At 39.5% G+C, this 144179-nt stretch overlaps 1 protein-coding gene across 1 annotated transcript; it reads left to right on the top strand.

Moving 5' to 3' along the window:
* The first annotated feature begins 33819 nt into the window (after positions 1-33819).
* On the top strand, positions 33820-120583 carry LOC141017353 (uncharacterized). Its single transcript, XM_073492034.1, has 17 exons — positions 33820-34009; positions 55672-55758; positions 57075-57152; positions 57436-57438; positions 58644-58883; positions 65351-66667; positions 98917-99287; positions 100960-101142; positions 103197-103308; positions 104798-104857; positions 106225-106475; positions 110890-110949; positions 115578-115670; positions 118034-118115; positions 118201-118304; positions 118566-118725; positions 120498-120583. The coding sequence occupies exons 1-17, from the start codon at positions 33820-33822 to the stop codon at positions 120500-120502; spliced, it is 3396 nt and encodes a 1131-aa protein (XP_073348135.1). The 3' UTR covers positions 120503-120583.
* The last annotated feature ends 23596 nt before the right edge of the window (positions 120584-144179 follow it).

Below are 144179 nucleotides of genomic sequence, written 5' to 3'. Positions count from 1 at the left end.
TTCTTCTTTCTCCATGCTGTCTTTTCATCTTCCAGCTCCCTTCCTTTTCTTTCTTCTTTCTCATCTCGTCATCCTTTCTTATCCTTTCTATGCTTTATTCAGATGGTAATGCCAAGGGTCAGGGTTCATACCAACTCAATTGCCAGAATAAATATTAGCTAATTACTTTTCTGCCACAGATATGTTCAAACTTTCTGTTTCTTTATGTTGCAACTTTAGATAGTTTTTTAGCTTCAAATTTCTATTTATCTCTTTTCACAATGCTGTGCTTATGGCCTGGTTAGATTTATGCACAAAAACTACTGGGTAAGGGTGAGGAAAACATCATGGTTTGGCTTAAAATACCTCTTCTGGTCAACACAAAAACAGCTGGCCATGGTCCAACTTCATGTGAAAAATAGGTGGTTTTGGTCGCCACTAAAACGGCAGGAAATTTCCCCACAGAGTTTAACTGCGGTCAGCCATTTGGTAGCAGTGTGGCTTGGAATAACACCACATCCGTCCCCTCCACCTCCATGTGAAAGTCTGCTAACAACTCTATAATGTGACTGTGATATGCCATGTTTGGTACAAATTAGGGCCGTCAAAATAACACGTTAATTTCGATTAATTACAGAAAAAAATAACACATAAAAAAATAAATAATGCAGATTAATCGCGCTTTATGACACCCCTTGACCTTACATCACTGAACCAGTTCCACAGCAGCTTTGTAAACATGATGGAGGCAGATAACTCAATGCTGCTGAGCTGACTGAATCAAAAAGTCCCACTCCAGCCAGCCAGTGTTTCTAACTGTCAAACAGTTAACATTCTTTGTCAAACTGAGAATGGGCTGTGGTGAATAGTCGGATGTTATACCATAGCTACCAGACGCTGTCATTTCAGCATGATTATCATCATTAGCGTGGATAGCAATTGCATGGATATTAGCACGGATACAAAAAGCATGTATATATGCAGGGATAATCTAGGTGCTGTATCGTGGGCAACTGGACTTGTTTCAGCAACCCACATGAAGGCTGATTCGACCAATGACCCAAAAGTGGCCCTAACGACTCTGAAACTCAGAGCTCACGCGTGTCCTTAACGACTCTGTAAGGACACTCCCACACAGAGTTTAAAGGCCTGCAGCTCCTCCAGTTAGTTAGAACTGAAGAAGCCAAGAAACTGAAACAAGTCCAGTTGCCAACGATACAGCACCTAGATTTACCATGACCTGGATGGCTGAGAACCTTCATCAACACATGCAGGGATAGTGATAGCTGTCACTCAAACACAGGTCTTCTTGTGTAGTAAAGAGCTGCAGAGTTTATTCATGGTCAAACTGTAACCTTTACTGTATATCTACTGCCACTAGACAACCTCTGCTAAAGGTTCCGTCTACTCTGGTGGGTAACAGCAGTCTGCTCTGAGCTCAGACACCGACTGTTCTCCACTCTACAAACTGCCCTGTTCTTAAAGGAGCTACGTCACTCTTAAGACACCAGAAGCCAAGCTTGGTGGATGACATTAAAGTCCTGGATCCTACTGTAGTCCATTCCATTTGAGAGAAAGCTTAATTGTTTTTTAAGTATAAGCACAAAAGTTATTTCTTGAAAAATGATAAAACATTGTCAGGAAAGATCATAAAAATATCAAAATACACTGGAGTGGGTTAAAATATAATCTCCTTTTAAAGTTTAGGGATGTTCATTTATTCATTGATTCACTCATCTACCAAAATCCATTTGCACTGAAATATTTTTTAAATGCTTTTGGCAAATATTGGCATATGTGATTCATTTCAATTAATTAATCACAAAGCTTGTAATTATATTTAATAGATACATTTTTTTAACTGCTTCACAGCTCTAGTACAAATGTCAACTTTGGACGTATGGTGTGGTTTTTGGTTATTAGCTTTTATTTGAGTAGGACAGCTTGTATGCAAAGGGGGGTGAGAGAGGGGAAGACATGCAGCAAAGGGCCAGAATCTAACCCGGGCCGCTGCTATGGACTCAGCCTCCATACATGGGATGCATGTTTTACCAGCTCAGCTATACAGGCACCCTGATGCATCATATTTAATGTTTAAGATCGACCGCATGTCCTACTTTCCTCTAACTCCACTCTCCATCACCATAGTGTCATTCCCATCGCCTGCCTCATCCCTTCCTCACTCATGCCTTGTTATCTTCATCTCCTCTCTCCCCCACTTCCTACCCATCTAACCCAGACACCCCCTGTGCAGCCTCGGCCCAAATCCCCCTACAGCCTTAAAACTCTCTCTTCCAAATCTCCTTTCTCCCAACCCTCTGTCTCCCCACCCCCAAACCCTTTCATGCTGCCACTCATTCAAAAACCCAGCTAGATACTTTACTAGATATGATAGCTGTTGGCACTGGCTCAGAAAGACAGCATCAATAATATTCTCATATGATTTTAATTAGTGTTCAAGAGAGGTGAGGGTGAGTAATTATGTGTGTTTGCCGCTGCTTGCTCACATATTTACATATCTATTGTGAATGAGTGTAAGTATGTGTGTTAATGTGTGTGTATGCGTGAGAGAGACTTGTGGACCAGTGTTAACATGGTATATCCAGTGTATCAGTGTGTCAATCCCTCAGTTAAGCCCCGGCTCTGCAGGGGTTCACTCCTTATTTAGGTCATCAGATGGTTAAAGAGTTAAACTCCTCTGGATTGGTGCGTACTAAAAAAGAATGGTTTCAACTCCAACAACTGCTCTGTGTGGCCTATATCCTGCACGACACTTGCATGGTGGTGATCATCACAGACATTATTTTGGGGGGGTTAGGACAGCACAGCAGAATTATTTCATTTAGAGCAACGTTGCTCGTGTGGCTAAAAATGAGAGAGTAGCACAGAGAGACACATTATTGCTTTTGTAGACATCTGATCAGCAGCATGACCGATATCCTCTGTGATGGATATGAACCCAAAGCAGCTGTGAAAAGTAACTAAATACATCTACAATTTTGGCTTATCTACTACATTTCAGAGGAAAATATTGAACTTTTTACTCCACATTATGTAACAGCTGTAGTTACTTGTTACCTCTCAGATTACATTTTCTGTTAAAATACATTGATCCAGTGGTTCACAAACTGTTTGGTTAGCTCTTCCACCAAAGAGTGATTTCTACTCTAAACTTCTCAGTTGGCTTCGCCATAAAGTAATATTAGAGAAAAGTACAAAAATGAACATAAGTTTGTGTGACAGGACTTTGCTTTTCCTCCTTTCATGCTGTACTATGCAGAATTATCCTAAAATCACAGCAAACAAGTAAACAATTCCTCTCAATCATTACCTTTGACCCACAAGAAGTGTGTGGCATGTCTGTATCTAAGAAACCCTGCTCTCTGCTCTCTTGCATAGTATGCCTTTAACAGCTAATACTGTAATAATAATAATAATAATAATAATAATAATAATAATAATGATAATGCATCAGTCACAGGGGTCATTTTATGCATAATGAGTACAATTACTTTGATAGTTCATGTACATTTAGCTGATAATACGCCATATTTTTACTGAATTAGTGCAGGATATTTACTCGTAATGGATTATTTTTGCTGTTTATTGGTAAGTAAAGGGCATGAATACTTCTTCCAGTACTATCCATAACTGCTGAACAACTGTTTTGCTGACAGGTTTGCTGTATCTTTTTAAAAGGCTGTCACTTATTGCAAGTTTAAAGTGGACAACGAGATCATGACAACATAGGTTATGTCCAAACACACTTTTGGAAAGCAGCAGTGGCAACACATGGGGACTAGTAGATTTACAATTACTAAGACAACTGCTAGACATCATAAACTATAGGACTTAATCAACTCCTCTGTGACTCAGCAGATTTAACAAAATAACATCACTGCTGATTTATGAAAGAATTCTATCTAAGATTGCATTTTGGCCAATGCATTTGGCCCTTTTTTGCACTCCCCATGGACTGTTTACCTGGATGCAACCAGAGCATGTGACCAAAGTGCTCGGTCAATACATCTCAGACTACAAATAGAAACAAGAATGCTAAAATCTTGTCCCTTGCCTACAGATTCTGCATTCATGTGCAGATATTAGAGGTTACTTACAGAGATAACTTGATTTTACTAAACTAAATTGGAATTGGATGCTGATGAATTCAGCCACCATAGAGTCAATAGTATGTATGACCTTAAATATGTTTGAATTTGTAATAACAGCTAGTGGAAATGAAAAGGATAAATCATGGCTGCACAGTGTCATAAAGTAGGAACACTAACTTTGTATGTATCGCAATGATAAGACGAAAAAGAGAAGAATGAGAAGTAGGAGTGATACAGCAGAAAAGGAGTGAGAAAGAGGAGAGATGGTGGTTGGTGTAACAGACTGAGCTACGACAGAGCAAGGATGCTGATGATAGAGAAAGAGAGAGAGCGATCATGCAGGCAGGCAGGCAGACACGATATTGCGTAACCTGAAGAGAAGAAGGGCGAGACAGAGGGAATAGAAGAAGGTTCGATGAACGGACAAATGGAGGAGAGGACAGGCAGTGACGCAGTCTGTGAATGAAGAGAAACCACCCCTGACTCCTCCTCTGCATGAACCTGACGACGATGACTGACTGACAGCCATGCCCTCCAATTTGAGTCATTGAGAGCTGCTGCTGCTGCTGCTGCTGCTGCAGATGACGATGATGAAAAAGAAACCAGACACAACTCAGTTTGAAAAACAACTACAATACTGTTAACCAGTCCAGAGGCTAGATGTGAATTTTTATTGAGCTTTTAACTACCTGAAATTTTCTTAAATTAATTTTGAACTTGAAAGGAGAACTGATGAGGTCTATTCTAAATTGAAATATCGCTCAATACTTAATTACAAGAAATATTCTTCATTATTTTCAACTCTAGGAATGAAACTTAGATTAAAAGTCTATCTAAATCAATCATTTGCATTTAACATGAATCATGTTAACAGTAGGTAAAGTGACTAATGGATATGGGATGTCCCCAGTTGCTGACATGCACAGAATTATTATGTCAACTCTGCAGCTCTCCTCAGCTCTACAGAGTATTTTAGCCTCTTTCAGCTCCTTGTTCTAAGGCTCACAACTTTTCTGTTTTGGTTCACTTTCTCTACTCTTATCAACCTTGTTCCAAGCAGCAGCAGATGGCTGCTGTATTCAGTAAAAGTTGAAATAAACACTGTGCACTACCTGCTCAGCACCAAATAACAGACAAGTTAGCAACTAGCTGGTCAACATAGCTGAGACATGCTGTATAAACAAGGAAATACGTAAATGTGACGTCATTCAGGGGTTTGCATTAGAGCCGATTTCACGTCTATATCTACAGTTTACGATCTGCGCAATGTTTTCTGCTGGGGACTAGGACCTTTCAAATAAAGAGTGCAGGATATTACCTTTCACGCACTAGGAACAGGCCCGCTAGATCAGACTGGCTCAAAGGCTAACTTACTGAATACACCTGTCAACGGTGCACAGTTAAGGGCACTGTTTTCTTGCAAGACCCACCCTACCGTAGGAGACTAGACAAGTGGTGAAGTTCAATTTAAAAGCTCCTACTTCCTATCAAAATAAATACCATGACTTCTTTGGCTGGCACAGCTACAGAGTTTCAGGGCTAGGCAAAGTGGATAGGCTGGGTGTCCGCAGGATGGGCTACTGGTGCAGGGTTTGCCCCGCCACTCATAGTCTGGCAGTGAAGAACTGTTCCGCAGGATGAGTGACCCCTAGAGGAATGGAAGCAGACCGGGCAGGAGGAAGAGGTTGGTGTGTTTACCAGGAAAACTACAGCTCATAAACCAACATCACGGCAAAAAGCAGACACAATCGAAGCTTCACACAAAACAGCCTCTACACTTGGCTTGACTCAATCTTTAACTTACAGTTACCACAATGCAACCAATGAAGACAACCAATTAGAGTTGGAGTTGGGTGGGTCCTGCAAGAAAAATAGTGGGATCCTAACCAACATGTCAACAGCATGACTGCTGGCTCCCTGAGCTTCTCTTCATAAAAGTTGAGATGTGATAAACTGTGTTAACAGTTAACATCTTATTCTATCAATTTAATTGACTTAGAACAACCACAGAACACATCAGTAATACACTTCGTAGTTTACATCCACAGGTCTGGTGTGTAGGTGACTGCTACATCTAGCGTTGAGCAGCAGACACCATAACCCCACCTCAGTAAAATAGCATCCATTAGCACAGAGAGGTTCAACTTGGTGGTCACTGTTACAATACTAAGGTAATGAAAAAAGTAACAAGGTTTCTAACAGACTAGATAACTGGACAATAAGTGCAAGCATATTTTTGTTGTGAAAGTTGCTCACTGAAAGCCATTCTGACCAGCTCAACCATGCACTTTGTCACATTCCATAAGTAGGCCTACCGACATGGATATAGGTTGAAAAAGTGTTGGTTCTTCCATTTCATTAATATATGTTGCATTAATCTGCCTGTTGTCTGCTTGCCTTACCTCCACCTGCAGCATGCCTGCCCCAAATTCCTCTAACCAGCTCCCTCAGTAGATTATCTATTGTGCTTTTTGCCTCACCATTCAGCCCTCTTGCTGCTTGTTGTGACCATCTGCCTGGCTTTTGGGTCTATGTTGCCTGTCTCCCCTCATTTGTTTGTCTGTTTAACCTGACCACCAGTACAAACTTTATTTTGCTCTTTGGACAATGTTGACATCTTGTTTTAACTTTACCTAACTGCCTTGGAGTCGTGCTCTTGTCTGTGGAACTGAGCTTAAATTGATCAGCACTGAGAACTGGTCAATTTAATTGATACGTAGAATTAAAATTAGATGAGGCTGGAAGATGGGGGGAGACTACAAATAAGGTAGAGAGGAGTACTGTCAGATTGAGGGTGTACCAATGTGATGGATCAATTCATAGAGACCGGAGACATCAATAGGTGCTGACAAATCCTGGCTAAGAGGATCAGAACTGTTGTTAATGTGAATGTTGAAATCACGGCTGATCAAATAAGATTGGAGTCAGTTAATACCGTAAGGACTGATTTTATGATATAATCATCAGCTGAAAATATAATCAGCTGCTGCATGCGTGGAAAAGGAAGCATGTTCTGGATATGTGAACAAATAGACATTTGTCATTTTGATGTGTGTTTTGTTGACACTCTTTTGGTGCTTGTGTACTATAGACAGTAGTATGTGATATTTGGGGGATTACAAACAAACTCACCAAATCAAATGGGAGCCATAATCCCAGATAATCCTATAGAAACCTCTGCCTCTCCAAACACTAGTCAGTCATCTGGCTAGCTAGCTTCGTCAGCCTGCAGCTCTGACAGCCATACAGTCAGTCAGTCAACCAACCAGCCGGGCTGTCCTTCACTTTCTTTCTTTCATACACTATGGAGAAACAAACCGACTATTGAAAGAGGTACAACTTTCAGGTTTGTAATTAAAGACAAAGTATCCACAGAATGTCCAATATTAAACTCCTTTTGCCATATAGCCATTTAGCTCAGGCCATAAATTCTGTGGAATGTAGTATTTGTGAATGTTTTATACTTGTCCCAATACAGATAAACGTTAAATAAAAAATAAATACAGTGAACATCACAGACTGATGGTGTATCAACATAAGGATATGTCATGTCTATAACCCACAAACACTGGACTTTTATCAATCACCCCCACAACCCGACTGTGTAAACCATGTTCTAAACTACACCAAAAAGTAATTTCTTAAACACAATCTGCCAAAAGAACACACTATCCTGGCAACAGCACCTACTAGGAGGAATCTTAGTGGGAATCTTCACTTCAGACTTTTTGCTCTACTTTTAAGCCACCACTGTTACTACTCAAGGCTCAATATGCCTACTGTATTTGCACTTTGGATATTCTGTTTAACTCTTAATGTATTTAAATGTGCAATATGTAAGAATATTGATTTTAAAAAATTTAAAAAAGTATCAAAAATTAAGAATAACAATAACAGTTAGCATGCTAGCCAGCTAGTCCCTGCCAGAGCAACTCTGCTAGCGGTGTAGCTCCCAGTCCAGACTGCGTTTTTTCTGATGATATGCTATGCCTATATCTGTTTGAAGTATGAATTTGCCAGGTAGCCAATTCTTACATATTGCACCATTAACTCAGACAATATTGAACTAGATAATGGCTTCTTTTAAACTGTACATGTTTGCAAACATGACTTACATACATAACATGCTAGACTGATCTACTGTCGGTCTAGATACTACTGGTTCTGTCCATACTGGACATATCATGGTTGTTTATTGTTCATTCTGTACATCCATTCATCTTTATAGGCTGTCGACTGTATATGCACCTTGCTACTACTCGCACTGTACTGTATACTACATTCCAATGTACTGATTCATACTGTGCCCAATGACAATAAATTTGAACCAAAACTGTCAATATTAGTCAGCTGAGATCAATAGATGTTGGTGGTAATATAGTTGTATGGAAATGGGGGACATTTTAGCCATACACTAAATTTTTATGCTTATAATATGTTCACAGGTTACTGTGGTCCATGCTCAGCTTGGCCAAAAACACCAGGACCAGAGAGAATTTCTGTAAAATGCCAGTGAATAATGCAGCTGTTGAGGTGGCTCTTTACTGCTGACTGACAAAAGGGAGACAGGTCATAGCTTATTCATGGTGCAGGGTGTCAAGTTAAGGATGATTGTTTGATGATTTATATATCAATGACATGTTTACATTTGTTTATTTATGTGTTAGTTTGTGCTGATGTGACATGGGTTTTCAAAATGTATTTTTTTTATTACCATGTTATGTGATTTGGTCATGACCCTCCAAAGAGGATGGATGAATGGATGAATGGATGGATGGATGGATGGATACTGTTGGATGGATGGATACTGTTTGATGGATGGATACTGTTTGATGGATACTCATTTTAACGTGGATTTACTGTAATGTGCTTTACAAATCCATAAATAAATCAAGACAAAATCTCATATTTCCGGCAGCACGTGAAGGCAGCTGCAGCCCTGCTGCCTGCAGATTCAGGGAGAAAAGGCTCTTTTTTGTGCTCCTGGCTCCTGATTGGCTGAGCGGGCTGGGGAAGGGGGCGGGGCTTGTGTATGAGTCCTGGCACCAGTCTGCTCTGTAAGCAGTGAAAGGTGGAGAGATTTTCACCATCACACACTGTGACTGTCACACGCTCACACATACACACAGCTCAAGACCCGGGACACATCGAGACGGTGAGTAGACAAACCTATCTGAACATTTACATCCGAGATACGACGTGTCATCGCGTGATTATCGTTGTTTACTGTGTCCTCGCGCTACGCCATCCTCTAGTGCCTCACTGAATGAATGATGAAATTCATGTCATATTTATAGCATTATTTAAGTCTGGCGCTGCAGTGGCATGGATATGGGCCTATATTTAGCTTTTCATATGGCGGACTGGCAGACTGACATTGTGGTGCACGGTGCTCCCCATCACAATGAAGAAGGGAGTGGGCGTGTGAGGGGGGATCACTGTCTCATGCGGAGCCCTGTGGATTCGTGTCTCTTTGTTATGGTGGTGCCGCAGTCGGGATGGTACACCCCTCCTGCTGAAAAAACACCAGGCTGTAGTACTACTCCAAAAATACTCCCATTATCATCCTGCATGAGCTCAGTGCTCCTCACTATCCATTAATGAGCGTGTAGTTCATTCCATATCATGCATTTCAGACTGTACCTCTTTAACCTTAATATTCCCATATGGGACTACAGTAACCTGTAAATTGTACTGCTGTTTGTCTCTATAATATTTACAACAGGAGCATGTTTTTCTCCACAGCAGTCAGGTGCAGCTCCACAGGCCTTGTTATATAAAGGCTTTTTTCTGATGTTACTGAGCCACCAGTTTTGGTAAGAGTCTGTGATGTTCTATAGGGACTAAGCCTGCCGTTATACAATAATACCCCTACCAACCCCCCCACTCTACACACATATCCACACATGCTGCATCCTGTGTCTGTGGATTAGTACACATTGTTCCATCTCTGCTCATGTATTTCTCTCTCCGGCTGCTTCTTGGTTTTGATCTTTGGTCTATTTCACGTTAGAAATTGAACATGTGTCATTCGAGGATGATAATTGCATTGTAAACTCATTAATTAATGTGCACAGACAAACTGTAGGAATGCTCTCAGAGTGCTAACATCTTCATCCTCCCTTAAAGAAGAAGTGGCTCTGAAGTTGGAGCAAACATCATAGTGTCTTTTCTGTATCTGCTTGTTAAAGCCAACACACATGGCTGCACCATTACATAAGATGACTATATTCTGGGGTAGAGCTGCAACGATCAATTGAAGGGTGACTCCATCAGTTTTGGGGGAGGCTTTATACTACTTTTTTTGTGTTTGTTTACATAAGCAGTTTACTCCATAAGACCTGCAAACACACTTTAATGTGTGTGTTACCCTTTAATCGATAAGTTGTCAACTATTGAATTAATCAACTTTTTTGATAATCACTGAATCTTTTTTTTAGGACAAAATGTCTAAATTCTCTCATTCCAGCTTTCTACACATGAAAATGACCTGGTTTCTCCTGTGAATATCTGAATATCTTCTGTTTGTGGGCAAAACAAAACATTTGAGGGTGCCATCGTGGGCTTTGGGAAACACTGATCGATATTTAATAGACTAGACGATTATTCAAGAAAAAATTATCAACAGATTTATCGACATTGAAAGTGATTGCTAGTTGCAACCCTATGCTGGAGTTGTCATCTTATGCAATAATTCAACCTGACATATTATCTTTGGAAGATTCAGGGTCTAGACAAGAATTTGAAATCATTTGTGTGGGTCAGGGGACAATGCTTTGTGCTGATGGACCTGCTGGTTGAAGGGGTCATTTTTCTGACACTCTTTGTTTGTGTAGGCTTTCTGTCTGTCCAGCTCTGCCTACCTGTTGCCTTGTTACAGTCTGACCCTGTGTCTGTCACTCATCTGTCGCTCTGTATTTAATCAAAAAATCCTCTTGAGTTTGGATTATTTATTTTTGTGACATAACTACTAGGCATGATTAAAATGTCTCAATATGTGATGATAGATCAAAACATTATTTTCATATGTGTATAAATAGATAGACATTATGATAGAGAGCAATTCATTTTTTAATATTATGTTGTGTTTATATGTCCAAATTTCCAGTAGAGCTGCAATGATCAGTTGATTGATTGATTAGTTGATTGAAAGTAAATTATTTGCCAACTATGTTTAGAACTGAATCCTTTGAGTAATTTTTCATGCAACAAAGAATGTAGGTCACTTTGGACAAATTGAAAGTGGAGGCTGTGACCAGTAGGCGATTTGAGGGGGATGTAGGGGGATACCATCCCTGTTGCAAAATGGCCAAAATGCATCTCCCTTGTTAACTTGCCGTCCCCCCTCTCCATTAGTAGAAGAGACAGTGCAGGGACAGAGGGGTTGTTCAATTGAATGTGTTTGTCTAGTGTGCCTGATTCATTGATCCTTTATCTAACCGAGGTGAGAATCTATTGTCCCGATCACGGTTCTGAAACCAAAAGAACCAAAAGATTCAGTTTGCTAGTTGTGGCTGAATGACATGAATGAACAAACAACAACTTGCCTACTTGCCATGACTATTATTTTCATTATCATTAATTAAACATCAGAAAATAGAAAAAAATGCTATTTTTTTCAAGATTTTAAAACCAATGAATTACCAACTTACTACAATGTAAGTGTATGAATCGCAGCAAATATTCACATTTGGCAGTAGTCGTTGATACATTTTCCCACCTGGGTACCGCAGTCCAATGGTTCTGTACGTGTCTTTGGCCACTAGACCCCCAATATGGTTATAATATAGTTTTTTTCAACAAAGCACGTGTGATAAACATGAAAAATCTGCAAATTGCTTATTTGGTGCTGCAGCTGATTCCTGTATTTTTTGTAGCCGTGGCTGCTCCCCACCACCAAAAGACCACAGCGGATAACGTTTGGGATTTTGGTGATTGTAAAAAGGTGTCTTTTCCTCTTGTAAAGGCTGCAGGACTACTACAGACACAAGCCTTAGAGAAGCACAATGGAGATGTAAGACAACCCCTCCAGTTCTGTTTAGGATGTCATGGACTGAAACTTTATACTGCACTTTTAGCCTAGGAGAAAACATTTTCAAGGTATTTAAGGGACCATAATGTGACAAAAAACCTTAAAAACACAAGTTTATAAGCTTGTCATGACTCAGGACTTTTGGTAGGGATAATAAGTGCCTGTTACTGGTGGACAGCAGACCCATTCTTGTTCCTGGCCATTTTACTTCAATGAAACAACAGTGTGGTCACAGAACAATGAGGAACTAATGGTGAATGAACACAATACAAATACGTTTAAAGTATGGCATATTATTTATAAAGACAAGTGGAGAAAACACTAATGTTTCTTTATTGATGATGTGTGAATGAATAGCGAACATTGCCCAGTTGTAATTACTAACTTGCTGTGTTAACTGTTGACTAGAAGATATACTGCTCCGGGTGCATCCCCCTTCCTTGCTCAGATTTTGTGGCATCCATCTTAACACTTAATGGGAAATTTCTTGGTAATCAAGTGATGGACAGGCAGAGAGAGAAGAAAGAAAAAATGTACGTTACTGCATCTAGCAGGTTCTCTTACATTACAATTTACATTGTGTTCAAAAGTAGGAAAAGGCTTTTTACTCCTTTATAACTAATAAATAACAAATTTACAAGAATTGTAAAGGCAACAAATATTTTTACTGCATTATTAGAATAAGTAAGAAAATAAACAATAAAAATAAATGCTAGTGGTAACCATGCTGGGCCTCCCTCCCCCTCCATCTGACCGGTGACCTAATGTCAAAAATATAACATAATCCATTTGTTTGTTTCACACTAATTTAAACTACACCTTCATATGCAAGTGAAATAAAAACACAATTATAAAAAAAACGCAAGTTGACTTTTATTTTGAAGTAGACTAGTCACAGGAATTGCAATGTCTTCAGTTTGCACCACTGATGCTCATCAAAAATGCATCTACAGAGCAAAACAGCAGTCATTTTTCAGAATTTGTAGACAGCAGACCAATTTTAAATGTCTGGGAGAAGTTATTCAGTCTGTGGGAGTAATGGACAAGAAGGAGCTGTTTGATGAAGAGCTACAGGCAACAGGATGCACACCTCCAACTTATCTGAGAGGTAACAACTCTTTTTCCCTCATTAGTGTTATCAGGTTATCTGTTAAGAGTTGAAATCCGACATATTGGCATGTTTGCTTTTCGCTTTGACAACAAATCCTCATTGTCATCGTCTTGTCAGTCAGCTCTCTCCAAGCTAAAACTTAAATGTGATACCTGTTGTGCTGCTGGAGTAGACATTTCTGGTCTTATTGTCCGTCACTGGACTATTCATTTATTAAAAAGCAAAATGACGGTGGGAGCGGTAGCCAAGAAATGTAATTGGTGTAAGTCAGACACCAGGTTAAGCGACTACCACACCAAGCCTAGTGCAAGGTGTAAACAAGTTATTTATATAAAAAAAGATTTGCACTGTTAAAAACGAATGTACATAAAGATGTTTAATTCTGTTTGCATTTTTCTTGTTAAATATGAAGAAAACATGCTGCTATGTGTCTGGCAAGAAGTACAGAAGTACAAATGTATTTTATTTGTTGGTTCAGTTCAAGGTTTCAATAAGTCATTTAAGAGTAAGGAAAAAAGATTTGTACTAACTGTTAAAATATGCAAACTGTATTTTTGTATTATTATGTTGATAATGGGAATAAAAATGACATTTTCAGAAATATTGCACCTACACTGTAGTGGCCCTCCTATGAGATGGCAATACTGGCAGTGGCTCCATGCTAATCTGAGTTTTAGGGGTAGCCTGGTTCATATGAAGTTATTGTGTGGGTGAACTTTTCAGCGGTTGGAGAAAGTGCATCAGTGCCAGTTAAAAGTGTTTCAACATGAGTGAAAACTTGCGGTGCAGAGCTGTAAACAGCTTCACACACAGTCATTGTGTATGTGAATCGCTAGCTAGCAGGTAAAGCTCACGTCTGTACATTTGGTACATTGGCCATATTAGCTCTTCTGTCCTTCCTCAGTAGTGCTAGCTAACTTAGCAGTCACCACCAAGTTGACATAATTTAATTTCTTCTTTGCCGCTCTAAAAACAGTAGTTGCCAGGGGCAGCACAGCCAGCTTTCTGTGTTGGCTTTTAGAGCAGTGAAGAAGAACTGATTTCCAACATTAAGCAGAGCCAACTGGGAAGTAGCAGGGTCCCGTTTCTAAATTACGTGGTATCGGATCAGTGCATAGACTCACATACTCGCCGATACCGATACCTGCGTTTTCGGCAGTGTCAGCGGCATTTCCGATACTGGTATTGGAATCGGAACAATTCTACAGACAAGTTGAATGTTTTTTGCTTGTTATGAAAAAAGGACCATAACACACTGAAACAAGTTCACATAACCATCAGTTTGAAGTGTGCCTCTGCAAAATCTCCATTTGGAGGGCTGTGTAGCCCTAACACTTCGCACTAGAGGTGTATTGGGGTCGGGCCTCTCTTCCAATGTCCCAGGCCTTAAACCCACACTTTTAAAACCACTGCTCCTACCCTGCCTAAGACTACAAGCAGGAAGCCAGATGGATTATCAGAGATGTTCTAATGCATGGCTGTTGTGATGCTGATGCCATAATTTCTGTTTTGGGGATTGGTGGGATTATAAGCAATCCCTCCCAGATTACCAGTCAGGCAGGCAAGAATCAGGCAAGCAGATCTATCCAGGTATACTCCACATTTTCACTCAATTCTCCATGTGTTTAGACATTCAGAGTCACATAGGTTACCAATGAAACAGAAAGTAAACCAGTCATCCAGCTGGTCAACAGTTAACTGTATAAGTAATTTTGCATCATAACAATTTACGTTACAATCGGCTACTTTAAGAGGAAATGTGTCGGCTCTTCGGTCATTCAGTAAGTCAACAAGTCAGCCAGGCAGAGGCAGTACAGTAGATATATGATCTAATAGTGGTGTAGCCCCCTCAGGCAATCTATGCCCTGATAGTAGTTTGTAAAATTATGTAACACTGGGGTCAAAACATGAAGTTATCTCTTCATGTTTCTGCCTTATATCCACCCAGGCTGTATGAATGAGCTACACGACTCTGATAGAATCCTCCAACCATAGGGAAGTCTTCCTGTGATAGTGAAAAACTGCTTTATTGTAGCACACAGGAAGGAGGAATGGAATGAAAAGATGATGAATGTGTAGATTCAAATAGTGTTCAATGATGTAAAACAAAGCACTTCATATACATCTTACTAAGCCACTAGCAAAGTGCAATAGTATGACTGGCACAGTTTGAACTGAGGCAGTGAATTAAGATGTCAGGGCCCAATGGTAACAGAGAGCATTAAACCCTTATGTGTAGTATTTGAACATTCAATCAGACTGCTTTGATTTGGATTATTGATTGCCTTATGACTGCACTAAAATATATTGTTCGATTAAGTGGGTCAAATTATTATGTGTAATGTTGTTGTTGTCTCAAGGGACACTCAAAATTGTGGAACACTTACCATAAATCAGGCTTTACTCAAACATTAAACACAAGTATCTTCACTTGACAGCCCTTTATTGTTCAATTACTGGGTCCATTACCCTTAAAACATTTTTAATACCAATATAAATAATCATATCATGACCTTGATGCATTGGAAAGGATAGTATGAGATTTTGAACTAATGTGGTGACATATATTCAATATGTTAGTGTGTGATGGATAGTAACAATGTTGTTGTCAATGACAGAGAAGATGAGCTGAGGCAAATTGCAGATAATCAGCCCTACTTGGTAGTGAAGACAGTGGGAAAACTTTTCATTGATAAAATATTGTCTTTTCCCATTTATTCTGTGAACACTGTAAAGTTGGCCTAACGCAATCTGGTGCATCAGTTACTCTTGAGAATGTGTCGAAAGACTTTCAGTACACTTAATTTGCAATAGTAATTTTGATTTATTATTGATGACCTCAGAGAATTACTTTAACTATGAGCTATCTGTCAGAAGCCATTTCTATTGCCACTGTGGAAACCCCCTGCATTTATTTATTAGAGCATCATTGTGCAAACAGATCCTTCATGTTATCAACTCGAGAGTTGGTGAGGAGGTAGCTATGTTTCTCATGCAGCTTGAACCTGCTTCAGTTGTGGTTCCCATGGTGATCTTGCCTGGTTAACAGTGAATCACCTTTGTGAAAATGAAAGGCCTCAAAGTTCGCTCACTACACACTAATGTTGCTTTGTGACACAGACCCTGGCATTAACAGGAACCTCGGTGACTGAGGACAAACGACAAAGCAGTGTTTGAGTGAGGGCTGTGGGCTTTAAATAGGCACATTACCCAGACACACACTTGGGATTTCAGAGGTTGGTGTTGGATGGGCCAGATACAACAGAAATCATTTAGTGCCACCATAACTGGCTAAAACTAGGTTAGAAATTAGTGTTTAGTGTTTAGTTTTTTATTATGTTATTTAGATTTTACATTTCTTTGTGTCATGAATTAACTAAAAGACTTGCATACAGTGCCAAAGATCCTGTCCAACAGAAGATGGGCCACGAGCTCAGCTGTAACTGATTGCAATATCTAAGTGAACATATTTATTTTTCTGCCCTAGGGTGCAGGCCTTAATAGAACTGTGGCTCACAGCCTTTTTGGCTGATGACCCCTTAAAACGGGGGTCTCGAACTGTCTCAAACTTTCCAGCACTCCTCTTTTAAACCTTCATATGAAATAAAGACACAATTCTATTTATAAAAATGCAAGTTGACTTTTATTTTGAAGTAGACTAGTCACAGGAAATGCAGTGTGTTCAGTTAGCATCACTGCTGCATTTACAGAGCTAGAACAGCAGTCATTTTTGGCATTTGTAGACGGCGGATCAATTTTGAATATGCCAGGGAGTATGTTTTTTCAGTCTGTGGGGGTAATGAACAAGAAGGAGCTGTTAGATGAAGAGCTGCAGGCAACATGATGCACACCCTCTTAGTGAAGTAACAGTTCCTTTTCCCTCATTAATGTTATCAGGTTCCCTACAATGACTGAGTTTAAATCCAACATATTGCGAAGTAGGTGCTTTTGCTTTTCGCTTTGACAACAAATCCTCCACCATCTTCTTGTCAGTCAGCTGTCCTAACTCTCTCCATGCTAAAAGTTAAATGTGAGTCCTGTTACTCTGTGCTGTGACTCTGCTGCTGGCCCCACTGCTGCATGGAGTACACGTCTCTGGCAGTTTGTGATCGTAGCATCCGTCTTTGGACTGTTGATTTTTTTAAAAAGCAAAACAGCAACAAGTTATTTATAAGGAAAAAAGATTTGCGCTGGTCCAAACTAATGTGCATACAGATGTTGATGTACACTTCTGTTTGTATTTTTATTGTGGAATTTGATGAAATTCCGAGCAGAAGTGCTGCCAGGTGTCTGGTGGTGTTTACCAGTTGTCACCAGTTCAACCATTCAGGCTTAAAGAGGCAGTAAATGAGTAATTCATAAGAAAAAAAGCAAAAACTAGTGAAAAGTCTGCAAAATATCAGCAAAGTTGTGTAGATAAAATATGTGTTTTATTCCTGTGCTTTTAATTGTCTTGCAACTTTTCTTTATATAATATTATGTTTTAACACAAACACACACACACACACACACACACACACACATACACATCCAGGTGAAAGGATACAGGTAATTAGGAGTTAATATCAACCACGTGCCAAGGACACAAAAGCTCATAGCAGTAAAAGTCATATGTGATTGTGAAATGCAACCATCAGGTTTTGGTGTAAACAGGAACAAAATAAGGGAAGAATAGACCTGATCAGGGGCATTTTGAATTGTTAAATTGCAGTTTCTCCATGTGCATAACAAAAAATAAGTTCCTGTCTCGCAGTCCATCTTGCGAAACTTGCCAAAGTTAAACAACAATTTATTTGAGCATTTAAGTGTCTTGTAAACCTTGGGAGCAGTCTGAAAAAAACAGTCCTGACTTGAAGAGCCGCGTACTATGCACTGTTTTGGTTCTTCTAACCATGTCACACATTTAGAAAATCATTCACTGATCAAGACTGTAAGGAGCAGTTGAAAGTTCAGCTAGTAAGTGGACCTTTAAGGTACCACTGTTTTGTCAAAACAAATATTTTGTTTGCTCTCAAAAGACTACAGCTCTTGTGACGCGTTACTAACACATCAGTGGGTACTATACATATTATACAAATTCTTGTTTATTCAGCTTTTTATGCTTCTTGCCCTATTGGAAGGAGAAACATGTAACTGTAAGTAAATAATAGCATCTATTACTGATTGCTTGCTCTTTTCAGAAGCAGTTTAACCAATAAATACCAAACAAATTAAAGTGCACTACTATAAAGACCGTCCCCCTGACTGACCTGAATGTATGTTAGAGATGCAGCAAATAGATCAGAGAGTTCAGAGGAAACAACAAAGGTCGTTCTCTCCTGCTGAGAGAAGAGGCAGAGATTCAGATCAGACCTGACATCATACGGTACAGTAGAGCCATAGAGTATGGGATGAGTGTGTGCCTTTTTCATTCTCATCATCCTCTCCCAGCGACCTCCCATCAGTGTGTGTTTGTGATTTGAATCAAGCAAAGGTCTTTTCTGTCCTGCTGATCACAGTGGCTGACATTCAGATCAGACCTGACATCGGATGGTACAATAGAGTAAAGGACAAAATTTATTAAATGACCTCTACTATCAATTGTCTAAGGCGCACTAAAAGAGAGACCCTGTGCACAGGACAACAGCAGGAGCTCATAATTTAAGCTCAGAATAAGAAGTTACAAATCACAGTATGTCTTGTTTTCTTTAAAAAGTCACATGGTCGTCAAAAAATCAATAAAGGATGTGAATGGTAAGTGCTACTTCTGACATTTACATGCCTATATCACTTAAGTCCGGTGTCTTTTTCTGTGTTATTAGTCCACTAACGTTGCTCAAAATCACATTTAGTTTTGGTTGATACTTCCATATCTAATATTTATTTTTATCGATTTTCAGTTCTAGGATTTTTAGGAAATTGTTTAATGTAAAAGAAATAGATAAAATAGTTTAATCGGGGCTCAAGAGCAATGACGTCCCGTCGCCTCAGGGGCAAAATAATATGTGTTTGGGGCGAACAGAGATCGTCCCCAGGACCCCTCTTGGACAAATGGATTTGTATGTATGAATGGTAACTAATGAAAAAAACACATGTCTGCAAATGTTAATGTTTCTTGGGCTACATTAAGTCAGGTAAAGTGTGGACGATGGTCACATGACTACATTTGAATGTACAGCAGAGGCAGAACCACATATGAATGTGTTAGCAAACTCAGAAATAAAAACTGTGTTGCCTTCCTCTCACGCTCCAATGAAGAGATCACAGTTGGACTCTTGGAGCTGTAGTATAACCACTCGGTGGAAGTGAGAGAGATGAAATATGAAAAGATGCAATATCATTCATGATACTGTACTGTTCTCATTTCTCTTTCATTGTCTGGTCTCCCTCACTGACTCTTCTCTGTGCTGTCTTCATTTTCTTTATTATTGCTCACTTTGAAAACAAAACACACCAAACATTTATGCTGTGAGTCATCGGGCCGGTGGAATAAGCTGACTATCTGCACCTTTCTCTCATATACTGATGCTGTGTATGTATGTGTGCATGTGTGCGTCTGGATAGGTTGGCACAGTGTGTCGTCAGCAGTAATCTAAACTGCTACTCATCAGAGACACACTGTACATGTGTGTGTGAGATTGTGTTTGTGTGTCAGAGCTTGTGCCCGTCAAGAAGGAGACAGCGAGGAGCTGCTGAGTCACCATGGCGACTGGCTGGGCAGCCATGACAGGATTTTATTAACTCGTTACATGCTGTGAGTCTGAAAAATGGGAACATGTCTAAATTACAGCCTTGGTGATGCATTTCCTTTTATTTTCTCCACGTCCTTAATGTTTAATCACAAAAAAGGATTCATTCTCGTGTCACCATCCATTTGTTGTAGCAGGTTTTATTAACAGCATGAAAAAAGCCCAGAGGGAACTCCTCCAGCATGCCTGACATGACCATAAGTTTCACAGTCGACATTTCTGAGCTAGCTAATGGACTCCCAGACACATTTCAGCCGTCTAGATTGTAAGCTCCTATCTAAATTAGGATGCTCATCTATCCCCTGCATTTGCTGGGCCTGTCATCTTAGACATCAGCTATCACAGGAGCAGTCCCTCATCTTAGTAAGTTCTCTTGGTTGACATCTAACCATACAGATTCAATTAATATCCATCCTCACATATGAATGTAGCTAAAACAGCAAGGAAGAATAGTTCCCACACTCTCGGATTCCCTTAAAGCTGCATTAGATATTCTGCGCGATGGCATGAAGGTCTCAATTATTCAGAAATCTTCTAAGGTGAGGTAATTGAAGATGCAATGTGCAAGAATTTGCCACTTGTCAGCTGTGCAGCAGTTTGGACTGGGAGCTCGGTGACCAGGGGAGGGTTTTATCTTACGCTCTGCGCAAAGCGGCACACAGCGAAGTGCAAGTGTCATTGCTAGTTTTAGACTGATGCAGCTTTAATTTTCACGCCCAGTGCCCATCTGTGCGCCCCTGGGTGTGTTGGTCTTAAAGTTAGGTGTGGTCAGGCGCACTTCCTGCTATTTACAGGATACGTTATTCCTACACGGGCAGGTTCACAACACTCGTACAAACGTTTCCATACGCAGTAATGTCACTGTAACAAATATTGTGACACATTTAAATAGCAAAACTAAAAGCTGAAGCTAAACATAAAATTGGGAAATAACGGACTGAGAGCCACGCATACACAGAGGGATGCTCAGCAGCGCTCCTCCTCTTCCCCAGTTCAGTATCAGTTTATTTTCTCATATTCAGTCAAATTGAGTTGTTGTTGATTGTGAGACAGCAGACGCAGAGGGTCCAGCAGTGGAGGACCACATACCTGTCCGTCAGCGAAGAAGAGTGCCACAGTTTAAATGCTGCTGACGCACCAGGCTTTTAAAGGGAATGAGAGACGACACCCTGATTGGTTTATATCTGTTACACCGCGTGCCTTACTTTGCACAGATTATTCGCTGTACAACTAGCAGGATGGGCTGGGGTTTGCTGTTTAGCATGCTAACTTTGCAACACAATTAGCTACACAGACATCAAAATATTTAAATTGCTATTTCTTTACATTTTGTTGATTATTTTTTATTTGATTTTTTTTTAAGCTAACATTTTTACATATTGCTCCTTTAAAACTTTATGTACATTGTCTCATTTAATGAGGGTGCGTCAGTACCCCAACATGTTTCTAATTTCTTTTTTATACATTCAGCAGACGAAGAGCAAAAAATACAGCAGCCTGGTCAGTGGCCCTACAGTTCTAAGTTTGATGTTTAGGGTTGGGTACTGAACGTGGTACGTTTCCACAATCGATCTTAGATAAGAATCATTAGCTCGATGCTAACACATAATGGGAATTCCAATTATCATGTCTGCGATAAAAATTACATTTACAAATGCTCTGTTTTAATTGACATTCTTAACATTAAAAACGACATGTGTGCTTATATTAACAGGCACATACAGGATTTATTATTCTCTGCAAACAAACCTATAACTGCTGACTTAACATTGTTAACTCAATCTGCTGCCGTGGCACTGTAATAGAGTGCTGTAGTAATGAGTCCTAAAACCCAGAAATTGGTTAGCATTTTTGCACATCTGGTTCCCTTGTCTCAAAGGGTTTTCTGTTTAATGCCTGAAATAAGGTGTTAATTAGAAACTGCTTACATGTCTTAAAAACGGTAGTTGCTCACACGTGGCTAAATGAGACTTGGCTTGATGACGTCATCATGCCGAACATGGAGACTCAACTACTCAGTTGTCTGTCTTAGGTGGCTTCAGTTGCAAACTATTCTAACTCTGTAAGATTGATCAATTTAAAGAAAACATGTATAGTTATTGTGTAGTAGAAGGCTTAGTGGTGGTTGTTTATCGCCTAACATTAGCTTTTTACTTCTAGCAATTTAATTTACGCTTCGAAAATCACAAAGTGATCCCAACACCAATCTATACCGAGCCTCTGTAGCACGCTCAATGGCGCAAAACGCAAACTCAAAATTCCCAATGGGTTTAAGCCACCGCTGATGGAAACATTGTGTGCCCGGAGAGAGCAGCGCACACAGTTTATATCTGTTTTCTATTATGTTTATACTTATAGCACTTGCTGGATGAGCAGGAACAGCTAAATGTTGCAGATTATTTCATAAAGAATACATTTTGTTCATTCTATTATACATTTCATTTTCCACTTTTCCAGGTCATGTCAAGGGCATTAAAAGGTGTCACATTTCGGGGGCTCTATTCATTTTTGCCCAACATCTCATTTTATTTATTATTTTGTTAATGCAGCAGGGGCCGCTAAATGTAGCAGTTTACTTTAAAAAAAAATTACCAGTTTTTATGCAGTATAGCACTGATGCAGCTGAAATAAAACTCAGAACGACTGACTCACATATGAGTGTGCGTTATTATTGGATGACTATAATATATCGTCTTTAGAAGTGTATGATTGAACTTTTTAACCCATGTTTCCCTTACTGTTGGGTACTGGTATCGGTTGTGAACGGTACCCAACCCTAATGACACTGCAGGTACCTCTCTTGTGTCACTGCTCCCAGGAGACTGGGCATTGCATCCTGTGTGTGACCACGAGTCAAGATTGACATGTTTTTATGTTTTAATTCTAGTTAAGTTATGTTATGTCAGTGCTGTGACTTAACATAGTTATTAGAGCCCAAAGTATGATCTTTTTCTAAACCTAACCAAACTGCGACCATTTGAAGCTGAAGGCCACTGACCCAGCTGCTGTATTGGACAAGTTGGGAGTGAGAATGTGTTGAAAAATATCGTTCATCTGGAGTCGTGTTTCCAGCCTCCTGACAAATGTAAAGGTCGGACTATGCTCAAGTTCAGTAGATGTGCTGCCAAACCACATGGAAAACCAACTGTGTTTATTGTTGTTCCGGGCGGCCACACTGGAAGGACAGTCTGTCCTGGAACTAAAGCACAGTGTTGCACTTGATTGTTTAAAGTTTGAAAAAGGTGATGGGTTATGAAGATGTGCAATATCAGAAGAGTTCTGACAGAGTATAGTGGCCCATTTAGTCCAATGTTCACTCTCCTTTTAGCACTGTTTTGGTCTCCACCAACTCATGAAAAACATGTCCGACTCTTAAGCTGCTTAATGCTCCACTTTGTTCACCAGCTCATCTTTAAATGTGTTGGTCTTATTTCTGGTACTGTACAGGAGTGTACATTGAGTTTATCATAGCTATTCTCATTCACAACTTTGATGAGAGCAGTGAGAGTAAACCAAAAAAGCAAAGTTGTTGGATACGAAACCAAAACAATGTGCTGAAAGATGGTAAAAGGCTCTGTAGAAAGCTGAGGGGAACTGCAGTGTCAGGTGATATTTCAGTTTATTCATGATGAAATGCAATGAAATGGGAATAAAAACGGACCGTTACAGTGTCTGCAAACATTCCCACGGGTTGCTATCGTGGTGTAAATTGAATATCACTAAGCAACACTTTTTTTGATGTATTTGTTGTTGCGGCAAACTTGTCGTTTTCCAGTAGTAGATAGCTGGGATACAACGTCAGGAAGTGTTGAGACAGAATCGTGCATGAGCATTGTGCAGCATTTTTCCTCAATTGCTGTAGCCATCCCTTCAACCGTTGCTGCTTAAAGTCCCGATTTATTTTTGGATGACAAAAGCACAAACAGCCCCTGTTATTCTCTCCCACCCACTCTCTCTGTCTCTTTCACACTCTGTTCTCCTGTCTCGGTGTCTCTCTGTCTCTTCACCTGCGTGTGAACCCTGCAGCAGGCTGGACAACTAAATTGAAACTGCTGAGAGACTGAAAGTGCTCCTGTGCTTCACTGTTTGCACATTAACTTATCATGTACGCTGAGCTGAAAAAGGTCAGAGACACTTTACATAATGCAATCCTCATGAAATGCATCGATAAACATCTGACACCAGCATATGAAGAGGAAAAGATATTGTTTATATTAAGATGAATTGACAAAACCTTTAGAAATCATATTATATGTTGTGTTTTCTGAAAAAGAAAAAAAAAAAATGGTTTAGAGCGATGGAGATGATTCTTTATTGCGTTTTCAATGGGCAGCAAGATCATGAATGCAGGAAGAAGCAGCTCCCCGGGGCAACTCACTTCTTCATTCACTGTTGTTACATCATTAGCGGATATTGTACTGTGACTTATCACTGAGCTGGACTGACCTGCCACTAGGCTGTGAAGCTAACTCGTATCATACTGTTGTGTATTAACAGCTGTGTTCTGCTGTGGGGTTTGATGATAATGACTTGTGATTTTTCTTTTTGTGCATATGTGTTTCTGGCTTCAGTTAATCGCTAATGTCTGTCTTCAAACAGATCAGCCGGGGCTTATTGACAAGTTGAGATCTGTTGTTTTGCTCAACGGCCCCTTGACAGTAATTGATAGTGGTATGGAAGACTGGTCTCAAGCCCAATCCTCCAAACTGTGAGCATCCACTTCTTCTATTATTCACAAGGCAGTGGTGAGCAGACAATAATCACATCATCACATTGGGCCCCCTGCAAGAAGCACCCATACCAACAGATTAACTCTTATGTGGCACATTCTGGCACAACGATACAAGCTAAATTCACAAACGGTCCAGACCTGTCATACCAGTCGGGAACAGATAGTCTTCCTCTCTCTACAGTGAGGAAACACTTGTGGGTCAAATAGTCATAATGCCTTAATCTGAGTTCATGATTGATATCAAAATGAACAAAAATAAACTACAAGTACAAACTCCAAGTTGGGACTCTGTGTAAAACATAAAAAATAAAACAGAATGTGATAAATTGGTAATCCTTTTTTAATAGAAAACTGTACAAAGACAATATATTTAATGTTTTACCCCATCAACTTTATTGATTTTTGTTTAAACGAGTTGGGACAGGGGAAACCAAAGACTGGGAAAGTTGCGGTCAGGTCAACAGCTTCATTGGTAACAGGTGATAGAATCATAACTGGGTATGAAAGGGGCATCCTCAAAAGGCTCAGTTGTTCACAAGCACGGATGGACCGATGTTCACCACTTTGTTAAACACATGATTGTATGAAGGATATTACTGCATGGGCTCAGAAACACTTTGTAGAACTGTTGTTGGAAAACACAGTTTGTTTACAAATGACTGTATTCTGATTTATGTACAGTACATAAAATATTTATGCACAGAATCCCCCATTTTTTGGACTCAAAGGCAACAGAATTTGTCATCGTCATGCTGCCAATTTACAGAAAGTTTCTTTTAGATGTTGATTGCTTGTATTTGTTGGAAAATGCATTTGAATGCATTTTCAGTCACAATAATGTAGAATCACATTAAGTGGAAAAAGTTGGAAGTTTGGAAAAAGCACTTAATGACAACCAGTATGACTGATTAATACATTTGATGATATTTCTTGCCTCAGCTGCCTGTCTGTTTCATTTAACAAGCACCTGTGATAAATGCCTTTGATGCATGGAGCATATGTTTTTCCTTATTGTATTTGTTGTATTGTAATATTTATTGGCCAACTATGTTTGCTCCTTATTAGCCGCTACACTGTAGGCTAGTAACAGGTTAAGAACGTTGGTTGTATTTCTGTGAAAATTAGCTCTTTGTCACTGTGCTGAGTATGGAAGTGACAGAACCAACTCAACAAGTTTTCAGCATAATCAGACTTAGTTGCTAATGTGATGTTTGTATCAGTCACCACTAGGGATGTAATGATATACCGAGTCTTACCGTCATGGGACAGTGACAACGTCTACCAACATTTCACGTACTCATTCATTCATGGTTTTGTTCTGTTTGAACAGCAGAGGGTCCCACCTGAGTTCTCATAAGACACTCGAGGCTCGTTAGGTGAAGCAAACTGGCCTTCTCTTTTTATCAATATAATATAAGGGCACTGTTTAAGTCAAATTTTTTCTGCGTAATATCGCGACAGATTTCATAAACAGGTCCATCAAAACACGCACCACAAGATTCATCAACAGTTTCTACCACCAAAGCCATCACCATACTGAACTCAGAACTAAAAACACACCCCCCAAACACACGTCAACACTAATATGCAATAATTTATTATCACACAATGCACTTTACCTTCATGGAACATATGATTTGCATACGCTGGCAAGGTATGCATGGTAAATAGGCTGGCATGAATGAGAGTATGAGTGAGGACAAATGGATGATGAATGAAAGCATTATTTATTGTATTTTAGGGTATATTATCTATTTTATCTACTTTTATTTATGTATTTTGAGTCCAGTACTTGAGTGCACCTGAAATTTTGTTGTATTTTGTACAATGACAAATAAAGTCTCTATCTATCTGTCTGTCTGTCCGTCCGTCCGTCCGTCCGTCCATCCATCTATAGTATTGTGGACTATTTATGGTGATGATATTGTACCGTGAGTTTCTGGTATCTTTACATCCCTAGTTTTGATGGTACAGTAATGTGTTTGATTTCCTGCCAATCTGTAGCTTTTGCGTGCTTTTATGTGTGTGTGTGTGTGTGTGTGTGTGTGTGTGTGTGTGTGTGTGTGTATGTATGTGTGTGTGCATGTGTGTGTGTGTGAGTGTTCTGGAGGATCAGATGATTATGTAGCAGACGGTTGGGTTCAGAGAGGGAGAGGTGCAGGATGTTGGAGCAGGGGATTGTGGGTACAGGGATAGTTTTTAATCCCTCAGAGTGCAACAGCTGTCTCGCCCAACCCCTCATCATCATCATCATCGTCATCATCATTATCTCTCTCACTCTCTCTCTCTCTCTCTCTCTCTCACACACACACACACACACACAGCTTTGTACTGACTACTAGTTACATCATAAGACCTGTGTTATACTGATATTATACACTTATCCTGTCAAAGTTGACCAAACGTATGTGAAAGTACTGCACCAATGCTTAACAGCATGCTTGTCTTTGTTGGTCAGACCTAAAAACTATTAACAACTAAAAACAACGACTGAAACTAGGGCTGTTATGATACCAGATTTTCATTGGACGATTATCATGACCTAAAGAATTAGGTCGACATATATAGAAATTTTGAAAATAGTCAAATTCATCTTAACTTTCTTTATTGTGTGTTCCGTCTGTTTTTTTTGACAAATGGATAACGTTTGTTACATGAGTGGAGGGAGGTGGAGTGACAGTCTATGTAAACATAAATGTCTGATGTTTCGATATGATTTTGCACAGCAGTAGTAAATCGATGAGTAGCAGCTACACACCAGATCCATGCCATGCACTAGCTAGCTAACAGTTAACTGTTACTGCAGCTTTTTCTTCTGTTTCCATTGTATGGCAGTTGGCAACCATTGTTAAGGCGCATTACTGCCACCTTCTATGAGAAAGCGAGTACAGAAAGAAACACAATTATTTGTGTACACGCATTTTTTATATGTTATTATCATATGTCAATATTTCATTTTTTAAATATCACGATTATTGTCAATGCCGGTTATCGGTGACACCCCTAACTGAAACACCAACTAAAGCAACAGCAACCAGTTTGTTTTTACAAATATTTTTCAATATATATCTTTTATAAGTTTCATTCTGGTGCACATATGAAGTCAGTTAGTTGTACTGACAGATTCTTATGGTTTCACAGTGTGGATATCAGTCATTTATGCTGTAATGTAGTATCATATGTAAAGCTTAGTCATATCTGCTTTGCTTTCATTGATGTTTTGTTTTTTTGGCAACTTGAGGACAGCTATCAAACTGAAAAAACACAACACTGGCATATTATCACCCTACAAAGTTGTTATAGCTAATGTTCAGTTCAGTTCAGTTCATTATCTACCGCTTTTCCGTGAGGGTCGCGGAGATGTTGCCGCTTTATTGCCCCTTTCAGGGGATTGCGGGTTGTGGGTTACTGGGGCCAAATCCAGTTCACATAGGGCGGAGGAGTCGCCAGCTCATCGCAGGGCCCTCTGATGGCAGAGGCTGCCACACAAGGTGCCAACTGCACGCCAGGAGCAGTTTTGGGGTTCAGTATCTTGCTCAAGGATACTTCGGCATGTAGCTCAGTTCCGCCCAGGGGAGCCGGGGTTTGAACCAGCGACCTTCTGGTCACTGGTCACCTGCTCTACCCACTGAGCTACAGCCGCCCCTGTATAGCTAATGTGTTTGCAAAAAAAAACACCAGCAGACAGAAAGTCCAAATTGAGTCTCTGTTAGCTCTGTTTTTGGTCTCCACCAAATCCTGAGGGAAACATCTGGCTCTTTAGCTTCTAAATGCTCCACTATGATCATTTGGTGCTGAATAGATAGCGTACAGTTGTGGTTTTGTCTCATTTCTTTAAAGAAAATAAGACACATTTACCTTTTCACGTATATCTACCATCAGCCACAGCATTTAACCCGCTGGTGGACAGGTGATGTGAGTAACATTGATCATCTCCTTACAATGCAATGTTCTCCTGGGTCCTTGCATTCACGTGGATGCCTTGACACACACCACCCAGCCAAACATCACAGCAGACCAAATACAAACCCTCAGTGCAACAGTTCTCCTCGATGTCAGTGGTCCACCCCAGCCAGACAGTGCGCCCTGACACACCACAAAAACTGCTCAGGAAGGGGAAGACATGAGGAGCCTCCAGATTCCCCAGATCCCAATCTGATCGAGCATCTTTGGGACGTGCTGGAACAAGTCCTATCCATGGAGGCCCCGCCCCAACATACATGGACAAACGTCCCTGTTCCAGACACCACAGGACACCCCACAAGTCTTATGCGTTGACAGGTTAGAGCTGTTTTGGTTGCACAAGGGGAACCTGCACAATAATAGGTATGTGTTTTTAATGTTGTGGCTGAGCAGTGTATAAACCTGCATAGGCATATATACATATGTACATAAATATCTGGATAACCAGCCTGTTCTCACTCCCAACGTCAAATACAGCAGCGTGGTCAGTGGCCGTACGCTTCTAAGGTTGAGGCTGTATAGTTAAGCCTCTATCATCACTTCCTGAAGCGCCCCGCTGCAGTACAATAAAGAGTGAGAAAAGTCCAAGTTTGAAGGGGTTAGGGTGTTTTGATGGGTGTTGGATGACTTTCCTTACGAAGACAAGGGTTCGTGTTTGTGTCATGCAAGTAAATTAAAGTACGTAACGTTGCGTTACATAATTTACGTCATTTATGTAAAATATAGCCATTGACCAAGCTGCCGTATTTGAGGAGTTGGGAGTGAGAATGTGATTCACTGTCGTCCAACCCACAAGTCAGACGTTGCGAATGGATAGCCTTATGGAAGGTGTGGATGAGTCAAGGCATCAATTCTGGATTACAAGTTGACTGTGAGCTTGTCATATGATAGAACAGTAGTTAACATTTGGTTTATCTGAGCTTTGTCATTTCAAAAAACATGCTGCTGATGTGGGCCTAAATTAAAATGATATACTGTCCAAAATAGACCCAAAAGCTCTAACTGCAGCGTTAGGTGATAATTCTCTGTGGCTTCATGACTATTAGTGACCCCATACACATTACACATAATAATTTCATACATAATTTGTAAAAATATTGATTGGTGCAGCTTTAAGATAATACAAAGCAATAGCCTATGCATGGAATACAAGTCCGGTTTCCCAGAGGTGGGAAATGATCCTTGTAAAGGTCTTCTGCATACAAATCTGCTCCTGATCCTTTCTGTTATTAGTGAGGGCCTTGCTGAGGTGCATGTTCTTGCGGTGCTCTTTATTCCTTTCTTGTATGACTGAAGGTTATCAGGCTGTCTGCAAGGACTGAAAGAATAAGCAAAAATATCTGATTAATTCAAGTTTTACACAAGTTTCTACACTTAACTTGCCTTGATAAGTAAAAAATATACATTAATAACATAAACAGAATAATCTGCTTTTGTGAGGAATGAGGGGCAGAATGAGTGAGAGAAAACAGAAGAGCAGCTCCAGTCCACTGAATATTCTGGCTTATGAAACCTCTCCAATGGAGCGATAAATATGGCAGAACAATAAGCTGAGAGGGGAATAGAGGTTATAAAACCTCTATTTTGGATTGGTTAATTTTTGTATTGGAGTGATGGAATTATCAAGTGCATCGCGAGTGTGTGTGTTGTGTGATGTGTGATTATAAGCCAAAATGTGTGTGTTAAAGCACTTTAGTAACAAGAGTTCATGGGGAAATGTGTGTTTTTAAGAGAAACATGAGACAAACTCAGAGGCAATAACAGAAAAGTAGATTCATTCATTTGTGCAATGGAGTCGGAGAGAGAAATGAAGAGTGAAAACAGAGAACAAGACTGTTAAAGAGGTAGAAAAGTGAAAGTGTGTGTATATCTGTGTGTGTTGTGTGTGAGGTATCTGCTGTACTGTGTCCTCCTGAAACAATGGCCTACAGTTCCACTCAAGGCCTGCTAACACTCTACTGTATGTCCTCATACTGGCTACTAGCCATATAGTGTGTGTGTGTGTGTGTGTGTGTGTGTGTGTGTGTGTGTGTGTGTGTGTGTGTGTGTGTGTGTGTGTGTGTGTTTGGGTACAGTTGCAAGACAATGACAGCTTGTTTACTGGGGGGCTGGACGGAGGGATAAACAGAAACAGAGGGCAAAAAGAAAGAAGAGTTTGTTCAGTGGTCATGCTGTCACCATTTATGATTTATGTTTGTGGCATTTAGCAGGTGGATTGAAGAGTACATCCAACCCAAACTCGGTCTTCAAGGTTGAGTTTAAGTTTTATTTTGAAATACTTAAACACAAATGATTTGTTTAAAGTTTGTATTCTGTGTCAATCTTTGTTGTAATGTTCCCAAATGTGTGACTGATACTGTGATGTCTTTGGTTTTTTTTATTTTTGTAGATAGCGTTAAGTTGATATTGATACGGCTATCCAGCTCTTCCTATGTTTATTTCCATCTTGGAAACACAAAGCACAACACTCCTTACAGATACTGGGTCTTTAGAACAACAAATGTCATACACTGTGTAACTGAGTGAAGTTTTTTATTTCACTGTTGTGTTGCAGTGGGTAACAGAGATGGAAATGATTGACACTCTCACAGCAGGCGGTCCATATAAACATTTGCAACTCATCCAATCTGCATCAGCATCAACACTCCAGAAATGCAGCAATTCGACACATACTGGCAGAGTCAGACTGTCATGGTTTGGTGGATTATTTTGAAATCAGAATTTCCATCACAGGTTATGAGTATTATTGTAGGAAAATGTTTTTAGATCCTGAGTGGATTTATGTTTGCTTCATTGCATTACTTATTTAGAGGTCACCGTTTATTCACCTCTGTATGTACCGCTGCATCAGGAGAAGTACCTGATTCATGATAAAGAGCTGCTGTAACATCAGGTGGAGTGTATGCTAATTTTCAGGTTCATTTTATTTTGGGTTACTACTTGAATAGGTTAACATGCTTTAATGCTCAAAAAACACTGGGTTTTCTCATATTGTCCAGTGCAGTAGCACTGTATTTCCCCTCTGTCTGAGTCGCTCTGTTTTAGCTCCTGTGTCTTGGCCCAGAATACTGGGTTTGGGTACCGGACTAGGTACTTTAAGGGTACCAACCGAATTGCGTCGGTACTACTATCCATGGAGGCCCCGCCCCCCAACATACATGGACAAACGTCCCTGTTCCAGACACCACAGGACACCCCCACAAGTCTTATGCGTTGACAGGTTAGAGCTGTTTTAGTTGCACAAGGGGAACCTGCACAATATTAGGTATGTGTTTTTAATGTTGTGGCTGAGCAGTGTATAAACCTGCATAGGCATATACATATGTACATACATATCTGGATAACCAGCCTGTTCTCACTCCCAACGTCAAATACAGCAGCGTGGTCAGCGTACTACTGAAACCTTTAAAGTCTGCATTCTTTGATTCCCAAATCAATTTTATATAACAAACTGTTAGCCTGCTAGCTCGATGCTAACACATAAGAAGAATTCCCCTTAACGTGCTAACGGAGGTTAGCATCGCGTCTGCAAAAAAAAAAAAAATTACAAATTGATCTGTTTTACATCACATACTCAACATACAATAAAACCATATGTACTTATATTTACAGTCATATACAGAATTTAATATGTTCTGGAAATGAACCTCTACCAACTGACTTCACATTATTAACTCAATCTGCTTCTGTGTAGCTTCAACACTGACCAGCTACAGCAAGCTGAAGGGCCAAGACTCAACTTTCCCAATCAGTTTTAATACAGCCACCACTGGTGGAGACGTTACGAGCCAGGAGAGAGCAGCATATACAGTATATATATATATTTTCATGTTTTATATCATATTTATTCTCATTCCACTAGTTTGATGAGCAGGAACAGCTAAATGTAGCATCTTATCTCATGAATTATAGATTTTATTCATTCTTTTATATATTTTATTTTCCACCTTTATGAGGTCAAGTCAAGGGGTGTTAAAGGAGCAGTTTTCAAGTTCAATTTACTGTGTGAAGGATGTTAATTTAAAGGCTTACATTTGTGCTGCGTGCAGTTGTCAGGGTCTCTATTTATTTAGGCCTAACATCTTATTTATTTATTATTTTATTCATGCAGAAGGAACAGCTAAATTTAGCACGTTACTTCTTCAAAAAGTATTTTATTTACAAGATTTATATGCAGTAGCCTATAGCAAGATGCTACTAAAATAAAACTTAGAAAGACTGACTGACATGTGATTTGCATTACTGGAAATATGACTCATGATGTTTTATCTAAAAAAGTGAATGATTTAACTAGTTAGAACTGAAATTACTGTTGGGTGCCAGTAACAAATTTCAGGTACAGGTACTGGGACAAGTATCGGTTCAAATATGAACGGTACCCAACCCTACCGAATACCCAGTGCTCTGATTGGTCAGCTCACGCACGCCTGAGCCAGCACCACTCACCGTGTCTCCGGTGGGCTCTTTTGTGTGTTCAGCTGCCGGTTCGCTTCACTTATATTGTGAATATTGGCATAAATTATGAAAATGTGTGACATGGTGACATAGTGTGACGTCAAGAAGTCACGAACAAGGCGTTTCAGGCACTTTAGGGGCAGTGTTGTCTGTGGGAGAGAGGAGCTCCCATTGGAGTGGACTGTGGGCTTTTTAACTCTCAAGACCTTTGTTTACATGCATAAGAACCTATACAACACACTGAAAGAAAGGAAAGGCAAAGAAAAACAATACTATATTTTTTTTTTTAATGCAGTTGTTATTACGGTTTTGACTTTTGTTTTGACATTAATTATTCTTAGAAAAGCATGTAAAAACTAAACTGAATTAAGAGAGAGGACAGAAAGTACAGTGAAACCAGAGATACAGAGAGAAGAAAACATATCATACAGTGCAACATGTGCCAGTGTCTTTATCCATCTTTGTGATTTCTATCATCATCTGTGATCACACCACTGCTCACCTGAATTGACAGGCTTGTAAAAGGTGTGAGATGGTCAGTCGCATACAAATAATAAGTGTGATGGTCACTGGAAGGAAGCAGTGATGTGAAGTTTTATTTATGACACACGGGTAAAATAACTGTCAGAGTGGGTAAAGGAAAAAACATAGCAACAAGCAAAGGATAATAAAAGAAACCTTTTTCTTTTCTCTCCAGTAACAGGACTATGGACCTGAGCCTACGCGATGCACTGGGTGGGGGTGGAGGTGGGGTCCCTGGTGGGGCTCCCGCTGAAGCCCTGCTCAAAAGAGACTTTGTAGCCACGCTGGAGAAAGAGAGCTATGATGACAAAGTGGGAGAGTCTGTCTCCAAGAGCGACTACCGACCCTTACTGGATGGAAAGGACACCAAGAGTGGTGAGTCGCAGTGATTGTGATGCTGTTTTTCCAATGTAATGTTGATCCCTATAGGGAAGCTCTCTTTACTGGAGGAGGCCAGAATTGAGTTGGCTGGTAGGTTGGAGTAGTTTAGGTGAAGTTGACCTCTAGTTTTAGGGGTGTAAACTGACTGAAACTGACTATTTGACTGCAGAGTGTGTGTTCACTGCACTCTTGAGGGACCATACCAGTGTTTTTCTATGTTTAAGCCAAATAAGTACTCTTCGCTTACACCTTCCATCAGTGCTGGACATTTCCCAAAGCATTCAGCCACATTGTAGCGTGTAGCTAAAAATTCGGAAATGTTAGCTGATACCCCCACCTTAAAATTCAAAGCAATAACACATACTATGTGGCAACAGAATGGGGAAGCTCTGTTGTTAGATCTTCACTTCATCACATGAGTGCACCATCAGGAAAGATTCACAGATCACTCCACCATTGTAACCCTATGCAACTTCTAAAATTAAGTAACTTTAACAAAAAAACAATACGGACATGTGTTTATTTATTGTTTTTAGCAAGTTCAAGTTAGTGAAAATGAAGTGAAACAAATGGGGCTCATGGAAGGAAGGTAAAAATACATTTGAAAAATTAAAGCACCACTTTAATTAATGGGGAAATGTCAGTTAAGCAACTTGTCAGCACACTAGCCCTTTTCACACAGAGACTCTGCATTATCTCCACAGTGGAGGTTCGCCAATTCTCCGAGATTTGTTTGTTCACACAGAACCAAGTAGCTCCGGCGTAAAGCCGCAGCAGTGTGTGTCAATTCATACAGCACTCCGGCACTGCAGATCCAAAAGAGGCGTGACGGTACACGTCATGATGATGACGTCTGTGTGGTTTTTTTCAATGTGTTTCCCCTGGTGTCCTCCTGTTAATCTAAACATGTACCAGCTGACTGTTTCTCATCATATGGATGCTGTTATAATATGTAGTGATTGGGATCCTGACCCACCATGCATCCTGGAAAGTGACAAAGTTAAGTTTTTTGCTCTAAATTACATAATTACATAATCGCCATCAGTAAACAGGACGCTGTCTGACTCTCTCAGTCGCGGAGAGGGATGCTGTTTTCTGGGGGAAAGTTCACTGAAGTCTCGGTCAGGAGGGCTGACTGTCGCAGTGATTTTTTTCAAGACAGTAACTACAACAACACAATAGTGGAAGGAGACAAACACATCATGAATTAAAGTTTTTTGCCGGGACAGACGATGTTTTTCGGGCAGAAATGTGACAAAGAGTCAGTAGGACAGACAGGATGACAGACACTTCTCCACATATGCAGTATGCAGAAATGCAGTATTTTCTTCCTCATATAAGTTGCCAAAGACACGACCAGTTACTACGTTACTTTTTGGTCATGTAACGTTGCTTTGCAGGTCATTTCTCTTTTATTTGATGAGTGAAGGATCTGTTTAGTTATCAGACTGTGAACACCATCAGATCGACACCCCTGCTCCGTGCCGCCAGCTTATCCATTCACACAGACGCCGGTTCGCCTCTGCTGCGCCTCTGATACTACCTCCGGAGGCGCATCAGAGGCGCAGTGAAATTTCACCCTTCACCGCATCTGAAACTTTCACACAGAGGAGGATGCGGCGAATTGGTGCAGGATCCCCACACTCAAAGGGCAGTGTGAATGGGGCTAGTGTTTACTGTGCAAAACTACAGGCCCTTAAATGGAATACCCCATTTACACTGGTCCGCATAATCACAATACTGATTTCTTATGAATATTCAACCTTCATATGAAAATATCATAAATTAAACTTGAGTTAAACTTTGATGTAGCAGGTATGAATACAAAGCTGATGACATACTGTATTGGTTGTGAAGGATATTGAAGGAATAGTTCATTCTAGAACGAAATTCAGTCATTATCGACTCACCCTCATGCTGATGAGAAGTCCGGTGTAGTTTCTTATTCCTCAAAGTGCAGCTGGAGACCCGCGGGGGTACCCTCCTGCAGCAAAAATCCATATAACAAGCGTAAATGGTGTCCGAGACGAAAAGGTCCATAAAACTACACAAAAACTTTGTAATATTCCTCCATACTGCTCGTCCGCTGCAATCCAAGTGTCTTGAAGTGGCAACATCCAGAGTTTACTCGAAATGACGTAATTTAGTACATTTTTCTAGCCTAAACAGTCACTATGCTATATTTGCCTGGAGGCACGCTCCGCGTTCACGCAAGTCTCCCTCACAGTGTTTGCACTATGGATGCCATGCCAGACAAGATCAACGAGAACTTGCGATAGATACACACTGGTATTTACATCCAGCTGTGAGCGACCGAGCGACACACACACACAAGAGGGATCTGCCTGCACTAGTGATTTGAAACTTTGAAACTCACAGCTGGATGTAAATACCAGTGTGTATCTATTGCGAGTTCTGTTGATCTTGTCTGGCGCGGCTTACGTAGTGCAAACGCTATGAGGGAGACTTGCGTGAACGCGGAGTGTGCCTCCGGGCAGATATAGCATAGTGACTGTTTAGGCTAGAAAAATGTACTAAGGAACGTCGTTTCAAGTAAACTCTGGATGTCGCCACTTCAGGACACTTGGATTGCAGCGGACGAGCAGTATGGAGGAATATTACAAAGTTTTTGTGTAGTTTTATGGACCTTTTCGTCTCGGACACCATTGACGCTCCTTATATGGATTTTTGCTGCAGGAGGGTACCCCCGTGGGTCTCCAGCTGCACTTTGAGGAATAAGAAACTACACCGGACTTTCATCAGCATGAGGGTGAGTCGATAATGACTGAATTTCATTCTAGAATGAACTATTCCTTTAAGGTCACTGTAAAGTCACAAAACCTACTACAAGTCCCAATAGAGTGCTGCAGGGATGACACGTTCTTGTATTCTCGCTCTGATTCAACACAAAGCCTATGGGACTTCTCTATTGGATTTTGGATCATTGTAGAAAATAAGCTCAAATGAACCCCACTTAAAGAAAATCACCAGAAGTTGAAAGCTAACCCCATAAACACTTCATCATAACTTGGTCAATCTATAAGTTGCAAAGTTAGAGTTAGAATAGTTTGCAACTAAAGCTGGCCTGTAAAGAGAGAGTGAGTAGGTGAGTCTCCTTGTTCAGTGTGAGGATGCTTAATGTCCACAACAACCTCTGTAGTCTCACTTTTTAGCAACCACCTTTTTTAAGACTCTTGCACACATTATAATTCACATGTGGGGTATTAACTGACATTTTTTGTTGTTCAAGAAAACGTCAACATTTCTTAACCACAGACATTCAGACATCTTACTGAAAACCCCTTTGACTTTGAGAAAAGTGAACTGGAAGTGCAAAACTGCTTACTTACTTCCATGTTTTAGGACTCATTCCTGCAGCACTCTGCTGGAATATTATACAGAACTTTAATGATTTAGTAACGTTGATAGCATTTGCCACCTGCTTATGTTATATAAGTCTTGCTGAATTATATAACACACCTCCTGCAGCTTTCATGAAAAATATGATAGAATAAATCAATAACAAATATCACATTTAGGGTAGATGTTTGTATGCACACAAATATGGCATTGGCTCAGTAATACACTTAAAGGGGTACACCATAGATTAGTGGTTTATCAACATATAAAGTTGTCAGACCGGCAAGAGACGATTTTTTATGGCCTGAATTGTAGCAGCAGAGGCGGAAATATCCTGACTTTCAGTCTCAGGAATGGATCAAGCTTCAAAAAAACTGGATCCTACCCTACACCTACCATAAAACATTTGTAGTCTCCATGGAGAAGCTGAGATAACCCTTATGACATCTCTATGACAGCATCAGGGTTAATTCCTTAAACTTGAACAAGTTCATCCATAGCCATAAAAGACTTTATACAGCTGTTTTCACAGTCAGACCCCTTGTTGCGAGACTAACCATTGTGTAAAATGTGTTTCTTGGGACGAGGCAGATAATTCCGATAGTAAGAACAAAAATTGCCATAAAATTAAACCTATTAAGTTTTTGATTTTGATATGAGTTTAGAGTTTTTACGTGTAAACCTCTTCTACAATGCCATTTCAGAAAGATAGGTTTCACTCTAGGTATACATGCCTACCTTACCAGAATGAAGTGGATGACAGACAGAAGAACAGGGTGAGCTGGGAGATTAAGAGAGATGTAATATAGATATAGAGCAAACTGGAGGGTCTGTAGGACAGAGCGAAGGAAGTAGGAGTCCAGACTTGAGAGTTAAATAGAGCACACACAAAAGCCCTGTAGACACACTGAGACATGGATTCTTATATGGAAGGGGGTTTGTTCAATCCTCAAGGGGAGAGGGATTGTTTTTGTGAACAAGGGACTGTAGTAGTTTCTATTCTGATGAGGGAATGTCTGCGTGTTGGTGCTTTATTCCTCTGTTGACCAGTACCATTGAGGAAAGACCACCAGTATGTTGATGTTCATGATACAGCCAATGTCAGGGACCATAACTGAATTGATCATAGTTTAAAACTGCTATATAAATAACAATTGAAAATGTCGCGCAGCACATTTTTTAAGTAGTTTGGAACTTTGTAAAATCACTGGATCAAGTGCAAACGTTGTGGATATGATGGCTTCTATCTGTAGTGTATACCTGTGGTAATGTTAGAACTGGTGCTCATTATAATTAAGAGCACATTTCCCATAAATCCAGTCATTTTGGATTGCTAAGATGACATTGGCTTTTACTACTTTATTTTAGGGCTGAATAACTTGAGGAAAATGTCTACTTTTCTGATCAATGCTGAAATTGTGAATTTAAATTCAACTCTGTTTTGGTGATGTACACAGTTTTCAATGAGATAAATAATAATAATAATAATGAGAAATTGTAATTACAGATGTCTTTTTTGTACAATTTTATTTCAAAGAAATTTGAACTTATTTGCTGCTAAATGGATATTACATACATTGACATTTTTATTTATTTGCTTATACTTTAATTTTTCTCTGGTTAGTCACATCTAAAAATGTAAGTAGTTTCTGATATCTGACTGTCAACTGTAGCTGCTTTAGCTAACTTTAGCTTCACAGACTGACAGGACAAGCTAGCCTACTTCACACAATCAAAAGCAGGTCCTAATTTCAGACTTTAAAGTTTATAAGATTAAAAGATGGTATAACATGCTTTGAAGTTAAACTTTAGGGTTCCAACGATTTTTCACTTTCTACCAGTTTAAGTCATTTACACGTAAACTCTAATGAGCTAACTGCCAGCTACTTCTGAAAATGATATATCCTAAAGCGATCACTTCTTCACAATCTAGAGAGAAACCACTTGTTTTTTTCCTACATTATAATACTGAGTGGTGTTTCATTTTGGAGCTCATTGTATCAACTCATCGAATAAACAGTAATAAGTTGCTGCTGGCTAAACCAGCTGGGGCAGTTGTCTTTAGAACTGCAGAGAAAATGTACTGCTTGATTATATGTTTAGCTTAAACTTAAATGTTGCTCTTTCAAATCATGATTTTGATATAAGGTAAAATATTCAGCTCAACTATCCAATAATGCCAGTTTTTCACTGAAGATATATATATATATAGATATTCATATTGTCACTACATTATAAACAATTACAATGCAGTGATAATTTATTCCTGGTAGGTTTAACATGCACTGCTTTAATGAGGCTCTTTCTCTAGAACAGTGACATGATGTGTTAATATTTAATGTTGGTTTCAACAATATGGGGAGCAGCATACTGAGAGATGTTTTGCATTGTTGTAGGGCCTTTGGCTAAGAATGAAAATGGTTGAAATTAAAGAGGTCATGTGATTTAAATTTTACTTAAAGTCTACAGCAGTCCATTAATGATCCTGGATGTCTTCTTTTGTTAGTATCATTGTACAAAATACGGACACTAGCTCTTCAGATTCCACTGTGTGTTTCAGGGCTACAGGGATCCCCTAGGAGTGTGTGTGTGCTTTGAACATTAAGTGTAATTGCTTCGACACTTTGGCCAGCCCTGTCTAGACTTAAATTAGCTGTAAAACCGCCTTTCATAGTCTTTATCTCTCAGGCTTGCTGTCTTCATTATTCTAATCATCTTCTTTCATTCTATCCGTATTTCTTTCCCATATTACATTATATGTACTGCATTTTTCTTTTTTGCTTTCTCTTTCTTTTAGTCTCTGGTACACCCATCCTCTCGGTCCTTCTCTCTTCCTGTCATTGTTCTGCTGTGTCAGCCTGGAGACAGTGCTGTATTAGCATCATTACCATCAGCACACACACGCACACAGAATTAGCAGCCAGCCAGTGGCACAGTCTGGTCCAATGAGTTGAATGTTAACCTGTCTAGCTGTCAGTGTGTGACACGTAACAGTCGCTGTGGGGAACCAGAGTTTGTCAGCCAACCATGGTTGGATCATGGGACTCACAAGAGACAAAATAAAAAAGAAATCAAATCAACCGAGGCTGAGATATCCTGACTTTTAGTGCCTAGTAAGGTCAAAATCCAAGCTGGAACCTACATTTCCCATAATGCAACTCGATAGCATTACAATTTAGAAATCATGACATCAACAGGTCGGTTTTTCAGAAAATATTTTTTTAAAATTACACATTGAGTAATAGACCGTTTTCAGGGCGGTCATTTTGACCTGTCAAAGCAGTACAAGCACTGGTGTGACCTATTTGGTTAACAATGACTCCAAGCACAATACCAGAAAGCTGCATCTAGCTCACCTAAATGGAATGCAGCCATCATTAATGTTATAACTCCAACTGTGCTTTTCTTGCTTTGACAAGTCAAAATGTCTGCCGTGGAAAAGAGTTATTCTCCTCACCATGAGTAAACTGAATGAGTAAAAGTGGTGATAGTAGTGAGTAGTTTTCTTCAAAATAACTTTCAGTAGACCTAGCAAACTTAAGGCTTTGTTATAGCTTGCCAACACTGAGTTCTATATCTTCTAATGTAGAACAGTATAGGCACTTTTAAATGTGTAAACAAGGTATAGCTGGCAATGCATCAGACAAGCATCCATTTTTATGGCCCACTAACATCAGGAACGTCAAAAAAACCATTTACCTCTCTCACAATTCAATTCACTCAGTATAACCAAATGGCCAACTATGTATTCTATATTTTTCACGTTAAATCAAGACTATGGCACTTTTGAAAGCATTAGATCAGCATTTTAGCTTAATGCTAACTTAGATTGCATTGGACTTGATTTGACTACTTGCAGTACATGAATGTAGTTTTTTGAAGCCATTTTTCAACAAAATAGGCAAAGCAGTTAATGGATCTCAGGGCTTATTGATGATGTTTAAGATAGCTCAGCAACACTAATTGACTTCCAGAAGAAATATGAACTGTTCATGTGACTGTGTTTCAGCCTGGTCTCTATGTTGACATACAGTATGTTACATTAAAAATGATGTACTTCTTATTTCTAGTACTTTCTAGTACAGTATTTTGTCATTCAAGTCGAGAGGTGAGGTAGCAATAAAGCAGCATACTCTCTTTACAAAATCTTTTTTGTAATGCAGTAAGTGCAGTATTTAAGAATAATGAATAGATTTGAGTGCAGTGTCATGCTTCACTGTAATGATCAAGTTGAGCTGAAGTTTCTGTGAATATAATCATTACGCTAAATTAATATGACATTTAAATACCTTTTTGTTCACATGACGATGATATGACCAAAAAATCCTTCCACACCCAACATTTTATCAATTATGTTTATATACATTCCCTAATACAGCCTCATAACCAACTCCACATTCTTCATTCCAGTGAGATGGCATAAAGGTTATGCACTGAGAACAGATAGCGACATAGATCCTGAAGTAGATGAGATCTTGTTGATTGGTTTGATATTTATGATGCTAAACACAGATGGCATATTTAAACATAACTGCCTGTATGTGTGTTTAATCCTTTATGATAAACCATCAGTCTGTCGTATCATCTCACAGAGCTTTGACATGCCCGTGCACAGCTGGTGTGATCAGGATGCCAAAAGGAGGCACACGTCCTCCGGCTGTGAGTGTGTGTGTGTATGTGTGTGTGTGTTTGTATGAGACTATTTTAAACACTGGTGACTTTGTAGGCCTGTAGGCTACATTCTGTATGTTCCATATGGGTGTTCGTGTATACAGAGGAGGATGCTGCAGATGTTTTACCACAGAGTTTTTCAAATGTTTTCATAGATCTGCAATCAAACTGCACTATATTCACGACTCCCATTTGATAAGATTTTTAACCCAGGGATCAATGTGGGACTCCTCAAGGATGAATTCTTGCCCACTTTCTTTTTTTTTCTAGGCAGACTGCTTTATTTATTGCGAACCTACAGCAAAGCAAGTTTAAATTTTAACTAAACTTCATAATAATACAATGAGAAATAGAAACATTTTTATTGTGTAACACAATAATCCAAGGTTCCTTAGCTTTTCAACAGCACCAGCTTTTCAGGGCCTTCAATGGCATCCCACAGTCCTCTATGACTCTGGGGGACATCATGTGACTTATGAGCTTTGGCGACACGATAACAGGTATATTTTGTGGGGAGATGCTAACCTTTGTCTCGCTTTATAGATGGTCTCTGATGTCCTTGATCTTTCTCTTGCAGTCTTATGACTCCTGGATGATGACTTCGAACCCCTCTGGTTTGATGCAATTTGGACTTTTCTTCTAGTGTCCATGGACAATTGTTTCTGGAGCTTATGTTCAGACTACACAACTCAATTTTGTTTTGTATAGTCTTAAAATAAAGTCACTTGAGTCTGCCTCAGTTAGGGCTGGAGATGACAAGTTTGAAAAAGAATAAAATCATTTAGAGTTACAAAGAAGTGAGCTGACCAGACCTCCGTAGCCCGCTACTAATCTCTGAATGATGCTAGCAGCTCAGGCTAGATTTGTTGCATTGTGGGTGATGTAGGTGCCAGGTTTTGACAAGAAAGAACAATGCATGGAAATATCTCTTGTCCGACTACAACAATTTTGATCATTGTTGAAAATTGTCCATCATAAGTCTGACAGTATTAAGGGAGTGCAATGCTAAATCTGTGGAGCACTCTAGTAAGTCACGGCAGGATTCTTATCATCCATTCCTTGTAATTGTTGGTCCTGAATGCCAGACTTTTTCCTGCCAAATGAAGGTAAATTATGAAATAAGATTATTTTGTTTACAAATTTGAACATTTTTTTTCTACCACACTTTGATCATAGACGTGTGAATTATGATTGGCATTTCATTCAAAGCCCTAAAGTGGGTGGTCTCTAGCAGTTAAGATGGCAGGTCACAAAAATGTGGAGTCAACTATTTCAACTAATATCAGCATGGTGAGAGCACTGAGAATGTATTTATTTTAATAAACTGGTATTTACTCAAATTCACAGTAGGCACAGCTGTTGAATCTAACTCTGTGAGGGTCAGATAAAATCCAGACCAGACATCTAATTGGCAAAAGGATGTGTTAACCACAGCCTGTTGTCACACTTTAACACTCTTTGTTAATATGAATATTTCTGAGATAGTAGCTTGGCAGACTGGCATATTGGCATATCTAGTTGGATGGTCAGAGTACATGTCTGAATCACTACCAATCAAGGAGATCAATAGCCAGAGACAAGGGGGTGTCTCACCATCTCTCACTGTCTTTTATTTTATATCTGTCCCTGATTCTCTTTCATTTTCTTCATTCTCTGCATCTTCCTCTTGTGTTTGTTATCTTACACTCATTCCTTCTCTCTCCCTCTGTCTTATTTCGTATATTCATTCCTCTCTTGTCATGCACCTTGTTTATCTTCGGCTCTTCATTTCTGTAGTGGAAAGTGTTGTGCCTTCCCATTCATTTTAGTGTTAATAATTCGGAAGCTATGAAGTCATTTGAGGACTCAGCTGTAATAAACTTGACTCCTGCTACGTGAGCTGAACGGAAAACCAAATACTCATCTGTCCTTGATGTTGGTAAAAGCAAACCTTTAGTTCTGCTTCATTTTTCTTCCTTGACCTGATACTTTAAAGCACCTACAGTGTTTCTGTTTGAAAAAAAAATCAAGCACTTTTTCTTTCTGTGTGAGTTTAAGCTGGTAAAATACAATTTTGACACAAGACATAAAATGTGACAATCCAAGCGGTATACCCTAAAGGATAATTATAGAAACAAGACTGTTATTGTTGAGGGTGAACTGCTAAAGTGCAGAAGTTCTTCTGCTTCTGGTGTTTTTGATAGTTCCTAAAGAGCTTCAATTGCAATAACACCTCCTCCTGGAATGGAGCGGGGCTTTACATCTATCCCAGAAAAAATGAACACAGTCAGATTTATGCTATGGCTCTGAGTGATTAAATGAAAGATTATTAAATTGCATCTTGATTTTATCCGGACACAGACCTGCCAACCTTGAAGAAAGTTTTTGAGTACCACCTTATGCCGAAAAATATTTTTTTTAGCTCACGGATATGTGCATGCAGCCAGAAACCATATCTAATCGGTTAGTTAATAAATAATAGCTTTTTAAAAGCAATGCATTATTTAAAAAAAGAATAGATTGAAAAACAGGATCCGAATTTTTATATATTAAGAAATATAACTAAACGGTATGTCTAGAGTAGCAGCAGTAATGTTTAGTTGGCGATAGTAGGAAGCCCGGAGAGAGTCTGTGTCATAGACGACCGGCCACAAAACGTTAAAAATTTCCCATAAAAGAGCTGCTAACATTGGAGCTAAACAGAGCTAACACTAATGTTAGGGTCCACAATAATCGGCATATTCCAAAATCCCAGGTATCAGAATCAGTATCGGGAAGGAAAAAAGGAACATCTCTACCGTTGAAAAGAAGTTTAAATGACTGCCAAGCTCATCTCTTGAAATTACATTAAGCATTTTGTCATTAGTCCCTGCTTGCAAATATTTTTGTAGCTGGGTAAAAGCTCAGGCAACAAATCCAGCGCTATGATTGGTCGAACTTGTCTTCTTCTTTTGGTTTTCGGCAGGCTACACACTCACTGGCGTATTGCTGCTGCCTCTTGCTATCTGACATGACTACTGCTGCACAATTACTCAAAGTCAAGGCATCAGAAGCTTTTTGCGTACTTTAGAGTGACAAAACTGACCAGAGTACTTCGATGTTAAAATGCTTACCTGCTATTCAAAATGCACACAGGTTGGCAGGTCTGTGGATATGATTTACTTTAAATGAGCCCTCAGTACAGTAAGATTGGCACAAACATGATGCCACCACCACTGGAATAAACATTTGGTCTGTTACAAGTTCATGTGTAGCTAACATTTAAAAGGATGGCTTTTGCACAAGCCCTAAAATTAGATTTTATTTTTTTGGAACGTACAGCACAGAATGAACACAGTATAACTAAAAAAGGTTGATAGGGTTGTTGTGACTCATCACTTGGCTGAGCACTGAAATTTCAAAACTCACTTTATGTGGATGCTTGTGGAAGTTTTCTTTTCTTGAAACAAATAAAAATATCTGGCAATGCAGTCAGAATATTTAAACATGTTTTAAATGCATGTCAACATTTTTCACTAATTTTTGATTTCATGGTCATCAATCCTAATTTATTACCAGACGGCCAAGTTCGGAGTGGGTGTGATCCAAGCAAGGGGGGCAAAATCCAGGGTGGCCCCCTTACACTTGCCCACATTTGTTTTGATGCAGTCATGACACTTCACAGGTGTGTAGGTTGACATCAAAATGAAGGCCGAGCCTATCACAAGATGGTCCCTAGTTTAACATATTGAAATCATTTTTAAACTTCATCGATCATGGTTTTCAGATTGTCCTGGTTTATGTGGAGCCTGAGAGACATCAGTTGACTGTGGGTTTATGTAGCAGCACGATAAAGATAAAGTTACACTGTAGTCTGCTAGTGTTCCTGCCAAGCTAGGAAGGAGCTGTGTTTGCTGAGGCATGATAACACATCCCCGCAGTGTGTGTACTTTGACTGTGTGTCTGTGTGAGCAAGGTACAGAGAGAGAGAGAGAGAGAGAGAGAGAGAGAGAGAGAGAGAGAGAGAAGTGAGTAGGGGGAGGGACGTCTGCATTATCAAGCACTGTTTTGTGTGTGTGTGTGTGTGTGTGTTACAGTACACACAGTACACTGCACATGTGACTGCAGTACGCTGGAGCATCAATACTAGCAGCTTCACACAGATGCAGTTCTGGTGAGGTCATCACACACACACCTATTGGCTGTCACTGCCAATAATAAGGACGTGTGAGAGAGTGTGCAGAGTTCAGTGGATATGTTGTGAGTGTGATGTAAGTGAAGCTTTTCAGCACTTCTGGAGTCCAACACTGACTGACTGACTGAAGGACGAACAAACTGACAGATGAGCCTCCCTGACATCCTGAACGACTCAGACACGCAGACAGACAGACAGACAGGCGGATCTGAGCTGTATAACATTTAAGCCTCAATGGTGTAAGCTTTAAACTTCTCACTTGTAGTATCAGTTATAATGTGACAGTTTGAGGGTAAGAAATGAGAATGAAAAGATTAAGAAAGGGAAATGCCATTCATTACAATCGTCATTTCATCAGGGTAAAATTGTAGTTTCCAAACCAATTGCTGAGATCTGGGAATATCTCTACAGTAAAGTCTGACTGTCAAACACAAGTCATCTGTAAACTGTGATGATTCTCTACAGCAAACTGAGTTTGCAAAGTTTTTTTCTGAACCTGTCTAGTTGACAGATTGCTTTTGTTTCTTGCCCTGTTGGCCTTCCTGGTGATCTTGCCAAATTCTTAGATGGCAGCAAGTAACTTGGTAGGAACAATGTCATCATTACTGATGACTGAGGAATGATGGGCAAATAAAAAAAAATGATGTAACTGTATGTGTGCTTAAAGACAAACGTGTCAAACTCAAAGCTTTATCGAGGTTCAAGGCTCAAGATGATTTATTTGTCATTATACAACACAGAGTTGCATAACAACATACAGTATATACCGTTTTTTTAATATACATATGCATGCACGCATAGTTCATCTTTTCATCAGATTCCAATTTCTACATAATGTTGCTTTAATGTCTGCATGCCATTATTTTTTTTCTAGACTTCTGCTATAATGATACAGGCTTACATCTACTATCAGCCTTTTGAGGGTTACCATAATGCTGATGTGGCACTGGATGAAATTGAGTTTGACACCCCTGCTTTAAGTTCTGTGTGTGAGGGGTATATTTTTTTTTCTGAGGTGTTGAATGAATTTCTGGCTTTGACTGAGCACCTTAAAGGATAAAGCCTGGTAATATTATGACACAGTATCTCTTTGTCCCTGCAAAATGGCCGATGCCCAAAGTTTGGTGATGGGCTGACTCAAAGGGCTAGTTGAACTCGAGATAGACTGAGCATTTTTCCTATTATCGATCGGTGGAGTTTTTATGATCTGATTGCCGTTAAAATAAAAATGCACAACTTTGGCTCTGATGCAGCATCCTCTCAGTCTATAGTCACTACTCTGTAGTCCCACCCACAACTATGTGATTGGTAACACATCACAAGTAATAGCCTTTCAACACTGAGTAATCTGAATCTGCAAAGTAACTAAATTCATGAAATAAATGCAGAGGAATGGAGGTATGAAGTAGCAGAAAATGGAAATACTTTAGTAAAGTATCTCAAAATTGAAGTACAGTACCTGAGTAAGTTATACCAACATACATTCCATCACTGGTTATTCTAAATTTTGAAACTAAGACTTTAATTTTTACTGCAAATGCATATCGTTTCCAAATATATATCAGTTTAAGGCCTCCTTTATTATTAATAATTGGTATTTGTATCGACTCTGAAAAATCCATATCAATATCCCTGGCGAATTACTGTAGCTAACAAGCTCTTTGTTTCTTGGATCATTTTGAACACTTTCTCTGCTGAAGAGTTTGGTCTGGGATATTGAATATTCAAGATTTCTACATAAGCTAACAAGCTACAGTAATTACAAGCTAGGTGAGAATGGTGGGGTTCGTCTGTCAACATTATGGTCACAAGAGCTTACTAACTTGCAACAATTGATTTTCTGTGAAATGTAAATGCCATTTTAAATGTTGGCATGACCGAACATGAATACTGCTGATATTCTTTGTTTTTCTCTGTGTCATCCAAGCACATTAAAAGACCAAACAAAGATTTGACTCTGTGTATCAAAGCCCCATATGTAGTATATTATTTCCTCTTTGCTGTCCAAAACTATTAAATACACATCAGTGAGCCACACTGTTTCCCTGGGTGACTCGTCCCTTCATCAGCATGACCTAACACAATGGAGTTTATTTTGACTCATTTCCACATACACCATCCTGCTGCCCCAAATACTACTGGGGCAGAAAGTATGGATTAATCCGCCGCTAAAAATAATTCTCAAAATGTCTTCCTGTGACACTTACTAAATCTACAGTGACCAGCTGTTTTTTAAAAATGAAACTGTAATAAAACTGAAACTGTTTGTGACCCGTTTTTTTAAGATGTACATCTTCAGTATAAACCAATGAGGCTAACAGTCATCGCCACTCCGATAGTATTTATTTACACCAGTTCCACCAATATCAAATGAAAAATATGACAATAATAATGTTTGAAATACGTTGCATAAAGAAGGTCCTTTAATTAAAAAATATTGCTTCCATTTACTGCCCTTATTCATTGTCTGTCCCTCTTTTCTCCCCCTCCTTATCTGTTCCTTCTTCTCACCCCTCCCCTGTTTCCTTCACTCTAAGTGCTTGTCTCTCTCCAGAGATAGTGACAGCTGTGACTGAGGAAAGGATGCTGTAGTTTGACACTAACCTCCCCTGTCCTTGACTTAGAGAGAAGACAGAGAGAAACCTTAGCATTTGCAATATACGCACACAAATATTAGCCGCATGAACGTGGGGGGAGGGGACAGGGACAGGTCAAGGAGAAAGATGGGATCATCATGTTTTTTTAACGTATGTTAAGGGAAAATGTCTAAACATCCAGGAAACAAAGACAGAAGAGGTAAAAAATGAAAAATAAAAATGCTTTGCTGTTTTACAGGCATTCACCGATGACAAACTTCTAATAATGGTAGTCATGAATAAAATGATAAAAAATAATAATAATAATAAATAATAAGATTTATTGCAAAACATAAAGCATGTACTCTTGCTGTGAGCTTAAGTGCAGCTGGGTTCAGTCAGGGTACCCCTACAGTATATGGTCCATCATCGCCAAGTGCACTTCAGCCTCCAATCCCTTTAGAGGCCCTGCACAGCAGACAGTCCTGCACTCTGAACTCTGTGAAGAAATAGATGAGCCGTAGGCTATGTTAGCATCCTTAAAGGTAAATTGCAACAATTAAGTATTTCCATTTCATTCTGAGCACGTTTGAGAGACAGATATGAAAAATTGACGAACAGAAGACCACATATCATGACTTAGTTTAATGCTGCCTCCCCTTTAGCCTCTTTTCAACAGGTACATTCGGTTTCAGACTAAAGGACCGTGGAAAATGCGCAGTCTGTAACTATTCAGTGTTACACAGCGGTGGACTAAGTTACATGTTTGCAGCTAACGCTACTTTGCACGTTAGGTCACTCCGCGTCCTCGGTGATCTCATATGATTTTCAAATCAAGCTCTAAACATGACCTGTAATGTTTTCTTACCTGGTTACTAGGAAATGAGCCATGTCAGCATCTGTTTTCAGACCCAATTCAAGTTGAAGCTGCCTCCATGAGTCGAACCATATCCGATGTTTATTCGGGTGCCAGCCCAGCTTTGGTCGTAATTTCGTTTCAACTCACGACATGCGGCTGATAAAACCTTTGTTTTCTTCTTAGTATGACTCTTTAGTGGACTTTGTGTGGTGGTGGGTCGTTTGCTGGCTGTAGCAGAATCCATTACTACCCAAACACTAGTTTGGGTCCACCGCACTTGTCTTCTTCCCGTATCCAAGGACGCGCATTCAGCGCCATTTGACGTCACGTCCGCAGGACTGCGAGGGAAATTCGGACACTGAATTGCAGTACATTATGCAGCACACAGCCTGTTCAAGGCAATGGAGAGATACATGGGTGGGCTCATTCTTTTTGGTTTTGAACGCTTCATCACTCATTAGCATTAAAAAACTTAAAATGCACGTTTATTTTTTCACAAATCCTGCCCCAAGTTCCTTTAATGTCCATGGCAATGTAAAGAACACATGGAAGTGTTTGGGCAGTCATGGTCACATTGTTTGATATGGGCGTACCTATTTTCATACATGAAGCAGGCATAAATTAACCTTTATAGGTTCCCTTGTAAACTTGCTTACATTTACTTCTCAACTCCCTGTACTGAAATTATTTCTTCTATACTCAGCCCCAATAGTTGCCATTATATAAGGTTGGGCAAGAATATTCTATATTCCTTTTAATGTCAACGAATCCCATAAAACCAAAACCTACAATGTTAGTCTGTCTTTCAATACTTTTTGACTTTAAAAATGGCTCACAAATATGGTGTCATCTTTGAAAAAAGCTCAGTAATTTCCTCTAACAGGAGGATGTGATGTATTTGTTAGGGACTATTTTCATTTAGAGATTAATCCACATTTCGTGCTCTAATGAATATTTGGGGCAGGACAATGAATGTGAGATTGAGGGAAACTAAATGACTGTGTGTGTGTGTGTGTGTGTGTGTGTGTGTGTGTGTGTGTGTGTGTGTGTGTGTGTGTGTGTGTGTGTGTGTGTGTGTGTGTGTGTGTGTGTGTCCATGGTAATGAAATAACCTGTCACCTAGTGCAACAGTGTGATGCGTTCTAAATATTTACTGGACAACAATCAAGTGAATACTTGTCAGTAGGATGGTACAACCCTACCCTGCAACCTTAACCCGTGTCCAGCACAGTGATGAGCCCGTCAAACTGTATTTCTTCAAACTACGCAATGAAAGCTATTTTTGTGGTGGTTCCCTACTTGTGTCTTTGACTTGTTTCTCCAAGCTGTGTTTCTAAGAGCTTCCAGTCCAGTGATGCAGAAATTCCATAAAAAGCATGTTTGAAAAAAAGGTGTTTGACCTTGAGGCTTGATACTGGCTGCTGTCCTCAGAGTACTGTCTGGGTTCAGACTGTTCCTGCACGCACATACTGTATGTGTATGTGAGTGTTTGTCTGTTAATGGGGATGTCTGAGAGAAAAAAAGACTACAAGAGATAAAAGTAATGGGGAAACTTTTTACATTTAAAGCTGCTCATGCATCCAGAGTCCAGCTCATTCATTCATTTACAGTGAGACTATGTGCCACTTTTGCCCATATGTACAGTATATATACATACATATACATACATATATATATATATATATATATATATATATATATATATATATATATATGTATATAAGGTATGTATCAAGACAGTTAGCCTAACAGCCTAACAGCTAACCATGACTGAACAGTGAAAAGACTCCCCACTCTCACCAAGAACCAGACTGTGTCACTTTTCAAAGAGGACACAGCAAAATCTTTGGCTTACAAACTAAAAGTTACACGTATAATCAATTATAATTAATCCCCCCCTTGCTAATGTTAGCTAATGCAAGCAACTTTAGACAGACACTGCTGTGTGAATGACGTTAGGCTACTGAGTTACATTGTTGACTTAATGACTCTAATCTAGTTACTTGTTGTACTGGCTGCTATTACACTGTTTTAGCATAGGATGCAGGAGTTTCAGCACAAAAATGATTTATTCACAAATATCATATGAAAAAAGCCGTAACAGTAACCTTAAACAGTCTGTTAAGACATTTAAGGGGCACTGTGGAACTTCTGTGTTGTGCTAGAAGCTGGTCGCTAGCTTATGTTAGTTTCTAAACTACCATCAGCTACTGTAGCTCTCTGTTATCAGAGCAGGGACAGGCACAGAGAAGAGGCACTGGAGAACGTACATAAAGTCACTATCCTTTGAACTAGGAAGGAAAATCTGACCCAAGTCCTCAAAAAGGAATCCACAGTCCAGCAGCTTGTATAGGCAACTGTGAGAGACATTTTTCATGTCACATTACAATCTGCTCCAATGAGACAATGAAAAAAATTGTTGTAAATTGCTACAAATTGTTACATAGAAGCCCTTTAATAATGTAAACTAAAAAAAAAATCACAGCTCTATTTAAGATTGCAATAAAGACCTAAAAACAATGAATTGTTGGGCTCACCTTGCTGTGCTCTGTTACAAAGACGAGGGTGCTTTGTGTTCGGCTTCTTCCTCTGTGCCATCATTTGTTTTCTTTCCTTCAATGAAAATATGAAATATTGTAGATGGGAATTTTAACTCCATAGTGTATGTAAAATGGAACATGGGGGGGAGGCAGTCGAGGCGTACAATATTTGTGTATTGTAATGCTAACTGACCAAACTTAATGACGTATTACAGCAGTAATGTTCAAACAGATTGTGGCACCTTTAAAATAATAATCTTGAAGATTTTCATGAAAATAAATAATATGACTGTAATGTTCTTTTATGGCTCTTTTAGATACTGTTTTCCATCTTGCATGGAAGTAGAGAAAGCAAAACAAGGAATCCAAAGTGATTTATGTGAAGAGTGGCAATGTTTTGGGAAAACAGACATGACTCAGAGAGAGATCCACGAGGAGGAACACTAGACAGAGAAAAGAATCCTGTGGCGTTTGTCTACAATGACTCTGCAGTTATTTGTGTGTGTGTGTGTGTGTGTGTGTGTACGTGTGTGTGTGTGTGTGCGCGCGCGCACGCGCATGTGTGTGTTTCAGCTGAATGTAAACTCAGCAATTCACGGATGTCTTACCTTTATAGACCAAAAATAGATACGGCCATAAAGAAACACTCACACTCACAAACACACTCACACTGGATCCAGTGTGTGTAGACTCACAGTTAATGCACACTTGTTAATTATTCATGATATCCACCATTATACTGATATTGGCCCTGTGCCAAAATATGAGTCCTCATATCCCCTGAATGCTTTTGATAGAAAACAGATTTTCAGTTTGAGTGTAACGAACAGCATCTCTTTTATAACAGTGTGTTTTTAGGAGTCACATGATATGTCTTTATCTGTAGCTACTCTGTGTTGTTGGCCACACGGTCTGTCTTTCAGATACAGATACACACTTTATTATTTATCAAAGATGCCATGCTGCAGCAGGCTAATGCATGGGAAAGAAACAATGATCACATTGGGCGGCTGTAGCTCAGAAGGTAGAACGGGTCATCTAGTAATCGGAAGGTCAGTGGTTCAAATCCCTGGCTCCCCCAGCTGCATGTCCAAGTGTCCTTGAGCAAGATACTGATCCCTACATTGCTCCTGATGAGCATTTGGCACCTTGCATGGTTAGCAGTCAGCAGACTGGAAAAGTGCTATAGAAATGCAAGTCCATATAATACTGTACTTAGAACAATTTGTACTGTGATTATTTCCATTTTATATACATTTTTTTAATGCAGTGTTACTAATGTTTTTAACAACGTTTATCAACGATACTAATAACCTAATACAGATGTGTACTTGTAATGGAGTATTGTTACATTATGTTGTTGCTTCTTCTACAAGTTTTCAGATTTGAATACATAAGGAACACTACTGAGAATCTACAGAATGATATAAAAACCTCAGAACAAATAAAATAATGGACCCACTATTTAATTATAAATGCAGTGTTTACACACATATTGTACTATATTACTCGTATGTTCAGATGCTTGCAATGACATTTACCAAACAAACATTAGTCAGCGTAGCAATTACAAATCTATTTTGTCAAAATTATTATTAGGTACTGTTGGACTTACTGTCTGACTCACCAGATGTGGACAGTTGTTTTTGGCCAACTAATACAGCATTCGACATTCTCCTCCCTTGCGTTAGCTGCATGTTATCATTTTTAAAATCCCTAGTCTTAGTCTCAAACGGGACAAACCTATGCAAGCTAGCGGCTGCATTCTTTTGCAGGGATGTAGCCATTTCAATGCCAGGACTCGTCTCCCCCTGTGCAAAATAAGTTCTCCCTGACCCTATGTTGCAGGTGCACTATCACAGCATACTGGGTTTAGTGGCACCCAAGACAATTGTGATCAGTTTAAAGCAATACAAACAAGCCAGAGTGTTTTTATTCTTCATACCAGAATGATAATAGGTGCAGCCAGACATTTCTTCAGTACTGGCACAGCACTGTGGAGGTAGGTCTGGCTATGCAAGACTGTCTGTTTTAATTCATAATGTAACAGTTACATAGCTCTGTAAACCCTGTACTGTAAATGTCTTGTAGAAAACATTAGACAATCGACAGTTTTGAACATTCAGATGCCACAACAATAATAACAGCTATAATAATTGATAATTGGTAAAAACTGAGATATATATTAACAATACTAAAAGTATACTCGGGTCGGATTTTCCATCACATTCCAAAGGATATGACTTTATGCACATTCTCGAGTGCCTCGTCTCAGTGCATCTCAGCACGGGTAACAGTTGTTTAGAATGAAGTCCGCTACATAAACTAACAACCAGCCTCCAGAACAACACAGAAGTTACAGAGAGCCCCTTTAACTAGTGCATACGTTGGGTCTCTCAAGACCGGAGGTACAGTATACACTTAGGATGTTAAAGGATGTCAGTGCTTCTTCCAACACTGATGGTATGGAGGTGCACACTATAACACCACTTGCACAATCTCAATTAACAGCACATCTGTGAAGGTCATACTGTTTCATTTAGTTACCTTTGTTGACAGGTGTTCGTTGAATTCTATGATGTTTTTAACATAAAGATGGCTTTGTATAACATATCTATGTATTTTCATATCTCTGCTGCTTCATGGGATTTAATGGAATCAGCAGTGTAAATCTTCTCTTTGTTTGTCCTTTTGGTTTCTTTTGTACAGCAGCACTTGCCCTACCACTAATAGTGATGTTGAATAACATGTTATTCATAGTATGTGTCCATAGTGTATGTGAGTGCGTGAGTGTTGTTATGCTTGTCTTGGTATGTGTGCCTCAGCTGGTGGTGCACATGCACCGATCCTTTAAGACACGTCCGCCAACACCAAGCGTTGCCTTGGGAACCGCACATGCTGTCATCATCTTCTTGCGTAACCATGGTGATAGTCCCTTCAGCGTTGTGTTGCTGACATGCCCCTTCACTGTCAAAAGATGTACACAACACGACACACACACACACAGTCGCAGGGTGGAGAGGCTGGTTTTGGGAAGCGAGACCTGTTTGATGGTTAAACAGCTGACAGAGCAGAGTGACACACAGCTTTCAGTCCATCTCACTACGTGGAGAGTTTTAAAAGGAAACCTGCTGGATGCATGTGTTTATCAAGAACATGTAGGTCATTCAACCCAAGCCTGGTTTCAATCCAGGCCTGTTTCCATCTTGAATAGTTAATATTATATATTTTTAAATATATAATATATGACACAACTGAAAATGTTTTATTGTGAGTAATGTTGGCAATGAAAAGCTTACAGCACATCATACAATATTAAAAATATATCTCCTTTTTGGATACTGGAAATTTGATCTGAAGTGTAAAATTACATTAACAGGAATCTATAAATGTTTTATGCAGGAAAGATGCTTATTATGCCAGAATAATGAGCAAGTCTGTGATGTTTCTGTTTGTTGACTTGCGATAATGGTCATAATGCCCTTAATCTCCTTTAGGTCCAGGGATGATGTCATCAATGATGTCATCAGGGGGACGCCAAGACCCGCCAGGACAGCCTGCCTTCAGCTCTGACTACATGTCTGGTGAGGATGGAGGGAGAGCCAGTTACACATCAGACGGCTTTCCACTTTAGTGTAGTTTGCACAGAAGTTTGAGTCATCTTTTCTTTTTTTTTGCTATTTGGCCCTCTGTAGATCAATCCCAAAATAATACTTATGGTAACGCTTTATAATAACCATTGTTAATAAATGGTAAGTATATAGTTAATTAAACTGGTAACACTATGCAATAGGGGTACATTAATTAATATTAGTTAATGTAATAATAATCAATAAATAACAGTCAATTAATGTGTCAAATAATTAACTACGGTGTTAATGTTGATTAAGGTATTAATTAATACATTATTTCATAATTTATCAATAATAACAACAATAACAGGGATACAGCTGACTGGTAACAAACAATGAAATGCATTATAAACCATTCATTTAGCAATTATTAGCTATTATAAAGTTACAACTGCTTAATAAATTATTTATAAAGCATTTTTTTGTTAGTCAACAATAAAATAACTTTTGACAAAAGTTGAATTAATAATAATCTATAAATTTACCATTTATTGATGATAGTTATAATAAAGTGTTATTATACTTACATTTCATGACACTTTCCTGGGTTTAATGAATATTAAAAGCTTAAAATATATTTTTTCGTACTAGCCTCACACCTTTGTGAAACTATTAAAGTAGTCTACATTTACATTTGGGTATGAAAAATAGGTAAATAGGTAAAATAAAAATAGATTCTCTTACATACTCCTCAAATGCTTGTCACCATCAACATTAATTCAAAAGTTGTTTTTCCATAAGCCTTCATTGCGTTTTCTCTTTGTTGCTATGCAAAAATCTGCTCACTAGACTTGTTGTCTTTTGACTTGTTATAGTGGAGAAACACAGGCGTTACCAAGCAAAACATTAATGATATCTATTGAAGACAGCGAGCCACTGTGCAAAATAATAGCATGAATAGCATGTATAACATGACCCTGAAACTCAACAGCATCATCCATTTTGTTATGAGCACCTGTGGTATCCGTACTGTAACATGTCATAATATCAGAAAATGTGTTACTTTACAACTTTACATATGTAAACATTAAGGTCCTGTTGAATGTTTCCAAAGTATAACATTTGCTTTGCCTATTTCTTTTCATGTTTTGTCCCATGGGTTCATTTCATTCTGCTCCTCATCTCTCCTCATCGTTCACCTCTTTTTGTCTCTCCTTCCTCTCATTTTACTCTCTCCCTATCTGGCTGTCTATCCTCTCTGATTCTCCAATTTTTCCTCCCTTGGTCACTCTTCCCTCCGTCTTTTACTCTCTTTCTCTCTCCCTCAGGTCCTACGATGGGTGGAAGGGCAGATCAGTGGAGCCTGAACAAGACAAAGGACAGCAGCGTGCCTGACTCATTTCTAGGTCCACTTTACTTTTTCACCTACCTTGTCCTTTTAACCTCTGACTACAAACTCTGAAAGGGGGTTATATTATCCCACCTCTCTGTTTGTATCTGGAGAAACTGAATGTGTAACAATTAAGAATTCATTTGGCTGAAATTTGGCTCAAAGGTTAATTTGAAATGGTGTGGTCATGATTTGAATTTGGCTCTGGCTATATGAAATGGTTTTTTTTGTTATTTAGCTGGAGATGTTTGGTTTTCTTGTCCATGTGCTTCTAAAACAGTTCATTATCTAGTGACAAGCTGGTGTTTTGTGCAAAAATGAATATATCAACAGTGCATACCATATACCCTCACCTGTTTGGTATTTTTGTAAGGCTGTGATAAAGAACGATTTTCTGACATCAATATATATAACAATATGGAAAATCTATGGAAAATCAATCATTTCTTTGCAATTGAAAATTTCCTTGAGTCATTGAGTAGGACACAGGATATGGTAAATGATGAAGGTAGAGAGAGGGCAGAAACCAAACCATAATGACTGTGTGCTCATGAAGAGAGAAACATGAAAAATGTTGTTTTGTTCCTTAAACTGCACAAATCACAAAAGTAATGGGTGGAAAATGTTCATTATCTCAAGAAGAATACCTTCTGGTTAGCTAAGAGTGCAGAATGAGCTATAAGCTCAGGATGGTCTGGTCAGACTTATGCATTTTATGTGGTGCAGTGGACTAGAGGGAACGTTTTGCACATGACCTGGTGAGAAAAAAACACTTGCTTTAAGGTGAAACATCTCATAGTTGTATGTTTATGGCTGTTAATTGAATTGTGTGAAACTTTGTCGGGCTCTATGATCAATGCTACAGTGATGAGTTTGGCGAGCCTTTAGAGTTTCGAGTTTGGAGTTATCCAGAATGAGGGTAGTTTTGCAGGCACAGAGCAGGATTTCCATACAGTGTATGCTAACGTTACTTAGTTACCTTACTAGTTCAGTGCTAACTTTGTGTGTAGTCTCAGTTAGGATTATCCTTACTACTAGCTGCCACTTCTCCTAGGAATTCCATGTGTTATGTTAGCTAGCCACTGCTTACAGGCTAAGCTAGGCCGGTAGGAGTTTTTAAGATGCAAAAAAAAACCACATTAAAAGGTACAATTTAAGAGTGTTTTGACTTGTTTCCAGCAAATAGCTATAAAAGAAGAAAGAAAAATAAATATATATATATATATATATCCCCAGATGCAACAAATTGTTGAGGGACAGTTTTTTTTTTAACTAACATTATCAACAGACTGTGAAGACCAGTGGTGACTCCCCCGAAGTTCTGGCCATTTCTTATAAAAATACACCTTTAAGCCACTATTTGTAGCATGTTCATGTGCTGAACTTTTGCTCAAATGTATCAATAACAATACGTATCAATTATTAATGTTTAAAATCGTATTGCATATACCTAATACATTATATATAAATGTTGGTGATGTATCTCTATGTTCTGTGTCTCCATCAGGCTTCTCTCAGTCTGGGATGGGAGGGACCGTGGGGTCCAGCATGCCGCCATTCCAGACCAGTATGAGCTCCACTGTGGGCCAGACTGGGGTTGTGTCAGCTATGGACACTCAGAAGAGTTCAGGCTTGTTTGGCATGGAAAACAAAACCGCCAGTAACACCAGTGGAAGCAGTCCATTTAAAACCAGTGATATGTTTTCTTCTGGTGGCCCAGGAATCCACTCTTTGGATCATTCTACAGGTATTAGAAATAGGGTTGGTTGCATGTTTCACTGTATACTGGGGGCAGTAGGGGAGGGTGGAGTCAGTCAGGAGAATGAGGAGAGAGTAGGAAGTAAGGATATATATAGTGTGGTTTTAGGTTTCATAACCCTCTCTAGAGGATTTCTTGATGATTTAGCTCACCCGACACTCTGACAATACTGAAAAATCAAAATCCTGGTCATTTCTTGAATGTATTCAAATCTAAAATGATATCCTAATCTTATTTATAGCCCACTGTACTAGCCTACCAAAGAGTTGGTACAGGTTTCTGTAGTAGACCAGCTGGGGTGGGTGGTGACTGAGGCGTACAACCTGATCCCACAGGACATGCTTTCAGCAGCAGAGGGCAGCCTTTTCTAGTTGTTTTCACTGTAGATGGAGCAGCAGCAGCTCACTGGCTGCTTCATGGCTGTATGCTCTGTGCATGCTGCTCTCTTTATCTACTGATAAACTGGATCAACAGACGGATGGGACTTTGCGATGACCCTTTTCAATAACAAACACAGGACAACCCATAGTTTTGTGTCTTAAGGAGTCACTGGAGTCCGATGAGAAGAAAGCAGCATGTAGGCCACTCACTGCTCCCCGTGAAATTTCTACTTACCTTTTATCATCAGTTGTTAATGCTTATAATAATCAACACTATAGCTGTTTGAGTGAATAACAGTTGATGCATTTGCTGAATTTGTGCTTGCTGAGCAACAAAAACACCAACCCACATGAGAATACGATAACAAGATTCTGTAATAGAGACAGTGCTGCAAAAAATATTTCATCATGTGAACATAATTTTACATTCAGTCAGACCATTAGTCCTCCTAACAGAAAAGCTTCATGTGAGTGAAAAGGGAAACAACTAAAGATTTAACAACAGGACCCCAAAGCCCTAAACTGAACTTTAAAAATGACTCAGCATCTGAGTTCATCTTAAACAGCCACCGCTCTTATTCAGGGTTTGATTTTTTTCTCATCTCTTTTCTGTTTTGTTGATGTACTAAAGATAGCCCCACTAGCTTAAAGCCAGCTAGCAGTACAGGCTGGTTGTTATGCAACAGTTACTAGTCTAGTTCAGTCGCTATTAAAAAGAGATATGATGCATCAGTGACACAGATGACAGTACACTTAAGGACATTTCAACAGACTTCCTGTAGAAACCAGGGATGAATTGAGAAAAGATTGTCTGTTACCAGAAATAATTTGCTACACAACAATAGAAGCCATTAATGGGTGTTGTGATGGCTGTCACACATTTCACTTAGTCTTTAGAATAAAAATTGTATTTATTTGACCATAAAAATAACCACCTACTACCCATTAGATTTCCAGGGAAGAGACTGTAGTGATGTAACCATGTGCTGCTATTTTGAAAGTCGTTCTTGGGCTAACCACTCCGCCACGCAGAATATCTGTGGACATTATGTGAATGGGCCAATCCTGTTACATAATTTAGATTAAAACAATGAATAATTAAATGTAAGCTAAAATGTAAGCTTCTAAACCCAATCTTTGATTTTGTTATTGCAAATCTTACTTATTTGTTATTTTTTCTTGTAAAATATGCAACCTATGGCCTGACACCACTACAAGCTGTCTATATTAGTGAATTCTTTCATGTACAAACAGGTTTTTGCTTACTCACAAGCAAACCAAAATGACTAAGATCTTGCGTAGATCAGCATGAAATGTTGTTCTTGTGCCTTAAACTGCACAACTCACTAAAGTAAAGCATGTGAAATGATCATCTATGGAAGGCTACCTCCTATTTAGCCTAACATAGCTATTAGGTCCACATATCTGTCAGGGCCCCTGATTTTATATGGTGCAAAGTACTGGACCATTTTTTTTTTACATGAAGCTTCCTCTGGAGCCACAAAAGGTTTTATACTGCTTTTTCACATATGCAGTAGTACTCCCCAAGACCTGCAAACACAATTAAATGTATAAAACTTGTGGAGTTACCCTTTAAGTGATGACTTCTGAATTTTTTTCCTCAGCCAGTCCCCCAGCAAGTCATGACAGCATGCACAATACCAGACTTCCCTTTTAAAAAAACCTGTTACACTCATCCCAAAAGTAAAGCAATGCTGCTGATATTGAAATCCTTTGTTATTTTGCACATCATATGAGCAATCTCATGTGAATGGCTAATGCTAATGGCAACATTATTCTCGAGTAAAACGTAGCTATTTTAATCGCTGTCTTATTTCTCTTAGTGTCACAATTGCCCTTGTTAAGGCACTTAAGTATGAGTAGTTCATTCCTGTTCCAATTTATGTCTTTCCGCTTCTACCACAAATCCTATATTAAACCTAAATTAATGTGTAATGCTTACAGCATGGGAAAACAAGGTTTTCTAGAGCTACATGACTTCTGCAGGATACTGACAGCACATTACCCAACTAGCCTGCCGCTCTGTCTGTGTTGCCTGTTCTGGAAGTCCTCTTCACACACATTCATCTGTCTGTACAGGTGCCAGTGAGTTTGAACCCCTTAGCACAAAATTTCAGATTCTCACTCTCACACACCACACTTTTGCATAAGCAATGTGTTTGAGGCAGCCACCACTCTAACATTAACATTTCTCTTGGCCTATGCCAGACTCAAGATTAAGATGTACTCCCATTAAATACCTTATCACATTAAATATAGATGATAAAGCCCTGGCCTCATCTCCTCCTCAAGCTGTTTATAGCTGGGGATGCTTCTGAGGTGAAGGGGGGGGGAAAGCAACTGCGATTAATTTAGAAATACAGGGAAAGGTGCCAGATTTAGAGAGGAATGCACCTTTTACTGGATTCACATCATTGTCTAGGGATGTAGACAGATTGAGAGGAAAAGAGGAGATGGGAGGAATGATAATTTAAACAGGAACAGGACATGATGAGCAGAATGAAAGGGGTGTGTTGGTTAGACAGTTTTATTTATACGCTCTTACCCTCTGTCTGTCTGTTTGTATTTATCTGTTCATCTTTCTGTGCCTCGTTTGCTCTGAGCTTATCAGAAATAATTGAGACTTTTGGCTTCACAGGAAAAAGTCATTCCCAACTGTGATGTCTTCAGCCCCAAACAAGACAGCATAGTGGGGACAGACAAATGAGGGGATCATTTCATTGCAAACTGAATTTGTTTTGTTGTTTGTCAAAGCTTGCATGTGCACAGTTTGTTATTGTTTTGTGATATTGCAACACATTCCACGTCCATATTGTTTGATGTGCCCTATGATCATTTCAGTGTTTCTGCATGTGTGACAATGACCCATTTATTATCATCATTGTTCAGACATGCATACATTTAGTTTTAATCATGCATCTTAGACTGATTCATTTACCTTGTTACCAGTGTTTGTTTTTCTATGTTGTGTGTGCCTGCTTCCTATACGAGACCTGGTCTGCCCGCCTGGATGATGATGATGTTGTTGATGATGATGACGATGATGATGATGATGATGATGATGATAATTATGTGTAAAAGAAAGAGAGAATCACACAAGTTATTTCTTTGACTGAAAAGTGCTATTTTATGTCCATTTGTGACTCCATGCAGCTGAGAATTTACATGATAGGACCAGATTTCAACTATACCATATTCATTGGAATTAATATAGATTGACCCTGTAATGACCAAAAGCCAGGGTCTTAAAACAGTGTTAGGCCTCTTTTAAAGATAAAAAATGTAGATGCACAGTAGACCTCCAGGAACAATCAGCTTTATCCAACAATTTGGGAACTTTGAATAAAACCACTGTTTTATATCACATGTAAATGTAACTCAGCCTGGCAGAGATGAGACACAGCCAAGCAGATCAATCAGAGCAAATTCTTTTCACCCAATGCCCAGTGCTGAACCATTATGTTGCTATTAAACAGCACCTGTAAATATCTGTCTTAATATAAATTGATCATGCCCACTCAATCAAATGAAGTCTTTGTAGAACCACAGAAAATCTGTAACAGGTAAGTACAGTTGAATGTATTTATAAAAGCAGGCACCATCACATACAACATATTTTGTGAAAAGTTGAAAAGGTTGTGTCAAAGGAGCTTAAAAGCAGTCGGACTATGGTTACTATGGCTGGAAAAAGCAGCATATGCAACAGTGCAAAGACCAAGGCAAGAGTCATTGCGTATTTGTTTATTTACATGTGAATCTAAAAAAATTTGAATATCATGGAGAAGTTCATTTTTTTCCTGTAATTTAATTCAAAAAGTGAAACTTTCATATATTCTAGATTCAAGATTTCAAGTCTTTTTTTGTTTTAATTTTGATGAATTTCTATGATATTCAAATACTTTTGGAGATGCACCCGTAAATGCATCATCCAAGTGCAGTGCTAACACATGTTGCAACATTGTATATATCTAAAATAAAAACATTGCTAAATGCAGAACTTTTATCGTTATGTCTACTACCATAGCACCAGATTAGGCTTGGTGACGCCACTTTATCTCATCAGGTCTCAGTGTGCACTACAATGAAAGTAATGAAAATGCCTCTCTTCCTCCAAGTTCCACAATGACACTAGCAAAGATTATCTTTCATCCTTGAGTATAAGCGACATTCTGTAGTATATTTTACGTAAGGGCTCTAGGTAGTCACGTAATGGGCTTGTCTTTGAATTATTGAAATCATTACTTGAATTAAAACCAAAGTCAGACAAACTTGTAGGAGACTTTTTTTAATCTCTGGAAGCAAAACAAAAGTACCTGCTCTGGTAGTTTCCCCTTTGCTCAATTAATTATCTTCTATGGAATCGAAGTAGCTTCCTTTTAAAGAGTACTCCACCAATCTATCATTGCGCACATTTTCTTACTTACAATGGCCACATCGTCTTTGTCAAAACCATTGCCATATAAAGCTGGGCGACATCTCTTCACTTGCTCCCACTGTTAAAAAATTAATCCAAAATGTCCCAGTTACGATCACTGTCATATTGTGCTGGTGACGTCATTCGAAAGCAGAGTCTGCACAGTAGTGATTTAGCTGTGGAGCTGCAATATCAAGTTCCCACCCATACACCTGCCTGCTCAATGGTGAGCAGCAGTGTTGGGCAAATGTTACATTAGAAATGCAATATACTACATATTACTAGTTACCTTCATTTTATAGTAATGTATTACATTACAGTATTACTGTCTGCGTAGAGTAATATATCACTTTTTAGTTACGTTCAACAAAATGCCCAAATAACCTCTTTAGAATAATTAAATAGCCTAGATCTTATTAAATAAATGAATTGCCTTGGATACAGAGATGAGCAGGCAGACAAAGGATCAAAGTCAGATATATTATGAGATAGGAATAAATGTAGACCAATACCTTCTAGGAGGATTAGGCTTCATCATTGGGCTACGAAATATGGCTCATTTCAGTCACACAGAGACTTAACAAAGAACTTATAGGCTCATATATATTAAACAAATGCATAGTCTATATTAATATGATCATGCGGAGTGTGGATGGGCTCTTCTACGCTTCACTTCGATCAGTAACGCCGATTGTAATGTGTTACATGACATAACTGTAGTAATTTATTACTGAAATAATATTAGTAACGCGTTATATTATTCCGTTACCGCTAAAGGAAATATATTACTGTAACGTGTTACAAAAGTTACTCGTTACCCCCAACACTGGTGAGCATGGCTCAGCTGTCAAGCATATCTGATAACTAATTAAAACTCAGAAAATGAACATTTGAAAAACATACAACAGCATGACATGAACAACCTAAAAAGACTGAAACCATCTTTCTGTACCTTGAGTTCTGAGTTTGGTCTTTGTCCGATGTGCTGACAATGTTTTTGCTTCATGCTAATGTGCCCTTGAGCCACAGGCCTTAAGCAGGGATGAGTAGTGGGCAGGCTCACCTCTTTTGAGCTAAGTTATGAAACTTTTTTTTATAAACATGCAGTAGAACTACACAAAACGTATGAACAGACATTGGTTTGTTAAGTCTTTTTAAAGTTCCCCTATGAAAATAGGGTAATCGCAACCATTCAACAACCATTATATGTGCAAACTTATATGTAAGTCATCCTGACTCTTTACAAACACTGACATGTTCACTGGAGTGGTTTAGTCACAGCTACCCTAATCCCAACTATTGTTCTAACATTAATCCATTCAACATACCATCAAACTACATGCAAAATAATTTTAAAAATGGTATCCATGAGTTTGTCTGACTTTGTCTAAGAAGACACTAATTCTGTGATAGCTACTACAGCTTCCCCTTAAAAACATCACTTCAACTGGTATGGACCTTACAGTTTTGATGAGACCAGTCATTATAATCATTTTCTTTTTTAAACAGTAAACAATTTAGACATGAAGCTGTGAAAACCACCTATGGTAACCACAATCTGATGGCTTTTTGGCAGGTGATTCTCTGACACAGTATGTGATTGGTTCCTCCTCTTATAAAACCCTCCCCCCCCTCGGCAGCTGCCATCCTCTCTCCCAGCGGCTCAATGGACGACAGCAGTCCCAGTTCCTCCAACTCCGAATCACTCAGCCCTGAGAGAGTGGGGCTGGGGGTCGAGGCTGGAAAGCAGCAGCAGAGACGGAAGAAGAAGAAGAGGAAGGGCAACGAGGAGGCCTACGACTTCTTGGATAGCCAGGAGAATAACATCAGCCAATCAGACAAGCATGGGGTGCTGGATAAGGGTGGACAAGAGGCGGAGGAGGACGAGGATGAGGAGGAGAACTGGGAGTGGGAGATCAGAGAGAGTGGAGGAGGGGGTAGAGTGAAAGGCAAGAAGACTAAGGGTAGGGCAAGACTTCCGGAGGAGTGGGGAGCGCCCCAACTGCCCATCTCTACAGTCGCTCTTACCGGCATTACAATGACCGAATCTGGCCCCTCTGACTCCAAAGCTCCATATTCCAGCCCTAGCCCTGTTTTGCCCTCTGCCCCTGAACAGATACCCACAAGTTTCACCAACCGTTCCCATGCTAGTCTTGTAACAGATTCATCTCCACGCTCCTACGAACCGATGTGTGTAGACGATTTCCCTATGTCTGCTAAAGATGGCCCAAAAGCAAACGTAGAGAAAGTTTCAACATGCAAACCTGAACCTAACTCTAGCTCAGCAACCAGTCCTGCCTGCAAGACTAGTGTAGCAGGGGATGTTAGCGGTAGTCTAGCATTGATGACAGGGGACAATCTGAGCCCAGTCTCCCAGACCTTCTCTTTCCTGGATTCAGTCCTCCAGACCCCTCCAGGCTCCACTCCTGACTCACAGACCACCACCCCTATCACCAACACCCCCTCCCTTGCTACTTCTGCCCTGACAAAGTCCACCCCTACAGAAACCATCATCCCTGCCTCACAAGCCAGTTCTGTATTCAACCCCTTCAAGAGCACTCCAGACCTTCCTCCTAATTCTGCTTTGTCCACCAACCCATCACCCTTAGCTGCCACAGTCACTCACCCTCCAACATTTGCAGTTGGATCAGCCCTCAACGTTGATGCCAAGCCTTTCGTCCCCTCAGCTACACTCATGTCCTCTATAGCCTTCACAGGAACCACTGCTACTGTGCCCACTATCCCCTCAGCCACGCCCCTTAGTTCCTCAGCTCCTCCCTGTAAGAATGAAGTCAGTCCCACATCACCACAAGTCACTCCCCCTAAAAGTGTAGCCCCGCCTGTTAGCCAAGCTACAGTCACCCCCCTTCCCTCCATCACCCCCGCAGCCCCTCCCTCTCTCCCTGCACACTCAGAGCACCAGGAGTCCTCGTCGTCACAGCTCCCCCCACTGGAAGGTTGGTGAACTACAGGGAAGATTATGAATAACATGGGGCTAATTTCTACACATTGATTGTAGGTTAAGATAGCAGGAAGTAGCTACTATTTGTAGTCCTGTATGCATGGCTCTTGTCTGTCGATTGAGCACCAGGTCTTCTTGATCCTTTTCTCTCTGTTTTTGTGTTAACCAGGGCCCAACAGATAAACGTAGAAGTCTAATGTCTAATCAGTTTTTAAGATATTTATACCTACAATACATCTACACACAAATCAGCTCTTCATTACCATTTGAGAAATCCTCAAGAAATATAGTCTGATCTTTAAAAAAATAAATACCAGAGAAACATTTGTGTTTAACACTCTACCCAACTGTTGGGATGAGTATGAGAGACAAATGTACAGTGCTGGTCAGGCCCAATTAGCAAAACTGCAAAGGTACCGTGATAAGTTGCCTGACTTGATTTCCCTCTCCCTGCCTCTGTGTATCTGTTACCATGATCATAACAGCTTTATTACTTGACCTGCTGCTGATAGCTACTATCTATGCCTGCTCCACTGTCTAATGTTTCATCTGATTGTCAGCTTCCTGTGTAATCTTCCACTATCTCCTTTCTGTCTGTAGTAACACAAACATAACCTGGGTCCTTGCATGCCATTTAGCTTTATAATTTACACTGATCAGCCACAAAATTTAAAGGAATAACAGATGAAGCGAATAACATTGATGATCTTGTTACAAGGCAATGTTCGGTTGGGAAGCCTTGGGTCCTGGTACTCAAGTAGATGCCACTTGACATGCACCACCTACCCAAATATTGGCAGTTTGTCACGTTCCTCAGACCATTCCTGAGCAGTTTATGCAGTGTGGCAGGGAGCATTGTCCTGCTGGGGGGACCACTGCTGTAGGGGTTTGCTTTTGCCATTAGGGGGTCTGCAGTGTTGTTGGGGTGGGTGGTGTGTGTCAACTGGCATCCATATGAATGCCAGGACCAAAGGTTTCCCAGCATATCATTACATTGTAACAAGATGATTAATGCTGTATTAAATATACAGTGACTGAACCCATTAGACAAGAGTAACAGTTACAACTCAAGATCCCTGTACTAGATATCTTCCTCTGCCAATTTGTTGTTGTTTTTTTTGTTAAACTACTGCACTCGGTGGCCACTTTATTAGGTACACTTGTGCAACCTTTTGCAATTCAATACAGCAGCTTTGCTATAGGTTTTACTTTATTTATTTTACTTTAATGCACTCTAGTACAACAACATCACTAAGTATGACCTGGCAAATCTGCAAAACATTGTATTTGATTGCAATAGATTGTACAGGAGCACCTTATGTGGTCACAGGGTGTTTTTTCAAGGTCCAGAATAAACCCTCAAGCTCAAAGAGTTACAGATTGATTTTTAGCCATTTGTCACTTTGTGCAATTCAAAGACCCACTGCAGTTTGTAGGTTTAAAAAGTCTATTCTTGTTTCCGTTAAAATCCCAGTCCATTTTAAAATCTGTTTGTCTGGTATGTTATCCTAAATGATAAATAAGATCACCTTCAAATATCAGGGTTTCCCCAGTCACTACAACAGAATGACAGAACTGCAGACCCTTGACATTGTGCAAGTCTAAAAAAAGTTATGTGTCTGACATAACTTTGACAGATAGATTTGACCACCCCCATGAGTGTGACAACCATGTAGTGCCAAAGCCAGCTGCCCTTTTGGCCTGCCTGACCTCTTATACACTGGGGAAAACCCTGATATGACCTCAGTCTAATGCTTCCTCCTCCTGATAACGCTGGGTTTCCTGAGCACTTTGTCTCTGGCTGCATCCCACAGTCTGCTGAATGAAGCTTTATTTTTCAGTGTGATTCTCTCTATGCTTCTCCTCAGCCCCTTCTCACTACTGAAGTCTGACCCAGTACTTGACATTATGTGTGAAATGTGTGTTAACAGCTCTTGATCAGTTAATTGAATCTGACTCTGTAGCTCTAGCCTCAGAAATTCTGATACTGTAGGCCTTACTTCTGACATAATCTCATTCATTTATACAGTATTTTCGATCACACTGGACCTTTTAGCTGTAATAATGACAAATCTCTAAAATGTCCTGTAACTTCCACAAGCTCTTACTGGAGTTTTGAAGCACGTTCATGATTGATTACTGTGATAAAAGTTCTAACGCTGACATATTGTTAGGGTTGATGTTGGAGAACTTTGTTTAGTGCACTGAAGTTGATTGTGACCTACTGAACATCTTTTCTTTCTCTCCCCTTCCCTTTTTTTCTGTTTCATAATGCCACAATCTTGTGACCTTGAACAAAAGGTAAGACACGTTTCTCTTTATCCAGTCTGCATTTTTCACTTTGTTAGGGATCGAAAAGACCCCACAATGGTTTTACTGTGGCTGTGTGGTGAACAGTTCTTTCATTTATCTGCACAGTCATGGTCGGTTTGGACAAATAAGTGAGTGAAGGATTTGCTTATAAAGAATAGAGTAAAATGGACTAAGCTTTAAATACATGGTGTCTTAATTAGATTTTTCCTTAATATAGCATAGCATAAATCATCATACTAGCTTATTTTAATACAAACTGCATCCCAACTGTAGGTTTATCTCTAACCTGTCTCAGTAGGGCAAATCTGTTTACATTAGAGATGTATCCTGGGCTCGAGGCACCTGATGTAACTTCAGGTATACTGACGTGGCGATCAGGGGGCAATAAGCATTTGTCATTTTGGAACAAATTAATTTTTTTATAGTGGCATCTATTGTGGATTTGTACAAATTTTGGCATCTTAGATCTGGAAAATCTCCAGGGTTGTGAAACGCTTTTCATGCTTTCACAGTTTTGTCAAAGCAGGAAAAGTGCGGGTGGAATTAATAACAATAATGGTTGCTCCCTTCTTTTTAAGTGAGCCAGTTTCAGTGTCATTGTTACTCGGGACATTTAATATATTGGAGCCATCATTATTACTGTGTTGTTATTATTTAAATGTGTTACATTTCCACCTGCTATAGTGAAAATGTCTGCTTTGGGTTAATATTCTCAATCAGTCAGAAATAGTCAAGGTAGCCTGTTGCCATTTTATCACCTTGTTACCTTCCAGCCAGTGAAAGCTGCACCTGAATGAAATTAGTAATGAATGGAATCATTGCCATGGTGTTACTGAGTTGTTTTTACCATGAATTGTTGTTAGACTATTCTCAGTTTAGCGGTCATGTGAGAGATTGTATACTCAACAAATGAGCACAATGTCCCAATGGCAGAGCTGTCAAAAAGGGCAGTCTATCTCATCCGTCTCAGTATGTAGGAATCACTGTGAATCGCTAGATAGAATGTGCCACTCTTCATTCATCTCGTAGCTTTAAGTCTAGGCCTTTGTGTTTGTTGAAAGGCTGTCTCTGCTGCAGAGCGAAGCTTCATCCAGGTTTGTTTACTGTGTTTATCCAGTCAACAAGCTTCATGGGATTTGAAAAATGTAGGATATTAAGACAAGAATGCGATCATTACAGTTTTTTATTTCTCGAAAAGAAGCACTCCTCCAGTACAAATTAGAGATATCATTAAAACTGTCAGTGTCAATGATATCTACCCTGTTCTTCTGTTCATCGCAAATATGCCGCAAACATTGAACACATCATTCCATTTTTCTATGACATTTTGAATCTGTTGCAGATGTGTGGCACAACCTTTAAAAAACTATTTCATCACTTATGAGATGTTAACATAGAGATTTAAAACTACAGTTGGTAAATTATTCTAGAAGCATTTTTGTTATATTGGCAGAAAATCTCTTTAAAATCCTGACAGCAATATATAAATCAAAGGCTCTGACAAATAAAAGAAATAATCCAGTATCTGTTGTTGTCTCAGGCCTCTAACAAGCCCATCCAATCGTCTCATTTGGCCCGCATCAGGAAATTGGACATTTGCTTGCTCTTGCTGGTTTCTACAGTCTTACCAACCCAGCTTAATATTTTATTTTGAAAATGTAAGTCTAAGCTTTGTAGCATTGCATGTGAGTTCACATGTAAGATCTGGTGTAGTGCTTTTGTAGTCCATTGAGATTGGGACTCAGAAAATGTAGTCTATTAGAGTTACTGACAGCTGACTGGTTCCTTGGATTTAAGGTTTGTTAGACATGGTGACACACACAATGCTGTGTCACTCCATTATTCTATCTGTGTCTATTTGTTTCTTCTGTCTTCATCCTGTCTGTTTCTATTTATAAACCTGTGTTCTACCCTATCTTCTCTCAAATACAATATTGATGGCTGGGCCTTTTTCACTCTTACATAAGGCAAGAGCCCTCACCTTTTACCCTGTGTGATGTGTTCTCTGTATCTATATATATGTAGAAGCTTATTTATGTTGATGTGTACGTATGCAGGCTGTCAGGTGGTCATCATTCAGCCACGAAACATACTAAGTTCATGTGTGTGAGGGAGACAGAGAAAGGCAAAGAAAAGCAGTTACCACCTTTTGCTAGTGGGTGAAATTTGAAATCTAAACACACACACACACACACACACACGCATGCACACAGATGCAGTGACCTGCTTTTGTCCTTGACAGAAAGCCAGCAAGACTGAATCAAAGTGAATACTATAAATTAACATAGTCACTGGAGACCTGTGTGTGTTGTGGTTGGCAGTCTAACAGTGCAGATAGATCATCATGTTGCAGTGTGATATAAACCATTGGGGCGTTGTTGACTCTCAGCCCTGCTCGTCAACTCCACCAGGTGTCTGCTGGGAGGACTGCAGCTCTGACCACAAACTCCTGCAGCTGAAGCTCATCACAGACAAATGGCTTCTGGTGGCAATGACACATCTCCGAGCAGCTTTAGGCAGACTGGCTACTGCATTAGGAATTTTACCATCTGAGTCCAGTATTCACCAAGGCGCAAATAAATATTAGTAGTATGTTATGATATAATGCAACGTAATAGATAATTGTATATCTTTTTGAGTTTGATCCAGTGAGGCTTTGTGTTCTATTGTGAGTTTCACTGAGTGAGTTTCCCAGAACCCAAGATAATGTCTTCATGTTGTTTGTTTTGTCTGAAAACAGTCCAAAACCCGGAGATATTTAATTAACAGTGATAAAAAATAAGAAAAAGCAGCTAAATCTCACATTTAAGCAGCTGGAAGTAGGACATTGTTGGCATTGTTGTTTGATGAATGACCATTGATTATCAGAGCTGTTGTTGCTTAGGTTTGCTTTGACCAACTAATCAAATAGTAGACTATAGATCAAGACTGATAAATTGACCTGGCCGATATATCGGCTCATAGTAGCTTATTGCAGGTATGTTATTGATATGTTGGCCCGTAAGTAAAAGGATGTTTCATTATAGAGATGCTAAACTAGAGATAATTTAGAAAAAAGTGTCACAGTTGCAGAAGTTGTTGGTTAATGTTACATGTTTATGTAGAGCAAACTGATGTCTTTTTAAAAAGATGCTTTATTATCTGACTTTCTTAAACATTCCAAGTATCAAAATCTGTACTGCCCTCAAAATTCAGTTGCCCTATATTGCCTATATTGCACTTGTAAATGTTTTTTAAGCAGCCATTGGCCATTGATACTCAATTTGTGGGGTAGATATTAGGGAGTAAAAAATTAATATGTGGATATGTTGGCCGATATACAGTTTTTTTTTAAATGATGCCTAATATGTTGTTATCAAACATGTGTTACAAAGATATTCGACAGTTTAACAGTAAATTTTATTGTCCAAAATGGCATCAGCACAATTTTTATAAATCACACCAAGTATCTTTATCTACATTATTATGTCTGAAAAAATGTTTTCATATCATTACATTTCGTACAGCAGATACTGTTACCGATACGGATATATGTGTATTGGGGCAGTATCAGCCGTTAATATCGGCCAATCGATTTGTCAGTTGGACTTTATTTGTTTCCATTCACTTCAGTTCACTTTGAAAATAATCTAAAAAAAACACTTCAAATTTGCTTTCAGCAGATAATCCCTCACAGTGAATATTATGGTTGGGTGGTTATATAACAACTATGGGGCATTGTTTGGCCCAACATGAAACTAGATTTGAGCAATTTGTTTTAATAATCCAGTTGTATTTTTGTCGAAGCTACTGTACCTTATCATTGTGTTGTAATGCTGTTAGGGACAGTCTTTTCTACAGTACGGTGTGGTAATGTTCTGTCAGAGGTTTGGGAGTGACAAATATGATGACAACTACCAAGCAGCATTGGATTCTTTAGCTTTAATGTCAGAAAAACAAACCCAGAGGACATGAGACGACATGGAAAGATCAGTCAGTAGATAGTCTTGCACTAAAAACAACACTGTTTTATAGTCAGCTGTAGAGATGGATCTGTACAAACCCCTTTTGTTGGTGGTAACTGAATTTTAACTGATATAGGTTGAATACATTTTTTTTTAAATTTTGGATGATTTGTTCCTTTGAGGTGCAATCATGACATCTGACATGGCAGATTTGTATAGGAGTATCCATCAGTGCCAGGGTATGATGGATTAATGAAATCATATTTTAGAGTCTGTTTGTCTTGAGTGAGCCCAACAATAACCCATGTCAAATACAGAATCTCATTTAGAACACCTTGATGACCTGGTTAAAGACTGACATCTGAATCTGTACTCCTTTTCTTATCTTTGAATTTGTCTGTTTTCTCTAATGCGTATTTGTAGTGAATTTTGGCCTTAAACTCCTTCACATCTGCTGTTGCCAGAACGCCTGAAAATTATTCTTCCTTCCTCCAGTCTTCCTGCCAAATCTGACTCATTGACACGCAACATATATTGCAATAGGCTGGCAGAGGAGCTGCCAATCTTCTCTTTAAGTTTGAAGTAATTGTTATAATTGATGTTTTCTTGATTTTGGCAACAGTAGGTCAACTTCACCTCTAATGTTTTAGTCCACAGAGAGACAGACAGACCAGATTCAATTGTAGAAGTGGGTTCGCAGAGAGTTTCTGGAATTTATTTTTTCTTCTTGTCCTCCTTGTCTTGCTCCTTTAACCCCAGTCTCTGTCTTTATCTGTACTTCTGCTCATCTGTCTAGTTGACTCTTTGCCTCTCTGTATTTACTTAACCCCCCCGTGTTTTCCTTTATCCTTTCTTCCTTCCTCCGTCAATATTACCTTCATCTGTTGCCCTTCCTCATCTCTAATCTTTATCTATTCCTGGTTCCTCTGTCTCCCTTCCTCTGTCTTCCTCAGTCCCTCTGTCTACCCCCTTATACCTCTCTTTGCCTTTGCCTTTGCCCTTTCCTTCTCCCTCTCCGTCCCTCCCATCTTTCTCCCTCCATCCTCTTTCTCTTTGCCCTTTCTTTCTCCTTCATCCATGTCACGTCTTCCCTTTCTCCTGCCCAGACTCCCTGTGTTGCTGCGGCACCGTCATAATCACTGCATTGGCGATTGGGGGTGCGGGGGGCTGTAGGGTGTTGGTTGTGAGGAGGGGGGGGCGTTGTCAGGGAGACATAGGAGGTGGTTGCCGTGGAAACAAAGAGACTCTGTGACTGAGGGATGGAAAGATAGAGAAGGGGTGGACTGGGTGTGACAGTCAGTGAGGTCGAAGAGTAAAAATAGAAACGCTCTGACAAGATCCTCCTCCCCTCCTTCTCTTCCTCCCCTCCCTACACTTCCGACCCTCAATCCCCCTCACTGCTCTCTCCCTCTCCCTCTCTCTCTCTCTCCCTCTCTCTCTCTCTGCCCAGTGCCATGGGCAACCAGCTGAAGCTTCCTCACTCTCTGTTTCCTCCATCTCCAGCTGATGTTCAGCAATCTGTGACCTTCATACGGAGGACTGACAGTGACCTCTGTGATTTTTGCCTTACAGAAAGCTGCAAGAGTGTCAGATTTAATTTGAACCTTCAGCTGCTTATTCTAAATATATGATTTGTTATTTTGTTCACCCACTTTTCAACTTCTTTTGTCTTCCTTGTACCCCATAGTGTGTCTGTGGTAGCTTGTTAGTTGCCAAACATTTACTGGTAGAGATTTTTATAGTTTCTCTTGGAGAGCCATATTTTCCAACCTCAAATTTATAATCATTAAACTTTACCAACATGACTTGTGTTAGACTTGTACCTAATGAACTAATGAAAAGAAGGAATAAAAGCTGGACCAAGGAGACAAATATATGGTTTGTATAAATCAGATTTTTTAAACGTCTTCTTATCTAAAGTCAATCTTGCAACTATTGTGCAAAATACAACAAAATAGCTCATATATAACCAGTCACATAAAACATAGAAAGAGATCAAAGCAAACAGTCAAATCATATTGGAACACAAACATGCACTATTAAAAGCAAGTGACGGAGCCCATATCAGAGCAAAAAGGGCAGCTGCTATACATGTACTGTATGTGCGTTAATAATGTGTGAATATGTTTAATAAAGGAATAGATTTTTTTTAATGGTCTGTTTCCCTGCAGTTCATGCACCGGGTTGTTTGTGTAGCGATGATTCAATTCAAGAAACTGGTGGTTTAATGCGAATTGAGAAAGCGTATTATATAAACTGAAATAATGAGGCTGGTGTTCCTTTTTATATTTCTTACTATCAACAAATTCCAAGTCCATTGGTCAATACCACAGCTTTAAATCTTTATTTTTTACAAAGGTTCATTCATCTCCCAAAGAAGCTCGGACAGGAATAGTGCAGTTTTGGAGGGACTCTTTACATCTGTGGATTAATCCACATTTGGTGCTCTAGTGACTATTTCTGGCAGCAGGATGGTGTATGTGGGATAGATTCAAAGAAATAAATTCAAAACAAAATGAAAAGTTACATGTATCTCTAAACTGTAAAAAACAGAATTTAGAAAAAGTAAATAGGACACAGAATTTAGGAATTTTAGGAATAAAAATTCTGTGTCTCAGTCTCAGGTGTCTCACTCTTTGTACTGAGATTTTTGTGCCCTAAAGCCACTTCTCCACCACACTGCTCGTACTGTATCTGCTTACTTGAGATTGATCGCATGTACACAGATGCGAAGTGTCTGTAACTCCAAACTCAAAGTACTCTCACCTACAAACTGTTCTAGCTAAAGTACTTCAGTACATGTATTTAGTGTAAATTTGTTGTGTCGTCACATTAATTGCAGTTCACAGTCAACACTTCATGTTCTTCTGAACAGTTCTGCTGTGTTTAGCGCCGCTGTAAGCTGTCAGCTCAGTCAGCTGTTAGCTGCGGTTGCTGTTAGCTCTCATGCTGCAGGGCTCGAAACAAGACCACCAATCAAACTTTTTACAATAGTCGAGATGACATACAGAAAAAAATGTGATAACAGAACTAGATAGTTTGGGTGATGTGTTAAAAAAATCTTGCACTTTTTCATAGAAGCATTAAACTTTGTAAGATTGTTTAGTTTGGGGCCCTGAACATTTTCAGATATGGAGCAATTGGCAGCCATTTTATTTTCTGCCATAACTGAATTATGTATTTTGCATCATATCTCCTGAACCGAACATGACAGCACATAAAAGGTGATGTCTATCCCTATGTTTTGATTGTCAAGGATTGCAATGATACCATAGACTACATCATTAATTGTTCAGGTGAAGAGGTAATGGTGAATTTTGTTACACTGTGAGAAGGAAACTAGAGACCATCTTGCAATGGGAAAACACCAGTCATGATGTCCATTAACATGTTGACATGCTGAGTTCTCAATAGTCATTATAAGATTATTACGTGACGACTCAGTAATCATTGGTCAGACCACACCTATCTTCAAACTCGTCCTTCATTTTGATCTCAACTACACACCTGTAAAGTTTCATGACTACATCTTGCACAGTTGTGGTGCTGCTATCGCATTGATAAAATGTGTTCACAGACAGACATCACCTGGCAAATTACTCAAAACAGCTGGTCCCCACTACAGTTGGTGTCACCAGGACCACATTTTGCCATGATAACACACACACACACACACACACACACACACACACACACACACACACACACACACACACACACACACACACACACACACACACGTTCACACACACACACACGTTCACACACACACACACACACAGACTCCCAAGGTGAAAACAATAACTAGCATGCTGTCATGTTATCACAGTATCTGAGAACTTGGGCTGACTTTCTAATAACAGTGAATTAACCCTGACAATACAGTGACTATACATTTCATATTCAATTCAGTATTCAATATGAACATGGCAACTTAGCTGAAAGCAACTATAAACAACTTTTAGTTTTGTTGATTCTGGCCCCTGTGGAATGTTTAAACACACCCTCCTCATGTCGTAAAGATCTTGATCTTGTAAGACCCAATTAATAATGTAAATACTGTTTTCCCTTTGTAAACACGCCTGTTTGCAGAATGCATAGCTATGAGGTATGTATCTATTTTTGGCTATGAAAGATGAATATATATGTATGCAAAATATGATACTTTAGTGAAACCGGTTCACCTTTACATGTACTCCATCTATGAGCCATCTATAAGCCTGTGGCATCACTCTCTCCTTTTCCTCCCTTAATGTACCTCCCTCTAAACTGGGGCTGTGTTGGATGCCTTCAGCAGGTTTTTAAATAGGCACCCCCCTCCCACAGTAGCCCCACTCACACTGCCCTTTCAGTGCGGGAATCATGCGCCGATTCTCCACATCGCCGTCTGTGTGAAAGTTAGTGATGCAGAGAGGGGGGACAGTTTCGCTGTGGCTCTGATGCGCCTCCTAGAGGTAGTATCAGAGCCGCAGCAGAGGCGAGCCAGCATCTGTGTGAATGGAAAAGCCAGAGGCACGGATCAGGGGTATGTCGGTCTGATGGTGTTCACAGTCTGACAGCTAAACAGATCCTTCGCTCATCAAATAAAAGAGAAATGACTCGCAAAGCAACATTACAGGACCAAACAACAGTAATGTGTTAACTGGTAGTGTCTTTGGCAACTTATGAAGAAAAAAATACTGCAGTTATTCGTGGAAAAGTTGCTTTCATCCTGTCTGTCCTACCTGAGTCTTCGTCACATTTCTGCCTGAAAAACAGCATCTGTCCCCGGCAGTCCCCTGCCCTTGAACAGGGCCCTTAACCCCGACTGTTCCAGGGGCTGGCAAATCCGACTGTGGTTGTACTAGGCAGCTTCCAGGTGTGAATGGGTAACTGTGTGAATGTGATCAGGGTGTTCCTGAAAAAGAGAGCATTGCTCTCAGTGAAATAAATTAAAGTTAAAAGATATACAGCATATATTGAATATTGTTCTAGTCTTTACAGTCACTGTGTTAACAGGGTTAATGAATAAAAGGATTAAGCCGATAAAACTCTTCACAACATGCATGCAACTGATATGATATTACAAAGTCTCACCTCCCTTCTCAGATACAGGTACTCCTTTGCTGCACTTTTGGAAGTACTAGTGGAAAAACCTTTAGGAAGTACTTTGAAACGATTTACCTCAAATTTGTTTCATATCATCTGGACAAAGAGGAAGAAAAAAAGGCATTTTTTTTAGCAGGACAGTATTTAGAACATACTGACCAGTTGAAAAGTGGGTTGTCTAACCCTTTTCTGTAATCTGCTCACAATTAGAATTCATTGTCACTGAGTGGTATCCAAGTTGATTTGGGACTATACTAACCTGGCTCCAGAACTCTGAATTGCTAATCAGAGTCTAACAGAGCCATGTAGGTGGGATTAACAACGATAACATCATCTACTTGTAGTCCAGTAGAGACAGAAAGAAAATGACAGAAAAATGGCCACAAGCATGAGTGAAATTTGTCATTCATTTGGCATCAACTCGGTCAGCTGCTGCATTAGTGGCTGTTACAAACAGCTCATAGTACCTCAAAACCCTTGGAGTCAAAACTCAGTCAAAGTTTAGACACCTATGTTAGGAGTATATTTTCTCCAGTGTCTTTCCTGAATAATTGTCCATTAATCACCTAAGAAAACAGACAAAAGGTACTCATTATAACACCAGAATTTGACGGAGAATCATCAGGTTTTCAAGTTTTTCGTCAGCATCAAAGTAATGAGTGATAACTGTCCGTATATTGATGGATATGCTGCAAACAGGATATGCTAATACCTAATTAGGCATGCTTCAATGGGTACCAAATGTTGTTGCCTAAATGTAACCAATAGGCTAAGATATGGGGCTCAAGTTGTAGCCCACAATGCAACTTAAGATACATTTTAGGCATGTAAAAATCTATTCATTTTTACTTTTTTCATGTAGCACTTTAAATGACATTACTCAGGCTGTGGATGTCCCATTTACTTGGCAGGGGGGCTTTGTCTCGGGTGCCTACTGTAGCAGCCTTTGTAAACCCATTTGTCAGTTGACTTGCAGAAAAAAGTATTTTTTAGACCTTCATATTTCTTTGACCAAAGTATGAAAAACACTAGCTAGTAAGTGGTATGTATATCAATGTCGAAAGTAAAGGACATAGGCAGGACGGATACATCAGTGGTAACTGGTCAGGGCAAAATAACCTCCCTCCCCCAAACAGAAAATGGCTAACATGACCGCAATGTAAATGAAACAAAATTGTAATTGAGTCTGATCTTGCTAGAACTACCATTTAAATAATTTTTAGTCTTTAACCTCAAGATGATTAAACTGTTACATATTCCACAAGCAATATGAATCCCACTTCAAACAAATGTATGGTTATACATGGTTTTCTGGGATATCACTAGGGAAAAGAAGTTAAACTTGTGCTAGCTGAGCAAACATCTCCACAGCAGTGTGAACTAGACAGAGAAACAGCATCTCTCGCTGCAGCTGCAGTAAAACCTACATGAGTGGGAGTATAAGCCAAAGGTCACTGTCACAGGCTTTCTGACATGACAGTCCAACAAAGACCTAATGAACATACTTACACCTGTTTCTCACATAAAAGTGACATTTTAGAAGGAGAGAGTTGAATGCAGTGGGGTCAGTCCTCTATGTCCTCCAAGTTTCAGACTTGTCTCGTCTCGAAAATGCCAGAACCTCAGCTGTCAAACCCACCAATGTCTCTGCTTTAACCAGAGACCACGCATGAATATTAGCACATGACACCTCTGAGGCTCACCCAAAGTTAAACAGAAGCATCGCCTGGATTTCTTGCATAATGCCCACCCTTTCCAAGTCTATTGAATGTATGAACAACACTCTAATCTCTTCCTGTTCCTCTCTCTTTCTGCCTCTCCCTCTCCAGTTACAGTAGACAGATTGTTTATGAAAGATTATGTAATAATACTCATTCATCTTCAGTCATGCCTGAGAAGATGTTTTTGTATTTCGGCACAGGCCTTGGGTGAGTGGGGGGTGGGTTGGTGGGAGTCGGTCAGCTGTCATGTGCAGTAAAAAACTCATCAGTCATAAAATGCTGTTTCAGAGCCAGGGGTCGAGACCCTGACATGGCTCACTGACAGTTCATTCCCAGATATCTAGAGATATTTAACACTGTCTACACATGTACTAACTGTCGGTGCTCTCTACATCTGTTTGGCTCCTTTTGTCTTCTGAGAGCACTGAACAATTTCTCCTGTCTCGTCACATTTAACAGCAGTGCTCTTTAGTTGACAATGCTTTTGTTGGCACAGGACTTAAAGGAAAAGTTCACCCAAAAAATGAAAATTCCTTCATTATCTACTCACCCTCATGCTGATGGGAAGTCAGGTGAAGTTTTGTAGTCCACAAAACGTTTCTGGAACGTCACAGCAAAACAGCGGTGCAGCATTCTCCCAAACAACTGAACGTTAAAAAACAGTAAAACCAAAATAAAACAACCTAAAACGAAACAAAAAATGTCTCATCCAACGTCATAAAAGTCTCTGGAAACCCTAAAATCCAAAATTGATTTGAACAGATGTTATTTACACCCTTTTTTAGCTGAAATCTACACAGTAGCTGCTAAGCTAAACGCATTAGCATACACCGCATCTGATTAGCTCAACACAAGCATTGGCGGTAGCGTCTTTTACAATAATTTTGCGATCTCTGGGCTTCCAGAGACATGGATTACACTGAACAAGCTGTATAGAGCAGATTTTTTGTTAAATGCTTTTCCTCAGCCACGTCAGTTATTTTGGAGAATGCTGCAACGCTGCTTTTTTTTTTTGCTTTGAAGTTTTGAAAATGTTTTGTGGATTACAAAATTTACAAAACCCATTGTCAGGGGGTTGAGTAGATAATGACTGAATTTTCATTTTTGGATACTAAACACGAGTAACATGCAGGGCTGAACCGTCACAACGGTTTTAATCCTCCTTGCAAAGCTGTAGTACAAATCCTTAGTGGAGTGTAAAGGGATATTGCACTATTTTTAAAGGGAAAAGTTTCCAGCATATATATACATCAAGCTCAGCTCACCATCCTATTTATTTATTTATTTATTTAACTTTATAGAAAAGAGAACAGTTTACAAAGAATGCTGGCAAGCAGGGAGTAGCACATGCAGATCAAATGTAGGCAAAAATAAGGCTACATAAAGTACATCAAACATGGACAATACAAATACATATACGTCTAAAACATAAAATAAGAGAAAAATTCGGTAGAGAAAAATGAAGTAAGGAGAAAGACAGATGGGTAAACATATATATAGACCATTATAGACATCATTAGACAGGGGTTTCAGGTTAAAAGATTTTGAACATGTACAGCTAGTACAGTTTGTAAGTGTTATTCTTACTATAACTGAAGTGTTTTTGTTGAATCATTCCATTTGGAATAGCACAAGTTAAAAAATGTAATTCTCTGAAGGGAATTAGAAACTTCTGTCCAGACATAAACTGTTCATAAGACAGCGTAATGCCAGAATCATCAAAGAGTTTGTAAATGCAATTTATATCTCTTTGGAAACATTTATGAAAGAATAACGATTTTATCCTGATACATATGTCACAGTTGTTCCAGAGGATATGAGGCTATTCCTATAGATTCTATAAGATAGAAAAGGTAAATAAAGAGTTTACAAACAAAACTTTGGATAAGTGTCTTAATTATATTAGTCGAAAGGATGCAACTGGACCCAGGCAGAGAATCGCACTTGAAAAGTGAACAAACAAGGCTTATGTAAGCAGTGATGAGTTAGCATAACATTACTCAGCTGAGTTTCAAATGAAGCTTAGTGTTAGATCATGCAGGACAGGAAAGTCATACGCCCCAGCTGTCATCAGCTGACAGTCTGCTGATTGACTCATCGTTACCAATCAGTCTCACACCAATCACAGCCATTCTCACCACGAGCCAGTCCATTTGAATACGGCTCCCTCCTCACTCATAACTGCTCCTACTCAAATGCCGCCGCATACTGCTGCTGCTGGCAAGCTTGCCACCAGCACCCCAGCCTCCACTTTTTAGTGAAGTCCTATCAGCGTTCAAGGTTAAAAACCTGCATTCATTGTCTTGCTTAGGGCTTACTCTTATATGTCCTAGGGTGTTTTCTACATTGCACTCCCTGTTTTGGTTTAGCATGCTGCTTGGTCAATTCAGGGAGCATCTTAGAGCAGAGCCTTCAGCGCCAAGCATTACTGTTTTCTCATTTATGAAGACAAACGGGCCACAGAAGAAAGCCCATCTTCTCTTGCTTTCTTCACTAAGGGCCAAAGCTTCTCTTTTGTGGCATTCTCCTCTGGAGAGAGTGCTTTGGTGATCCTTAGATGGTTGTCAAGAGCCTTTAGTCTCTTCCCAGACAGTGTCACGATGTTGTTGCCAGATGCAATGGACAATGTCGACCCCCTCTTTCAGACTGTCATGGCTTTAGGGAGCCAATTTCAATTTAGATATCAATCATCCTGCTCAAGATGTTTTCTCCATCTTCCTCTCTCACACCATGAATCTTCAGGGACCACCTGCGGCTGTAATGCTGACATTCAGCAATACAGTACCTGCCTTCAGAGTCTTATTTTCTGCTTGTTATTATTTTATTCTTATAATTATTATTTATTATCAAGATGGTTTCTGTTGATTTACATCTGGAGTAAGCTACTGGACTGTCGAGATAGCTTCTCAGTCTGTTTTGAAGTGGACTTTCTTGTCTTGGTTGAGATTTTCCATCAACATGTATATTTGAAGGCTGCATTGCTGCACCGTTGTTGTGTTTGTTGCTAGTCTCTGCCATGTGCATTATGTCTGGTGTAACGCCACTGTTAGCTTTCCCCATAGTCGTGGTCTTACTCTAAACTTTTTCACCTCTTCTTCTTATTCCCATTCAAGTTTGTTGCTGTTTAGCAATTAAAATGCTCTTTTCTGTGCTGCTTTGTTAACATTCAGAGTAACATTGTTCTTTAATCACAAAAATGTCCCAGTTACCCGACAGAGCTAGATATACACACCCTCCTTCACCACCGCTATCTTGGCATCTCCATAATGCAGCTCCCTACCCTATAGTCATGCTCTATATAATGAATGAGATGGCCTGGGACTTCCTCCTAATATAATTAGTAGGGTATAGTCACATGATTACCATAGGGGCACTATAGGAATGGCTTTATGCCTTGACCATTATACAGCCACGCAGGGCATCAAACCTAATGACACTTCTCCGAAAGAGAGCAGGTAGGCTTGACTTAGACTATGTTAATTTATTTCATTGGTAAAAAGTCCAAAAGCTCAAAATTAACAGATCTGTGGTCTCATTTATAAACATTACGTATGCACAAAATGGGGCCTGTTAGAGGTGTACGCCACTTCCTACACAAAAGTTGTGATCTATAAAAGCAAACTTGATGTAGAAGAATGTGCGCACCTGTAAGTAAAATTTCATTTACACTCCAAACATTTTGGAGGCAAGGGAAATTGGCAACGCAAACAGTGAGGTTGCAAATTGAAGCAGATTGTAGAAATTAAATATGAGAGGCATTATTCTGTGCATAATAATACTATACATCTCACAACTGATTACAATTCATATCAAACGTTAATTATAGACATGTTATCATAAATATTCAAACCAACAGTGTCATTTGTACTTGCGCTTGAAGTGAAGCATGACTATTCCATAAACACCTTTTAAATGTAAATGATATCAGCCACCTCAAATCTGAAATCATATTTCCTCAGTGCTGTCTCACCACCACATTCCAACAAAATTATCGTCATCAGATATCGTCATAGAATGAAAATTGTACACATATAACATAACAAGTGTTAAATGGACTGCACGGACTGTCACTGTCCTCGCACTACTAGAGGACAACGTGAATGAACGTATACAAATGTGCATTGTAATCTCCACTTCACCATCAAACCTCGTTCTCTGTGGAGGAAATATGTATTTTCTTCATCTTTCTCTTGTTGTGGCATGATTCACTGTAAAGAACCATTGATCAGCAGCTCATTTGCATGCATTAACATTCATGGGGCACTTTGCATTGACCATTTATGGTTGGACGTTGGTGTGGAGAAGTTGGTATATGAGCCGGAACCACATAAATCAGAATATTATTTGGCATACGTACATTTCCTCATTTGAACATACGCAATCATTTTGTGTGGATTCTCCGAAGAGTTTTATGAATGAGACCCCTGATTTTTAAAGTTGTAATTAATTGAATAAACAACAGCAGCAGGCCTTTTTCACACCAGTAAAAGCACAGTGTAATTGATAGCACACCTGTGGCCCAGTTCCATGTAAGTGTCCCAAAAGCCATGCCTCAACACCGACAATACCAGCTGTACACACAACTGGAATGCAGCCATAATTAATGTTTTTAACTGTACCTGTGCATTTTCTGCCACTACATGTCTAAATGACTTAGCTAACAGATCTTAAAGAGAACGCCTATTGGACTTAAATCCACCAGGTGGCCAGAAACATGACAGCAAATGAATAATGATATTGCTTGATTTGTAAATAAGCAACTGTTCACCATATCAACTTAAAAGTTGATGATATCTCAATACTGTTATCATAAAATGTTTCCGCTGCACCCAAGTGGCCAAAAAATAAATCATTTATTGTGTAATGACTGATCTCTGACTACTAAGTGGTAGGAAGTTTCCAAAACAAACTAAGACTGGTGAGTTTATTACTGACAGTTAGCAAGTTAGCAAGTTGTTATGGGTATCTAGCTGCTATGTATCAACCAGATGATCTCTTATAGTTTTTTTGGCCCCTGGAACTAGTTTATTGTGAATCAAGTATTCATTGTGGTTTCATACATGGTTTGGTGCCTAGGTTCTGAGAAACAAGTCTTTGACTTTCTAAATGTTTGACTTTATTCCTCCTGAACTTTGGCTCTTTGCCATCTTGCACTATGCTTGCATTTGCTAACTTCGTGCTGCATCTGTACAGTTAGCTAATAGTCTCACAATCTGCAGCTGTTTCTGCTGTTTAATTGGAAGAGATTTCCTTAAGTCCACAGTACAAAACTAATTAGCTTAAAATAAAAATGTATATGTTTTTTACAAGCTGTCACTGATAGCCATTGAAATTGACACCCCAGTTTGAAACTGTTCTTAATATATGTTAATATAACAGATTTTGCAAAATGAGCCTATTTACATTTTATGTGACTGATATCTGTCTGCATGGTGTTGCTTTGAAAGCCCACATATCAAACTGCTAATTATTAGAGCATTATAAGACATCCTGCAACCCCTACAAATCAAGCTAACACGATTCACCTTTGTGAGTCATAACTGTTTTATCAGTATTTTCCTACTGCAAGGTAAAACCATGTTCCATGTGGTACATCACATCCTGCACTGGGTAACTAAACACTAAGACATGTTGTATTTTTAAAATATTGGGTTGTTTGGTCAATAGTTGGTCCTGAGTAGCTCTAGTCAATATAATTTCTTATAAAGAACAGCACTTGGCATCACAAAAAATTGCGTTTCAGATCACTGAGCCCAGTGGTTCTCTATGTCTTTGTCAATTAATGCTTTGAACTGCAAGTCTCTGCAGCTTTTTAGCAGGCTAAGCTTCACCTCATTCCAGATTTTCACCAAAAGATGTGACGTGAGAATATGAACCACACAAAATAATTTCAGTAAAGGCACAAATTAATCAAGACAAGAGCACAAGGTGAAGGGTGCACAGTTCCTTCATACGCACGCAAAATCACCTCTTGACGTCAATGTGGTAAATTATAGCTTCAACGTGTACATTGTCCTTTTTTTTCTTTACTTCTGTGGCTGATATTAGAAGGAGTCCAATAAGAATCTAGTCAGGATGATTACAGTCCTCAGTAATGTCTCACTAATCCCTCCTTGTGTCTCTCTCACTCTGTATCAACATGTGAACAGTGGCTGTCATATGGCAGCTGAGTACCTGTGACAGCCATCGCTCTGTTTGTGTGTGTCTGTGCATGCATGTTTGTCACAACACATGTGTTTGTGCGGTCTTGTGTCTTCATGTGTGTACTCTTGCGCACGCTTGTCGCTAGGGGCTGGATGCTGAAATTTTGCTCCAACGAATGAGGGAATATTCCGGGCTGTCATGTGACTTTGTGATGTCACAGAGAGAGAGAGAGTGAGAGAGAGAGAGAGAGAGAGAGTGAGAGAGAGAAAACAGATATACAGATAGAGGGAGAGAGAGAGAGAGAGAGAGAGCAAGGTGCAATTTAGCCCCACAGCTGATCTGTGCAGTGCTCAGAGAGAAGCCGAGACGACCAGACACACACACACTCACTCTCACTCTCACACACACTCCTTTTGCCTTGCCTGTAAACACACATGCGCTTCACACACATCAGCTCAGTTACACACACACAACTCTGAGGCGTCACTTGAAAAAAAGAAAGGATGCATTGCTTCCTCTACTTTCCAAGCTCATAACACTTTGGACACGGAGGAGGTTCCTGCCTCCTGGACAAGAGTAAAACGACACTAACTGGAGACAGAAAAGAGCAGGAGACAGGAGGACAACAGCAGACAGAGAGAAAGAAGATCAGAAACTAGAACAAGAGACAAAGAAGGCGCAAAGAACAGAGAAAAAGAGCAAGACAAGAGGACCTGACAACAGACCGGGACAATGTCTTTCCTGTCTGGCTCGCCCTGGCAGCAGCCTGGCATTATTAGTGGTGGCAACGGGTACGGACAACCTTCCAGTAGCCATCAACAACAGCAGCAGCATCAACAGCAACACAAACCTTCAACTACTCTCTCTGGTTCCAGCATCCCTACTGTCCTGGCCTCCTCTCCACTATTACCCTACAGCCCAGCCTCTGACCAGCACAGGGACTGGCACTGCCAAGGCCAGATGGCACCAGGGGGGCAAGTTGCTGGTGCCACACAGGGGGGGTCCAAAATAACTTTGACGGAAGAGGAGGGGAAATTAGGGCGAGGCAGGACCGAGGGGACGTTGTCTGGCTCATCGGCTGAGGCACCAGGATCCCCGAGCTTCAGGATGCCAATGCTAAAGATAGAAGATGAGGGGTCATGGGTGGGAAGGGCAGGTAGGTTATTAGGGAGTGAAGGACAAAGCCCCAGCAGCCCTATGTCTCCCAACTCTTCTCCTTCCTCTTCAGTACCTTCCCCTTCTATCTCACCTGGGAGATCCTTTCCGACCTCTGTGCCAGACTGTAAGCCCACACCAAACCCTAACTTCAGACAAAACAATGTGCAACAAAATTATACAGGCAGCAAAGATGGATTTTACATCCAGGGATCTCAAGTGTCTGCCCCAGAGAGAAACACATTGAGCCCTTGCTTCACTGGAAGTAGCAGATCAAGTCCAGTAAATGAAGAGGACAAGAAGAAATCTGTCTCATCACCTACACCTGGAGGCCTACTTGGAAGTCTGAAAGAAAATTCAGCTGCAGTTCCAACTGGAAATCAAACTCTCAAGCCACCTTTAGCAAAGCAGAGTGTTACACAACCTACTGGTACTGCTCCTCCTCCTGCTGACCTTACAGGCAGTAGAGCTGGTTCCACTGTAGGGCCTACAACAAGCCTACCTTCAGCCCCAGCAAACAGAGCTAACACTAGTGTTGCTGTAAGTGAAGTAGGGGAGACTGGGATGGAAAGAGATAACTTGAGCCATACCGAAAAGGGGAAGAAGGGACCACATACTCCACCTGGCAGAGGTGAGGTTGCAATTCATGGTCAGCCACAGGATTTAGGTCAAGTTGAGGGTGAGAGAGTGGGATCAAGTGCTACCTTAAACAGAGAGACAAAAACCAGCCAAAGCAGTGAATTACCACAGAGGACTGCAGTGAGACGGGCAATGTCTGACTGTTCACATCTGTCTGTTCCCATGGTGATGGCCGCAACATACCCTACTGGCATAGGAGGCTTGTCAGTGATGGTACCTAACGTACCAAATTTTACCATGATGGGAACAGCATGCCCACCTAGAGGGCCCTATCCACATGCAGCTGTCCGACGCTCACTCACTGTATCGGACGGCACAGGAGCTGCAGCTGCAATGGCAACAATGATGTCCTCCCCGTTAATGATGTCACCTGTAATGCCATCTTCCCCCCCTCCTAAGAGGCAGCATGGGACTTATGAGACCAATTTTTTACTTGCGGTTCCACCCCATGCAGGAACGTCAAATAAGAGTACCCAAGATAATAAAGTGAACACAACAGGTAAGAGCCCCTGCTTGTGTGCCTATGCGCCTGTTACATAGTAAGTTCCTTAGCTTGGTTCCAGGTGGATTGGTTGTTGTTTGAGTCTGTTGAGGGAATTGATCTGCGGCATAATTTGTGAGGTACGGTTTTATTGTCCATCTCAGACTTTTCATACTCAAACCACATCCATGTGACAGATGTAGACCCTCGTTTAGGCCCAAGCTTCTTGTTTTGTCTTGGCTGGTCAGAGTCCTTCTCCTGTTTGGAATGACACTGTTCACTCACCTCCATGTTTATTTGTGTTGCTTTCATGCAAATTTCCCGCTTGCATCCATACCATGCAGAAGAACGTAAAGTGTCAGCCAAATGACGCGGAAATATTGGCATCAAGGGTGTGATTTGTGACACAGCGAATTAATGGATAGAGCAAAATATGAAACAATAGATGTTTGTCCATCATCACAGTACTAAGGTCTGATTTTGTGCCCATACATGGCTCTTTCTACCATTAAAGCAAGTTAAGCAAGTTATTGTAAGTCAACATTTTTATTTCAGCGTGCTTGTTGTTGTCTTCACTATCACCAGTCTCCACCAGTGTCAGAGCAGCTGAAGCTAACCAATCACAGTTCTTGTTTTCTCTATAAATGGTATTTATATAGCCAATGTAACCCCAGTGTATTTTTGAGAAGGTGTTTGCCTTTGCATTGCCATTGTAACCTAAGGTACTATCAGTTAACTTGTAACTTTAAATCAAGCTGTGAATTCCAGCCAATTGCTTACAACCCAACCAAAGAATTTAAAGTGCCTGCACTGACTTGCATTTTTGTAATTCATACAGAGCTGTGATAATACAGAAATATCACATCTCCAACAGAATGGACCATAATGACTGTTGCAGCGTTATGCTTCTCTGCCTTTATATTCATAAGGGGTTGTTTAGCATGTGAATGGCATCATTGTACAGCAAAGATCATGAGTCCCTTGAAGTTCTTTCATTGTTCTTCCTATCACTTCACTTCACCTGAGCACATGTTGCAATCAGTGGCATTACAGCTCAATTGCATTTGGCTAGGTATAGGATGTAGGCTTCTTTTCCAACATTATCGCTTTCTGAAAAAAGGTGTATTTTTGAACATCAACGACCACACTGCTGGTTGCCACTTTGTTAAGCACATGCACTATGGTTGCAACATGCTGTGGCTGGGTACTGTTAGGCACTGAATAGGCTTTGTGTGCATCCTGAAGCTACTTCTGCTGCTGCTCACCATCATGATCCACCTGTGGATATCGGTCTGTTTCTTTGTGTTTCTATTTGGCAGAGTCAGATTTATTCTCCCAGCTCTCAGTTATTGAGAAATTTAATTTACAGGGAGATCGTTATGGTCATTTAAAGCTATACACATGTCATTTTTTTTCTAACGACAGTGTCATAACAAATCAAGTGGTTGACATGTTATGCTAATTTAAGATAGTGGTTTATCAAGTTAATTAGCTGAGTTGAAAGGAGTACATGGGTAGGTTGCACATGTCAATACATGGAGTATTGCTCAGTGTAAAAAAGGTGTTTATGAGGTGCATCTCACCTTTAAATCAATGCTACCATCTGCAGCCCTGTAAATCTGGTTGAAGTTTATTTGATTGGGGATGCAAATCAGCAGAGCTATTAGATGCTGTACTGAGTGTGAATCGGCATGAGCTTTGACATTACAGTTGATGACTACTGAATATGGTTATACTTTTTGTAAAGCTTTGGCTATATCTTCCTGGTATTCATTTGCTGTCACTTTTCAAGAAATCAGTGTTTTGCTTTTTAACTATTTAAATGATTGAGAACCCAATCCAATCTAACCAATAATTAGTTAATTATTATTAAAACTGAAACTTTGGATTGATACAAAGCCGGTTGAAAATTCCAGTGTTGGTAGTATATGCAGCTGAACAATAACCCAGAGCGCCCCACTCTTTAACCAAAAAAAATCCTCCAAATGACGCAAAATGTATCATCTGGTGGCTTTAGGACTGTTATATCAATACAGATTGTTGTTCCTCTTTTGTAACCACGCATCCACAGACACAAAGGGTTTAGTCTACAGAGAGTCGATCATACTGTCTAAACTAGGCAGTGTTGAAAACTATGAACCAAGATTCTGTTACACTGCCTATTTCTCACCTAAAATGCCTTAAAAACATATTTTAGCATACTATTTAGCTGCAATAGAGATATATTTGAACCAGAAGTGGATGCCATATTGTTCCTGTGTTGTGAAAACAGAGGTTTAAACATACTCTGATCAAACTGTAAAACAAGGCAGTAGTGATCTCCAAAAATGCTTTTAGAGACATATTTTAGTATACTTTAGTGTGTTTAGTGTTTGTTACTAGCTGGTCGTCTTTCTGTTTCCGCCCAGCTCGCAGTACTTCACCCATCAGTGGGCGTGTTAATTGGTTTGGTGCGGCGCAGTGCATTCTTCAGGTTTTCTACCTTTTGAGCATCAGGGAATACATCAGCCCCTTTCCCCTATTTTCACTGGTCATGTAGCACCAATTTCTAACAAATATTTGCATCTTTCTGCTGCATAGACAGCCCAGTTTTATGCAATGGCCATCTTTCCATCCACGAAATTCTTCTTTAAAACATCAGCAAGTATGGTTTCTCTTAATGAGCCTATACTGCTGCGCAAAAAACCAACAACAACAGCTTTTTTGGCTTCTGTTTATTATTAGACTGAGTGAGCTTTGCTGTATCAGACAGATGAGTTCCAGAAAGTTCAGATGGTAATATCACGCTTTTGTTGGGATATGATGAGTGCTGTGTTCTGAGCAAGTATTCTCAAAGGTTCAAAGGTTAATGCTCTTTTAATCATCATCTCCTCCTCTAATAGGGGTTTTAATAAGAAAAATCGATACGAGAAAATGGGTTTTGCCAGGTTAGACATCATCACAGTATCTCATTTCATTTTATTAATGTCACACAGACATTATCACATCTTTGTATTTTATTACATTCTTTGAAGTGACCGTTTGATGAATTCGAGGACAAATTCAGAGGACATTCTGACAAGTTGAGTTTGATGGTGATGTAACAGAGAAGAAAGAGGGAAAAGTGTGTGAAGGGAGCTGGCAGGGGATTATGGGAGGACCAGCCCTGGGCTTAGAATTTCAAATATATACTGATTTGGAATATTGACGTCCTTTATATAGCTCCCTATAACAAAGTTAATGAAAGAGTAGCCATGGATGTATTTCCGACTGCCATCCTTTAATATTCAGTGTGTAGTGTTTCTCTGTCTATGTTATTTATTCACCCGGCCATGTGTTCTGTTTTTCAGACTGCAGTCGACAGAGGAAAGCTGGGACATTGATTAGACATTGACTCTGACTGTACTCATTCAAATATAGAGCAGCTATTTCTAGCATCGTGTGTGTGTGTGTGTGCACGCGCGTGCGTGCGTGTGCGTGTGTGACGAGCGTCCACTGACAAGAATCTTACAGATTTTAAAGCCACACGCCCCCACAGACACACTAACAGCTGACAGCGAGTCTCCAACTTCAGGTGTTTTTTTCCATTTAGCACAGAAATAGATCACCGCTGCACATCAACACACACACACACACGCACAAAGAAGACACAACTGCAAGGGGAGGGGAAGGCAAGCGAGTCTTGAAGCTTGAGCTAAGGGAAACTCAAACAGTGATAATAAACAACCAGCTCATTTAACAGATAGGTTCAGCTATCTGCAGTCCTCATTTAATACCCTTCTCCAACAGTGTTAGACCCCTGTCGTTCATATGGTGCTTTCTCTATGGGCTTGCTGTATAGAGTGGTGTACTAATGAGTCCTAAAACCAGAAATCAGTTAGTTAGTTAAAGCACTTACGCATCTTAAAATCAGCAGTTGCCAAAAAGGGGCTAAATGCGACTGTAGGTCAGGGACATTAAACGTCATCATGCCAAAACATGGGGACTCATCTACGCACTCATCTGTTTTAACAGGCGAACCTAACTTGCAGACTATTCTAACTCCAACTTTCCAACATCAATTTATAGAAAACGTATATAGTAATTATGTAGTTAGATGCTTAGTGGTGGTGACGTTTAAGTCATGCGACCGCAATGTAGTCTGTTTATAGCCTAACATTGGCTTTTTACTTCTAGCAATTTAATTTCCGCTTTAAATCACATCAGTGGCATTCATCTGTGAATAATAATCCATAATCCAATTCAGGAATCCCATAGGCTTTTTGTCGAGGGAACCAGGGCGATGCTAGTTTCCATGTTGGCCTACAAAAATTTGTCATCCCTACACCACTCCAAGGGATAAACAAAGACATGTCCGACAACGCTGACATGGTTTACAGTGCACCATCAAGTCTAAAGTTTGGAAGGTATTTGGATTTTAAAAGAAAGAAAAAAAATTGACAAAAGTCTGGCTGTTTCTGAGGTCTGTTGAACAGCAAATAAGTTCACAAAGGTAATAAACACCTGGAGAGACGGTATGATGAAATGTATGCAGGCAACGTGGAGTAATTATGTGGATACAAGAATACGCAAGACAAAGACACAGATATCACAGTTTCTCCTGCTACAACTCTGCAAGGTCTAAAGTAATCATAAGGTAATCATTTAATATTTCTCCCCCCTAACTGCCGTAGTGAGGCACCTTGGCCTGACAGTTTCTATTCATAATGTCAAAATGTATGTTCATGCAGCAAGTCTTTTTTTGTCTGTCTATTGCAAAAGTCATTATCACAATCTCGATTGACAGCAGCCAGTCAGTAGAAGACTTTTATAAAAATAGCTTATTGTAATTTATAATGGAAAATTAATGACTACATAATACAAATGTTAATAACTGTATTAGATGGCATCGCATCGCATCAAATAGCACTGAATCGCACCAAATTGTACTGAATCATGCTGTATTAAAAATGTATCGTCCCTGAATCGTATTGGAGCCCCTGTATCTAGATGTGATCATCTTATAAGGGAGAGATGCACACCCCTAATAAATAGTGAATAAATAATGATCAAAAATCTGATATGCACAATGTGTGTGTGTGTGTGTGTGTGTGTGTGTGTGTGTGTGTGTGTGTGTGTGTGTGTGTGTGTGTTTGCGTGTGTGTATCAGTGAGTCTATTGATCATCTTGTCTGTCAGTGTGGTAGCTGGATAGCTAGCGTACTAGCATGTGGGAGCTATAGCGATCAAAACTCAAACTGGGTTTATGTGTGCATGTGCAACAGCCAGGGAGAGATTGAACGTGTACGTCTGTGTTGAGAAGACCACCTTCAGTAAAATATCCTTGCACCAGCTCCATGTCTGTGTATGTTAGTCATGCCCTGATTTACATGGCACTGTACTCTTATTTCTCATTTTCTCTCTCTCTCTCTCTCTCTCTCTCTCTCTCTCTCTCTCTCTCTGTCTGTGTTTCTCTCTCTGTCACAAACACACATACACATCAGCACACACACAGCTGGTCGCCAGCAGCTGTGTATTGTAGCGTGGCATTAGATGGATCCTGTGTTCTCAGCCAGCAGTTTCATGTTGAATGAGTCATATTGCTGGTGTTGCAGGGTGAAGTGATACAGTGCTGAAAACCACTGCTGCATGAGATAATAAAGCCACCAGCGTATGTTAAAGCTGCAGTAATAGAGTTTGACTAAAGTCTGACTAAAGTCCCACATCCACATCCAGTGTATGGGGTTTTTTAAATTATTCAGCCTGTTTTTTTTTTTTTGTTTTGTTTTTTTTGGGGGGGGTGCTGAAATATGACACAAAGCTGATTTACTTGTGTTGCATTCAGCCCTTCACTCTTGGTTTTCCCTGGTGAAATCCATGTTGTTGTTAACATTATTGTTCAGTTTCCAAAGGTTTCATTAAGTTTGATTTTCTGAAACAACAGAAATAGGCCCAGATCACCTTCCCATTTTTAATGCACAGTACAAATACCATGTATAAAGATAGATACATACTAGTGATGTAATGATACCAAAAACTCCCGGTACGAAATCATCCTGATAAATAGTCATGAATAGAAGAAGCTGGCCATGACCTAAGCATCTTCAAAAAGTAGCCATGAATTTACTTTGGCAATGAATGATGACTATGTACAATTGCAAAACAATAAACCAGCCATAGCCAGTAGCATAGCCCTTTGGTTGTACAGCAGGATTCTCAGGGCACCCAAGGGACCGCTGAGAACAGGCATTGGGATGCGGATCCCACCGATCTCCTTCCCTCTTGTTGTCCAGCAGACAACTAGGGCCACGAAAATCTCTGTCAGCCTAACTGACACGTAATTATTGCTAACTAACTCTTTGTTCAGTCGTTGTCTTGTGTAAGGGCCCGTGTCCTGCCAGTGTTTTTTTCTGAGTTTTTTCTGAGCTTGTCTTTTTTTCAATTGTACCCAATCAGGAGCATGCATCTGTGGCAGCAGGCAGCCACCCAGAGAATAATAAATACACAAATAAACAGCTCATCTAAATAAAAGCAAAATTTGCTGACAAACATTACGTTGCTTCAGTCCGAAAAGGCATTCAGCACAACAGTTACTGCTGTAGGTGTGTGCTTTGTGCTAACGTTAGCCGCTGAACAAGTCTGTTGCTACTGTAGCAGCTCTTTTATATGGCTCAGGGGCTGTTAGCTTAGTTCTACTGTTAGCTGCTGAACAACAGGCTGAGGGACTGCACACTCAGCGCAGCGCATAGTTGTCATCGCTAACTATATCCAACTAGTGTTACCTCATGTGTCTCATGTAAGAGAAAATGTTCATGCAGGCCAATTGGACAATTGAATCGGCCTGCAACAGCCACAAATACTGGATTTTTTTCTTCAATTTGTCGGATCATTTGATGGAATGTTCAGAGATTTTCTACAAATATAACAAAACATGCTTCTGGGAAAACTTACCAACCCTATACTGTAGCTTTAAATGGCTTGTGTTGATGCCTATTGTCTTTGTTAGACACCAGAACTAAAACTCTGCAAGGAATCTTGAAATCAAGGACATTAACATTCATGAAACATATGGGTGACACTGAGAGGCTTTGTGAAGCAGCTGCAGCAAGTGATGACTTTGCATTTACATCAGCTTAACATTACAAGGCAGGAATTGACTTCTTATAGCTTGATAAGGCATGACCAAACAATAGTGTTAGACAAACGCAGGGGGATAACCTAACCTAACTCCAAATGAATGAACTGTAGCTTTACCTGTTGCCTCCATGACAACACACGAGTCGTACATATGAGAATCCTCCATGCTCAAGCTCACAGACTGTGTCTGGCTCCAGACTGAGCTAGTTTGCAGCCACACTTTCTTGTTTGATGGCAGCTATAGTTCCAGAGGAACCCACTCCATGTCATCGGCTTGATTGCTGGAGAAAACAAATTTGCATTGTTTCAAAGGAGATAGAGCACAGAGTTATCACACGGTGAACGTGATCACAGAGAGGAACGAGGGGCAGAGCAGAGCCAGGCCTGTCCACTGTCACTATTATGTAAGAGATGTTCTGGTGGCAACAAAGAGCCCTCTGTCCTCTGACAGACACACACACACACACACACAGACACACACACACACACCTCAGAACTAATAGGCCATCTGCCCTTAAACCTATACGCCCACCGAACCCCTCCTGTCTCCCTCTGCTCACATTTCCTTGTCATACTTTTTCTTGCTTTCACTTTGTCCTCATTTTGTGCTCATCCTATGAATCAGCTGCTGGCAACGTTGGTGCTGCAACCCAGTTTGACCTAGCGTTTCCTCTGAGGAGGATGGATGTCACTGAATGTTTCTTTCGTAATCCTGGCACATAGATAAAGTACACTGAACACTGAAATGACACATACCTTTCAGATTCTGATCTGAAATAACATTTAAAAAACTAAAGTTGTACTTAAATTGTTTGACCCATTTTAGGGACTAAAAGTCAGGATATCTCAGCCTCTGCAACATCAACCATTTTGACCACTCTTTTTTTTAAATTATTTTTTATTTAATCATTTTCCCACAAGTTCACCAACATTTTTAAAGTGCAGTATTAAATCACCTGAGTACCTCTTTAAGAAGTATGAGAATAAAGTAACTCAAATGTTGGAATGACATTGATCAAACACCAGCATTCCCTGAAAATGTCACTCAAAGACAAGTCAGCCATGTTCCAGACCTATGGATCAACGGCCCCACATCTCAATTTTTTAAAGCCACGATTAAGAACAGTCATGCTATCTTTCTGTTCCACAGCAAGAACATTCTTTGGAAGATTGGAAAGGACTACATTTATGTAGTTTTTCAATTCATGAAAAAGTAGACTTAAAATAATGTTGGGATGGTGTCCTCTAAAACTCCAGGGAATGATTGGTTAGGACAAACTAACAATGTCTTCTAAACAGAAAACAGCTAACATTAATAAAATGTAAAACGGAATAGTTTGAAATGAGCTGGCAATACAGTTTCATTATTAGGCTAAAGTTATATTACATCATATACACATAGACACAATCAGAATGTGTACAAAGACATTCCAACCACCACTGTTCTCAAGGGTCTAAGGATAGAGAGTGTTGTGTGTTGAACAAACTGTGAGGCCTTTTTTCAGGCTAATTCATTTTTTTTTTGTTGAACTAACTTGAGTTGTCCAAAGACATGCAAAAGTTAAGTTAATCAGTTACTCTAAATTGTCTGTAGGTGTGAATGTGAGCATGAATGGTTGTTTGTCCCTATATGTCAGCCCTGTGATGAACTGGCAACTTGTCCAGGGTGTACCCTGCCGCTCGCTCAATGTCAGCTGGGATCGGCTCCAGGAAAAAGCATAAGTGGTTACAGAAAATGGATGGATGGATGGATGGATGGATGGATGGATGGATGGATGGATGGATGGGTGGATGGGTGGATGGATGGATGGATGGATGGATGGATGGATAAGTTGAGTTGTTACACCTGATACAATCTAATGGACAAAACTTTATCAAGATGTAATGAGGAAGAGTGTGCAAGGCAAAGGTATTTGTATGGTGCCTTTCAACAGCAAGGCGATTTCAAGTGCTTTATATAAGACATTAAACGGTATTATGTAAGAAAACACAACTACACACCAATCAGCCACAACAGACGAAGTGAATTACATTGATCATTTTGTTAGAATGCAATGTTCTGCTTGGAAACCTTGGGTTCCAGCATTCATGTTGATGCCACTTCACACACACCACCCATCCAAACACTGTTGTGGACCAAGTACGACCCCTGATGGCAACAGTGCTCCCCGATGGCAGTAGCCCCCCCCTCAGATCCACTGCCAACATTCCAATGTCAGTCACCACAGGACACCCCCGTAGGTTTTGTGTCCTTGCCATGATGGATCAGAGATGCTCTGGTAGCACAAGAGGAATTTAGGAATGTATAGCAGGTGATACTAATGTTGTGGCTGATGGGCATACATCAATGTGTAGTTGGAGTCTGAAGTATAGGAAAGAGAAAGGAGAAATAGAATTGACAGTGGTGACACATCAGCATTATCATTAACACTAGGATATACTTAGGCAACCTAATAGTCTGTTCATCACCTCTATCAGGCTGAGATATGACCTCACTGACAAAGACACCACGACACTTGCATAATGCAGAGCAATGGAGTCACTTGACTTGTCCTGTTTACCAGTCAGACCCATCATCAGCTGATGTGACCTACATTAAATAACCTACATGGACATTCATATCTAAAAATAACTAAAGGGCAGTTACAATTGGCAAATTATTTGACATGATTGATCCTGTCTTTGAAAACATTGTTACACATTAGAGCTCCACAGTGTCCACACAAGTGCCAGACAGTGTCTCATAACTCAAATGCCTGACTGTGCATACATTTGTCAGGTATTCTAAAGCTGTGTCATATGTCACCATACGTGACCTTGCTGAGCATCTAACATTTAACAGCATGTAAGAAATTCAAATGTTTAACAAACAGCATTTGTTCAAATACCAAAAATATTATGTTTACCTGAAAAGGACATCTTGTGATCGTGCACCTAATGATGTTGTTTCTCAGAGGAAAAGGTGACAATTAGTTAGCTTGAAGCTAAATAAACTCTAATGAAGGTTCAGATTGGAAGGATGGATCAATGAAGCTGTTGGCATCCCGTCTCCTTCCAACATTCAAAGCTTGTTTCTCTGAACCATGACCACATCTTTCCTGAGCCACAGCCATGTAGCGTTTGTGCCGCAATCTAAACCTAAAACAAAGCCTTGACTGGTTCAGATTAGAAAAAAGTCAAATTATTGAATCAAAGACTCTCCTAGAGTAATGGTAGTAATACTTAGTCATAAAGTCAAACTCCTGGTTCTTATAAAGAATCTGATTTATTTAATCATGGCTTATTTGCTTGAAAAAAAAAAAATTTTCACTATTAAAACTGTAAACACATAATTTTCACTAAATTTGCTATTTAAATGGTGTAATTTGTAAGATATTAAAAAAATTGACCGAAACTATCAGTATATCAGTACAGAGTATAGTGAGCAGCAGTTGGGGGTTACCCTGGTTATATACTGCCCCCTATCTTTACCTATGCTTTAATATATATTGTTAACATGTTCTCTACTTATACCACATGGTCAGATTTGAACACACAAAAAAAATATATGTTCATTGCACGACAGCATCCAGTCTCTTACAAAAATCTTTTTGACAAATCTTTATTTGTCTCTGTTTGTTCAGATAAGCTTTGATGCTGACAAAGACATTCTTTCTCTCTCACAGTGAAATCTGACAACAAGGACAAGCAGGAGAAGACAGACATCATGTCCATGAAGACGGACAAGAGCGACACCTTTGACAAGAAAGAGAAAGAAGAGCAGCAGAAGAAGGACAACGGCCAGGACAAGAACCAGAAGTCTGAGAAGATCGTCAAAGATGATGAAAAGATGGAGAAGATGAACGCGGAGAAAAACAACAAGGCCAATGAGAAGGCAGAAAAGGTAGACAAGCCGGAGAAGACCAACAAAGACGAGAAGAAGGAAGAGGAGAAGAAGCCAGCTGAGAAGAAGGAGGAGAAGGGAGGCAAAGGGACAGCCAAGTCTCCAACAGGCAATGGCAGCAAGATTCTGCCAAGCCCTGACAGCAAGAGCAAGGTGGGTCTCACACCCACACACACACAGACACACACACACACAGACACAGACACTGCTGTCTGCACACATTTCCTGCATACAGATTAACATACCCAAAGTGGCAGAGTGTCCAGAAACAGCCCTGTCACCAAAAAGTCACAGCTTTGAACTCTGCCACAGCAGGTGTTTCCAAAAAACAGCCTGCGAAAGTGTCCTTGAGCAAGACATGCAAACCCCTGCCTGTTGACACAGACACACACACACACACACACACACACACAGCATCCGATGCCTATGCTTATTGCAGAAATTACACAGAGATCCTCCACCTCAGTCAGTGTGCTGCTTTTGACAGGCTACAATGTAGATTTGAACGATTTATCGCTTATGAAAATGATTTCAGGCTATTTTATGTTGATTGATTAGGGCTAGGGCAGGGTTATGCTCAGGGGTTAGAGGGTAAACGTCTCTGAATAAACTTTATGAACGAAGCAAGAGCTACCACAAAGCAAGTGACACCATGAAGACCACGGAGCTCTCCAAACAGGTCAGAGACAAAGTTGTGGAGAAGTACAGATCAGGGTTGGGTTATAAAAAAATATCCCAAACTTTGAACATCTCATGTAGCACCATTAAATCCATTATTAGAAATTGGAAACATTATGCCACTACAACAAACCTGCCAAGAGAGGGCCGCCCACCAAAACTCACAGACCGGGCAAGGAGGGCATTAATCAGAGAAGCGAGGAAGAGGCCAAAGATAACCCTGAAGGAGCTGAGCAGCTCTCCTGCAGAGAGTGGAGTATCTGTCCATGGGACCACTTTAAGCCGTACACTCCACAGAGCTGGGCTTTATGGAACAGTGGCCAGAAAAATCTCAGGTTTCACAATACAAAAATATTTTGCATCTTCAAAGTGGTAGTTATATTGTGTAAATCAAATGATACAACCCCCCCAAAGTTCCTTTAAATTCCAGGTTGTAAGGCAACAAAATAGAAAGAATGCCAAGGGGGGTGAAAACTTTCGCAATCCACTGTGGCTTGTCAGCAACAGGAGCTCACCAACTAGACTTGAGTTGTCGCTAAAAGTTCTATATATTGTCATGCAAAACAATTACAGCACAGCAGTCGTTTGCAGTGGAACTCATAGACAATGGTCGTACAGATACGTAATAAAAGGTATTGTTAGTTAAATCTAATTCAAATGTAACCTAATCTGCATCACCAAACTTTCAGCACCATCTGTTTGATGAAGGAGCACAGATGAATTTTGCTGTGCTTTATGGGCCTGCAGTGTGTGTTAACAAGTGTGAATAGTATGACCATCATTGCATCACTGTGGATGTGTATTGTGTGTGTGCTGATTCTCAGTATTTGTGTATGAATGTGCACAATATCTGAGACCTGATTTCCATATCATGTGCTACTTTTGGACTGCTGCTCATTTCATCAGATTTTAGGCTACGTTTATGATTTACTGCTCATGAGCTTTCTAAAGTGGCTATAAATTTAATTTTAGAATTTATTTTACGATTGCCATATGGTTGCTGGCTGTGCTGCCATATCACGCTGTCATTGCAATCAGTGATTGCTCTTTCTTTGTCTATCTCTATCTGTCTCCCTTTCTCCCCTCTTTCGTCCCCCCTCTCTCTTTTTACTGTTATTGTGGCTTCTTTTAATTCCATTATCACCAGCCTGATATGGGTTCAACTAAACCAAACTCAGCCAAATCCCGCCCATCCACCCTCTCCACCAATGGTGAGGCCACCTCAGCCAAACGCCCCTCCCCCACTACAGCCAATAAAAAAAGCCCTGTACCCAAGGCAACCACACCCACTGCCGCCAAGCGGCCACCAATGGCAACTGGCTCCGCCAAGGTGAGTATAATCCACATGGGTAGATACATTACTCATGTCATGCATGTCTGTACATGTGCTTTCATGGACTTGAGACGTCATCAGTCACATCCAAATTCAATGTCTACATGTAGCTGGGTCCAATTAAGTGTCCTGAAGTTCCTCATGCTACATCTGTTTAATCAAGAATACTTTGTGAGCTGACTAGTGTGTGTAGATCTGTATCCCTGCATGCATTTCTGGTTTCAAATCAACCAGAGGCAGTTCTGAATGTTGTGAGACAAGCTTGTTTGTATCCCATCAACTGCGTGTTATTTGTCTATAACCAAATCATATTGTCACATTTTAAATATGTTGTCAAGTAATGCTTACTTAAAAAACCTTGTCTTAACAGCCCTTTACCATTGACATCCCTTTAAATATAACATTATATAATACACCGATCAGCCACAACATTAAAAACACTGACAAGTGATGTGAATAACATAGTTCATCTCATTACAATGCAACCTTCTGCTGGGAAACCTCTGGTCCTGGCACTTGACACACATAACCCATCCAAACACCGTTGTGAACCAAATACACCTCCTCATGACAACGGCACTTCCCAATGGCAGTAGCCTACCCAGCAGGACAATGCGCCCTGACACACAACAAAACCTGCTCAGAAACGGCACCAATTTCCCCAGATCCCAATCCAATTGAGCATCTGTGGGATGTGCCAGAACAAGTACGATCCATGAAGGCCCCACCCCCCAGCACACAGGGCCCAAAGGATCCACTGCCAATGCCTTAATGTCAGACACCACAGGAATCCCCCGAGGTCTTCCTGACAGGTCAGAGCTGTTTTGGCTGCTAAAAAAAAAAAATGTTGGTCAGGGGGGGTTTGCCAGTACTAAAAAAAATCTCCCTATTTTTCACAGCCTAATGTTGGCAGGTATGCCTGTGTAGTTCCTGCTTCAATAGCCATGATGCCATGATGATACACGCACACACACACAGACTCACAAGCTGAAAACATTAACAGCCGACGCTGTTGTTGGCTGGTAATTATTGCTTTAATTATGTTCTCCTGTATGACAGTGTAGCCTCTTAAAATGCTATATTAGCTACCTGTGATCATCAGGAAAGCGTTTATGGTTTAACCTCCATATTACTTAGCTATTTTACATAAAAATTTAGGTGGGCTGGAAATCACTTGGAAGGCAACCATCAAATCAGTTTGCTGCTATATATAAACTGGCTGCCCACACTTTATTGCTTGGATTGTCCCTCTATAATTTAAGTTAAACATGAATAATAACATGAATCAATAGTGGAAAAAAGTGAGTAACCTAGATAAAGAGGACAGTATTTCTCATAATTGATCGTCAGAAGTTCTTCCTGCCGGGCCTTAAGATCTGTAAAGAGTAATGAGTAAACATGCAAAAGCAAGTGGCGATCAAGTCAGACAGAACTCTAATCTGTGCGTCGATTGCTGTGCAGGCCTGTCTCATCTCAAAGGAGCCTATTATTTACAGTTTTGTTGAAGTGTAATCAGCATAGCTGGGCTGAGCTAGTGATGTCAGTGTCCTCCTGTTGAACTTCCCACAGAACATGGAGCACTGAGAAAGGCCTTTTTTTCCCACTGATTTAGACTTTTGACCCATAAAAGGCTTATATTTTAACCACACACTTTTGCCTACTGTGGTTTTAGAAGCTTTTATACCTGCATGGTTCTGTATGGTTTCTGATATCAGTGACCCAAATGTCCTTACTGCGATGATTGTATCTTTACTTTGTATTTTTTGAATCTGCCCATAGACCTCAATCCTCCTTCCCTCCTCCACTCATGCTTTTCCGAAGTCTGCCTTCACCTTCTTTCCACTCTGCTTTCATTTTCTGCTTATGTCATGGTTGCATCATTTGGCCTCTCATAAGACAAGAAAACAGGATAACATAGCCTTTATACACAGAGCAACAACAGTACACACAAGCCTATGCTAATCACACAGACATGCGCATACACATCCATGCTCAGAAAACTGTCAAAAAACACACACCCACACCTTATCTCTCCTCATTGTGATTTCCAGACTCCAGAAAATGGGACAGCTGAGAAGCGCCCTGTGCCAAAGGCCATGTCCACACCCCGTGCACCTGCCAATAAGAATGGCTCCTCTGTGACTGCTGCAAATAAAACTTCAGGTACTTGTGCACACACGCACACACAGCTTGTACACTTTCATCATTCTGTTATATCTACAGTGTTTTTCTGCTCTCTCTGCCTGACTGTGTGATATCAACACTTTTGCCTGAGACAGTGTCTCCAAGCTGCTTTGGCTAGTTCATTGTGTTGCCAGTGCAACATAACCTCGACAACAGGGCCTGAACTCGCTACAGTAGCAGGAAAAATGACTCACTGGCACCTCTCCAGGCAACAGGCTAACTGAATTGCTACCATATGTTACACTTAATCGGATTCAAGTGCTGACTTTTGAAGACAGCAGACTGGTATTTTTATCTGCTCATCACAAACAGTATCTCACCTCTCTAAGCGAGGGAGCTATGACTCAGCCTGAGCCATGATAGCCAAACAGGCTTTTTGTGCACTTCAGCTCAGCACCCTCAGAGAATATGATTCATTCATCCAGTTCACAGTGATAGGTGTTATGTAGTGCAAGGTGCATATTTCATTTTAGTTGCATGACTGAACTCCATCACTTTTGTGACTGTTGTACTATTGGCAGCAGTTTAGTCGGATTTGATGCCACTTGATGGCACCAGTGCATAGAGCTCAGCATCATCAACATGATGGACATGCTGTCACACCTCCACAAACACTGAAATGTCTCACAGCACTGGAAGCCTCGACTGTATAGTTGATCAATCAAGGACACTTGCTGCCAGCTGCAGGTTTTGTTGGACAGGAAATCTTAACTGTGACTTTGCGATTATTGACAGCCATTCACCTTCTTCTTTCCTTTGGATTGCTGTAGAAGATTAGATGACCAGCTGTTCAAAGATTTTCAGTTTTCCACAGTGTCCATGAAACATCTTAAAGTTTTCTAAGTATTTGCATTCGTGCATGGTCACATGGGGCACAAGAACTCCACAACAAGCTGACAGTCATAATGTGTTGTCACATATAAAGTTGTTATGGCTCACGTGTTAGTTCTGCTACTGTTTTGGTCTCTACCAGTTCTTGAGAAAAAATGCCCAGCTCTTTCGCTTCTAAATATTTGTTTCTTCACCAGCTAGTTGTTAACTTTGACTGTTGATTGTGTCTGTCTGTGTCTGTCTGCTGGTTTGTCCTGTGCAGGTAGTGGACAGTGGGTTTAGTTTTAGTGTGCTGCCCCAAGAAACAGGATGGATGAGTGCTGAGAAATAACCAAACAGTATTGTGCTGTAAAATGTACGCTAGGCTAAAATAGCCAAAAAGATACTAAAACCTGTATCATAATGTAAGTATAGCATTACTGATCAGAGGAGCTTTAGCATGTTCGGTCTAAATGCTAGCAAAGTTTAATTAAGCAATGCTGTACCCATCAACCACTTTGTTTAAACATACTGCTGCACTGAATTTCAGACTGCTAAACAAACTTTTGCACCCATATGGTCAACACATAACACTGTTGAGGCTACCATGTGTCAATCTAGTGTGTTTAAGCTTGTGTGCTATGTTTCTTTCTTTCAGCGACCAAGAATGACAAGACTGAGAGCAAGACAGGAGAGCCCAAGAAACCCAAGACTACAGGTAACCCACTGAGGGAAAAGATTAAGAGTCGAGAAAATAAAGTCCAGCGACAATACATCAGTATTGTTCTCCTGGAATTCTGGGGGTGTATTTACAGCTGTAATTCACCTCATTTGGTCAGGAACAAAGAAAAAAGTATATATTGTTGCACTGTAGTTTTGGTCCAGTTCCTGTTCACATGGACTTTTCCACAAACAAACCAAGAGGGGTAAACTTGAAGTTAGAGACTTAAAGATAACACATGGGGAAATCAAACTTTGGTAACTGACAGATGTTTATGCAGCATTTTAATGCTTCTGATGTGTACATTTATCTTCTTGGGTGTCCCAAAGAGTTCTCAAAGAAAATATGAGCATTATTAGTATTGATATTATTAACTGGAAATCAATCACACAAGTCATTACTAACAAGTAGCGTGAGCATAAAAAAGAGATGCCTAATGATTCTGGGTGTATTACTTTGGGATTGATTACATACACTTTGTAATGGACTGTAATTAACTGACAAAGTACACAGAATATAAAAGCACAGCAATATTAACAGCGTTTGACCAATTAATCAGGGAAAGTACCTGCACTGAATCTCCTTGGGCCTGATAAGAAGCAAATCCAGCACAACATGTGAAGAGACAATCTTGTCATTGAGGCTGAGAGATTTCCCCAGCAATTCTTAACCATGGATGAGACATCACTTCCAACTAGAGACGAAAATGAAACAGTGGAAACACCAGACCGTCCGGCTCCCAAGAAAGCCTAATCGTCAGCAGGCAAGTTGATGGCCTCCATTTTCTGGGATGCAAAGGTAGTGCTGCTGGCTCACACTATTACAGGGGCCTGCCATGGTGATGTTGACAACTACAGGAGAAAATCAAGAAGATTTGGTGTGGGAAGCTGACCAGAAGGGTTCCCCTTCACCAGGCCAATGCTCCAGCCCACAAGTTCACAATGGTGGTGGCATCCATCCAGGAAAGTGGATTTGAACTCGTTCAACTCATCTCGCTCTATTGACCTCAGACGTCTACCTCTTCCCAAAGATGAACAAGGAGCTCAGTGGTCGTCATTTTACATAGTTTATGACGTTATCGCTGCTATGGACCATGTCCAACACACTGACTTCAGGAACCATATGCTTCATGACCACAGGACTGAATGTGTAAATGTAGGAAGGGACTATGTTGAAAAATAAATCTGCTAGGTGTTCTGAACCTAAGGTGGAGTCTGAAGGAGTCTGAAGGACTCCACCTTAGGTCATTAACTCATCAATCCCCCCTCTCAATACTCACTTCACAAGCAAAACACAAGCCGTTATGATTTTAGCTTTGAGATGTCACGAAAATGATGAATTAATTCATTTTTCTTTTTCTGCAGCCCGTCCTCGCCCGGCCTCTACTATCATTCCTGCTACTCCGGCTGCATCCACCAACGGTGAAGCCACTCACCGCCGCCGGGTCATCACCAAACCCCCAGTGCCCAAGCAAACCCCAATGGAGAAGAAGCCACCGGTGCCCCGTGCTCCTCGAACCCCCCGGCCCATCAACGCTCCAACACCTGACCTTAAGAACGTCCGCTCCAAGATTGGATCCATTGACAACATCAAGTACCAGCCTGGTGGAGGAAAGGTAGGAAATACCAGACAGTACAAGAAAGGCCTATGAATAATTCAGAATGGTTTGTACCTGTCAAGATTCAGGAAATGCTACAGAATGATTTTCTTGTATCAGCAAATGATTTGGCACTGGTTGGTTTGTAATCCAACTCGCTCCAGTGCTGTACATAATAACATGTTTTGCTTTAAGGGGGGACTCTACACTGGGACCAGACTGGCTGTCAGAATAAATGCCAATCAATCTGTCTTTGACAGTTAACCCTGTGTTGAACCTCAACTTAGCCTGCTAGTTTTATTTCTTGTGCCACTGCACTGTAAAGTTAACCAATCTTTTCTTATCATTATTTTCAATTACTGAAATTAATAAAATTAATATAATAATTAACTACAACAACAATTATTATATTTGATTATGTAACAGAATAATCATAAATACAGGTTTATGACCGCAGCTCTACTGTGAGGTTGGCTAAAATGACAGGTTTTAAAATACCTATATTAAAACAAATCAAAGGTAAACAATGAAATACAACAGGCATTGTTATATGTATTTCCTTTTAAATGTTTATTAATGTCCTTTAAAGTAAATTCTTCACTTTATTATGACTTTAAATGCATACATAACAAGGAAATAAATAAGAATGAGCATTGCATTTCATTTCATTTCATTTTGTATTTCATGCTCTATGAATTTAATGCTCCATAGCTTTCCTAAACCTATGTTTTCACCACTTACACAAGATTTATCCAGATTTTTTTTTAAAAAAAGCTCATTGTTTAGTTGTGAAAAGCACCAGCTTAGAGTAGACAGGAAACCAAAAAGAGGAGAAAAAGGTGCATTTTCAGATTTTGTTATGTGTGGATGTGGTCTTGATCTCACTACAGATGATTCTGCCAGTCTTGTGACTTTGTGTTCATTTTGCCAGGATCTGAACGCATCGGATGCTTTCTCGAAATGTATGATATACTCTGCATTTATGAGAAAGGTACAAAATGTTGTCTCACTTGGATGACAAAATAGCTAGATGGCATCCCCAAAAATATTTACATGCAAAGTTCAACACCAAATTAATCTAATGAAAATGCTAAATCAATAAAATGTCATTTAAATTAAGTAATTTCACTGTTTTGCCTTTAAATCTAACAATATATTGTGTCCTGGTAGATCCTCTTAAAATAGAGTTGTTTTTATTTCAAAGGAAATTATTGTTGGTCTTGATGCAGTACTGACTGATGTAAAAGTAGATCTCATGAAGCATTGTGAATGTGGTCCTTAGACTCCATAAATCTGTAACAACAATGTCTGTGTGTCTGGAGCTGATGACTGAAACCAACAGAAGATCACTGCATGCTCTGTCACGTAGTTTGTACTGAATGCACTGGATTCAGTTACATTTGCAGCTCTCTTATACTAACTTCTGTGCTTCCATCTCACTCTGTCTGTCAATTTAGTTCAACATGCAGCATTGTCATTGTTTACCATTGCCTAATGCTGCCATGCAAACTCCCAGGTACAACTGGCTTATGATATCTCACTCCCCTGACACCTGATGTAACACACAGAGTGAAGTAGAACACAAACATCATTTATCCTCTATCTGCTCTGCAATTTTAATATAATGTGTCTCTCTGCTTCCTCCTGTTTTCATCTCTGCTGTAATCTATTTCATCAGGCCATAGTTGTTTAACCTTAAACTATGCCTACCAGCATCTATAACATTAATTAACTTACTCATATCGTGTTCATTTTCACTTCAAAGTGTTGGATGTATTTTTGAATGTTGGAGTGAGACAAGCAGGGTTTGAGTTATAATCTGAGCTTTGTGGGGGTCTCTAAAATAACTAACCCTTGCTAACATTAGGGCAGAGATAGATAAATAAATGAGAGAGACAGAGCGATCAATCCGGCAGTTAACACCTGGCATTAAATGCGTCTCGAGTGAACTAGTGTATCTCACTTCCTGGCTGTTCATGCAAATATTTAGAAAGAAAGAAATATCATGAATAACATTTGCCGAATGAACAAGAAGGCCTTAATAGTTAAGAATATGTTGTATACAGTGTTTAACAAAGTTTATACAGTTTCTCATACAGTCTCAAAATTGAGTGTTTTTAAGGGAGTCTGGTGACTTTTTCCACTTTTGTTCTCCAAAGGAGTAACCTATGTTAGTTACTCTTTACTGGATTTGTAGAATTTCATACACACTTCTTGTAACAATTGTATAAAGTAAATCACAATAACAGTTTTCATTTTCACTGTCAGAGAGAATATAGTGTGTAGTTCCTCTGGAAAACATGTTTCGTTTAACCTATTTATTTCATTAATGTAAAGAACACTCAATTACATTGAAACATTCATTATTTGTGATTAAAACAATGGTTTTTGGTAATGTATTAGTGAACCCCCACAGATCTATGATTTATTTGCTTTCATGGGAGCTCAGACCCTACCTTATGGGAGCTAAGCTCCCATTGGCTAACACGTAACTTGAACCCTGGTGACAAGGTAGTTGTAGATGCTTCTAGTCTTTATGCAATTATACCTAAACAACTAAGATTGCTGTCCATCTTAACATCTAAAATTCATATCAAGAAAAACACAAATAAATGACACAAAACTCTTTTACTAAAATGCAATAGTGTGTTTCGGAGTGCTAGTTTAGGAGTTTTTACACCATGGTTCTAGTCTTTAGGACAACATGAATAAACACACAAAACCTTTTTTAACAAATGCCATATATAAAAAAAAAAAAACTCTAACCCTAACCCTTAGAGTGCCAGGATGTGTATGTAGCCAAAGTGAGAATGTTGGAGGTGTTTCCCAGGATTTCCAGTCTTAATGCTAGGCCTAGGTAATCATTGCCCAGCTCTAGTGTAATATTTAGTGTACAAATGAGAGCACTATTTATCATGTCATCTAAAAATGTTTTCGCGTTTCATACTTGAAGTTACTTGTTTTTTTGCATTGGTCATTTCAGGCTGTAAGTCTGGAACTGCTTCATTTCAGTACTACTTTTCAATGCTGATGTAAACATTTGCTAGAGGTACAGATGTAAGATATACATTTCAGTGCTCTCAGGTGCAGTTCATCTCCTTTACTTTAATATCTTTCTGTCATATCTGTCCATATTCCATTAACCTTCTGCTGCCTGGTCATACTGTAGAGCAGAATAACATAAATCAGTAGCTGGGTGGGTAAACAGGTTATGCAAACCATTTTAGATATGTCATACCCAGCACATCTCCCCCTCTATTTATCCAGGGAAACAGCATGCATGCTCCTTTTTTGGCAACACCCTGTTTCATATTCACAGTGCTTCCTCACTTCCTCAACCTGTATCATTTAGACATGATCACATGGCCAATTAGGTTAGATCAGTGTAGAGAAGGAGCTGTGGTTACCTCTCCAAATGGTTTTGTGAAATTGGCATAACCTCATATTTCCTGTACACAACAAAAGAGGCTAAATGTTGCAGTTGAGACTCTGGTTGTCAACAGCGACCTGTAATTTGTGGGCACTATTCTCTCTTTCAGGCAGATGCACTGTGTTTGGCAGTAGCAGGTCTGTTCCGTTCCGTTTCAAAGACATGCTCTTGCTCTTTTTGTTAGTCTGTCAGAGTTAAGCCACTTTACACACAAAAACATATCCCTGCCCTGCATCACAATAAGCAGCACTGACTCATTCAGTCCACAGTGATATGAATATTTGGTTTGTCTATTATGTATTTTATTATATTTCATTCAACAGGCGCTTATTGGTCCAATAACTTTTCTGTCCTCTGATTTAGGAATTGGACTGGTGATATTTTTCTGAACAATTGTATACGCTCCAGTAATATGACATTAATTCTGTTGTTTTCTGGTTGTTGTTCTAATTGTTGTCTTTTTTTGTGATGTTATTTGATTGGCTCTCACTAACACAGGACAAACTGTACTTTATTGGTGCTAATCTACTGTAATTCTTTGTCATGTTTTGAAAAATGCTCCATCTGCTCCAGCTTACTGGAATGAATGGTTGCCATTATCCATCTGATATAGTACATCTGATTGACTGTTCTACGAACATATGTACACATAATTATTACCCTCCCATTTGACTGGCCCATAATTAAATCTTGCATCTAATTTATACTACTGCTATCAATTATTTAAAATTATTTATACACCCACACATTTATTTTATATAGTAAGTTCAATAAATATTCTTCTGTTTGATCCATGTTCTTATTTTTCACACATACTTTCAATTGGCTGCACTGACACTTACACTCGTCTAATTGTTCAAGCTACTAACCCACACGTTCAGCCCGCCCTCCACTCAAACAGTTCTCATGTCCCCACCCTTCCACCTGCTCTCCCACCCCATTGTTTTGTGGTGTGTAGTTGGTTGGAGGTTGTATTGACCAGGGGATGCTTGTCTCTCCCAGGTCTCCTCCACCCCGAACAACAAGGCATCAGACGCCTCCACCCATGCCGCCAAGGCCAGAGTGAGTCCCTACCATATACACCCTCACACACAAGTACATCCTTCCACCTTCTCTCTGCATTCACCACATACACACCTCACCATTGTTGTTCATACCTGTGGACACTACATTAAGAAATAAGTAAGATAAAATAAAATATTGGTACACACTGCAGTCACCACTTTATTTCATTGTGTCTATAAACACAAACTGAACTGAAAGGAACATTTCCAGCTTCACTGTTTTCATATGACCAAATAAATTAAAATAATATACAGACTTTTCTCTAAACATAATTTTTGTGGATTCCTAGAGCCATGGCCACTAGGTGACCTGAGTTGTTTTGCGTTCCACTCAGCATCAAAGGTTGAAATTTCCTCGTTGATATTTCCAGCTTCTGACCACTAAGAATTTTAGGTGCACAACTCCAAAAGTTACCAAAACTTGGGTGACTGTAACAAAATTCTGATTTCTTTGACACAACAACAAAAGTGAACCAGTGTATCCTCATTGCATGTATAAATGAAATGGAGGAAGGAAGACGACACAGGAGGGAACAGACTCCATCATACATTTTATTTTATGGCACTTTTATACTTGACAATATTTCTAAATATTCCTTTCACTAGCTTAATACAAATACTATCGACAATCGGCTTTGAGTGGTGTTCAACTGTAGTAGGAAGAAGTTACGAGTTGTCTTGGAAGGCAGCTTTAGAGGAAGCGACTGCAGTACTGCAACAAATAGACATTTACTCATAGACATCTATCTAAATTTCATCAGTCTATTAAACTGTCAACAGGATGTCTCAAACTGTAAACAAGGTTAATCAAGTCGGTCACTTTTCAAGTCAATTGACATCATCATTAATTTTTTCCAGCCATATTACTTTTATTTTTATGCAGTTCTGTTGAGAAACAAAAAGCTGAAGCATACTATTTATGAACTCGTAGCCTATGGTAGCCTTATAATCATCAATAAAAATCAATACGCTCTGTGTGGGAAGCACACAGCCTCATACACATCAAATACCGTAGGTCTATAATACAGTAAGAACAGCTGATTTTAGACACATCAACTGCTTCAGCTTCCAAAATCACTGCTTCTCCCGTTGGATAGATAAACCATTACAACTAGTTTCTACACATGGTGCTTAGAGGCATTACCAGTCAGCCCCGCGTTCACTATATCATCCCAGAGGATCTCATTCCAGCCAAGAACTCAGCTAGGTGACAGCAGGAACCGGAACGGGAACAGGAAATTTGAGGGGGCTGCATCTGTAAGGTGAGGAAAGGAGAGGAGCAGGGTGAAACACACTCAAAGAGGAATGTTGGTCATCCCCGCAATTTATAGCCCTAGAGAAGTCTAATGATCCATCCATGTGGATGTAGTCTCTGTCTGAAGAGCAAACAAAGTCATTACTCTTCCAAAGGTGGCTGGATGAGGCTGGACTTCTGTTACTTGTCTTTCTTGACATCATTCCTCCTTAAGGTCAGGGTTCATTGTATCTGTGTGTGTTTCTGTGCACTCCAAGACAGGTACAGAGAGCCTTTTGATTAAACCATCAAAATGTTTATGAAGGAATTTAGTTTCCTTGTATATTCCTGTGTTCAGTCCACTACACCAGGGGGGAAAATAAATGGTACATACAATTGAAATGCATTTGAAAAAAATAAAAAAAATTCTGATGTGTTTTTACAGCATAGCCTGGTATAGTCAATCTAAACTCCACATTTTCTTCCCATTTACATTTTCATTTTAATAACACCTCAATATGTATATGCACTGAGCTATATATACTGGTCAACACATCAACCAAGCACATCAACCAAACTACAACCTTTTTTTCCTTGCACAAAATACAATTAATTTAAGGGGCAGCTATTTGAACCTATGTTCTCCTTGGTTTGACCAATTAACATTGATTTTAGTGCAACTAAAAACTACACCCAGTTATGTGCTTGTATAACACATAAATGGCCTCTACATGCCTTATACGTCTACAGTATGTTCTCTTGCACCACTACTGTAAACCCCCACCATCCTGTCGTGACTGGTGTCACACACATTTTTTTCTACTCCTTCTTCCCAAGAAAAGGAAGCTGTCATACTGTAGAAGTGGGAAGCAAGTGCAAAAAAAGTATATACAAATGCCATTGTTTGAAACAAAAGAGCAGCTTTTCTTGGTTTTGTTCACTTGTTGTTTGCTAGTTGCAGGTTTGTCCACAGCACCCAGGACAGTAGGGTGACAGTGCTGCTGTATGTACACAGCAATGGTTGGTAACAGTGTGCACACAGCTGCAGGGTGCATGCACAGAAGAGGAATGTACGAGGAACATAGATGAAAAAAGAATCCTCGGAAGAGCTAACCAGTGAAATGAACTATGAATAATGAAATATGGTCACTTTTTACCTGGTTTAGTTTCACTTCTGTGTCACTTACTTCTTCACTTGTAGTAATATGGGGACATTTTTTTATTATTATCCTGCAGTGTCCTTTCAGTCTGATAGCATGAGGACCATTCCTCATGAGACATTAATAATCACAAGCTAGCAGCTACTACAGGTGCACTGAAATCAATTAGGATGTTCACAATGGGAAACTAGACAGGAAAACTTGGTTTAGGCTACTGCTCTCTCTTTGTGTGTGTGTCTGTGTGCGCGCGCGTGCGTGTGTGTGCTCGCACATTAAGCGTGTGCTCACTGCTCAGTGAGTCATCCTTTGCTGGTGCCACCTGCGTCATCATGCCATTTTCATCCTGGACAAAGAGACTAAGACAGAGACAGAGGGAATGGGAAGGCGTCTTATGTCTGCTGCATGGCTTTTTACAATACAACCAAAGAGACCATAAAACTGACATCACAACACAATGAGGTGGAGGAGGTGGATTTACATTGTGTGTGCGTGTGTGTGTGTGTGAAGTAAAACTTCAGACTGATAGGACACAGTAATGCTGTCAGTGTATAGAGGCTGAATATCTTGTTATTGGCAAAATAAAAAGGAAAAGAATAGGGGAAAGTGGCGTCAGCCTGTGTCCTCTGTTAGTCTGCCTAATGTCCAGTCTCGGCAATAAAACTGATGAACTGCAATTTTTCACCCACTAACATCATGACACATTCAGAGACACATGCTTTGTGAGATGTCTGAGATGTGGACTTGAAATTGAATACAGGTTACTTCCAGGTTCAAGCTTAATGGTCCCATATTGTGCTCAGCTTCATACTTTAATTTTGGGTGTGTACTAAAGAATGTTAACATGCTTTAATGTAAAATGTTCACATTAGTAATCTCATACTATCTATTGCTGCAGCAAGACTGTTCACCTTCTGTCTGGATGCTCGCTTTAGTGCTTCTGAGGCGGGCGTGGCTCGGGGCGGTCACTGTATAGTTGTGACATCAAAACCTTACTGAAGACACATTTTGTCAATATAGGCTTTGTGCATTTCTCCATGGATTGAGTGTTTTGATACTTTCACAGTATTTATGTTGTACATAGACCTGCTTTACAGTAAAAAAAGAAAAAAAAATACATGGTAATCTCATTTTACAATACAATACGGGACCTTTAAGCTCTCCTGCTGTTAAAACAAAAAGACACAATTCACATATATGTCCAGTCTAATGGCACTGCTGAACTGCAAGTCATTTAAATCCTACTTAACCTCAATTAATTTCTACTTTTTGTATTTATTGTATTTACGATGCCCCTTTCAAACCCGATATGATGTAATTTATTAACCCAGTCATTTTTCTTATGTTGTGAAAGTGTTAATGCTTTTGGTGTCTTTGTGTTGGAAGCCTTTGCTTGTGTTGGAAGCCTTTGCTACACAATTATTTTCCCTGCTCATAGACAAAATTGAAAGTTGAAATATCAAAGTGATCAATTCAAGAAATGCCAAAAATGATTTTGGTCATCATCATTGAATATTAAGGTTGACCACTTGGCAAAACTCTCCAAATCTCTGAGTATTGCTTTAAGAAAATACAGGTGTCCTGGCCAACCAAACCATGCAATATTTACATGAAACTGTTGGACTGTCTGCAGGGTAAAACAACGGGCTGATAAAACCTAAAAGGAGCATTTTTTGTCTTCCATACTCCTTTACTAGTCGCTTTCAGTTGCTTCTTTGCTTAGAACAGCATGTTAACACAAAATCCCTGTCTTGTTTGATATTGTGTTGCATGTGCTCTGTAACCTATTCCAGTGTTTGTCCTGTGCTAGATCAGTTTTGGTTAATGCTGTTTATGGAAGCGCTATGTTGTTATTCAGTCAGTATCCTCATCTTTTGGTACTTTGGCATTTATTTTTGTTGGAACCTGCTAACTTTTCCTATAAGAAATTTGTCCGATTAGGGACACCCTCAGTTTAAATCACAGTGATTTTGTTGAATAATTTCCCAAAACTAGTTTTACAGTGCCATGCTCTGACTAATGTAATGTATAGGAGGAACCATTTGATTTGAATGACAGAATGTCTTCCATACTTACAGAGCGAGGGTACTCTGTTTCCTGTTAACTAAAACCGCCAGCTGATCTGCTCTTCTCTGTTGCTCTTGTCTGTCATGCCTTTCTTTTTTTCTTTCTTTCTTTTCCCTCTCTATCTCCTCACTCCCTCGCTTGTCTGTGTGTCTGCCTGCCTGTCTTTAGGTTCAGATAGTGCACAAAAAGCTGGACTTCAGCCATGTCACGTCTCGCTGTGGCTCCAAGGACAATATCAAACATGTCCCTGGAGGTGGCAATGTAAGTACAGCTGGAGCTGGAGGCAGACTCTGGTCAGAGTGGATGCATATCATTGTTAAGCTAATTTAGCCTCTTTGTGGCTGTCTTGCTCAAAATCATGATCAATTGGGGATCTCCTTTATAACCCGGCCACAAAACGATCTGATTTGTCACAAAGGGATTAGAGAGGAATTTGGATGCATATTATATCTTACATCTGACTGGGCTCTACACAGAAACAGACAGTTCTTAAGCCTTTATCACTTGACCTTACTGGACTGTTATAACAGGCTTAATCAAACCACCATTCTTTATTCTTAACTCTTGTTTAAGCAATCATGTGAGATCTGATACTAATTGGAAAGAAATTAAATCAGTCTGACTTCTGAATCAGTATACTGTGTCCATAAATCTTGTATTATCCTTAGTTAAACTGCTGCACACAAATTTATATTCAGATTTGAGAGTTTTCTTGTTTTTTGTTTTGCTAGAAGCAATTGGTAGTTCAACTACAGCAATATTTTCTAAATATCAAACATTTCCATGAAAGGATTATCAAGTCAATGTGAATGAAAGTGACCAGCACATTCATGGCTCCCTCTATTTGCTTTTCCAATTGATATCACTTAAAGTGAAATGACCACAGGTCCTCCTGCCCACCCTTCCAGATGTTGCTGCCATCTGCTCCAAACACCAGTTGCACGATCATATTCCATCCTTGGGCTGCTCTCACAATCACCACTCTGCTGTGTCAGATCAAATAACCGAAATGCAAAAGGTAGCGTGGAAATGGCTGATGTCCAAGTATTGGCATCAAATAAAGCCGAACCTGGACTGATCACAATATCCAATCAGTTTTGTGGACCCTGAAATATGCCCTCTGGGTCACTCCCATCAATTTAAACCATAGTCATGACATGACATGTTTACATGCTTACAGAAATATTAATCATTGCAAAAACTTTTTAAATTTAATATCATTATGTAATTATGTTCAGTCATGCTACAGTATAAAAAGTCTCATTCTCCATGGTTGGTCACACCAATACCTCTGCACCATTGTACTATTATTATTAAGATATTTATTTCAATCTTTTCTTTATCTTAGTCTTATCCACTTTATGTCTGCCTTAATTACATTAGGTGCACAATACTTTTATGTATTGTTTTTTTACACATAAGTCTAAATGTAAAACAACACATATACAAGCAACACATTCTCACTCCTAACTCATGAAATACAGTAGTTTGGTCAGTGGCTTAAAGCTTGAAGGGCTCTGCGGTTTTGGAAAAGACCATACTTTTAGTTAAAATAACTATGTTTAGTCTCGTGTGATGTAACTCAAGTCACATACATGTAATGTAAGTTATGTCATCTACATACCTTAACTTACTTACCATCGCAATCATGCCCACCCCCCAGACCTGGACTTTTGTCACTCCTTATACTACTGCACTAGAGGGGTGCTTCAAGAAGTGACTCCAGAGGGGTACCTGCAGTGTCAAACTTTGAAGCCTAGGGCCACTGACCAGGCTGCTGTTTCAGAGCACAATTCACATAAAGTAAGCAAATACCAACCAATACAGTCCTATAAGGTATGAAGGCTATAGTACAAGTTTATAAATCTTGTGAGAATGTACTATAGTATTACTATAACATTTTAAAGCTGCATTCATTGTAACCTTGTAAAACTACATTAATATAAAAACAATTGAACTGAAGTCATTGGTGTTTTCCTCGGTTTAAAATGGCAAATGAGTATTTCAATTAGCATGTTAAGAACTTAAAATGTTTTGTTTATATTATAGAATTAGGTCACTAATATGTCACCCTGTCGAACAGCCTCTAATGAGGCCGAACCCTCATATCAATAAGGCAGTAATAAAAGTTTAACACCACTGAGGTTCACTGTCTGTCATCGAATATGTAAGTATGATTGATCTTATCACACACTGTCAGGCAGGTCTCCAGGTCCTAAAAGCCATCAGTGCCAGCTGCTGTCAGACTAATCAGGATTACTCATTGAACACACACTCTCATGATGCAACGATCCAATAACTGCCTTCCACCGTCCTCCAATTATAGCCTGTCCTGATTTATCTGCATAAATGGAGCATCATTTACCAGTCTTTCACTTTCAGTTACAATAAAACAGGTCAAAGTACGTAGTGAAGTATGGGTATGGAGCCCAGCATTTGCTGTACCTGTTTTACTGTACCGAATATCATGTAAACGAAGCAGGTGCATAATAATGGATGACAGTGGTTTGATGGAAATAGAATAAGATAGAATGGATACTGAAAAAAAGATGCATTGTACTGGGTGTGGCATCTTTCTAAGCTAGTATAAGGAGGCTACATTATATATATCTCCTCGTCCCCAGGTGCAGATCCTGAATAAGAAGGTTGATGTTAGCAAGGTCACGTCCAAATGTGGCTCCAAGGACAACATCAAATATAAGCCAGGTCAGTTTTAAAACTTCTATCCACTTGTATTTTCCTATGTTTATTCCAAGCTGGTCTCATATTTCCTTTTCTCTTTTTACCTCAGGGGGGGGTGATGTGAAGATTGACTTGAAGAACATTAAAGCTAAGTCTAAGGTTGGTTCCATGGACAACGTGGGGCCAGGCAACGGACAAGCCAATGGACACAAGGTTAAAATTTAAAACAGACATAAATATTATCAGTAAACAGACAGTTAACTGGTTTTGCTTAGTCATTGTGCTTTACTGGCTGACACCACTAGATGGTGTGGTAGCATGAAGTACACTACCAAAGAAACACGTGTGTGTGTGTGTGTGTGTGTGTGTGTGTGTGTGTGTGTGTGTGTGTGTGTGTGTGTGTGTGTGTATGTGTGTGTGTGTGTGTGCGTGCGTGCGTGCGTGCGTGCCCTTGGTGTCTATATCTGGCTACAGGAGGAGAAAACAGAGGAGAAGGTGTCTTTACCCCCAGGCGGTACAACAGCACCAGGAGGTGTTGCTAAGGAGAATGGGGTAAAGGAGCCCACAGCTACTCCTTTTGGAGGAGACGGACTCAGGGAGCCCCTGAGCATAGACAAACGCATCACTGAGACAAGTGGGTAAACACAACACAAATAGATCTATCAGTTTTAAAGCACTGAGGTGCGCGTCTGTTATTGTCGCCAACGGACCATTAGCTAAGCCCGTCCTTCCATTATTTCCTTATTCACTGTTACTATACTTCCCAATAATAAGCAGATTTACCACTATTATCACTTATAATAATGGTTTTTAGCTAGAACTCAAGCAGGCTGACAGCCATGGATTTTGTTGGCTGAGATGACAACTGGTTCTGGCAGCAGTATCAGCTGTACCTAGCTAGTGTAAGGTAATGCTAACACTAAAACTCTGTGAGCTGATTGAAAACTGTCTCCACCTGACTTTTTAATGTTTCCAGCTAACTTGTCAATAAACAACAAGGCTGTAAAAGGTTCTCAAAGATGTGAATAATGGCTACACAAATCATATTATGCTCAAAGACTGAGGCTAAAGCAAGGTCTACATGTCTAAGAGTCAGCATCCTCACCAGCTGCTGATCTAGGCCAATGTAAAATAAATGGAAATTGAAGAGAAGCATTTTTCTTTATTCATCGTATAGTGATAATATAAATGTACTTGAAATGTTATTTGCTCTAAATAATCTTTGGATGAAAGCTTACAATGATACACATACTTGGACAAACAACACATAGATGTATGCTTTATTGCTTGTGATAAGGAATAACCAGAGATGGGGACTCATTTCTGTGACTTGAGTCCCTGGTGGGGCCTTTTAAATCACAATGTTATAATGGTCAGGGATTAGTAGTCCATGGCTGTCAGCCATCGGCCCAACCCTAGTACATACTTATTCATTTTCTAACATTAGGCTAACTTATTCTGGTCATTATGATGTGAACCACCTGCTCTCTCTGGTCGACCATTCCAGTGTCCAGCCATGTTCACCGGGAGGCTTCTGAGCCTATTTGAGCTGAGCCCGGTTGCCTGCCGTGACTCTCCCTGTAACAGAGTTAATTAGCTAGCTACAGCCAAGTATAGCTAGCAAAGAGTCGTTGGTTACTCTGTTGATATGCTGCCTTCTATATTTTTGGAGCTACCTTTGAATTATGGCAATATTTTCAAAATACACCAAGATATAGTTGGCCAATTTGGAAAGAATGCTGAAGCTTATTTTAGAGAAGATAAACGCACTCTTTAATCCATTCCTTACGCTTTTTGTCTTGTGTTTTTGATTTGACATGTATAGAAATCCAAAGCTTGACAGGCCTGACTTGCCTGTTATGGTTGCTAAGCAATGATTGATCAAATGTTTTTCAGGGCTTTTGAGAAGAGAGGTCAATTACTGAGACAAATGACAATAAATAAGTGGAGATGTCTGGGATGTCTGATGGAGTTGAGTGGTGAAAATACTGGTGGTAGAGTGGTAAAGTAGACTCTTTGCTTCAAAAGGAAATCATACAGAGATCTACAGAGTAAAGATTAGCCAGTCTTAGTAGATAATTTCATCTCTGGTGCTGCAGCTGGCCTCGACACTCCGAGTTCAGAGGGACAACAGACTTCTGCCACCTGATGCTGCTGCCAAACTCAGCCTAATTGATGGATGGTTGTAGTGCTAATACAATAAAAGACAAGGATGTTTTATAATTTGTCCCATAATTCAAATTAACCAAACCCAGACAGTATCAGGTTGACAGTACCTGGCAAAATTTGAACTGTGAAATTTTCCATCCCAGTCTCAGCAGCACTTTTATCTCCTTTTCACCTTCCTTTCTCTTTTTTCTGTTGGTAAGTTTTACTTTCTTTAATCCAGTTTATTCCCCTCCACAGATTGAGTCCCACTGACCTGTAGATTGTGGTGGGAGACACGTGGCACTCGCCGACCCGCCAATCAACCAACCAACCAACCTACCACGGCGCAGTCACCTCCCTCTGGCCCCGCCCTTCATCCTGCCCACCGCAGCACCGGACTGACCAATTGCCTCTCAGTGTTTCTCTGGGGTCCGCCAGCCAGCTTCCTGCTACCAACCCTGACCTTTGACCTGTCAATGCCCTCGGGTTGACCTTTGGCCCTGCCTACCACAGAGAAGACAAGTATACTGAGCATAGCCAGTTTTTTCATAGAATATTTCCACAGTTGAGTCTAATTACTGTTTTAACACATGTCCTTATAGTGCAAAGATCCTGTCTCAGAATCCCCTCTTACATACCTACAATTCAAAACCACTTAGATCTTCCAACCTTGTTAAGAGACCTTCACTAAGACTACTATTTGCTCCTGATCCATCCCAGGTCCGTGCCCACTTAGCCCCAGACCACACTAGCCAGCTGAGGCCCAGCCTCCCAGTTGCCAGCAATTCCTTCCAAATCTGCAGTATCTACAACACTGCATGTTCTCTCATTATATAGGTCATTCTACAGCTCACTCATTAAACAATATCTCCGACTACATCTCTTGGTATCAATGCTCCAGTTCGTCTCCCCCTAATATTACAATGAAGCTTCTTTATCGTGGACTATTAATGTCATGATGCTCACAATTAGCAGTGATTGGTGCAGAGGATGAAGGCTTATGTACAGTTTAGAGGAAACAGTTGGAGAGATCAGTAAAGAGATCTAAAGATAGAGTTCAAAATCATTGGAAAAGTCAGTTCAGATGCTTTTAGGATGTCAGACAATTCTGGTGTTACATTTTAAGGAAGATGTACTAAAACTACTCACTAGGAAATTTAGTGGCTGCAACAAAGCAGACAACTTTTCAGACATTTAATGATATGATAATTGCATGATGATTCTCAAGAGAGGTGGGTCTAAACCGATGGTGGAGCTCTGCTTCTCTGGGAAGCCTTGGCTCAAACAGGATTTGGCACTGAACACGTGTTTCATGTTGAAGCCAAGTATTTTTTAAGGTAATATCACAGTATTTGACCTTGAAGGAGTGATACAAATTTGAGGAAGAGGAGTGATCTTGAACAGGATTTTTAAACCCTTAACTGTTAACCCTTAGCTGCTGCACCTTGTAGTCAAGCAACATGAAAGCATTAGCGCACAGTACACTGTGTGTAGAACTTTTCCAGGACAGTGTCAATGTCACATGCTGCTGCGTGACTGAAGACCCAGTCTTTGCACTTGAAATAGCAGAATTTGATGGTAAAATCATATTATTATCAGCAGTTTCACTCATACAAGCAAAAGTCAAAATGTGCGAATTTTTTTTTCATCAAGTTCTAGTCAGTGAACTTTTAACCATTAGCCCGTCGTCTTAACTGTGCTGTCGTTTGAGGGATCGGAATGCACAAGAGTCCAGAATGTAGGAAACTCTGGTAGCTAATTAGCTGCAATACATAATTTATTGTTTTTTGCCCACCTTTGTTGGAGCAAAAGAGGAATGGTTTGCAGATAGTTATGTAACAGGAATCGTGTGAACATCCAATTAGCAACTGTGCTAGCAATGTTGCTAACTGTCATATAGCAGGCTAGCTTAAAGCGGTGTGTCACCTCTTTATTAAGTGAGTAAAATAATGTACAATCCCAGGAGCAAAATGCCAGGGGAAGTGAACAGCATAGTGAAGAGAATATGGAAAAATCCTCAGAGCTTTTTAGGGTCATAGCGGTTAGCTACAGTAGTTTACCAGTTAGCTCTGCTATTAGTCCTTATGTCACCAAGCTACATAGAGATTTACATAGTTCTGGAAGACGCACAAATGAAATTCATCATGCCACTTTCTGGTGTGACTGGGCCTTAATTCACTACAACACAATATTCTTCGTCCTTTATTTGGATCCCCATTAGCTTCCACAAAGTAGTTGGTACTTCCTGCAACACGATAGCTTGAATCTTTCTCAGTCTTTTCAAGTCTGTAGAATATATTATCCACCACTGGAGATATTGAGTGTAACAGCACTGTTTAATGTTACTTGCTGAACCTGTAACACATTGGTTTAGACCTAGTCACCTGGTCTTAGCGCAAGTTCACAAACCACTATGGATGCAGCCCCGTTCAGGTTGGGTTGATGAAAGTATTTTAAAAAAATGACAAAAAAAGCTACTAAACAACCAAGCTATTTCAGTGTGAGACTTACAAACCCTTAACCTTTATCTCTGAATAAACTCACATACTCATATGTCAGTATGGCATGAAGTTTGGGGGCAGTAGACCCTTTAGTCTTTTTCAATAAGACTATTTCTGTCGCAAAACATGCAACCTGGTTCTCTTGCACCATAATTCTTTGGTTCCTACACTGTCTAATGGCTTAATCCCAAACCTCCCATGAATCCCACAATGCCACTCATACACCTAATAGACTCTTGACCTAGCAGTCATCCTGAGCTGTGTCTAGCATTTACAGTTCATATGTGGCTATTAGAGACAGATAGACAGAAAGCACCTTCCTTCCCTTGGAATCCTCTCTGTGAGACCTGTCAACTTTCTTCACACACAAACACACTTGCACAGAAGCACAGATATTTACAGGAAAGCACACACATGCTTGTTGGTGTCCATGAATACATACACACACACACACACAAACAAATACGCACCCTAAAATAAAAACGCAATGCTGTTCATAGCAGCATTTCTCTGTTCTAGAATGAAATCAACTATTTACTGTGTTTTGGTGGTCTATGCTGATATTCTTAAAAACAATGATGAGCTGTGTTGGTGTGTTGTTCCTATCATAGTCATTGTCAGACATTTTCATCATAGGCTCACCTCATCCTGCCTCTTTCTTGATCTTAGCTGGGTATACTTCCTGTTACCCATGCATACACATGACGTACAGACAGAGAGGGATGGACAGAGACAGAGAGCAACCAGAGGTTAACAGGTAGTCAAGAGAGGAACAAGTCCACTTGCTGGGACAACTGTCAATCAAAGGGAATAATGTTACATTCATGGCAAGTCTGAAGTTGGCAAATTCTTTGTAACTTATTAGTGATTTTGAGCTACTTAGCAAGCTGCTTCAGGTGATGACTGCACAGTAGCAGATGTTCCATCCGAGCTATCTATATCTCTGGCATATATTTACTCAATATCTGTAGTGTAAATAGATGGAAGTAAATTGCTTTTAAATGCTTTTTTTCACATTTTTGTTGAGCTTTTTTTTTTGTTTTATCAAGGTAATCACTGGCTATATCAAAAAACAAAAAAAAATAAAGTAAAAAAATTGTAGCTATTACTTTACTACACTGGACAGCAGGAACTGCCCAGTTTCAAAATACCATGAATGCAGCAGTATTTCAGCAAAGCAGAACCAAGAAGGGCCAGGATCATCTACTGGGGCTAGAGGTTGTATTTCTAGTGAACAAATCTGTTTTTGTAAAATAGATACACATTTTAAGCGATAAAAACATTTTCTTTCTTTTTTTTTTAAGTACTGTAGTTCACTCAGAAAATCTAAATCAATGGTTGATGAGTAATAAGCCACTTTGTATTATTTTAGGAAATCACCTAAATTCAGTTTTGGCACTTATTTTATTAAAACAACACTGTGATGTGACTTTGATTTACAGAACAAAAGCATTGTTATGTGTCACACCAGTAAAATGAGTAGAAGCAGCCATCTTATTATAGAAAGCCCTGTCTACTCACTGTAATTCTATGCATTGTGCATTTAGGAATGCTTGGTTGGTCTCTGCTGAAACTATGAAGGATTACTGACGTGTTTGTTGGGTTTTGCCGTAGTTGTCAGATGTGTGAAGTGTTGCTACTGCATCCATCCTGTAGAGAGTGCTGCTTAGCCTCTGGAACACTGAGAGTCTGGCTCTGAGATTTAACAAAGGCTGACTGAGAAACCTTACATCACCAGAAGCTTCAGTAGATTTACGTACTGTTCTCATTTAAACCAGCTTCGTTGGCCACACTATATTATTGTGTCTGTAATACTAAATACATTCAAAATCATATTAATGATGTGCAGTTCCCCATAAAAATCAAAAGTCTTGTGCACTTTGAACACAGTCTTGTTCATTCATTGATGCACTGAAGTGATATTAAAGTTGCTTTACTGTATATTGGTAAAACATTGTCAACTGTGTACTGTACATGTGTGCTTTTGGGAGCAAAACAGTCTTGGTAGTTAGATAGTTATGATAATCAAAGAGCAAGTGATCAACAATAAAGTCTAGACAACTCAAAGTAACATGTAAACATATTTAATATTGTACTGTTCCCTCCAAATCATCCCCATGAGTTGCCTCAAAGTGAAACATGATACATGACATATGTGCGGGTCTTATGTGAAGACGATAATATGAATCTTTCTTCAAGAATAGAAGAATGAAGGGATGAAAGCACTTTGATAGGTGTAGACAGTGGTTTGTGTATATAAAATAGGAACAAGTTGTAGTCTTAATTTGTGTCGGAAGCTCAGTGTAAGAGTATGTTACCATATGACAGGATGACCTGATATCGTGTATCTTAGATGACACAGCGGTGCCCGTTAATCTTGGTCAGATAAGAGGATTTTAGTGGATTTTAGTGGTCATCAGTGTTGTACTGTTGGCTATGATGGTTTAACACTCAACTCTCCAGTTTGCCCTCATGTTGTACCTGTCAACATTCACTGGTTATTACTATCTGATCAAGCTACAAAGTCACATTTTCCAAGTGGGCAAGTTTCTGTTTAACAAGGACTATACTGAGCTTTGAGGAGCCTTATTTGGCATTTTTTAAGAGGACCAGCATCAAAACTGCTTCCGGCAGATTGTTTTGTCGTGATGAATTTCACTCCTTTCGCATACAGTATTTTAAATAATTATAAATGGTTCCCATTATTCTAAAACAGTGAGAACTTGCAGTTCTGCATGGTTAATTCATTTTAGTGGGAAGTATCCAAACCTGTGAAGTTTATTATGCAACCTGTAAAATAAACATAAGACAGACATGAGGTCACACATAAGATGATGCACTTTGCATGGCAACAATTGTGAAAGATTAGAAGCATGGCTTTTATTTAGACAGCACGCGAATGACGTTAGCCAGACAGTTAACATGTTTTTGAAAGGGACACTTATGATGCTTATGATTTATGAATTTACAGACAACAAAGTTACAGTTAATTTTGTATAACTATATACAATATGTGTGATTTAAGGCATCACAATGAAACAACATTTTAAAAAAGAATTTCAACTATATAATATCTATTATAAAGTCTTGAATAACCAAAATTAAAGTTTCCTTTTGAAAAATGTTCAAACAATGTTTTTATCTACCAAAATTAATATCGGCCAAATTGACATGGCTTTAAAAATCTAATATCTGTCATTCTATAGCCTACTTAGCATACTTTATAGCATACAGTATGCCAAGTAGTGTGGATTAGCATACAGTGTATGCTAAAGCAATAGCACAGGGAGCTATCTAGTAAAGGTAATTATGTTTCCAGTATACCCTTAGAATATTCATTAAGGGCCATTGACCTCTTAAAGATGAGATTCAATTTAATCACAGAGGGCACGTCTAGGTTTCAGACTATATTCATGCTTTTAGTACTCGTAGTTAACGTTGTAGCTTTGCAGCTCGGACAAATGGTAATAACCAGATTTCCTCTGATGCCCATTCACAACCGTTTGATTCCCCAGTTATTGTGCTTGAATACCACCCTTCCACTAGTATCTCACACTGTCCCTTGTATATAGTTTCCACCATGTTTTTATCACTCCAGAAGTAACTCAAATAAATAAGAATTTAAACAAAAAAAGACAAAAAAAATCTTACTTCATAACAGGGTGTTGTGGATGTTGACAGATGAGCTTTCACGTTCACAAACCTCTTACCGTAAAGGTTAATAATGGTATTATTATTATAAGATTGAAAGCAGAAGAAAGGAAAGGTGTACTTTTCCTTCTCAGTGTCTGCCTTTTTTCCTCCAAGAAAATGGCTGCTGAAGTTTCAAGAATGTTTTTAAAATGTATTAAAGATGCAAGATTATGAATACATGTATGAGGTTTGTTTCTGTTCCATTTGGGAAGATAGGTCACATATGGAAACACTATTTACCGGATTCAAACTGACGGGCAGGAAGGGAGGCAGTGTGTGTCGGGTTTGGTATGGTCCAATACAGTATATGACTGAACAGAGGCATGACAGAAGGAAAACCTGAAATCAGAAAACATAGTGACATCCCTCTGAATTTTTTGGCAAACTTGAGTTCATTTAAACAGAAAGAAACAATCTGATTGGTTTTCACCTTGGTTTGAAATGCACTACAGTACATGTGACGACTGACGCACACTGGTCGGCCCTTTCTCCCGCCTTCCACCACCCCCCTCTTCGATTAACCAGACTCAGTCTTTTGGCATGTGGTAGAAAGTAATGTTCTGTATTAGACAGCTCCTATATAGACACCTTGACATACCTACCAACACTGGGCTGAATTCAGGAAAGTCTTGGACCAAATTATCTTCTCAGTGTCAATAACAAAGGCTGAGAATAATGGAAACATTTGGCCGAATTTGCACTATAAAAAAGCATAGAAGTACTGATACATCAGTGAAAGTTGAGTTCAAACTAAAGTTCAAAATTAAGTTTGAATTTAAACTTTCCCTCAAAGAGAGGTGGCTAATTGCCTGAAATGTAAGTGGGAAAAAGGGTAAATCCAGAATAAAAGTGAGTGTTGGTAGATATGCACCTGGAGCCCCTAGCTGTGTCTCCCACCTACAGAGGCTCTTCAGCACCACAGCACTTAAAAGTAGCAAGTTCTACTTAACCACATATAAACAGCAACTATCAGATGCTTGTCCAGTAAAACCAATAACCTTTAACCGTGTTAATTATTCAAAGAGAGCACAAAATTATGACTGTGCTGTTTTGTACACATGAAATATTGTATTAATTTCATTTATTAGACAGTTTCTGTTTATATTATTCAATTCTATGGTCATACCTTCTGTAATGTGCAATTCTGTCATTACAAATTGAAAGGAAACAAGCAAAATAATCTACTTTCCAGTGCTGTGGACTGGATCCACTGTAGTGTGCGCTGTATTATTCTTTAGGCACAACACCATAGCAAGAGCATGCAGAAGACAATAAACAAACTCCTGGTTGTTAGAAGCATCAGTCCTATTAGATAGAGCTCATCTCCCCCTCCAACTCTGAATATTTGGTATGAAAGAGATGTTCATTGTGATTAATTGTTAACCAGTGATGTGAATATTAATCATGAAATAAAAAGATGAGCAAAATACAGTGTCACAGGTGTGTCATTTCCTCTGCTTTCATTTACATTTTACACATGTACTAATGGAGTGTATTTTTGTTGACCTTTTCTGTTAACGAGACATAAACAACAGTTAACCCAAACTATACAATCTTTGATGTAAACAAGTTTGAAAATCATTTGGCATGAAATCTATGGTACAACCAGCAGTGATGAACTCCATTTTCTGGTAGTGTGGTACTTAAAGACTAGAAGGCCTACAGGCCATCACTTGGATTGGTGTATGCATTTAAAGACAAAGTCCTGATTTATAATTCTGACTCAATCCAAATTGTTTTTGCTACCTGCTAAATGTATTTTGTGCCCCAGTGATGATGATGCATGCGTTGGGGATTAATTACTTATGGCCACAAAAAGACATCTCAACATCCTTTTTCATTCCATCATTGTTATCAAATTGCACCTCTATATGTATAAATATGATAAATCTGTTCAGGAATTTGCAGCTTTTCTTTTTATGTTCATGCATGAGCTATTCAGTGTCTCATTTGGATATTTTCTATGCAGACTGACCAAACACCTGAGGTGCATGCTGTTAAGTGGTTTTAAGGCATGAATTAATATAATTTATTGAATACATTTTATTTGTGCTGTGTTAATCAGTGAGTGTTTAACCTGGGTTAGTGCTCAAGCATTTAGTGCAAAATAGTGAGCAACATATTCATGATGGTAGACATGGTTATAAAAGTAGAGAAGTATTAGCATCAAAATGTACTGAAAGTACCAAGGAATGTGTATTTCAGTATAGTATAGTATAGTATAGTATAGCATAGTATAGTATAGTAACAGTATTATTGGATTGTAATTATCAATGCATTAATGTTTAAATCACTAATGTTGCAGCTAGTTAAGGTGGGGCTAACTTTAATTATTTTTAGGGCTGTCAAAATAATGTGTTGATTTGGATTAATGACACCCCTTGACCGTACATCGCTGAACCTGTTCCACAGTGGCTTGGATGGAGGCCGATAAAATGCTGCTGAACAGACTGAATGGAAAAGTCCCAGCAGCAGTCTGCACCGATCATTGCTGTCCACTCACTCACTACAAACTGCCCTGTTCTTAAAGGACCCACACAACTCTTAAGACACCAGAAGCCAAGCTTGGTGGTTGACATAACAGCACAAGTTAAGTTATTGGTCAAAAATTATAAAACATTTTAAGGAAAGATTATAATAACAACAAAACACACTGGAGTGGGGCTTCAAAAAACACCCAGATGGAACTGTTGACAGGTTTGTGCAACTTATGCAGCAAGGAATTTTCTAACCATCAGAGAACTACAATCTCTGCTGTTAAAGTTTAGAATGTCCATTTATTCATTGATTCACTCATGTACCAAAATCCATTTGCATTGAAATATTTTAATCGCTTGACAGCCCTAATTACTTTATATAGCCAACTGCTGGATAGTTTGCCAATATCTCCCTGGGGATCAATTAGGTCTTATGTTATACAGTATACTACAATATCTTATTATTATTATTATTATTATTATTATTATTATTATTATTATTATTATTATTATCATCATCATCATTCATATGAATTTTGATGATGGTGATGATTCTTATTCTTATTATTATTAATTCTGTTATTATTGAATGCAGTGGTGTTGAAAGTACAGTATTGCCCTGTCAAATGGAATGCATGAAGTAGCAGAAAATGGACCTCAAAAATGGTACTTAAATACAATACTTGAGTTTCAGCTGGCCTTTCTGCTGATGTTTCAGCTCTTGGATATCATATTTGGTTGAACAGACTTGAGAAGATTTCAAATAATTTACTTGAGTAAAAAGTGGAGATTAATGTAAAAATGCATTTAAAGCTCTACATACAGAGTAACTAGGATATCAGAAGAATAGACTAAAGGTAAAAAATAGCCATCTTATTCAGAATAGGTTTTTTGCTATGTTACTATTCATATGAAATTATTGGTAACACTTTATAATAACAATCATTAGTAAGTCCTTTAGTTAATGATTAACAAATCATGAACAAAACATTAATAAACCTTTGTAAATGATTAGTTAATACTAAATTAACATATCACAAATATGTTGTAAGTCATCTGCAAATGATTTGTTAACCATCAAAAATTCATGAACAAATCATTAGTAAATGATTACTTAATGATTTGTTGATATATTATGAATGACTTGTGAGCCAATCAAAGTGATTATAAGAAATTATTATTATTGAATGCTGTTAACATATCACAAATATGTTGTAAGTCATCTACAACTGATTAGTTAGATTTGTTATGTAATGAAAGAGGCCAGTTCTTCAACTTTTATACCTTGTGTAAATGTATTACTGAATCATCTATAAGTCATTTACAAGTGCTTTTGCATCCCCCTAATCGAAAGTGTAAACACTTCATCACCAGAGAATGTGTTCATATCATTTGTAGTTCTTCCTTACCTGTCACAAATTATCTATATATGTAAGTACATTATTTACAAACTTTTCAGCAGCCCTCTAATCTTAAATTTCAACTTTTCATGTACCAAGGAGTAGCATACCATTTTAACTGTTCCTCACTGGTTACAAAAAACAATCTACAGTCAAATGATGCTTAAAAGTGACAAAAGATTTATTGCAACAATGGAGTAACACAAACACAAAAAACTGACCTTACATCACAATAAAAATTGGAACACAGCAGCACTGAGTGAACACTTGCTGCCTGGTGTAAGGTTAACCCACACCCATGTCAAACAAATATCCCGTCCCACCTTTTACTTTCTCTTAATTATGGGGAGAAGCTTTCCATTTTTAAAAAAATGTTTAGTTGACCCTTAAGTTACAAGATTGTTATGCACTACATCATGCAGTTTTTAGTCCTTTACTTCACAACAGGATCAAAGGGTGAGCAACTAACTGCAGAATGATAAAAAAAAAAAAACCTCGCTGACACCTCCTGGAAGATAAGTGAAAAGTGAAACAGACAGTTACAGTTACTAATGCCCTCAAGCTTCTACATATGAAAAATATGAGTTTATAAATCATAAGAATCTCTGACAGGGGCATTCTGCTGTGTAATGAGTACTTTTACTTTTGATACTTTAAATACATTTTGAAGCTACATTTTCTGTACTACTACTGTAATAAAATAACTAATGGTGAGTTTAATTTGCAAATAAATATTTTACATTGAGGTATTTCTATTTTTACTTGTTTTTACTAATACAAGCTCTCAATAGTTCCACCAGTGATGGGTTAACGTTACTGCCAAAGCTTACGTTTCAAAGTGGTCAGTGCAGTCACGTTTCTTCAACTTCATCATATGACCACAGGAACTGCACTTCATTTTTCTTTTGAGTATCTGTTTCTTTTGCAGCCATTCAATAAGTTTCAGGTGTTTCTCTGTAGATTTCTTCCCCTCGACCAACTCTCTCAACATGTTTGCTAAACCAGGCATCTTTTCTGAACACCAGCGTAACATTAGGCCTCTTCGCATATTCCACCCATACACTTCATGGTCCCGCCAGAAACGACGAGCGGCTTCATGGGAAAAATAATGTTGTCGTCAGAGTAGTCATGGCCGCCCCGACTGGGACACGTACGGTGAGGGACAGCATAGCGTCCCTCACCCTCTGTAGTGATTGCTAAAAGCTAACTTAGCAATTTCGCCAGCTAACCGACTGGTCGCTAGTGATGTCTGTAATTTCTGAATGCTACACTACGACTTTCTGCTGGTCTGTCGGCAGAAACAACCGTATGCACTTGACACACGTTAACTCATTTTTAGACAGTGGACTTCACTGGTTACACACAGTGCACGTTTCAGTGAAATGTACAGATTGCATTTCTATCATTTGACCTCAAATGGTTTGCTGCAGCATGCCTTTGTATTGAGTTATTATGTTATTGCATTTTTGCATTTCTTTTGTTTCTGGCACTACGGAGCCCTGGAGGTGACATGGATGTGTTTTTTTTTAACTCACGCGTGCGAGATACATATAGATGAACGCATCTATATGAAATGGACTAAAAGAGCGGTCATGAGTCGTGTTGTAGCCAATGATTTATGTATTACATAAAGAGACTTGCTCCTTTTGTGATGAGATGAGAGACTTGATGTTTTGTGATGAGATTTAAATATAAATGAATTCATATTCTAGTAATGGCTTATAATAGCAGCCAGTATTAATCAAGTCTGTTACAATACTCTCACACCTTGGAAGAATTGTCAATAAAATCAGGCAAATGTTTATCTGTTTCTGTGTGGGTTAATAACACTGTGTACATATAAGATCAGTTTCAGTTCCACATGTGTACTATTTACTCTCAGCTATTCCACCCCAAAGCTGATGTGTTACTATAAACTTTAACATGTAAGTTATAAGATAGTATGTAAAACATGCTGGAGTACTACCTCAAAGAAGCCAATATGTGTGCAAAAGTATTAAATAGGCTACTCTATCATAAGAGTAAGTACAACTACAAGCCAAGTATACTTAAACTTTCTATATAAGGCAAGAATACTTAATTATACTTTTCTTAAGTATATCTCGATCAAAAGATTAAGTACAAGTATAGGCCAAATATACTTAGACTTTTCTGTATACTTATATAAGATAAGCCAAGTATACCTAAGTATAATTTTGTTAAGTATATCTCTGATTAGTACATAAAAAGTATACTGAAAGCATACTTTCTTATTTTTTTAGTTTAAAAGGAAATATACTAATAGCACACTTGAATAAACTTCTTTTTCGTTAGTTAGTTAGTTAGTTAGTTAGTTAGTTAGTTAGTTAGTTAGTTAAAAAAAGTTTTTAAAAATAACACATCCATGTCACCTCCAGCGCTCCGTACTGACACAAATAAAATTGGGCAGTAGATAATTGGTTGGTTGATGCTTAATTATAATAATAATGCTGTAAAATTATTTGTCCTGTTTAACTGTTGTTTTGACATGAAAGTGGAGCTTTCAAGCTAACAGCTATTGTGCCAGTTAGAAACTTCTATGAATAGTTCGTCCTTTATTAACATGAGACTACAAGACACTTTCATTTCACCGATTTGTAGATATGTTTCAGTTTTTTTTTCTGCTACATTCACAACCAGCACTGTGTAGAATAAACTAATCGTAAACTTAGTATGAGTTCCTGCAAATAAGTTTTACGATTGCATCATGCTTCACTTTTCTCTTAAGTTCACAGTTAAGTGATATAAATTAACACAAATGTCTATCATTTCAGGAGTGCCAGCATCCCCAACAGCTGTGCTGTATGCAAAGAACTGCCGCACACAGCTGGGTATGGCAAAGAAAAGAGAAGATCGTCAATCAAAGAAAATTGCTGAGTTGACCAAAGAAAGGGACTCCCTTTTGAAGCAGTTGTCAGAATGTAAGTATTAAATTTATAATTACATTATCAGTAACTAATATTTATACGCAATTTAACTTGAACTCTGTTGTAAGGCCAGCTCAGCCAGGGTTTGTGAGCCAGCCTGTTTGTGAGAGGGCACAGGGTTCTAGGAAAAGTACACAGGCATTCAGGACCTAACTTGCAAACACACACAAAAAGGCACATTGAAACTTGCTTACTTGCGCAGAGGTAGTGATCTAGCAAAAGATACTAAATCTAAACTCTATGAGCCCTTTTCACATGATGTATTTTCCTTTTTACCACATACTCCTCTTTCTCTAGTTATTGTTATGAGGTCTTAACTGTAATTGTGTCGTCCATGTGTCACAGTTCTACTATTTTTTCTTTTTCTGCATTAGACAAGAAGAAAAGCAGTGCTGGGACATATCATGGCTTTTCAGCTGACCTAAGCAACTCAGAGTCATCAGAGACATTCGAGCCAGTCTCATCTTCCTCCTCAACATCGTCTTCCTTGTCTTCATCCTCCTCTTCATCCTCCTCCACTTCATCATCTGAAAATGAGAGAAAGAAAGTCAGTAAGCGCAATAAGGACAAGAAAAAGAAGAAAAAAAGAAGACAGTAAAAGCAAAGAAGGGGAAAAAAGAGAAGAGAGGCAAAGAAAGCTTTGTAAGTAGAGGTAAGTAGGCTCTAAAAACCTGTTTATCCTCAAGACCAGTAATTGCAAGAACATACTATATGAGTGTGTTAAACCATCTGTTCTTGATCTATGTTTACCCCTTGGTCCAAAAAGAGTAATTTTTATGTTTAACAATATGCTATTATAACTTAACAGTGAGCTAATAATGCATGCAATGAAATAAAGATAAACAACAGATAAAACACACAAGGGGAAATAGACAAAGCTATAATTGAAAAGAAAAACAAAACAATACATTAAGTTTTTAATTGTTTAAAAATTAACCAAAACTTGCAAATTCTTGTACTACTCTTCTCAGACAGGCATTTAGATAGCATGTGGTATTTTATGTTTTAACTTGTGTTTTATAACTCCACAGCAAGCTGTGAAAAGATACAAGAGGGTGCTACGTGAGTTCAGAAGAAGGAAGAACTTGAGATCTCCCTACATGGCTGTCGGAGTGGACAGGAACACAGTGGTGGCCAGTGCTGCGATTGCAGAGCTTGCTATTGTGTCCCGGGCAAAGTATGAAGAACTCCTGCACAGCCACTCCAGAGGGCAAAAACTGAAGATCTTTATCATGAAGTGTTCAGATGCTTTAAGCAATTACCCCGCGCTGTTGTCAGAGGTTGAGCATTTAAAAAAAAATGGAAAGCTTCTCCCCATAATTAAGAGAAAGTAAAAGGTGAGACAGGATGTTTGTTTGACATGGGTGTGGGTTAACCTTACACCAGGCAGCAAGTTTACTCAGTGCTGCTGTGTTCCAATTTTTATTGTGATGTAAGGTCAGTTTTTTGTGTTTTTGTTACTCCATTGTTGCAATAAATCTTTTGTCACTTTTAAGCATCATTTGACTGTAGATCGTTTTTTGTAACTGCTGAGGAACAGTTAAAATGGTATGCTACTCCTTGGTACATGAAAAGTTGAAATTTAAGATTAAATGGTAAATGGTCTTGCATTTCTATGGCCTCTTTCATTACATAACAAATCATTAGGTTAACATTTACTAATGATTAGTTCATGAATATTTCATAATTAATTAATCAGTTGTAGATGACTTACAACATATTTGTGATATGTTAACAGCATTCAATAAAAATAATGTCTTATAATCACTTTGATTGGCTCACAAGTCATTCATAATATATCAACAAATCATTAAGTAATCATTTACTAATGATTTGTTCATGAATATTTGATGGTAAACAAATCATTTGCAGATGACTTACAACATATTTGTGATATGTTAATTTAGTATTAACTAATCATTTACAAAGGTTTATTAATGTTTTGTTCATGATTTGATTTGATCATTAACTAATGTCTTATAAAGGACTTAATGATCGTTATTATAAAGTGTTACCAAATTATTTGATTCAGTATTCAATCAGTGATGGCTTATATCGGTGGTCCCCAACCCCTGAGCCGCGGACCGGTACCGGTCCGTGGGTCATTTGGTACCGGGCCCACAGAAAGAATAAATAACTTACATTATTTCCGTTTTATTTATTATCTGAGTCTGAACGATGTTTTATTGTGAAAAATGACCGGATTCTCTCCGTTACATTCGTCTATGACTCACTCTTGACGCTCGTCTAGGTCACGTGATACGTTACTGCTAAAATTAAACCCACAAGCTAGCAAAATGAATAAAAAACAAACGTCTTTGGAAAACTTCTTTGCGAACGGGAAAAGGCCCAGTGAGGAGACAGAAGAAGAGCCTACGACTTCCAAGAAAAAAAAGCTGCATTTAACAGACAATACCAGGAGTCCTACTTAAAATATGGATTTATCGCGACAGTTGATTCCCACGCACCAAGCCCGCTCTGCATAATATGCGGCGACCGGGGTTGAGGCGGAAACGCGTTGATGACAGGGTCCACTGCAGGTTTGAAAAGGAGAGGTGAGCAACAAGTACACATCCTTATGTTACCTCAAAAATTTACTAAACTGTATGTACAGTACTAAATGGTGTATAACGTTAGTAGGCAACTTTAAATGAAATGCTAGCTAGCTAACTAGTTGTGAGCTAACGCTAACTTGTTTTTAGCCAGGAAGGTAGCTAGCAAACTAGTAAGCTAGTTGTTAACCGGCTAACTAGGAAGATATTGGATATACTGTATTACCATACAGTTAGCTGTAGTTGCCATTTTTATTCAAAGATAATATTTTGAGTAAATTACACAGAGGCAGCCGTTTGTGATAAAGACAGTGAGTAAGATACATTAACAATAATGTTAAACCTTATTGCAATATATTTTTTTCATACTTTTTACAGGGACATTGCTATTCAGAATATAGGAGAAGAAAAAGGACCGTGTTGAGTTAAATTACAGTGGTTAAAAAAGTGAGGGTAAGGTTAATCGCAACTTGAGCACTGCTTAGCTAAGGTATCCCTACATACTGAATGATTTTCAAAAGAATTTGTGACTGAGTGAATGATGAACACAAAAAAGTGTCCTTCACACACTTAGTGTGAAGCAGCCTGTCACTAAAGGAGCTCTCCAGTGCTCTGCATATGGTAGGGAACGACCACGGTAGCTCAACTAACCTGTGTTTGTCAAATATAGGGATTAAATGTATGTCTAAAAGGATTTAGTCAATTTTCCATTCCATTCTCCAAAACAAACTCAAAAAAGGAACAGTGTTACTGGATCGGTTGTGTGTTTCCTGTGAAAGCAAGGTATAAAAAATACATTTTCTTTGTTCACCATTCAAATGAAATACATTTGGACAACATTTGCTGTGTGAATATGAATATGAATGTAAACAAGAAGGCAGCATAATTTTGCAAACATATTTATGTTATTAGTCACATTGAGTAGCAGATGTGATATCAGGATTACACCACCGCATGTTGGCTTAAAAAAGTTGCAGAAGCTGGTCGTATCCTTGCTTCTCCCTTTGTCCTTGCCTTCTGGCATGGCGTTGTATCCTTGAGCACAAAGATAACCTGTGAAATTCCTGTTGGCTGCCTTCATGGCAGAGATGATTCAGTGGACAGCATATGACGCAAGGCAGAGGAGTGAAGTGTTTTTACATGGAGAGAAGCAGCAACAGGTGATTAAGCAACAGAAAGACAATCATTGACGGTATAACTGTCTGAAACAGGGAACAGCAGTATAGTTGAATGTAATATTAACAAATGCAAGAGAAAGACTCAAAAGTTAAGTATTATTGAGAACACTTTTATATAAATATTATTATTATTATGTGACTTTTATTTGGCATCCTTGTAGGGCAATACATCTTACATCGCAAAACTATTTTCTTTTTGTATTTGCATGTTGGTTACTTACATCTTTTATACCTGTTTTTATCCAGTGAAAATTGACAGATTTTCTCAGTAACATCTTATTAAGAATCAAATTCTCTCTGGTTCAGTTTCTCCTAGTGCTAATTAAACTGAATTAAAATAGCAGTCTCTGATCAATCTTCAGGGATCCATGCCAGAAACGATGAACTAAGCCTTTGTCGTTAGCTGGGTTAGCTAAACAGTGGCTAAGCGTCTATTAACTTTGCTAATGAATGCTAACAGCATACACTCATTTTGCTAATGAGCTAACAAACACGTGAAGCTAATGCACACACGTGAACAACTGTACGACACACTTTGAGTAGAGATACCTTTAGCTGCTCACAGAATCATGTAGCATGTAGTATCTTGACATGGACTCACAAGTATAAAGTCTGAGACATCAGCTACACACTTGTTGCATAAACTCTTCACAGGCTGTGTCCGAAATCACTCACTCATTCCCTACTCCCTATTCACTACATAGGGAGTCCAACATATTAGAGTATATAGGGAGCTCTTCAGCAGAAAGAAAAAAGCACTTTTGGACACTACTCAGGCGCCGTTAATTACGTCACTGCTGTCGCACAGTTGAAACGTCATACATCAACGCCGGTTGTGGACTATCCATGATAAATACTTATATAATATATATTAAAATGAGTATTTAAAAAGTATACCATTAATATTGAGTCAAAACACAAGCATTTTAATGTACATCCAGATTATATATATAAATTATATATACTATATACTGTACATGTATGTGTATATATACACACCATTTTTGCACCACATCTTTTGTCTCTTTTATCTCTTTTATCTTGTACCGTGTGATCAAAGAGCTATAGTTAGAACCCATTTATCTCGCAATTGCATACGAGTCTCAGAGCTCCCCAAAATGCCACCAAACATAAATTTATCTGTGTTCTTACTCACCATCATCCAGATGATTTTGATCAGAAGGAGAAAAAGAATACAGCAGACGAAGAAGAGTGAGATTTGCGGCTCTTACTTATCTAGCAAGACGTTGTCAGATTGTAAGTATAAAGATGAAGGATTTTACATTTATACAAGACATATAAATCATTAATGTATTGTCAGTGTCAATAATTCACTCATACTGTCAGACTACACCCCCTCCTGTGGAAACAGACATGGCACAACTTTGTTCTTAAATCAGATTAGATGGATGGATAAATAGATAGATACATTATTCATCCCTTAGGGGAAATTCAGGTGTCCAGTAGCTCATAAAAACATACATGAATAAATATGTTAAAAATAGCTCATAAAAACACAAACGAATAATGCGTTCATCCGCCATTTTTCTCTCAGTGCAATGCATGATGGTTAATATTTCTTGGTTAGCTGGAGAGGCTCAAGCAGAGAAAAGCTGCTGGACCGGACCACATCAGCCCTTGCGTGCTGAAGGCCTGTGCTGGCCAGCTCTGTGGAGTTCTTAAGCACCTCTTCAACCTGAGCCTCCACCTTCAGAGAGTGCCAGTGCTTTGGAAAACATCCTGCCTCGTTCCAGTGCCCAAAAAAGGACGTCCTGTGGCACTGGATGACTACAGGCCGATTGCACTGACCTCTCACATCGTGAAGGTCATGGAGAGGCTGGTTCTAGCACACCTCAGACCCCTAGTGTGCCCATCACAGGACCCCCTACAGTTTGCATATCAGCTCCATGTTGGGGTCGATGATGCAATCATCTACCTGCTGCAGGAAACCTACCCCCCCCTGGATAGACCACCATCTGAGTCATGTTCTTCGACTTCTCCAGCGCCTTCAACACCATCCAGCCTAGGCTGCTGAAGGCCAAACTGGAGAACATGCAGGTGGACTCTCCCCTCCTCACATGGGTCGATGACTATCTGACGGGCAGACCGCAGTATGTGAGATTATAAAACTGTGTGTCTGACTGTCTGATTGGCAACATCGCCGCCCCCCAGGGAACTGTGCTGTCTCCCTTCCTCTTCACCACCTAGACTGCAGACTTTAAGTACCGCACTGAGTCGTGTCATCTGCAGAGATTCTCTGATGACACGGCCATTGTGGGGCGTGTAGAGGGCGGGAGGGAGGATGAGTACAGGGACCTGGTTGGCAATTTTGTTAAGTGGTGTGAGGAGAACCACCTGCAGCTGAAGGTGGCGAAGACGAAAGAGATGGTGGTGGACTTCAGGAGAAACAAGCCCCTGCCCTCTCCAGTCTGCATTGGTGGGACAGATGTTGACATTGTGGATACATACAAATACCTGGGTGTGGTGCTGGACAATAAACTGGAGTGGACTACAAACTAGGGCTGTCACTTTTTCAAAAAATCAAGTTCGAACGAATTTGAAATGACACGCAATTTATTCGAATGAATTCGAATAAATCTCCGCCCCCCCCCACAACACCACACGACATTATTTTCATTATTTTATTAACTTCACAGGCCGTCTAACATCACATTCATGCAGCACTCGAATGTTAATATTAAATGTTTTTTTTAACAGCTGTATTAACGCATCTGAATAACAAATCTAAAAATCTAAAAACATCGTTTTCTATATCTGTCAGTTCTACCGTGCTCTCAATAAAAAAGAAGTTTAAAAAACAGTTGGACCGCACTTTACATTCATAGTGAAACTGAAAGTCTCCAGGTGCTACAGTATTAAAAACATAACACACAACATAAAGAAAATAGTAATAAGAGTTAAGATGAAAAAGCCTTCCTGAATAGAAAATGTAAAATCACAGACAACAGGAGAGAATTGCTCCTAGGTTTGAACTAAAAATGTAGCAAACAAGGTAAAAAATAGAACTGCTAGGCAAAGCCGAACGGCCCGTGGCCCGGCTTAATTTCTAATATTATTAGCCAAAAACACAAGTCTATCAACGTGATCGGGATCAAGTGCGGCTCCCTTTTTATTTACAATATTACCTGCCGACAAGAACACCCGTTCAGAGCGTACAGAGGTTCCTGGCACACACAGCTAGTGTCCTCCATTTTCGTAGCAACTACTAGCTGAATTGATAGGTCAAGGGGCAATAGGTCAAGCTGATAGTGAAGTTTTAGAGCGCCCTCTGCTGGATCACAAGGCGAACTACTTCAAACGGTCTGTTGCGCTTATAGACTGTACATTTTGACTTCGAACAGGTCATTACATTCGAATAAGAACTTTTCCCCCCACCTTCGAACGAATATTCGAATTTCGAATAAAAAGTGACAGCCCTACTACAAATGCGGAGGCAGTCTACAAACAGGTCCTGGGCAGGCTTTACTTCCTGAGGAGGCTCAGGTCCTTTAATGTCTTCAACTGGATGCTCCAGATGTTCTATCAGTCTGTTGTTGCGAGCACCATCTTCTTCACTATGGTGTCCTGGGGTGCGGGCATCAAGGCAAAGGACGCAAACAGTCTAAATAAACTCATTAAAAAGGCAGGGTCTGTTGTTGGCCTTAAGCTTGTCACCCTGGAGGAGGTGGCGGAGGACAGGATGCTGGCAAAACGGCTGGCGATCATGGACAATGTCTCTCACCCCCTCCACAAAACTCTGGACAAGCTAAAGAGCAGCTTCAGCAACAGACTCATTCTCCCCCGCTGCCTTAAGGAACGGCACAGGAAATCATTCCTACCTGGTGCTATCAGACTGTACAACGCCCACGCAAAAACACACACATAATTTATTGCGCTTAAATTATTATCACTGTAAATTAGGGGTGGGCGATATGACGATATTAAATCGTGAACGATTACAACGTGAAGACGATCTGCCAAAGTGCAGAGATCGTAGGGATCGTCTAGGGCACATTCTATAAATTGCAGTTCTATGCTGATGCACTGACGCACCAAACGTTTTACGTCGTCAACCTGACCGACCAATCATAGTGAATGACGGGCAGTGACACGCTTTCTTACCCGCCTCCTTGTTTTTGTGTGTAGCAGTAGCCACATGGAGAGCGATGGCTGAAAGCCAAACGGAGGAGTTGGTCGCTTTTTAAAAACAAAACAAAAACAGCGTTTCACCATCTCTCATCTCTGCCAGTTAGCCCCTCCACCTGCCGCCTCTCTCTGGTGCGCGCGCACGCACACACACACACGGGTGCATGGATAGGTCGCGCTTGGCCGTTAATAAACGGTAAATGCGCTAATTGTACAGTGTTCAAATTACCACGACCCCCCCACCCCCCCGTCGGATAGTCCGACCACTGACGGACCCTTTTCAATAAGCTATTTAGGGTTTTGATGTACTTAAATCCTGTTAAAATGACTGTGTTGAATAAAACAAACAGTAATGTATTCATTGATATTTTACTTTCATGTTTATTGAAAGCTACCTTTTATGTTGCAAGAGTGCACTTTATCAGAGTGTTGTTTACCTTTTAGTATGTTTACCTTGTTTGCACATGTTGGCAAAACTGCAACTATTTAAATTAAAATCTGTTCAAAAGGTTCTTTGGCCTAAATTGTCTGTTTTTCTTTTTTTGATTTAAGATCATGATAAAATCGAAATCGTGATTTTATTTTTGAAAAATCGTGATATGATATTTTTGCCATATCGCCCACCCCTACTGTAAATACACCTGCACCTTATTTCTCTTGCACCTTGAGTTCCACTAAGTTCCACTTTGCTCAGCATTTTATTTTATTTACCTCAGTATTCTATTTTATTCTTGTAACTGCTTAAGCATTTTACTGTATACAGTACTCTATTGTTTTGTTTGCATATTGTGTATAGTACTTTTTTATATCTATATTTGCCCTTACATTTTGATTGTATTTGTACTTGTACTGCTGCTATGATGACCTAATTTCCCCTCAGGAATAAATAAAGTTATCTATAGTGACCATTGGTTGAACACTACTTTTCGCGATTCATTGTGGGATATTTTGAGTCCACTATATAGGGTATAATAATTCCCACTAGACATTCGAACAGCACTACAAAATGGCGTACTCACTATGTAGTGCACTATGTAGGGAGTAGTGAGTGATTTCTGACACAGCCACAGTCTTTTTCTCCGTTGCGATTTTGTTATCCGACAAGCCACAAAAACTTAGCTCAGACCCTTACTTCCTGTTACTGCCCACCTGTCCATCAACCATCTCAACCAATGAATGATCAGAATTACTCTTATTCACAAATACCACTTCCTTTTACAACCATGAACTCTTCAAAATAAACACAATATTCATAACAATGCCTCTGCATCTTTTTAAATGTAATTATTACATCGTACCCTTTTGATCATCCATGAAATAGCTTTGTAAGCATTTTTATAATGTACCTTTAAACCATTTTAACATTTTTATCCTGATGTAACATTTAACCTTTCCTGTATGTTTTTTTAAAATTTTTTATCAAAGTCAGCTACCTTTATCTCAACATCATTTTTATTACAATGTAGGGTAATTTTGACCTGGTTACAACAGGAAAGAAATTCACATCCCATACAGTGCACTTCCAACCCCCAAACATGTGAATTAAACTTGCATGCTGAACACTTGTACAGGCGACCTAAAAACTCTCTCCTCCTCTCTTGCTTTGATTTTCAACACCGCCACTGTTTGAGTTTTTCTTTTCTCTTTAAATTTTTGGTGCGCTTTCAGTTCTATAAACTATATTGTTGCTACCAGCCGAGCTGCTTTATTGTACATGGGCTTGTTGTTGTTTTTACTGTTTATATTTTCAGTGAGCCACTATTATAGGATACAATACAGTTTTAATGTAAGCCACCCAGGTAGGCTACCCCCCTTAAATTGCTCATTCCCCTTTGCTACAGTTTTGGTTAAAGCAGTGGTAAGATGTGCATAACATAAGGAGAAACAGGAACCTCTGTAGAAAGGTTAATCGTGAGGCATCACGAAAAGGAAATAACTGGAGGGGAGTTGCAGGCTTTTAAACTCTGTGTGGGAGTGTCCTTACAGAGTCGTTAAGGACGCATGTGAGCTCTGAGTTTCAGAGTCATTAGGGCCATTTGTGGGTCGTTGACCCAACTGGCCTTCATGTGGGTTGCTAGGGCTAGGTGAGCCCAGTTGTGAATCGTTGTTAAGGTGTCTGGGGAGGGAACTCAAGGAGAAGGAACAGAAGCACATCAGGGGAGCACTTAAAACCTGTGGCTACCCAAACTGGACCTTTGTCGAAACCTCTAAAAGATCCAGAGCAGACAAAGAGGAGGAGAGGGAAAAAAGGAACAACATCGTCATTGTCGCGGGAAAGTCTGAGAAACTCAGAAGGATCTTCAATAAACATCATATCCCGGTTCACTTCAGACCTACCAATACACTGAGGCAGAATCTTGTGCATTCTAAGGACAAAACACCCAGGCATAAACAGAGTAATGTAGTTTATGCTGTTCAATGCAGCCAGGACTGCACAGATCTGTACATGGGGAGACAAAACAACCTCTCCATAAACGAATGGAACAACACAGGAGGGCCAACTCCTCAGGCCAAGACTCTGCTGTCCACTGACATCTGAAGGAGAAAAATCATTCCTTTGAGGACAACAATGTAAACGTCTTGTCCATAGAAGACAGATGGTTTGAAAGAGGAGTAAAAGAATCCATCGATGTCAAACTGGAACGACTGTCTTTGAACAGAGGAGGTGGCCTAAGACATTGCTTATCATCCATCTACAATGCAATACTGAGTTCCCTCCCCAGACAGCTTAACAACCATTCACTCCTGGGCTCATTTAGCCCTAGCAACCCACATGAAGGCCGGTTGGGTCAACGGACCCATAAGTGGCCCTAACGTTCCTGAAACTCAGAGCTAACACGTGTCCTTACCGACTGTGTGACACTCCCACACAGAGTTTAAAAGCTTGCAACTCCCCTCCAGTTGGTTAGAACTGAAGAAGCCTCTTGGATGAGAGGTGAAACGTCTTCAAGAAACTGAAACATGTCCAGTTGCCTACGATACAGCACTTAGAAGTGTGATCTAAAATCACGCCACTGCAGCTGGTAACCATGTGGTACAGCCGCATGT

The sequence above is a fragment of the Pagrus major genome, chromosome 21 (genome assembly GCF_040436345.1).
Source record: "Pagrus major chromosome 21, Pma_NU_1.0".
NCBI lineage: Eukaryota > Metazoa > Chordata > Actinopteri > Spariformes > Sparidae > Pagrus > Pagrus major.
This window is presented reverse-complemented; position numbering and strand designations above follow the sequence as displayed.

What these genes read in the sequence shown, in the direction of transcription:
- LOC141017353 (XM_073492034.1), top strand. Translation starts at nt 33,820, where the DNA reads ATGGACCTGAGCCTACGCGATGCACTGGGTGGGGGTGGAGGTGGGGTC. An exon ending in TGGAAAGGACACCAAGAGTG is followed by an intron (nt 34,010 to 55,671) that starts GTGAGTCGCAGT and finishes AATCTCCTTTAG; the next exon opens with GTCCAGGGATGATGTCATCA. An exon ending in GACAAGCCAATGGACACAAG is followed by an intron (nt 118,305 to 118,565) that starts GTTAAAATTTAA and finishes ATCTGGCTACAG; the next exon opens with GAGGAGAAAACAGAGGAGAA.